At 53.6% G+C, this 140,201-nt stretch overlaps 5 protein-coding genes and 1 long non-coding RNA gene across 10 annotated transcripts; all 6 read left to right on the top strand.

The window, feature by feature from the left end:
- The first annotated feature begins 771 nt into the window (after nt 1-771).
- SUOX (sulfite oxidase) lies at nt 772-13,420 on the top strand. Of its 3 annotated transcripts, none has more exons than XM_082299218.1 (5): nt 772-918; nt 1,615-1,719; nt 1,798-1,945; nt 2,820-3,992; nt 13,075-13,420. In XM_082299218.1, exons 2-5 carry the CDS (start codon nt 1,688-1,690, stop codon nt 13,321-13,323), a joined length of 1,602 nt encoding a protein of 533 aa, XP_082155344.1. In that variant the 5' UTR covers nt 772-918; nt 1,615-1,687; the 3' UTR covers nt 13,324-13,420. The 3 variants fall into 3 exon arrangements, with proteins under 3 accessions (XP_082155344.1, XP_082155342.1, XP_082155343.1); XM_082299216.1 differs by having other exon boundaries at nt 2,820-3,998; XM_082299217.1 differs by lacking the exon at nt 772-918 and adding an exon at nt 987-1,009 and having other exon boundaries at nt 2,820-3,998.
- Nucleotides 13,421-13,475: 55 nt separating this feature from the next.
- On the top strand, nt 13,476-15,203 carry LOC309583451. Its single transcript, XR_014227160.1, has 2 exons — nt 13,476-13,999; nt 14,112-15,203. It is a non-coding gene; the product is annotated as an uncharacterized lncRNA (long non-coding RNA).
- Nucleotides 15,204-25,987: 10,784 nt separating this feature from the next.
- On the top strand, nt 25,988-76,636 carry IKZF4 (IKAROS family zinc finger 4). Of its 3 annotated transcripts, XM_082298939.1 has the most exons (9): nt 25,988-26,066; nt 34,808-34,861; nt 39,616-39,741; nt 47,018-47,116; nt 58,126-58,362; nt 60,041-60,208; nt 64,365-64,505; nt 71,078-71,203; nt 75,946-76,636. In XM_082298939.1, the coding sequence occupies exons 2-9, from the start codon at nt 34,822-34,824 to the stop codon at nt 76,626-76,628; spliced, it is 1,620 nt and encodes a 539-aa protein (XP_082155065.1). In that variant the 5' UTR covers nt 25,988-26,066; nt 34,808-34,821; the 3' UTR covers nt 76,629-76,636. The 3 variants fall into 3 exon arrangements, with proteins under 3 accessions (XP_082155065.1, XP_082155064.1, XP_082155066.1); XM_082298938.1 differs by lacking the exon at nt 25,988-26,066 and having other exon boundaries at nt 34,717-34,861; XM_082298940.1 differs by lacking the exons at nt 25,988-26,066; nt 47,018-47,116 and having other exon boundaries at nt 34,717-34,861.
- Nucleotides 76,637-82,182: 5,546 nt separating this feature from the next.
- RPS26 (ribosomal protein S26) lies at nt 82,183-87,872 on the top strand. The gene is made up of 4 exons (XM_082298945.1): nt 82,183-82,314; nt 83,021-83,198; nt 86,525-86,655; nt 87,778-87,872. Exons 1-4 carry the CDS (start codon nt 82,312-82,314, stop codon nt 87,811-87,813), a joined length of 348 nt encoding a protein of 115 aa, XP_082155071.1. The 5' UTR covers nt 82,183-82,311; the 3' UTR covers nt 87,814-87,872.
- Nucleotides 87,873-88,875: 1,003 nt separating this feature from the next.
- Nucleotides 88,876-108,973, top strand: ERBB3 (erb-b2 receptor tyrosine kinase 3; the record flags this gene model as incomplete). The annotated part of the gene is made up of 28 exons (XM_082299058.1): nt 88,876-88,978; nt 92,149-92,300; nt 93,357-93,543; nt 94,341-94,466; nt 94,582-94,647; nt 94,743-94,861; nt 96,094-96,235; nt 96,316-96,429; nt 96,503-96,623; nt 96,700-96,773; nt 96,862-96,952; nt 98,056-98,255; nt 98,734-98,866; nt 99,135-99,225; nt 99,562-99,716; nt 100,195-100,248; nt 100,618-100,759; nt 101,176-101,295; nt 101,937-102,035; nt 103,215-103,400; nt 103,480-103,635; nt 104,358-104,433; nt 104,508-104,654; nt 105,686-105,783; nt 106,236-106,394; nt 107,071-107,136; nt 107,536-107,803; nt 108,390-108,973. 28 exons carry the CDS (start codon nt 88,876-88,878, stop codon nt 108,971-108,973), a joined length of 4,029 nt encoding a protein of 1,342 aa, XP_082155184.1.
- A 1,370-nt stretch (nt 108,974-110,343) lies between these two features.
- PA2G4 (proliferation-associated 2G4) lies at nt 110,344-138,683 on the top strand. The gene is made up of 13 exons (XM_082298993.1): nt 110,344-110,454; nt 112,506-112,634; nt 114,033-114,138; nt 114,380-114,449; nt 117,501-117,593; nt 117,887-117,950; nt 122,682-122,760; nt 124,104-124,182; nt 124,278-124,411; nt 127,279-127,373; nt 128,645-128,772; nt 137,038-137,091; nt 137,193-138,683. The coding sequence occupies exons 1-13, from the start codon at nt 110,367-110,369 to the stop codon at nt 137,256-137,258; spliced, it is 1,185 nt and encodes a 394-aa protein (XP_082155119.1). The 5' UTR covers nt 110,344-110,366; the 3' UTR covers nt 137,259-138,683.
- The last annotated feature ends 1,518 nt before the right edge of the window (nt 138,684-140,201 follow it).

Genomic DNA, 140,201 nt, shown 5'->3' with positions numbered 1-140,201 from the left:
TTTTCCCCCCTCTTTTCCCCCCTCTTTTCCCCCCTCTTTTCCCCCCTCTTTTCCCCCCTCTTTTCCCCCCTCTTTTCCCCCCTCTTTTCCCCCCTCTTTTCCCCCCTCTTTTCCCCCCTCTTTTTTCCCTCTTTTTTCCCCCTCTTTTTTCCCTCTTTTTTCTCCTCTTTTTTCCCTCTTTTTTCTCCTCTTTATTCTCGTTTTTTTTTTTTCTTTTCGGGTCTTTTTTTTTGTTGTTTTTTTCCTTTTTTCTGTTCGTTCTTCTCTTGCTTTGGGAAGCTCCTCCCTCTCGGTGAAATAACAATCGTGGTAACCACACAACTCGGTCGCTGATTTACCGATGTATTTAATGTAAAGTAAAACGGAACAACGATAAAAAAAACCACCAAAAAAACACAAAAAAAAAAAAAAAAAGGGGGGAAAAAAAACCCCCCAAAACCAAAAAATTCCCAACTTTTTGTGTGCTCAGGGAGGGGACGCGGCGACAACGCGGCCACCGCTGCTGGCACCGGCGAGGAACCGCGGAGCCATCCGGTGCCAGCTGCCGGCCCTGCCCTGATAACGCTTATCAGAGTTCGCAGCTGCGTGGCGGCTCTTTTTCTTTTTTTTTTTTTTTTTTGCCGTTTTTTGCCGGTTTTTTACCCAAATTCCCACCGGGAAATTCGGGGGGCGGCGCTGCCCCTTTAAATCCGCGTGGCCGCTCTCTTAAAGACCCCCGCTGCCTCTGCTGGTGTTGCCCCTTTAAGGCGGTGCTGGTGGGGTCCACCCGGAGGGAGGCCACGCCCATGTGGGCCCCGCTAAAGTAAACAGAGGGGGCGTGGCCAGATGGGTCGCGCCCTCCGCGAGGCCACGCCCACCGCGCCCCTCTTAAAGCGGCCGTGCCCGCACGGACATCGCGGGACCGGAACCGTTACGCAGGTGCGCGGCGGGGCAAGCGGGACCGGGGTGGGACTGGGGACAAGCGGGACCGGGGTGGGACTGGGGCGGAAAAGCCTGAGCCGACACCGGGGTGAGGCTGAGGGGAGGGAGAACCGGGACCCTGCTGGGGCTGGCGGGAAAACAAGCGGGACCGGGGGGGTTTGGGGACAACCGGGAGCGGGCTGGGCCTACGGCGGGGACAGCCGGGACCGGGATGGCGCTGGGGACAACCGGGATCGGGCTGGGGGAAGGAAGAACCGGGACCGGGATGGCGCTGGGGACAACCGGGATCGGGCTGGGGGAAGGAAGAACCGGGACCGGGCTGGGGACAACAGGGACCGGGCTGGGGGAGGGAAGAACCGGGACCGGGAGCGGGCTGGGGACAGCCGGGATCGGGGTGGGGGAAGGAAGAACCGGGACCGGGCTGGGGGAAAAACAACCGGGAGCGGGCTGGAGCTGGCGGGGGACACAACTGGGACCGACCGGGCTGAGGAGGCGACAACCGGGACCGAACTGGGGGAGGGGACAACCGGAATCGGGCTGGGGCTGGGGGGAACAATTGGGACAGGGCTGGGGTAGCGGGGACAGAACCGGGACCGGGCTGGGGCAGCGGGGACAGAACCGGAGCGGGCGGGGAGGCGAACCGGGCGCGGTCGTATCGCAGCAGAGGTCCCTGATCGCCGCTTTCCCCGGCAGCGTCACCGGCGCCGTTTCCCGGTACCGGCGCCCAGTGCCCGCCGCAGCTCCGCTCTCCCGTTCCGCCGCCGCGATGCTGCTGCTCCGGGCCATGGCCGGGCGCAGGTAAGAGCGGCCCCCCCGGTGTCCCCCCGGTGTCCCCCCGGTGTCGCCGGCGCCGCCGTGACCCCGCTGTCCCCGCAGGCTCCCGCCGCTGACGCAGCTGCACCGCGGCTGCTCCCGCTTGGCCGCCGGTAGCGCGGCCCCGAGGGGACACCGGGGGGCGGCCCCGGTGCTGGCGGCGCTGCTGGGGCTCGGCGCCGTCCTGGCCTACGGAGAGCGGCGGCGGAGGGTGAGCGACAGCGCGGTGACAGCGGGGTGGTGGCGCCGGGATGGCACCGGGCGGGGTGGGGGGGGTGGGGGGGTGACACCTCCGGGGCCTTCCCCGGGTCGATGACACCGGGGGTGGGGTTGGATCCTGACGGGGCGGATCCCGGTGAGAGGTGACACCGGGACAGCGGGAACACAGGAGGGGGTGGCACCGGGGCGTGGATCCCGAGGGAAGAGGGTGGCACCGGGAGAGGGGGATCCGGGGAGGGGGACCCGGGGAGGGGGTGGCATAGGGATAAGGGGATCATGGGGACGGGGTGGCACCGGGACAGGGGAACCCGGAGCGGGGGTAGCACCGGGACAGGGGGACCCGGAGAGGGGGTGGCATCGGGATAAGGGGATCATGGGGACGGGGTGGCATCGGGATAAGGGCATCATGGGGAGGGGGTGGCACCGGGACAGGGGGACCTGGGAGAGGGGGTGGCATCGGGACAGAGGATCACGGAGCGGGGGTGGCACCGGGACGGGAGATCCCGGGGACGGGGTGGCACCGGGGGAGGGGGACCCGGAGAGGGGGTGGCATCGGGATAAGGGGATTACAGGGAGGACATAGCACCGGGACCGGAGATCCCGGGGACGGGGTGGCACCGGGACAGGGGGATCCCGGGGTGGGGGTGGCACCGGGACAGGGGGATCACGGGGATGGAGCACCGGGGGAGGAGGGGAGGCCGCACCCGGACCCTCCAGAACCCCCCAAACCCCGCTCCTTGCCCAGGACGGGGACAGCGGTGCCACCCCTGAGCCTGTGTCACGCCCCAGCCGCTTTCGGGGGGTCCTGCCGGACCCGGGGGGGGGGATCCCGGGCGGGTTCCCTCTGACCTGTCCGGTGTCCGCAGAGCGCCCAGGCCGCCCAGGCCACTCCAGCCCCGCAGTACCCCCGGTACACCCGGGCGGAGGTGGCCCGGCACCGCACCCCGGGGGACCGCGTGTGGGTCACGCACGGCACCGAGGTCTTCGATGTCACCGATTTCGTGGAGCTGCACCCGGGGGGACCGGACAAGCTGCTGCTGGCGGCCGGGGGACCCCTGGAGCCCTTCTGGGCTCTCTACGCCGTGCACAGCCAGCCGCACGTGCTGGAGCTGCTGCGCGACTACAAAGTGGGCGAGCTGAGCCCCGAGGACGCCGCGCCACCTCCGGGGGACACCCAGGACCCGTTCGCCGGTGACCCCCCTCGCCACCCGGCGCTGCGGGTGAACAGCCTGAAGCCTTTCAACGCCGAGCCGCCCCCGGAGCTGCTGACGCAGAGTTTCCTGACGCCCAACGAGCTCTTCTTCACCCGCAACCACCTCCCGGTGCCCGCCGTGGAGCCGGGCTCGTACCGGCTGCGCGTGGAGGGTCCCGGTGGCCGCTCGTTGTCGCTGTCGCTGGAGGAGCTGCGCGGCCGCTTCCCCAAGCACGAGGTGACGGCCACGCTGCAATGCGCCGGTAACCGGAGGTCCGAGATGAGCCGCGTCCGGCCGGTCAAGGGGCTGGCGTGGGACATCGGGGCCATCAGCACGGCGCACTGGGGCGGGGCGCGGCTCCGGGATGTGCTGCTGCACGCCGGTTTCGGCGACCATCCCCCCGTCGAGGGCGAGTGGCACGTGTGCTTCGAGGGGCTGGACGTGGACGCTTCGGGGACGCCTTACGGAGCGTCCATCCCGTTTCACCGAGCCATCAGCGCCGAGGCCGAGGTGCTGCTGGCCTACGAGATGAACGGGCAGGAGCTGCCGCGGGATCACGGCTTCCCGGTGCGCGTCGTGGTGCCCGGCGTGGTGGGAGCGCGGAGCGTGAAGTGGCTGCGGAGCGTGGCCGTGTCACCGGCCGAGAGCCCGAGCCACTGGCAGCAGAACGACTACAAAGGGTTCTGCCCGTCCGTGGACTGGGACACGGTGGATTTCCGAGCCGCCCCCGCCATCCAGGAGCTGCCGGTGCAGTCGGCGATCACCGAGCCGCGGCCCGGGGCGGCCGTGCCCGAGGGGGAGCTGACGGTGAAGGGCTACGCGTGGAGCGGCGGCGGCAGGGAGGTGGTGAGGGTGCGTGGGGGAAAGCGGGGGCGGAAAATGGGTGGGAAAAAGGGGGGAATGGGTGGGAAAAAGGGGGGAATGGGTGAGGAAAAGGGGGGAAAATGAGGGGGAAAAAGGGGGGGAATGGGCGGGGGAAAAGGGGGAATGGGTGGGGAAAGGGGGAGAATGGGTGGGGGAAAATGGGAGCGGCGGCGGCAGGGAGGTGGTGAGGGTGCGTGGGGGAAAGCGGGGGCGGAAAATGGGTGGGAAAAAGGGGGAATGGGTGAGAAAAAGGGGGGGAATGGGTGGGGAAAAGGGGGAAAATGGGTGGGAAAAAGGGGGGAAAATGGGTGGGAAAAAGGGGGGAAAATGGGTGGGAAAAAGGGGGGGAAAGGGGGGAATGGGTGGGGAAAAAGGGGATGGAATCAGCGGGAAAAAGGGATGGAATGGGCGGGAAAAAGGGGTGGAATGGGCGGGAAAAGGGGATGGAATGGGCAGGAAAAGGGGATGGAATGGGCGGGAAAAAGGGGGGAATCAGCGGGAGAAGGGGGGGAATCAGCGGGAAACGCGGGTGCGGAATTGGTGGGAAAAAGGGATGGAATGGGCAGGAAAAGGGGGTGGAATGGGCGGGAAAAAGGGATGGAATCAGCAGGAAAAGCGGGTGTGGAATCGGCGGGAGAAGGGGGTGGAATGGGCGGGAAAAAGGGGTGGAATCAGCGGGAAAAAGGGGATGGAATGGGTGGGAAAAAGGGGGTGGAATCAGCGGGAAAAATGTGAATGGATGTGCGGGGAAAGTGGCTGGAATTGGCGGGAAATTGGATGGAATTGGCGGGAAATTGGATGGAATTGGTGGGAAAAGCGAGTGGAATTGGTGGGAAAAGCGAGTGGAATTGGTGGGAAAAGCGAGTGGAATCACCGGGAAAAGGGGATGGAATCAGTGGGAAAAGTGCCTGGAATTGCCGGGATAAATGGGAGGAATTCTTGGGAAAAGGGGCTGGAATTGCCGGGAAAAGGGAATGGAATTGGCGGGAAAATGGGCTGGAATTCCTGGGAAAATGGGAATGGAATTGCCAGGGAAATGGGCTGGAATTGGCGGGAAAAGGGGCTGGAATTGGTGGGAAAAAGGGAATGGAATTGATGGGAAAAAGGGGCTGGAATTGGCGGGAAAATGGGCTGGAATTGGCGGGAAAAGGGGCTGGAATTCCTGGGAAAAAGGGGCTGGAATTGGTGGGGAAAAGGGGCTGGAATTGGCGGGAAAATGGGCTGGAATTGGCGGGAAAATGGGCTGGAATTCCTGGGAAAATGGGAATGGAATTGGTGGGAAAAAGGGGCTGGAATAGAACTCGCTCTAATAATGATCTAATAATGAATATTTGTATTAATTGTTACAATATTATCATACCAAGGACGGTGTAATCGATAACAATAGGATGATAATTAATATATTAATATAGAGGAGTAATAAATAACGGTGTAATAATTATTAGAGCGATAATAACATCTAATGATGCGATAATTAATGTGGCGCAAGAGATAATAATAATTAATAGAGTGGTATCATAGATAATAATAATGATGAATGTAATAATTAATACAGCCACGTAATACACGGCAATAGAATAATTAATAATTATTATAAAATAATAATCTAATAATGATTAATAGAGTCATATAATAGATCACAGTACAATGATTAACATGGTCATATAATCAATAATCTAATAATGATTAATAAAGCGATATAGCATAATATAATGATTAATATAGTTAAATAATCAATAATAATCTAATAGTGATTAATAAAGCGATATAATAAATAATAATTTAATAATTATTAATATGGCCATATAATAAATGATAATATGGCGATAAAATAAATAATAATTTAATAATAAAGAATGAAGTGATATAATAAATAATAATAAGGTGATGTACTATATAATAAATTAATGATTAATATAACTATATAATAGATAATATGGCGATATAACGCATAATTTAATAATGATTAATATATCCTTATATATAACCTAATAATGTGATAAATAGATATAATTAATAATTATTATAAATTAATAATACATAAAATAAGTTGCACTACAATAATCAATAGCGTGATGGCATTTAAGAATGCTCAATATAGGGAGATAACGTAATGATGCAATAATTAATGTAGCAAGATAATAATGCAGTAATTAATAGAGGGAGATAACGTAATGATCCGATAATTAATGTAGGGAGATAACACAATCATAAAATAATTAATGTAGGGAGATAACAATAATGATGCAATAATTAATGCAGGGAGATAACAATAATTAATATGGCGAGATAATAATAGTAATAAAGCGAGATAACAGAATAATAAAATAATTGATATCGCGAGATAACAGAATCATAAATTAATTAATAAAGCGAGATAACATGATACAGTAATTAATGTAGGGAGATAACATGATACAATAATTAATAAAGCGAGATAACGATCATTTCAGAGCGATCAATAAATGATCATTATTAAATGATAAATTAAAGCATACCCATGATAGTGTTTATATATCAGATATTTATCTATGATACAAAAATATATCATATAAAAATATATCGTATAAAAATCTATCACATATATTTGTATATCACATACCTTTATATATCATACATTTATCATATATAAATATATCATATATTTATCTATCATATATATTTATATATCATATAAAAATATATCATATAGAAATATATCATATATTTATATATCATATAAAAATATATCATATAGAAATATATCATATATTTATCTATCATACATTTATATATCAAATATTTATCTATTAAAGACAATTATTTATCATATAGAAATATATCATATATTTATGTATCATATATATTTATCTATCATACATTTATATATCATATAAAATATATATTTATCTATTATACACAATTATTTATCATATATAAAAATATATTATATTTATCTATCATATATTTATATATGATATATTTATATATGATATATTTATATATCATACATTTATATATATTCATATATGACATATTTATATATCATATATTTATATATTATACATTTATTTATCACACATTTATATATCATATCATACACATTTACCTATCATACATAAATATATCATATCTTTATATATTACATATATTTATATCACATTTATCTATATATGATATAAAATAGACAAAAATATATTTATCATACGTTTATCTATCAAATACATTTAGCTATCATATAGATCTTATATTTATATATCATATATTTATGTATCATACATTTATATATCATACATTTATCATATAAAAATATATGATATTTATCTATCACATTTATTTATATCACACATTTATCTATTATATATTTACATATCACATATATTTATATATCATATATATTTATCTGTCATGCATTTATCTATCATATATAATTATATCATATATTTATCTATCAGATGTATTTATATATCACATACATTTATCTATCATACATTTATCTATCATACATTTATCTATCATACATTTATCTTACATTTATCTATCATATATAAATATATCATATATTTATCTGTCACATACATTTATCTATCATGTATTATCTATCATATATTGATCATCTACATTTATATGTCATGTATTTATATATCATATATTTATCTATCCCATGTATTTATCTATCACATACATTCATATATCACATATATTTATCTATCGTATATTTATCTATAACATACTTATATATCATATATTTACCTAAAATACATTTATCTATCATATATATTTATATATCATCTTTTTATCTATCCCATGTATTTATATATCACATACATTTATCTATCATATATTTATCTATTGTACATTTATCTATCATATATAAATATATCATATATTTATCTATCACGTATTTATCACATATTTATCTATCACATATTGATCATCTACATTTATATGTCATGTATTTATGTATCATATATTTATCTATCCCATGTATTTATCTATCCCATGTATTTATATATCACATACATTCATATATCACATACATTTATCTATCGTATATTTATCTATAACATACTTAAATATCATATATTTACCTAAAATACATTTATTTATCATATATTTATCTATCATATATATTTATATATCATCTTTTTATCTATCCCACGTATTTATATATCACATACATTTATCTATCATATATTTATCTATCATACATTTATCTATCATATATAAATATATCATATATTTATCTATCCCATACATTTATCTATCACATGTATTTATCTATCACGTATTTATCACATATTGATCATCTACATTTATATGTCATGTATTTATATATCATATATTTATCTATCCCATGTATTTATATATCACATACATTTATATATCACATACATTTATCTATCACATACATTTATCTATCACATACATTTATCTATCATACATTTATCTATCATATAAAAATATATCATATATTTGTCACATGTATTTATATATCACATACATTTATATATCACATACATTTATATATCACATACATTTATCTATCGTATATTTATCTAGAACATACTTATATATCATATCTTTACCTAAAATACATTTATCTATCATATATTTATCTATCATATGTATTTATATATCATCTTTTTATCTATCCCATGTATTTATATATCACATACATTTATCTATCATGTATTTATCTGTCATACATTTATCTATCATATATAAATATATCATATATTTATCTATCACATACATTTATCTATCACATACATTTATCTATCACATACATTTATCTATCATATATTTATCTGTCATACATTTATCTATCATATATAAATATATCATATATTTATCTGTCACATACATTTATCTATCATGTATTATCTATCATATATTGATCATCTACATTTATATGTCATGTATTTATGTATCATATATTTATCTATCACATGTATTTATATATCACATACATTTATATATCACATACATTTATCTATCATATATTTATCTATAACATACTTATATATCATATATTTATCTAAAATACATTTATCTATCATATATATTTATATATCATCTTTTTATCTATCCCATGTATTTATATATCACATACATTTATCTATCATATATTTATCTATTGTACATTTATCTATCATATATAAATATATCATATATTTATCTATCACATACATTTATCTATCACGTATTTATCACATATTGATCATCTACATTTATATGTCATGTATTTATATATCATATATTTATCTATCACATGTATTTATATATCACATACATTTATATATCACATACATTTATCTATCATATATTTATCTGTCATACATTTATCTATCATATATAAATATATCATATATTTATCCATCACATACATTTATCTATCACATATTTATCTATCACATATTGATCATCTACATTTATATATCATGTATTTATATATCATATATTTATCTATCCCATGTATTTATATATCACATGTATTTATATATCACATACATTTATCACATACATTTATCTATCACATACATTTATCTATCACATACATTTATATATCGCATACATTTATATATCACATACATTTATCTATCATATATTTATCTATCGTATATTTACCTATAACATACTTATATATCATATATTTACCTAAAATACATTTATCTATCATATATTTATCTATCATATATATTTATATATAATATATTTATCTATCACATATATTTATATACCACATACATTTATATATTGCATATATTTATATATCATACATTTATCATATATAAATATATATCTATCACATACATTTATCTCACATATTTATCTATCACATATTTATCTATCACATATTTATCTATCATATATTTATATATCATATATTCATATATCATATATTAATCTATCACATATTTATCTATCACATATTTATCAATAACATACTTATATATCATATATTTGCCTATAACACATTTATCTATCATATAAAATATCATATATTTATCTATCCCACGTATTTATCTATCACATATTTATCTATCATATATTTATATATGATATATTCATATATCATATATTAATCTATCACATATTTATCTATCATATATTCATCTATCACATATTTATCTATCATATATTCATCTATCATATACATTTGTATATCATATATTTATGTATCGGGTATTTATATATGATATATTTATCTATCATATATTTATTTATCACATATTTATGTCATCCATTTATATAACATTTATATATCGTGTATTTATGTATCACATCCATTCATACATCACATACCTTTATCGATCATCTCCATTCATCCATCATTTATGTCTGATATATTTATAGATCATATATTTATACATCATTTATTTCTGTATCATATATTTATATATGACATATATTGATTTATCATATATTTATCTCTCCTATATATTTATCTATCACATACCTGTATCGATCATCTCCATCCATCCATCACCTCTTTATATATCATATATTTGTATTTATTTGTATATGATACATTTATATATGATACATTTATATGTGATATATTTATATGTGATGTATTTATACGTGATATGTTTATATATGATAAATTTATGTATCATGTATATTTATATATTACATATGTATTTATATATTATATATGTATCTATCCCATATGTTTATCTATCCCATACCTTTATCGATCATCTCCATTTACCATCACATATTTATATATATTTATATATCATATATTTATATATCATATATTTATATGTATTTATATACGATATATTTATATATCATATATTTATATATCATATATTTGTATATCATATATTTACATGTACTTATATACGATATATTTATATATCATATATTTATATAACATATATTTATATATCATATATTTATGTATCATATATATTTATTTATCATATATTTATCTCTTCTATATATTTATCTATCACATACCTTTATTGATTATCTCCATTCATCCATCACATATTTATATATCATATATTTGTATTTATTTGTATATGATATATTTATACGTGATATATTTATACGTGATATGTTTATATATGATATATTTATATATCATGTATATTTATATATTACATATGTATTTATATATTATATATGTATCTATCCCATATGTTTATCTATCACATACCTTTATCGATCATCTCCATTTACCCATCACATATTTATATATATTTATATATCATATATTTATATATGATGTATTTATATATGATGTATTTATATACGATGTATTTATATATATTTATATATCATATATATTTATTATATATTTATCTCTCCTATATATTTATCTATCACATACCTTTATCGATCATCTCCATTCATCCATCACATATTTATATATCATATATTTGTATTTATTTGTATATGATATATTTATACGTGATATATTTATACGTGATATGTTTATATATGATATATTTATATATCATGTATATTTTTATACTACATATATATTTATATGTTATATATGTATCTATCCCATATATGTATCTATCCCATATATTTATCTATCACATACCTTTATTGATCATCTCCATTTACCCATCACATATTTATATATATTTATATATCATATATTTGTATATCATATATGTATATATTATATATTTGTATATCATATATTTATATATGATGTATTTATATACGATGTATTTATATATCATATATTTATATATGATACATATTTATTTATCATATATTTATCTATCCCATATGTTTATCTATCACATACCTTTATCGATCATCTCCATTTACTCATCACATATTTATATATATTTATATATCATGTATTTATATATGATGTATTTATATATATTTATATATCATGTATTTATATATGGTGTATTTATATATGATATATTTATATATCACATATTTACATACAATGTATTTATATATGATGTATTTATATACGATATATTTATATAGCATATATTTATATACGATGCATTTATATACGGTGTATTTATATATGATGTATTTATATATCACGTACTTATATATCACGTATTTATATATCGTACATTTATATAGCATACACTTATATAGCGTATATTTATATATCATACATTTATATAGCATATATTTATCTACCCCATGCATTTATGTCCCACATTCATTTACTGATCACATTCATTCATCGATCACATTCATTTACCGATCACATTCATTCATTGATCACATTCATTTACCGATCACATTCATTCATCGATCACATTCATTCATTGATCACATTCATTCATCGATCACATTCATTTACTGATCACATTCATTTACCGCTCACATTCATTTATCAATCACATTCATTTACCGATCACATTCATTTATCAATCACATTCATTTACCAATCACATTCATTTATCGATCACATTCATTTATCGCTCACATTCATTCATCGCTCACATTCATTCATCGCTCACATTCATTTATCAATCACATTCATCGATCACATTCATTCATCGCTCACATTCATTTATCAATCACATTCATTTACCGATCGCATTCATCGATCCCATTCATTTACCGCTCACATTCATTTATCAATCACATTCATTTACCAATCACGTTCATCGATCACATTCATTTACCGATCACATTCATTTATCAATCACATTCATTTACCAATCACATTCATCGATCACATTCATTTACCGCTCACATTCATTTATCAATCACATTCATTTACCGATCACATTCATTTACCGATCACATTCATTTACCGATCACATTCATTTATCAATCACATTCATTTACCGATCGCATTCATCGATCCCATTCATTTACCGATCACATTCATTTATCAATCACATTCATTTACCAATCACATTCATCGATCACATTAATTTACCAATCACATTCATTTATCAATCACGTTCATTTACCGATCATCTCCACTTCTCCATCCCACATTCACAGAACCGATCTCACCCGCAATAACCCGATCACCAACGTGTTGCTATCATCTCCGCTCATTAACGCTAATTCATTAACGCTAATTCATTAACGCTAATTAACCCTGCATATGCCCTCCCCGCAGGTGGACGTGTCGCTGGACGGGGGCCGGACGTGGCGCGCGGCCGAGCTGCCCGGCCAGCGGGGCCGGGGCTGGGCGTGGGTGCTGTGGGAGCTGCGGGCACCGGTGGCCGCGGGCACGAGGCTGGACATCGTCTGCAAGGCCGTGGACCGCAGCTACAACGTGCAGCCGGACACCGTGGCACCCATCTGGAACCTGCGCGGGGTCCTGAGCAACGCCTGGCACCGCGTGCCCGTCACCGTCACCCGCTGAGTGCCACGGGACACCGGGGGCATTGGGGACATCGGGGGGCTGGCACTGTGTCACCGTCACCCGCTGAGTGCCAGGGGACACCGGGGACATTGGGGACATCGGGGGCATTGGGGACATCGGGGGCATTGGGGACATTGGGGACATTGGGGACATTGGGGGGCTGGCACTGTGTCACCGTCACCCGCTGAGTGCCAGGGGACACCGGGGGCACCAGGGAGCCCAAAGGGTTCCCCAGATCCCAGAGGGTTCTACGGATCCCGAAGGGTTCTGTGGACCCCAAAGGGATCCAGGGAGCTCAGTGGGATCTGTGGATCCCAAAGGTTCCGTGGATCCCAAAGGTTCCGTGGATCCCAGAGGGTTCTGGACATCCCAGAGGGTTTTAGATGACCCAGAGGGTTCTGGACACCCCGAAGGGATCCAGGGGGCTCAATGGGATCTGTGGATCCCAAAGGTTCCGTGGATCCCAGAGGGTTCTGGACACCCCAAAGGGATCCAGGGAGCTCAATGGGATCTATGGATCCCAAAGGTTCCGTGGATCCAAAGGGTTCTGGACACCCCAAAGGGTTCTGTGGACCCCAAAGGGATCCACAGAGCTCAATGGGATCTGTGGATCCCAAAGGGTTCTGGACACCCCGAAGGGATCCAGGGAGCTCAATGGGATCTGTGGATCCCAAAGGTTCCGTGGATCCAAAGGGTTCTGGACACCCCAAAGGGTTCTGGACACCCCAAAGGGTTCTGTGGACCCCAAAGGGATCCAGGGAGCTCAATGGGATCCGTGAATCCCAAAGGTTCCGTGGATCCCAGAGGGTTCTGGACATCCCAGAGGGTTCTAGATGACCCAGAGGGTTCTAGATGACCCAGAGGGTTCTGGACACCCCAAAGGGATCCACGGAGCTCAATGGGATCCATGGATCCCAAAGGGTTCTGTGGGATCTGGGTTCTGTTGAACCCCAAAAGGTTCCAGGGAGCTCAATGGGATCCGTGGTCCCCGATGGGTTCTGGGGACCCCAAAGGGTTTTAGGGCCCCTGAAGGGTTCCACGGACCCCCCGCGTCCTATGGACCCCAAAGGCTTCTCCAGAGCCCCAGGTTCTGCTCAGCCCCAAAGCGTTCCAGAGACCCCAAAAGGATTTTATGGACCCCAAAAGGATTTTATGGACCCCCCAAAAGGATTTTAAGGACCCCAAAGTGTTCTAGAGACCCCAAAAGGATTTTATGGGCCCCAAAGTGTTCCAGAGACCCCAAAAGAATTTTATGGATCCCCCAAAGTGTTCTAGAGACCCCAAAAAGATTTTGTGGACCCCAAAGTGTTCTAGAGACCCCAAAACGATTTTATGGATCCCCCAAAAGGATTTTAAGGACCCCAAAGTGTTCCAGAGACCCCAAAAGAATTTTATGGACCCCAAAAGGATTTTATGGACTCCAAAGTGTTCCAGAGACCCCAAAAGAATTTTATGGACCCCAAAAGGATTTTATGGACTCCAAAGTGTTCCAGAGACCCCAAAAGAATTTTATGGACTCCAAAAGGATTTTATGGACTCCAAAGGATTTTAAGGACCCCAGAAAGGATTTTAAGGACCCCAAAAAGTTCTCCGGCCCCGATGGATTCTACGGCCCCAAAGGGTTCGACAGCCCCACAGCTCGAAGGTCACCGGGGTTTTATGGCCCTGGGGTTTTATGGCCCCCAGGGTTTTATGGCCCCGAGTTTTTATGGCCCTGGGGTTTTATGGCCCCGAGTTTTTATGGCCCTGGGGTTTTATGGCCCCGAGTTTTTATGGCCCTGGGGTTTTATGGCCCCGGGATTTATGGCCCCCGAGGTTTTATGGCCCCGGGATTTACACCCCGATGCGTGAAAGTGCCTCCATAAAGATTTGGGAACTTTTATGGGCTCGGTGCCTTCCTGGGACAGCGAGGGCGGGGTGGGAGCGGGGCGGGGGGGAGAGAAATGGGGGCGGTTCTGGGACCCCCGGGGACCCCCTGATCCTATGGGACCCCCAGGGACCCCCAGGGACCCCCCTGATCCTATGGGAACCCCAGGGACCCCCCTGATCCTATGGGACCCCCAGGGACCCCCAGGGACCCCCTGATCCTATGGGAACCCCAAGAACCCCCAGATCCTATGGGACCCCCTGATCCTATGGGACCCTCTGATCCTATGGGACCTGATGACCCCTGGGACCCCTTGATCCTATAAGGATCCTGTGACCCCATGGGACCCCCTGACCTGGTGGGACCCCCTGACCCTACAGGACCTCGGGACCTTCTGGGCCCCTTTGATCCTATGGGACCCCCTGACCCTATAGGTCCCTGTGACCCTGTAAAAGCCCCTGACCCTAAATAACCCCCTGACCTAAAGAGACCCCCCAATCCTATAGGATCCTGTGACCCCATGGCACCCCCTGATCCTATAGGACCTCGTGACCTTCTGGGACCCCTCCATCCTATGGGACGCTGTGACCCTACAGGACCCCTGTGACCCTAAATAACTCCTGACCCTACAGACCCCTGTGACCCTACAGGACCCCCCAGACCCTAAAGAACCCCTGTGACCCTAAATAACCGCCTGACCCTTAATAACTCCTGACCCCAAATAACCCCTGACCCTACAGGACCCCTGTGACCCTAAATAACTCCTGACCCTACAGGACCCCTGACCCCAAATAACCCCTGACCCTACAGGATGCTGTGACCCTAAATAACCCCTGAACCTACAGGACCCCTGACCCCAAATAACCCCTGACCCTACAGGACCCCATGGGACCCTAAATAACCCCCGACCCTAAATAACCGCCTGACCATCAATAACTCCTGACCCCAAATAACCCCTGACCCTACAGGACCCCTGACCCTAAATAACCCCTGACCCTACAGGAACCCTGTGACCTTAAATAACCCCTGACCCTACAGGACCCCATGGGACCCTAGAGGACCCCCCTGACCCTAAATACCCCCTGACCCCAAATAACCCCCTGACCCCAAATAACTCCTGACCCTACAGGACCCCTGTGACCCTAAATAACTCCTGACCCTACAGACCCCTGTGACCCCAAATAACCCCTGACCCTACAGGACCCCTGACCCTACTGGACCCCTGACCCTAAATAACCCCTGACCCTACAGGAACCCTGTGACCCTAAATAATCGCCTGACCCTATAGGATGCTGTGACCCTAAGTAACCCCCTGACCCTACAGGACCCCCTGTGACCCCAAATAACCCCTGACCCTACAGGACCCCATGGGACCCTAGAGGACCCCCCTGACCCTAAATACCCCCTGACCCCAAATAACCCCCTGACCCCAAATAACTCCTGACCCTACAGGACCCCCTGACCCTACAGACTCCTATGACCCTAAATAACCCCTGACCCTAAATAACCTCCTGACCCTACAGGACCCCTGTGACCCCAAATAACCCCCGACCCTAAATAACCGCCTGACCATCAATAACTCCTGACCCCAAATAACCCCTGACCCTACAGGACCCCTGACCCTAAATAACTCCTGACCCTACAGACCCCTGTGACCCTAAATAACCCCTGACCCTAAAGAACCCCTGTGACCCTAAATAACCCCTGACCCTATAGGAACCCTGTGACCCTAAATAATCGCCTGACCCTATAGGATGCTGTGACCCTAAGTAACCCCCTGACCCTACAGGACCCCCTGTGACCCCAAATAACCCCTGACCCTACAGGACCCCATGGGACCCTAGAGGACCCCCCTGACCCTAAATACCCCCTGACCCCAAATAACCCCCTGACCCCAAATAACTCCTGACCCTACAGGAACCCTGTGACCCTAAATAACCCCCGACCCTAAATAACCGCCTGACCATCAATAACTCCTGACCCCAAATAACCCCTGACCCTACAGGACCCCTGTGACCCTAAATAATCACCTGATCCTATAGGACCCCGTCACCCTCAATAACCCCTGACCCTACAGGACCCCATGGGACCCTACAGGACCCCCTGTGACCCCAAATAACCCCCGACCCTACAGGACCCCCTGTGACCCCAAATAGCCCCGGCCCCAAAGGGGCCCTGCAGGACCCCCAAGGCCAAAGGGGCCCTGACCCCAAATGGCCCCAAACGACCCCAAACGGCCCCAAACGACCCCAAACGGCCCCAAATGGCCCCAAACGGCCCCAAACGACCCCAAACGGCCCCAAATGGCCCCAAACGGCCCCAAATGACCCCAAATGACCTCAAATGACCCCAAACGACCCCAAATGGCCCCAAATGACCCCAAATGACCCCAAACGGCCCCAAACGGCCCCAAATGACCCCAAATGACCCCAACCCCGCCCTATTGATCCCCACTGTCGATCAGCAGCGATCGATAACCGATCACAGGTGATTGATCCTCGCTTATCAATAGCAGCGATTGATGCTCGCTTATCAATCAGCAGTGATTGATCCTCGCTTATCAATAGCAGCGATTGATCCTCACTTATCGATAGCAGTGATTGATCCTCGCTTATCGATCAGCAGTGATTGATCCTCGCTTATCGATCAGCACTGATTGATGCTCGCTTATCGATCAGCAGTGATTGATCCTCGCTTATCGATCAGCAGCGATTGATCCTCGCTTATCAATAGCAGTGATTGATCCTCGCTTATCGATCAGCACTGATTGATCCTCGCTTATCGATAGCAGTGATTGATCCTCACTTACCGATCAGCACTGATTGATGCTCGTTTATCGATCAGCAGTGATTGATCCTCACTTACCGATCAGCATTGATTGCTCCTCGCTTATTGATCAGCACTGATTGATGCTCGCTTATCGATCAGCAGTGATTGATCCTCACTTATCGATAGCAGCGATTGATCCTCGCTTATCGATCAGCAGCGATTGATCCTCACTTATCAATAGCAGCGATTGATCCTCGCTTATCGATCAGCACTGATTGATGCTCGCTTATCGATCAGCAGCGTTTGATCCTCGCTTATCGATCAGCAGCGATTGATCCTCGCTTATCGATCAGCAGCGATTGATCCTCACTTACCGATCAGCAGCGATCGCTTTCCGATCACCGATACCCACCTCCGGTTATTGATCACTGGCTACAGATCCTCGCCGATCGATTCCTGGTTATCAATCCCCGTTATCAATCCCCGCCCCATCGATGCGCTCGCCGCTCCTCGCTCGATGCTCTCCGCTCTCAACTCCCCGCCCCCCATCGATCCTCTCGGCGCTCTCCCCCCTCCCCCGCTCCTCCCCCCTCCCCTCCCGCCCCGCTCGACGCTCTCGGCGCTCTCGGCGCGGCCTGGCGGGGCCGGAAGTGGCGCGGGGCGGGGGGGGGGCCCCGGGGCCTCCTCAGGAGCCGCCGCCGCCGCCGCCGCGCCCGGACCCCCCCGGACCCCCCCGCACCCCCGGGACCCCCGGGACCCCCGGGAGCCCCGCGCCCCCCCCCAGGCCCGGGGGGACCTCCCGAGCCCGCCCGCGGCCCCGCCGGTGAGAGCGCGGCGCGTGCGGGGGGAGCGGCAGCGGCCGGGGGGCGGCGGGGCCGGGGCTGAGGGGGGGGCGCGGGGCTGAGGGGGGGGCGGGGGGCGCGGGGACCCCTCAGGGCGGGGGGGGGGGGGGCGGGTTGGGGGTGTGGCCGGGACCCCCCGGGGCTCCCCTCAGGGCTCTGTTGGGGGGGGGGGGGGCTGGATTTTGGGGAGGGGTCTGGATGTTTTGGGGGGGTCTGGATTTTGGGGAGGGGTCGCGCGTTCCCCCGGCGCTGTCAGGGCTCTGTTGGGGGGGGTCTGCGTTTGGGGGGGGTCTGGATTTTGGGGGGGGTCCGGATTTTGGGGGGGGTCTGGATTTTGGGGGGGGTCGCGCGTTCCCCGCCGCTGTCAGGGCTATTTGGGGGGGGCTCTGGGTGTTTTTGGGGGGGCTCTGGGTGTTTTTGGGGGGGGTCGCGTCCCCCTGAGGGTCTCTGGGGGGGGGTCTGGGTGTTTTGGGGGGGGTCTGGATTTTGGGGGGGGGTCGCGCGTTCCCCGCCGCTGTCAGGGCTGTTTTTTGGGGGGCTCTGGCTGTTTTTGGGGGGGCTCTGGGTGTTTTTGGGGGGGGTCGTGTCCCCCTCGGGGGGGGCTGCTCTGGCCTGGGGGGGCCGTGTCCCCCTGGGACCCTCAGGGAGGTTTTGGCGGGCTCTGGATTTTGGGGGGGGCTCAAGGCTGGATTTGGGGGGGCTCTGATTTTGGGGGGGGGGGGGTTCCCATCACCTCCTGCCCCCTTTAGGGGGACTCTGATTTTTTTGGGGGGCGGGGCTTTGATTTTTGGGGGGGTCCCTGTCCCCTTTTGGGGAGGGGGGGCTCTTATTTTTGGGGGGGGGGGTGTCCCTGTCCCCTTTAAGGGGGGGCTCTGATTTTTGGGGGGGTCCCTGTCCTCTTTTTAGGGGAGCTCTGATTTTTCGGGGGGGGTCCCTGTCCTTTCTGGGGGGGTCCCTGTCCCCTTTTTAGGGGGTTCTGATTTTTGGGGGGGGGTCCTCATCACCTCCTGCCCCCTTTTTGGGGGGGGCTCGGATTTTTGGGGGGGTTCCTCTCCCATTTAGGGGCTGCTCTGATTTTTGGGGGGGGGTCCTCGTCACCTCCTGCCCCCTTTTTGGGGGGGGCTCGGATTTTTGGGGGGGTCCCTGTCCCCTTTTTGGGGGTTGCTCTGATTTTTGGGGGGGTCCCTGTCCCCTTTAGGGGGGCTCTGATTTTTGGGGGGGTCCCTGTCCCCTTTTTAGGGGAGCTCTGATTTTTGGGGGGGTCCCTGTCCCCTTTTTGGGGTTGCTCTGATTTTTGGGGGGGTCCCTGTCCCCTTTTTGGGGGAGCTCTGATTTTTGGGGGGGTCCCTGTCCCCTTTAGGGTTGCTCTGATTTTTTGGGGGTGCTCTGATTTTTTGGGGGGGGGCTTTGATTTTTGGGGTGGTCCCTGTCCCCTTTTGGGGGTGCTCGGATTTTTGGGGGGGTCCCGGTCCCATTTAGGGGTGCTCTGATTTTTGGGGGGGGGTCCTCGTCACCTCCTGTCCCCTTTAGGGGGGTGCTCTGATTTTTGGGGGGGTCCCTGTCCTTTTTGGGGGGTCCCTGTCCCCTTTTTGGGGGTGCTCTGATTTTTGGGGGGGTCCCTGTCCCCTTTTTGGGGGTGCTCTGATTTTTGGGGGGGTCCCTGTCCCCTTTTTGGGGTTGCTCTGATTTTTGGGGGGGTCCCTGTCCTTTTTGGGGGTGCTCTGATTTTTGGGGTGCTCCCTGTCCTTTTTGGGGGGGGGGTCCCTCTCCCCTTTTTCAGGAAGCTCGGATTTTTGGGGGGCTCCCTTTTTAGGATCAGGACCGATTTTTGGGGTGCTGCGGCTTGGGGAACGCTTGGACCCCTCCCCAAATCCCCCCCTCGGGCCCCCCCCGCGTGGATTCCTCGGAGCCCAGCGCTCCCTGGAATCCCTGGAATGACTTTTGTGGGAATGTCGCCTCCCCCCGCCCCCCCCGCCCCAATTCCTGGGGCTTTTCCTGGCTCCGGCCTCGCTTTGGGCTTGGGGTTTTTTTGGGAGATTGGAATTTTTGGGGGGAATTCTGGCGGTTTTGGGGGGGGGCGGGGGGAGGGGGTGTCCCTGCTTCCCCCCTGCCCTCCCCCCCCCCCTTTCCCGGGATTCTCCAGTGCTGCTTTTTCAGCTTTTCCCTCATTTTTCCAGCTTTTCCCTCGCTTTTCCCTCATTTTTCCAGCTTTTCCCTCATTTTTCCAGCCTTCCCCTTGCTTTTCCAGCTTTTCCCTCTCTTTTCCAGCTTTTCCCTCATTTTTCCAGCTTTTCCAGCTTTTCCTTCATTTTTCCAGCTTTTCCCTCTCTTTTCCACCTTTTCCTTCGCTTTTCCACCTTTTCCAGCTTTCCCCTCACTTTTCCCTCATTTTTCCAGCTTTTCCCTCATTTTCCCAGCTTTCCCCTCACTTTTCCAGCTTTTCCTTCATTTTTCCAGCTTTTCCCTCTCTTTTCCACCTTTTCCTTCGCTTTTCCACCTTTTCCAGCTTTCCCCTCACTTTTCCCTCATTTTTCCAGCTTTTCCCTCACTTTTCCAGCTTTTCCCTCACTTTTCCACCTTTTCCCTCGCTTTTCCAGTTTTTCCCTCTCTTTTCCAATTTTTCCCTCTCTTTTCCAGTTTTTCCCTCACTTTTCCACTTTTTCCCTCACTTTTCCAGCTTTTCCCTCACTTTTCCAGCTTTTCCCTCGCCTCCGAGCTGAGTTTCCCCCCCACCTCCGCTTTGGGAATGTTGGGATCTCCTCCCATTCCAGGAATTTGGGGAATTTCCCTCCTTTTTTTCCACTCCAAGCCCCCCCCCCCCCTCCCTTTTCCAAAATCCTGAAATTCCCAACCCCATTCCTCAGGAATCGCTGAATTATCCCGTGGGAATTCCCGGTGGGAAAAGGAAGGGGGGAAAAACCGGGATTTTCCCTTTGGATTTCTTTGGGATCCCGCGGCTCCTTTGGGATTTTTTTGGGGTTTTTTTTTTTCTCTTTCTTTGCCTTGGGATTGGCTCCCAAGGACGACTCCAGGAATGTGCCGGAGGCTCCCGATCCCGTGGGAATTTCGGGGTTATCCAAGGGCAGCCGGCAGCTCCAATTTTTTGGGATCTCTTCCCGAGGGAGCTGCTCCAGTTTTAAATTAAAATCCCAAAAAAAAAACCTCCCAACCCCCCCCTCCCCCCCCCCCATGGATGGAGCAGCCGCAGCTCCATCCCTGGAATTGTTTTTCCAGCTTTTTCCTGGGATTTATCCCGAGGTGAGAGGTTGGATCCGGGACAAAAGAGAGAGGAATGAATAAATAAATGAATAAATAAATTCATAAATTAATTAATAAATAAATTAATGAAGGAAAATTCCCAACGATTGGGGTCGGGGTTTCCCCGGAGTCACCGCATTCCCGAGGGTTGAAATGCAGGAATTTGCGCCGTTTTTCCCAGGATTTTTTTTTTGGGATGAGGGTGCGTTTTTGGGTTTGTTTTCCGGCCAGGGAGGAGCTTCTCCCAGCAGGGATTATTAGGGAAAAATAACATCCCGATTTCCATGGGAGACGGAGGCCGGAATCGCGGGCCGGGCTTTAGGCGGGGATTTAGGCGGGGATTTAGGCGGGATTGCATTCCCGGGGTTTCAGCCGTGCCAGGGCTGGGAATGGGGATTTATCCGGGATTTATCCAGGATTTATCCGGGATTTATCTGGGATTCCATTCCCTGTTTTTCCCAGTTGTGCAAAGAGTGGGAATTGGGGTTTTTCTGGGATTTCATTCCCTGGTTTTTGCAGTTGTGCCGGGGCTGGGAATTGGGATTTCTCCAGGATTCCATTCCCTGGTTTTTCCAGTTGTTCCAAGGGCAGGAATGGGGATTTATCTGGGATTTATCTGAGATTTATCCGGGATTTATCCAGGATTCCATTCCCTGTTTTTCCAGTTGTTCCAAGGGCAGGAATGGGGATTTATCCGGGATTTATCCGGGATTCCATTCCCTGTTTTTCCCAGTTATGCAAAAGCTGGGAATTGGGATTTATCCGGGATTCCATTCCCTGGTTTTTCCAGTTGTTCCAAGGGCAGGAATGGGGATTTATCCGGGATTTATCTGAGATTTCTCCAGGATTTATCTGGGATTCCATTTCCTGTTTTTCCAGTAGTTCTAAGGCTGGGAATGGGGATTTCTCCAGGATTTATCCCAGATTCCATTCCCTGTTTTCCCAGCTGTTCCAAGGCTGGGAATTGGAGATTTATCCCAGATTCCATTCCCTGTTTTCCCAGTTGTTCCAAGGCTGGGAATTGGGGATTTATCCCAGATTCCATTCCCTGGTTTTTCCCAGTTATGCAGAGAGTGGGAATTGGGATTCATCCAGGATTCCATTCCCTGTTTTTCCAGTTGTTCCAAGGGCAGGAATGGGGATTTATCCAGGATTTATCCGGGATTTATCTGGGATTCCATTCCCTGCTTTTCCCAGTTGTGCAAAGAGTGGGAATTGGGGTTTTTCTGGGATTCCATTCCCTGGTTTTTGCAGTTATGCCAAGGGCAGGAATGGGGATTTATCTGGGATTTATCTGAGATTTATCCGGGATTTATCCAGGATTCCATTCCCTGTTTTTCCAGTTGTTCCAAGGGCAGGAATGGGGCTTTATCCAGGATTTATCTGAGATTTCTCCAGGATTTATCCGGGATTCCATTCCCTGTTTTCCCCAGTTATGCCAAGGCTGGGAATTGGGGTTTTTCTGGGATTCCATTCCCTGTTTTTCCCAGTTGTGCAAAGAGTGGGAATTGGGGTTTTTCTGGGATTTCATTTCCTGGTTTTTCCAGTTGTCCCAAGGGCAGGAATGGGGATTTATCTGGGATTTATCTGAGATTTATCCGGGATTTATCCAGGATTCCATTCCCTGTTTTTCCAGTTGTTCCAAGGGCAGGAATGGGGATTTATCCGGGATTTATCCGGGATTCCATTCCCTGTTTTTCCAGTTACGCAGAGAGTGGGAATTGGGGTTTTTCTGGGATGTTATTCCCTGGTTTTTTCCAGTTATGCAAAGAGTGGGAATTGGGATTTCTCCAGGATTCCATTCCCTGTTTTTCCAGTTGTTCCAAGGGCAGGAATGGGGATTTATCCAGGATTTATCTGAGATTTCTCCGGGATTTATCCGGGATTCCATTCCCTGTTTTTCCCAGTTATGCAAAAGCTGGGAATTGGGATTTATCCGGGATTCCATTCCCTGTTTTTCCAGTTGTTCCAAGGGCAGGAATGGGGCTTTATCCGGGATTTATCTGAGATTTCTCCAGGATTTATCTGGGATTCCATTCCCTGCTTTTCCAGTAGTTCTAAGGCTGGGAATGGGGATTTCTCCAGGATTTATCCCAGATTCCATTCCCTGGTTTCCCAGTTATGCAGAGAGTGGGAATTGGGGCTTTCTCCAGGATTCCATTCCCTGTTTTCCCAGCTGTTCCAAGGCTGGGAATTGGGATTTATCCCAGATTCCATTCCCTGTTTTTCCAGTTGTTCCAAGGCTGGGAATTGGGGTTTTTCTGGGATTCCATTCCCTGTTTTCCCAGTTATACAAAGAGTGGGAATTGGGGCTTTCTCCAGGATTCCATTCCCTGTTTTCCCAGTTGTTCCAAGGCTGGGAATTGGGGATTTATCCCAGATTTCATTCCCTGTTTTTCCAGTTATGCAGAGAGTGGGAATTGGGGTTTTTCTGGGATTCCATTCCCTGTTTTCCCAGTTGTTCCAAGGCTGGGAATTGGGGATTTATCCCAGATTTCATTCCCTGGTTTTCCAGTTATACAAAGAGTGGGAATTGGGGCTTTATCCGGGATTCCATTCCCTGTTTTCCCAGTTGTTCCAAGGCTGGGAATTGGGATTTATCCCAGATTTCATTCCCTGTTTTCCCAGTTGTGCAAAGAGTGGGAATTGGGGTTTTTCTGGGATTCCATTCCCTGTTTTCCCAGCTGTTCCAACGCTGGGAATTGGGGTTTTTCTGGGATTCCATTCCCTGCTTTCCCAGCTGTTCCAACGCTGGGAATTGGGGTTTTTTCTGGGATTCCATTCCCTGTTTTCCCAGCTGTTCCAACGCTGGGAATTGGGGATTTTTTCTGGGATTCCATTCCCTGCTTTCCCAGCTGTTCCCAGCGCAGGCAGTCAGGATCCATCCAGCATTTCTCCGCGATTTCACCAGGATTCCATCCCCTGCTTTTTTCCAACCCTGCAAAGGGTGGGAATCGCAGCCGCCTGGGCTTCAATTCCTGGAAAAACGCCCTGGGAATGTGGGGGAAAAATCTGGGAGACGATCCCAACCCGTCAGCAGGGACGGCAACGGGGGGGTGCCGAGGGGGGGATGGACTTGGATTGGCCGAGCCTCGAGGTCTTTCCCAACGGAAAGAATTCCGGGATTCCAGATGGGGCCGGCTCGGGGATTATTGGGGCTGGGCTGGGGCTCGGAATTCCCAGCTGGAATTCTTTTCCCAGGAATTTCGGCCGCAGGTGAGGACGGAGCTGTTGGGGAGGGTGGGGGGGTTGAGGGGGTGTTTGGATGGATTCCCAACATTCCCGGAGTGGGTTTTTGGTTTTTTTTTTTTCCTGGATCCAGCACATTCCAGTAGTTTTTCATTCTTTCCCTTGATTTTTCCAAAGGGGGGGGGGAGAAGGAGGAGGGAATTTTTCTGGTTTTTTTTTTTTTTTTTCCCTTTCTTTTCCCGCCCACTCCCGGCTCTTCCCAGAGCCACTTCCTCTGCTTTGCTCTGGGAATGCTCGTGGGATGGGGCTTTCCATGAGCTCCGGAACTTTTCCACTGACAAAAACCTTCTGGGAATTTTTGATCCAGCGGCAAAAGGTTGGGGGAAAAAAAAAAAAAAAAAAAACCAACAAAACCAACCCAAAAAAAAAAAAAACCAACAAAAACCCAACAACACCAAAAAAAATCCATCGGAAACGGAGCTTGGAAAGGAAACCGGGATTGGAAAAGGGAAGCTCAGGGAATTTTGGGTGGTTATCCGGAGGTGTTTATCCCAAAAAACTCTTTCCTGCTCCTTCCAGAGCTGAGAGGAGCTCGGAGAGGGACGGATCCCAGCTGGGATATCCCGGGAATTGGGGCTTTTTCTGGGATTTCATTCCCTGTTTTCCCAGGGAAAAGCGGGATTTGCCTTCCCGCCTCCGGGATCTGTCGGATTTCCCGGTGGGTGTTTGGAAGAGGGGGGGGGGGTGAAGCTTTTCCTGCATCCAGAGGTGGCCAAAAATTCCAGAGGGGGAGCATTGGGAATCTTGCCGCGCTTCAGGTACAACAAAACCGGGGAGAAAAGTGTGGAAATCCCTGGATTTTCCAGCGTGGGGTGGGATCCTTGAGGATTTTCCTGCTTTTTTTTGGGGGGGAGGGGGGATCCAGCTGCTTTCCCGGAATTCCTCGGGATTGGGATGTGGGATGGGGATGGGGGGGGGAGGGGTTCAACCGAGCTGTTCCCGCAGGATTTGGGGTTGGATTGGATTCCTCTCTTTCTGTGTCTCTCTCCCGGAGTTTTTCCCACGTGGGGAAAAGTCCTGGATTCTGGGAAGGAGGAGAGCGCTGCCCTCATTCCGGCTCCCATTCCCGAGGGATCGCCTCCCTCTGGAATCAGCCCCGGCTCCGTGTCCTGCTTATCCCAGGGATGTGGCCTGGGAATTTTCTCCCTCTGCCCCTCGCGTTGCTTTTTTTGGGAATTTCCCTTGAATCCAGAGGGGGGGGAAAAAAAAAAAAAAACCTGGCAACGAGCTCGGGTGTTGCCTTTGGGAATTTTGGGAATTGGATTCCAAGCCTGGCTTTGGACGGGGTAAGAAATGAAGGAAAATAATCGGGGATGTGGTTCCCGGAGAGATCCTGGGGGGGTTTTTTATTCCAGGGGTTTTTTTTTTAAATCCAGGGATGAAGGATCCGCCTCTCCCTGTTCCTTATCCCGCTGGGATTGAGAATTCCAGGTTTTCCCTGTCCTTTATCCCACTGGGATTGAGAATTCCAGGTTTTCCCTGTCCTTTATCCCACTGGGATTGAGAATTCCAGGTTTCCCTGCTCCTTTATCCCACTGGGATTGAGAATTCCAGGTTTCCCTGCTCCTTTATCCCGCTGGGATTGAGAATTCCAGGTTTTCCCTGCTCCTTTATCCCACTGGGATTGAGAATTCCAGGTTTCCCTGCTCCTTTATCCCACTGGGATTGAGAATTCCAATTTTTCCCTGCTCCTTTATCCCACTGGGATTGAGAATTCCAATTTTTCCCTGTCCTTTATCCCACTGGGGTTGAGAATTCCGGGTTTCCCTGCTCCTTTATCCCGCTGGGATTGAGAATTCCAGGTTTTCCCTGCTCCTTTATCCTGCTGGGATTGAGAATTCCAGGTTTTTTCTGTCCTTTATCCCACTGGGATTGAGAATTCCAGGTTTCCCTGCTCCTTTATCCCGCTGGGATTGAGAATTCCAGGTTTCCCTGCTCCTTTATCCCACTGGGATTGAGAATTCCAGGTTTTCCCTGTCCTTTATCCTGCTGGGATTGAGAATTCCAGGTTTCCCTGCTCCTTTATCCCACTGGGATTGAGAATTCCAATTTTTCCCTGCTCCTTTATCCCACTGGGATTGAGAATTCCAATTTTTCCCTGTCCTTTATCCCACTGGGGTTGAGAATTCCAGGTTTCCCTGCTCCTTTATCCTGCTGGGATTGAGAATTCCAGGTTTTCCTGCCCACTGGGATCAAGGAATTCCAGCTTTTCCCTGTCCTTTATCCCACTGGGATTGAGAATTCCAGGTTTCCCTGCTCCTTTATCCCACTGGGATTGAGAATTCCAGGTTTCCCTGCTCCTTTATCCCACTGGGATTGAGAATTCCAGTTTTCCCTGTCCTTTATCCCACTGGGATTGAGAATTCCAGGTTTTCCCTGTCCTTTATCCCACTGGGATTGAGAATTCCAGGTTTCCCTGCTCCTTTATCCCACTGGGATTGAGAATTCCAGGTTTCCCTGCTCCTTTATCCCGCTGGGATTGAGAATTCCAGGTTTTCCCTGTCCTTTATCCCACTGGGATTGAGAATTCCAGCTTTTTTCTGTCCTTTATCCCACTGGGATTGAGAATTCCAGGTTTTCCCTGTCCTTTATCCCGCTGGGATTGAGAATTCCAGCTTTTTTTGTCCTTTATCCCACTGGGATTGAGAATTCCAGCTTTTCCTGCCAACTGGGATTGAGAATTCCAGATTTCCCTGCTCCTTTATCCCACTGGGATTGAGAATTCCAGCTTTTCCCTGTCCTTTATCCTGCTGGGATTGAGAATTCCAGCTTTTCCTGCCCACTGGGATCAAGGAATTCCACCTTTTCCTGCCCATTTTCCCACTGGCATTCAGCAATTCCAGCTTTTCATGCCCTCTGGGATTGAGAATTCCAGCTTTTTCTGCTCCATTTTCCCACTGGAATTGAGAATTCCAATTTTCCCTGCCCATTATCCTGCTGGAATTCAGCAATTCCAGCTTTTCCTGCCCATTTTCCCACTGGAATTCAGCAATTCCAGCTCTCCCCGTGAATCCCAGAACTTCCCAAGTAAAATTCCCCCCTTTTTTTTTTATCCCGTGCTGGATTTTTCCAACCTCAATTCCCACAAAATCCCTGCGGGGGGAGGAGGAGGAGGAGGAGGAGGGAGGGTGGGGGTGGAAATTCCAACCGAAATCGGGAAGGAAGGAATGGATGGGGCGGGGTGGGGAATTCCGGAGCACCGGGAATGGCCCCGGGACCGGGATTGGCCTGAATTCCAGGATTGTTCCCAGCACATCCCAGATCCCGGGATTCTCAATCCCAGTGGGAAAATGGGCAGGGAAAGCTGGAATTCCTTGATCCCAGAGGGCAGGAAAAGCTGGAATTGCTGAATTCCGGAGGGAAAATGGGGCAGGAAAAGCTGGAATTGCTGAATTCCAGTGGCCAGGAAAAGCTGGAATTGCTGAATTCCAGAGGGCAGAAAAAACTGGAATTCCTTGATCCCAGTGGGCAGGAAAAGCTGGAATTGCTGAATTCCAGTGGGAAAATGGGCAGGAAAAGCTGGAATTGCTGAATTCCAGTGGCCAGGAAAAGCTGGAATTGCTGAATTCCAGAGGGCAGAAAAAACTGGAATTCCTTGATCCCAGTGGGCAGGAAAAGCTGGAATTGCTGAATTCCAGAGGGAAAATGGGCAGGAAAAGCTGGAATTGCTGAATTCCAGTGGCCAGGAAAAGCTGGAATTGCTGAATTCCGGAGGGAAAATGGGCAGGAAAAGCTGGAATTGCTGAATTCCGGAGGGAAAATGGGCAGGAAAAGCTGGAATTGCTGAATTCCAGAGGGCAGAAAAAACTGGAATTCCTTGATCCCAGTGGGCAGAAAAAACTGGAATTGCTGAATTCCAGAGGGAAAATGGGCAGGAAAAGCTGGAATTGCTGAATTCCAGTGGCCAGGAAAAGCTGGAATTGCTGAATTCCAGAGGGCAGAAAAAACTGGAATTCCTTGATCCCAGTAGGCAGGAAAAGCTGGAATTGCTGAATTCCAGAGGGAAAATGGGCAGGAAAAGCTGAAATTCCTCAGTTCCAGCAGGATAACGGGGAGGGAAAATTGGAATTCTCGATCTCAGTAGGAAAATGGGCAGGGAAAATTGGAATTCCTTGATCCCAGTGGGCAGGAAAAGGTGGAATTGTCAATCCCTGGATTGTCCCTGATCCGGGATCGTCCCGAATTCCGGGATTGTCCCCAGCTCTGGAATGTCCTCGGTCCTGGGATTCTCAATCCCAGTGGGAAAATGGGCAGGAAAAACTGGAATTCCTTGATCCCAGAGGGCAGGAAAAGCTGGAATTGCTGAATTCCAGTAGGAAAATGGGCAGGAAAAGGTGGAATTCCTCAGGTCAGGTGGGAAAATGGGCATGAAAAAGGTGGAATTGTCAATCCCTGGATTGTCCCTGATCCGGGATTGTCCCGAATTCCGGGATTGTCCCCAGCTCTGGAATGTCCTCGATCCTGGGATTGTCCCTGATCCTGGATTGTTCCCGATCCCAGGATTGGCCCTGGAATTGCAGGGCTGGGATTGTTCCTGGTTCCTGGACTGTTCCTGATCCCGAGATTATCTCGGATCCCGGATTGTTCCCGATCCTGGGATTGTTCCCTGTCCCGGGACTGTCCCTGATCCCACTTTGTCCCTGATCCCGGACTGGTCCCAATCCCTGGATTGTTCCTGATCCCAGACTCTTCCCTATCCCGGATTATCCCAATCCCAGACTGTTCCCGATTCCGGATTATCCTGATCCCGGATTATCCCAATCCCAGATTGTTCCCGATTCCGGATTATCCCCGATCCCGGATTTTCCCAATCCCGGGTTGTTCCCGATCCCGGATTGTTCCCAATCCCGGATTAGCGCAAATCCCAGACTGTTCCCAATCCCAGATTTTCCCAATCCCAGATTGTTCCCGATCCCAGATTGTTCCCGATCCCGGATTTTCCCGATCCCGGATTGTCCCGATCCCGGATTGTTCCCGATCCCGGATTAGCCCAAATCCCAGACTGTTCCCGATCCCAGACTGTTCCCAATCGCGGATTTTCCCAATCCCGGATTATCCCGATCCCGGATTGTTCCCGATCCCAGATTGTTCCCGATCCCGGATCATCCCGATCCCGGATTGTTCCCAATCCCGTATTTTCCCGATCCCGGATTTTCCCAATCCCGGATTGTTCCCGATCCCGGATTATCCCAATCCCGGATTTTCCCAATCCCGGATTTTCCCGATCCCAGATTTTCCCGATCCTGGGTTGTTCCCGATCCCGGATTATCCCAATCCCGGTCTGTTCCCAATCCCGGATTAGCCCAAATCCCAGACTGTTCCCAATCCCAGATTTTCCCAATCCCAGATTGTTCCCAATCCCAGATTTTCCCAATCCCAGATTTTCCCGATCCCGGGTTGTTACCGATCCTGGATTGTTCCCGATCCTGGATTGTTCCCAATCCCAGATTTTCCCGATCCCAGATTTTCCCAATCCCAGATTTTCCCGATCCCGGATTGTTCCCGATCCCAGATTGTTCCCGATCCCGGATTATCCCAATCCCGGATTTTCCCAATCCCGGATTGTTCCCAATCCCAGATTATCCCAATCCCAGATTTTCCCAATCCCGGATTTTCCCCATCCCGGATTGTTCCCAATCCCAGATTATCCCAATCCCAGATTATCCCAATCCCGGATTTTCCCGATCCCAGATTGTTCCCAATCCCAGATTTTCCCAATCCCGCATTATCCCAATCCCGGATTTTCCCAATCCCAGATTGTTCCCAATCCCAGATTGTTCCCAATCCCAGATTTTCCCAATCCCATATTTTCTCAATCCCAGATTTTCCCAATCCCGGATTGTTCCCAATTCTGGATTATCCCGATCCCGGATTTTCCCATTTCCGGATTTTCCCAATCCCAGACTGTTCCCAATCCCGGATTGTTCCCAATCCCGGATTTTCCCGATCCCGGATTGTTCCGGGCCCTGGGATCTCCCGGGAGGTGCCCGGGGTGGGAGCGGCTCCGTGTCCTTGTTCAGTGCTAATGAACAGCTCATTAATGGCTAATTAATAACCCATAACAACCGAGTAAGAGCTCATTAATAGCCACTCAAGAAGTAATAGCAATTAATAATGACATCATAGCCGATTAATAACGGGTTAATATCTGATTAATAAATAATTAAGAGCTCATTAATAACTGTTTCATATCCGGATAATAACTAATTAATATCCAATTAATAACTCGGTAATGATTTATTAATGCTTATTTGCTCTCCAGTTAATAACTAGTTAATAACCAATTAACATCCAAGTGTTAACAAATTGATAACTAATTAATAACCAATCAATAGCTAATAATCACTCAATAACTAATTAATAACTAATTAATGTCCAATTAATAACGAAATCATAACCAATTAATAGCAAATGAATAGCGCATTAGTAGCTAATTAATAGCGAATAATTACTAATTGGTATCCAATTACTAACTAATTGATGACTAATTAGCATCCAATTACAAATTGATAATGAGTTAAGAACCGATTAAGAGCAAAATAACTAATTAATAACAATCAATAACAAAAAGATAACTAATTAATAACAATAACAAAAAGATGACTAATTAATAACCAACAAATAACTAATTAACAGCCAATTAATAACTAATAACCAGCAAATACCCAATTAACAACTAATTAATTAATTAATTAATAACTAATTAAGAGCCAATTCATATCAAATGAATAACCAATTAACAGCCAATCAATAACGAATCAATCTCCATTTAAGAGCCGCTTCATAACGAATTCATATCCAATTAATAACTAATTGTCAGCCAATTAATGAGTAATTAATGCCCATTTAACGGCCAATTCCGGCTCCCTTTGGATCCCACCTTTGGAATTCCCGGAATTCCGGCTCCCTTTGGATCCCACCTTTGGAATTCCGGGAATTCCGGCTCCCTTCGGATCCCACCTTTGGAATTCCGGGAATTCCGGCTCCCTTTGGATCCCACCTTTGGAATTCCGGCTCCCTTTGGATCCCACCTTTGGAATTCCTGGAATTCCGGCTCCCTTTGGATCCCACCTTTGGAATTCCCGGAATTCCGGCTCCCTTTGGATCCCACCTTTGGAATTCCCGGAATTCCGGCTCCCTTTGGATCCCACCTTTGGAATTCCCGGAATTCCGGCTCCCTTTGGATCCCACCTTTGGAATTCCTGGAATTCCGGCTCCCTTTGGATCCCACCTTTGGAATTCCCGGAATTCCGGCTCCCTTTGGATCCCACCTTTGGAATTCCTGGAATTCCGGCTCCCTTTGGGTCCCACCTTTGGAATTCCCGGAATTCCGGCTCCCTTTGGATCCCACCTTTGGAATTCCCGGAATTCCGGCTCCCTTTGGATCCCACCTTTGGAATTCCGGCTCCCTTTGGGTCCCACCTTTGGAATTCCCGGAATTCCGGCTCCCTTTGGATCCCACCTTTGGAATTCCCGGAATTCCGGCTCCCTTTGGGTCCCACCTTTGGAATTCCCGGAATTCCGGCTCCCTTTGGGTCCCACCTTTGGAATTCCCGGAATTCCGGCTCCCTTTGGATCCCACCTTTGGAATTCCCGGAATTCCGGCTCCCTTTGGGTCCCACCTTTGGAATTCTGGGAATTTCGGGCTCCCTTTGGATCCCACCTTTGGAATTCCGGCTCCCTTTGGGTCCCGCCTTTGGAATTCTGGGAATTCCGGCTCCCTTTGGGTCCCACCTTTGGAATTCCCGGAATTCCGGCTCCCTTTGGGTCCCACCTTTGGAATTCCGGCTCCCTTTGGATCCCGCCTTTGGAATTCCGGGAATTCTGGCTCCCTTTGGGTCCCGCCTTTGGAATTCTGGGAATTCCGGCTCCCTTTGGATCCCACCTTTGGAATTCCCGGAATTCCGGCTCCCTTTGGATCCCACCTTTGGAATTCCGGCTCCCTTTGGGTCCCACCTTTGGAATTCCCGGAATTCCGGCTCCCTTTGGATCCCACCTTTGGAATTCCGGGAATTCCGGCTCCCTTTGGGTCCCACCTTTGGAATTCCGGGAATTCCGGCTCCCTTTGGATCCCACCTTTGGAATTCCCGGAATTCCGGCTCCCTTTGGATTCAACCTTTGGAATTCCGGGAATTCCGGCTCCCTTTGGATCCCACCTTTGGAATTCCGGGAATTCCGGCTCCCTTTGGATCCCACCTTTGGAATTCCCGGAATTCCGGCTCCCTTTGGATCCCACCTTTGGAATTCCCGGAATTCCGGCTCCCTTTGGATCCCGCCTTTGGAATTCCCGGAATTCCGGCTCCCTTTGGATCCCACCTTTGGAATTCCCGGAATTCCGGCTCCCTTTGGGTCCCACCTTTGGAATTCCCGGAATTCCGGCTCCCTTTGGATCCCGCCTTTGGAATTCCGGGAATTCCGGCTCCCTTTGGATCCCACCTTTGGAATTCCGGCTCCCTTTGGGTCCCACCTTTGGAATTCCCGGAATTCCGGCTCCCTTTGGATCCCACCTTTGGAATTCCCGGAATTCCGGCTCCCTTTGGATCCCACCTTTGGAATTCCGGGAATTCCGGCTCCCTTTGGATCCCACCTTTGGAATTCCCGGAATTCCGGCTCCCTTTGGATCCCACCTTTGGAATTCCCGGAATTCCGGCTCCCTTTGGATCCCACCTTTGGAATTCCGGCTCCCTTTGGATCCCACCTTTGGAATTCCCGGAATTCCGGCTCCCTTTGGATCCCACCTTTGGAATTCCGGGAATTCCGGCTCCCTTTGGATCCCACCTTTGGATCCCACCTTTGGAATTCCCGGAATTCCGGCTCCCTTTGGATCCCGCCTTTGGAATTCCGGGAATTCCGGCTCCCTTTGGATCCCACCTTTGGATCCCACCTTTGGAATTCCCGGAATTCCGGCTCCCTTTGGATCCCACCTTTGGAATTCCCGGAATTCCGGCTCCCTTTGGGTCCCACCTTTGGAATTCCGGAAATTCCGGCTCCCTTTGGATCCCACCTTTGGAATTCCCGGAATTCCGGCTCCCTTTGGATCCCACCTTTGGAATTCCCGGAATTCCGGCTCCCTTTGGATCCCACCTTTGGAATTCCGGGAATTCCGGCTCCCTTTGGATCCCACCTTTGGAATTCCGGGAATTCCGGCTCCCTTTGGATCCCACCTTTGGAATTTCCGGAATTCCGGCTTCCTTTGGATCCCACCTTTGGAATTCCCGGAATTCAGGCTCCCTTTGGATCCCACCTTTGGAATTCCCGGAATTCCGGCTTCCTTTCGATCCCACCTTTGGAATTCCCGGAATTCCGGCTCCCTTTGGATCCCACCTTTGGAATTCCGGGAATTCCGGCTCCCTTTGGATCCCACCTTTGGAATTCCCGGAATTCCGGCTCCCTTTGGATCCGGCCTTTCCCCGCCGTCGGCGGCTCCCGAGATCCCGCAGTTTTCCGGGCCTGGAGGCTCCGCAGGCGGCTCCTGACGGAGTTTTCCTCCCTTTTCCAGGGAATTGCGGCACCATGGACATCGAGGATTGCAACGCCCGCTCCTACATCACCGGTAAGGGCCGCCCGCGCCGCTCCCGCTTTTTGCCCACATTTCGGCCCAATTTTTCCCACATTTTCCCCAGATCTTGCCCAGATTTTCCCCCAGTTTTCCCGGATTTTTCCCGATTTTTCCCAGATTTTTCCCAGATTTTCCCCTGATTTTTCCCTGATTTTTCCCTGATTTTTCCCTGTTTTTCCCAGATTTTTCCCTGTTTTTTCCCAGATTTTTCCCTGATTTTTCCCTGATTTTTCCCAGATTTTCCCGGATTTTTCCCGGATTTTTCCTGGATTTTTCCCTGATTTTTCTCAGATTTTTCCCTGATTTTTCCCCTAATTTTCCCCCAATTTTCCCAGATTTTTCCCAGATTTTTCCCTGATTTTTCCCTGATTTTCCCAGATTTTTCCCGGATTTTTTCCAGATTTTTCCCTGATTTTCCCTGTTTTTCCCAGATTTTTCTCAGTTCTTTCCCAGATTTTCCCTGTTTTTTCCCGAATTTTTCCCGGATTTTTCCCAGATTTTTCCCAGATTTTTCCCTGATTTTCCCCCAATTTTCCCGGATTTTCCCCAGATTTTTCCCGGATTTTTCCTGATTTTCTCAGATTTTTCCCAGATTTTCCCCTGATTTTCCCCTGATTTTTCCCAGATTTTTCCCAGATTTTTCCCTGATTTTCCCAGATTTTTCCCGGATTTTTCCCAGATTTTTCCTGGATTTTTCCCAGATTTTTCCCGAATTTTTCCCGGATTTTTCCCTGATTTTTCCCCAATTTTCCCAGATTTTTCCCGGATTTTTCCCTGATTTTTCCCTGATTTTTCCCTGATTTTCCCAGATTTTTCCCGGATTTTTCCAGATTTTTCCCTGATTTTTCCCTGATTTTTCCCTGATTTTCCCTGTTTTTCCCAGATTTTTCCTGGATTTTTCCCTGATTTTTCTCAGATTTTTCCCTGATTTTTCCCCTAATTTTCCCCCAATTTTCCCAGATTTTTCCCAGATTTTTCCCTGATTTTTCCCTGATTTTCCCCTGATTTTTCTCAGATTTTTCCCTGATTTTTCCCTGATTTTTCTCAGTTTTTTCCCAGATTTTCCCTGATTTTCCCAGATTTTTCCCAGATTTTTCCCTGATGTTTCCCTGATTTTCCCCCAATTTTCCCAGATTTTTCCCCGATTTTTCCCCCAATTTTCCCAGATTTTTCCCAGATTTTTCCCTGATTTTCCCCCAATTTTCCCGGATTTTTCCCGGATTTTTCCCAGATTTTTCCCGGATTTTTCCCCCATTTTTCCCAGATTTTTCCCAGATTTTCCTGGATTTTCCCGGATTTTTCCCGATTTTTCCCAGATTTTCCCAGCTTTTCCGCAGATTTTTCCCAGATTTTCCCCAAATTTTTCCCAGATTTTTCCTGGACTTTTCCCCGATTTATTTCCAGATTTTTCCCATATTTTCCCCTGATTTTCCCCAATCTTTCCCGGATTTTCCCCAGATTTTTCCCTGATTTTTCTCAGATTTTCCCCAATTTTTCCGAGGTTTTTTTCAGATTTTTCCCATCTTTTCCCCAAATTTTCCCCAAATTTTTCCCAGCTTTTCTGCAGATTTTTCTCAGTTTTTTCCCAGATTTTTCCCCAGATTTTCCCCGATTTTTCCCAGACTTTTCCCAGTTTTTTTTCCCGATTTTTCCCAGATTTTCCCTGGACTTTTCCCAGACTTTCCCAGCTTTTTTTTCCCAGCTTTTCCGCAGATTTTTCCCAGATTTTCCCCTGATTTTCCCCTGATTTTTCCTGGACTTTTCCCTGATTTTCCCCTGATTTATTTCTGGATTCTTCCCAGATTTTCCCAGACTTTTCCCGGATTTGTCCCAGACTTCTGCTCAATTTTTCCCCGATTTTCCCCAGATTTTTTCCCACATTTTCCTCAGATTTTTCCCAGACTTTTGCCCAATTTTTCCCGGATTTTTCCTAGATTTTCCCCAAATTTTTCCCAGATTTTCCCAGATTTTTCCACAGATTTTTCCCAGATTTTCCCGGATTGTTCCTGGATTTTTCCCAGATTTATTTCTGGATTTTCCCCAGATTTTCCCCAGATTTTCCCCAAATTTTTCCCAGATTTTCCCAGACTTTTCCCAGCTTTTTCCCAAATTTTCTGCAGATTTTTCCAGATTTTTCCCCGATATTTCCCCAATTTTTCCCCAATTTTCCCCGGATTTCTCCCTGATTTTTCCCCAATTTTCCCGGATTTTTCCCACATTTTTCCCAGCTTTTCCCCCGATTTTCCCCCGATTTTCCCGGATTTTTGGGGCTGGATTTGGGATCTCAGCCCCTTCCGAGGCCTCTCCGTGTCCGATTGAGGAGGAATGTTGGGAATGTCGCTGTTTAAGCACCGGGGGAGGGAGAATTCCATGAAATTCCCAATCAAATCCCCGGCTCCTGGGTGCAGCTGTTGTTCCCAGCTGATATTCCCAAGGTTTTTTTTGGGAATCTGGAAGGAAACCCCATTCCCGGTGGGGGTTTGGATCCATCCCGATCTCCGCCATCCCTGCCTGAATCCAGGTGGAATTCCAGGGATTTTTCCATGGAATATCCACCAGGATCCATCACCGCGCCCCCAACCCGGCTCCAGAGCGAATTCCAGGTGGGATTTGGAGCATCCAACCACAAAATCCCGGGATAGCATCGATTTTCCTGCCATTTCCCCCGATTTCCAGCAAATCCGAGTGGCAATTCCGGACTTTTCCCGGCTTTTCCCACAGATTCAAAGCTGGAAAATCCCACGGGAATTTTGCCAGGGGCGGGGAATTCACGTGGGAGCCGGGAATGGGAATTAGAGGGGGGCGGGGCCGGGACATTCCCGCTTGGATTGGGGCTGGAATTTCCAGGAGCTCGAGGCTGGAGCCGCTCCTGGAGGGGAGGGAATGGTTCCAATTCCAGCTTGGCAGCGGCCAGGGAATGAGCTCCAGGAAAATTCCAGGAGGGAGAAGCTGTTCCAGGGGGCTTGGAATGTTCCCAGGAAAGCCGAGCAGGTCCGGAGCTGCTCCGGCGGGGCTGGAATTGCCCCGCAGGGATCGGGAAGGGGGAGGGGAGGGAGCTGGGAAGGGAATTTTCCAGCCTTGGAATCCTGCCGTGGATGCTCATCCCAAAAAAAAGAGGGGTTGGATTCACGCTGCCGGCGTTGCTGCTGGGAAGGCGAGCCTCGGGATCCATCCCGGATCCACCCCGGATCCACCCCGGATCCATCCCGAGCCTCGGGATCCATCCCGGATCCATCCCGGATCCACCCCGGATCCATCCTGGATCCATCCCGAGCCTCGGGAGCCATCCCGGATCCATCCCGGATCCATCCCGAGCCTCGGGATCCACCCCGGATCCACCCCGGATCCATCCCGGATCCATCCCGAGCCTCGGGATCCACCCCGGATCCACCCCGGATCCATCCCGGATCCATCCCGAGCCTCGGGAGCCATCCCGGATCCACCCCAGATCCACCCCGGATCCATCCCGAGCCTCGGGAGCCATCCCGGATCCATCCCGGATCCATCCCGGATCCATCCCGAGCCTCTGGATCCATCCCGGATCCATCCCGGGTCCATCCCGAGCCTCTGGATCCATCCCCGATCCATCCCGAGCCTCGGGAGCCATCCCGGATCCATCCCGGATCCATCCCGGATCCATCCCGGATCCATCCCGAGCCTCTGGATCCATCCCGGATCCATCCCGGATCCATCCCGAGCCTCGGGAGCCATCCCGGATCCATCCCGGATCCATCCCGGGTCCATCCCGAGTCTCTGGATCCATCCCGGATCTATCCCGGATCTATCCCGGATCCATCCCGGATCCCTCCCGGCTCCCTCCTGTCCCATCCTATTCCATGGCCACCCCCAGCTCCATCCCCTGGATCTCTCCCTCCCCCGGTTCCCATTCCCGGCCCCATTCCCGACTTTCGGGAATGCTCCATTCCTCAGCCCCATCCCGCTAAAATCTGGGATCCCACCAAATTCTGGGATCCCACCAAATTCTGGGATCCCACCAAATTCTGGGATCCCGCTCTCCCTCCCTCCTCCTTTCCCACATTCCTATTCCCGCCCCTCTCCCGCCTCATTCCCGGTGCAATTCCCAGTTCCTGCTTTTGCTCATCCCCATCCCACAAAAATCTGGGATCCCGCTCTCCCTCCCTCTTCCCTTCCCACATTTCTCATCCCTTTTCCCTCCTCCCCTTTCCCATTCCCGGCCCCATTCCCGCTGCAATTCCCACTCCCTGACTCTCGGGAATGCTCCACTCCTCAGCCCCATCCCACGAAATTCTGGGATCCCGCTCTCCCTCCCTCTTCCCACATTCCCATCCCTTTTCCCTCCTCCCCTTTCCCATTCCCGCTGCAATTCCCACTCCCCGACTTTCGGGAATGCTCCATTCCTCAGCCCCATCCCGCTAAAATCTGGGATCCCACCAAATTCTGGGATCCCTCTCTCCCTCCTCCTTTCCCACATTCCCATCCCTTTTCCCTTTTCCCTCCTCCTCCTCCTCCCCTTTCCCATTCCCGCTGCAATTCCCACTCCCCGACTTTCGGGAATGCTCCATTCCTTATCCCCATCCCACGAAATTCTGGGATCCCTCTCTCCCTCCCTCTTCCTTTCCCACATTCCCATCCCTTTTCCCTCCCTCCCTCCCTCCCTCCCTCCCTCCTCCTCCTCCTCCTCCTCCTCCTCCTCCTCCTCCCCTCTCTCCCCCATTCCCGGCGCTCTTCCCGCTGCCTCCTGAGCGCGGCTTTTCCCTGGATTCCAGGAATCTGCTCTTCCTGGAAGGTGAGCGGCTGCGTGCGCCCCGCCAGCACCGCCCTGCGCCCTCCCGGGATCCCGCGCTGCTTCCCGGGAATCGGCATCCAGGGAACTCCGGGATACCTCCAGCAAGGTTGGAATTCCGGGATAATCCCGGCACAACTCAGCGCTGGGGGAAAAGCGGCCGCCAGGGGATTGAAGGAAGGGAGGGATGGAATTCCCGGGGCTGGAAGGAGGGAGGAGGGAAAGCGGGAATGCTCTGGCCACTCCCCGAGGTGGGATCAGAGGGATTTAGGGATTTGGGAGGAGCCGGAGATTCCCGGAGTGGCTCCAGGAGGGATTTGGGGTTTGTTGGAATTGCCGGGTTTGGGAAAGATCGGAGCGAGCTGGGATCGGGATGAAGCTTCGGGATATTCCTGAAGGTCGGTGCTGATCCAGTCCGGGGGATTTGGGATTTCGGGATTCTGGAATTCCGTGTGCCGGGAGGGAAGGGTCCGTGGAGTGCGGTTGGAGCCGGGTGGGCTCGGGACGCGGCTCCGGGATCATCCCAGTTTGATCCAGTTTGAGGGATTTGGGATTCGGGATGGGATTTCGGGATCCTGGAATTCCGTGTGCCGGGAGGGAAGGGTCCGTGGAGTGGGATCGGAGCCGGCTGGGATCGGGACGCGGCTCCGGGATCATTCCAGGGGTCGGTGCTGATCCAGTTTGGGGGATTTGGGATTCGGGATGTGCCCCTGGATCAGCTCCAGAGGGGGATTTCGGGATCCTGGAATTCCGTGTGCCGGGAGGGAGGGGTCCGTGGAGTGGGATCGGAGCTGGGTGGGATCGGGACGCGGCTCCGGGATCATTCCAGGGGTCGGTGCTGATCCAATTTGGGGGATTTGGGATTCGGGATGGGATTTCGGGATCCTGGAATTCCGTGTGCCGGGAGGGAGGGGTCCGTGGAGTGGGATCGGGGTCGGGTGGGCTCGGGACGCGGCTCTGGGATCATCCCAGTTTGATCCAGTCCGGGGGATTTGGGATTCGGGATTTAGGGATTTCAGGATTCTGGAATTCCGTGTGCCGGGAGGGAAGGGTCCGTGGAGTGGGGTCGGAGCTGGCTGGGATCGGGATGTGGCTCTGGGATCATCCCAGTTTGATCCAGTTTGAGGGATTTGGGATTCGGGATGTGCCCCTGGAGTAGCCAGAGATGCTCTGGAATGAGATTTAGGGATTCTGGAATTCCTCGTGCTGGGAAAAAGCCCTTGGGAATGGGATCGGAGCCGGGTGGGATCGGGGTGCGGCTCCAGGATCTTCCCAAGGGTCGGTGTTGTCCCACTCGGAGGGATTTGGGATTCGGGATTTGCCCCTGGATCAGCTCCAGAGGGGGAATTTAGGGATCCTGGAATTGCCTGTGCTGGGAGAGAGGTGCCCATGGAGACAGATCCGGCTCCTGAGGGGGATTTAGGAATTCTGGAGGGGGATTTAGAGATCCTGGAAAGGGAATTTCGGGACCCTGGAATTCCCTGTGCTCCAGGGAAACTCCTGGCCCCCCTGAAATTCTCTTGGATCGGGATTTTCCCCTCTGGATTTGCTGTGGGATCAGCTCCAGAGGGGGAATTTAGGGTTTTTTGAAGGGGAATTTTGGGATATTTAGAGGGAATTTCGGGATCCTGGAATTCCCTGTGCTCCAGGGAAGAGCTGGGAAACTCCTGCCCCCCCCCCGAACTTCCCTTGGATCGGGATTTTCCCCTCTGGATTTGCTGAGGGGAGGGGGAATTTAAGGATTTTTGAAGGGGAATTTTGGGATTTTTCGAGCAAATTTAGGAATCCTGGAAAGGGAATTTCGGGATCCTGGAATTCCCTGTGCTCCAGGGAAGAGCTGGGAAACTCCTGCCCCCCCTGACCTTCCCTTGGATCGGCATTTTCCCCTCTGGATTTGCCGTGGGATCAGCTCCGAATGGAAAATTTCGGGACCTTGGAAAGGGAATTTCAGGATCCTGGAATTCCCTGTGCTCCTGGAATTTCCCTGGGAAACTCCTGACCCCCCCTGACCTTCCCTTGGCTCGGGATTTTCCCCTCTGGAATTACCCTTGGAATAGCCAGGCAGGGCCTGAGCCACCCCCCAGCCTTTTCCCCCCCCGGCTCCCTCGGGATCAGCATTCCAGGCGGGAGCCGGCCGGGAACGGCTCCTCCCGGCCTTTCCCAGGCTTTTCCCACCCCTTTCTTGGGAAGGAAGGAATTTTTCACCCCCCCCTCGGGAGCCTTTGGGATGTTTGGGAAACGCGGAGCCGCTCCCAGGGCGCTTCCCGGGAATTCTTCCCGCTCCAATCCCAGCCCGGGGGAATTTTTGTTTCCCGAGGCTTTTGCAGCTGCCGGAGTTTGGGAATCGCGTTCCCAGCTGCTGCTCCAGGGGGAATTCGGCCATCCCCGAAATTCCGCCGTTCCCATGGAAGCGCGGCCGGGGGGGGGAGGTTGGGGTCGGGGAGGGGGGATTTGGGATCGGGGATTTGGGATCGGGGAGGGGGATTTGGGATCGGGGAGGGGGAGTTTGGGATTGGGGAGGGGAGTTTGGGATTGGGGAGGGGAGTTTGGGATCGGGGAGGGGAATTTGGGATCGGGGAGGGGAGTTTGGGATCGGGGATTTGGGATCGGGGAGGGGATTTGGGATCGGGGAGGGGGAGTTTGGGATCGGGGAGGGGAATTTGGGATTGGGGAGGGGATTTGGGATCGGGGAGGGGGAGTTTGGGATCGGGGAGGGGAATTTGGGATCGGGGAGGGGAATTTGGGATCGGGGAGGGGAGTTTGGGATCGGGGAGGGGATTTGGGATTGGGGATTTGGGATCGGGGAGGGGAATTTGGGGTCGGGGGGGGAATTTGGGATTTGGGATCGGGGAGGGGGGAAATTGGGATTTGGGATCGGGGAGGGGAGTTTGGGGTCAAGGAGGGGGGATTTGGGTTCGGGGGGGATTTGGGATTCGGGATGGGGAGTTTGGGGTCGGGGGGGGGGAATTTGGGATCGGGGCAGGAATTTGGGATTTGGGATCGGGGGGGGAATTTGGGATCGGGGGGGGGATTTGGGATTTGGGATTGGGGCAGGGATTTGGGATCGAGGAGGGAGGATTTGGGATCAGGGAGGGGATTTGGGATTGGGGGGGGAAATTGGGATTGGGGAGGGGATTTGGGATTTGGGATCGGGGGGAGTTTAGGATCGGGGAGGGGGGAGGAGGAATTTGGGATTGGGGGGGAATTTGGGATCAGGGGGGAATTTGGGATCGGGAGGGCAATTTGGGATTTGGGATCGGGGAGGGGAGGTTGGGGTCGGGGAGGGCGGATTTGGGGTCGGGGAGGGGATTTGGGATTTGGGAGGGGGGATTTGGGATTGGGATCGGGGGGGATTTGGGATCGGGGAGGGGAGTTTGGGGTTTGGGAGGGCGGATTTGGGTTCGGGGGGGGATTTGGGATTTGGGAGGGGGGATTTGGGATTGGGGGGGAATTTGGGATTTGGAGGGGGGAATTTGGGATCAGGACAATTTGGGATGGGAGGAGAAATTCGGGATCGAGGGGGGGAATTTGAGATTTGGGATTGAGGGGGAATTTGGGGTCGGGGGGGGCAATTTGGGACTGGGGGGGGCGGAATTTGGGATGGGGGGATTTGGGATCGGGGCGGGGGGAGGAATTTGGGATCGGGACAATTTGGGATGGGAGGAGAAATTTGGGATTGGGACAGGAATTTGGGATGGGGGGAGGGATTTGGGATCGGGGGGGGGAATTTGGGATCGGGGGGGGGAATTTGGGATGAGCCGGGAGCTGTTCCAGGGAATTGGGGGAGGGGGAGGGGCCGGGCCGGGCCCGGGTTCAGGGCTGGGATTGGGGCCCCGGGAATTGCCAGGGAAAGGAATTGCGGCTCCTGGGAAAGGGCTGGGGGATCCTGGGGGATCCTGGGGGATCCTGGGGGATCCTGGGGAGATCCAGGGAGATTCCAGGAGGGATCCAGGGAGATTCCAGGGGGGTTTAAGGGGATCCAGGGGGGATCCGGGGGAGATCCGGGGGAATTCCAGGGGGGTTTAGGGGGATCCTGGGGAGATCCAAGGGGATCCGGGGGGGCCCAGGGGGGATCCAGGGGAGTTTAAGGGGATCCAGGGGGGATCCAGGGGGGATCCAGGGGGGATTCCAGGGGGACCCAGGGGGATTCCAGGGGGGATCCAGGGGGGTTTAAGGGGATCCAGGGGGATTCAAGGGGGATCCAGGGGGGATCGAGGAGGACCCAGGGGAATCCAGGGGGACCCAGGGGGGTTTAGGGGGATCCAGGGGGGATCCTGGGGAGATCCAGGGGGATTCCAGGAGAGTTTAGGGGGATCCAGGGGGATTCCAGGGGAATCCAGGGGGGGCCCAGGGGGATCCGGGGGAGATCCAGGGGGATTCAAGGGGGATCCAGGGGGGATCCAGGGGAATCCAGGGGAATCAAGGGGGATCCAGGGGGGATCCGGAGGAGATCCTGGGGAATTCCAGGGGGACCCAGGGGAATCCAGGGGGGATCCAGGGGGATGCAGGAAGATCCAGGGGGGTTTAGGGGGATCCAGGGGAGATCTGGGGGAGATCCGGGGGAATTCCAGGGGGATTCCAGGGGGGTTTAAGGGGATCCAGGAGGATTCCAGGGGAATTCCAGGGGGAATCTGGGGGAGATCCAGGGGAATTCCAGGGGGATTCCAGAGGGGTTTAGGGGGATCCAGGGGGGGTCCAGGAGGACCCAGGGGGGATCCAGGGGGGATCCAGGGGGTTTCAAGGGGGACCCAGGGGGGATCGAGGAGGACCCAGGGGGATCCAGGGGGGTTTAGGGGGATCCAGGGGGATTCGAGGGGTTTGGATCCCTTGGGATCGCTGGGATGGGGTTTGGGATCGGGAATGGGGTCAGGAATGGGGTCGGGAATGGGGTCGGGAATGGGAGCGAATCCCGGCCCCTTCCCAAATCCGAGGGGGGCTCAGGATCCGGAATCCCCCCGGGATCGAATCCCGGCCGTTCCCAAATCCAGGGAGGGGATTGGGATCGGGAGTGGGAGGGAATCCAGTTCCCAGTTTGGGCATTCCCTGTCCCAGTCTGACCCTTCCCATTCCCAGTCTGACCCTTCCCATTCCCAGTCTGACCAGTCCCATTCCCAGTCTGACCAGTCCCATTCCCAGTCTGACCCTTCCCATTCCCAGTCTGACCCTTCCCATTCCCAGTCTGACCAGTCCCGTTCCCAGTCTGACCCTTCCCATTCCCAGTCTGACCCTTCCCATTCCCAGTCTGACCCTTCCCATTCCCAGTCTGACCAGTCCCATTCCCAGTCTGACCAGTCCCATTCCCAGTCTGACCAGTCCCGTTCCCAGTCTGACCCTTCCCGTTCCCAGTCTGACCAGTCCCGTTCCCAGTCTGACCAGTCCCATTCCCAGTCTGACCCTTCCCATTCCCAGTCTGACCCTTCCCATTCCCAGTCTGACCCTTCCCATTCCCAGTCTGACCAGTCCCATTCCCAGTCTGACCCTTCCCATTCCCAGTCTGACCCTTCCCATTCCCAGTCTGACCAGTCCCATTCCCAGTCTGACCCTTCCCATTCCCAGTCTGACCAGTCCCGTTCCCAGTCTGACCCTTCCCATTCCCAGTCTGACCAGTCCCATTCCCAGTCTGACCCTTCCCATTCCCAGTCTGACCCTTCCCATTCCCAGTCTGACCAGTCCCATTCCCAGTCTGACCCTTCCCATTCCCAGTCTGACCCTTCCCATTCCCAGTCTGACCAGTCCCATTCCCAGTCTGACCAGTCCCGTTCCCAGTCTGACCCTTCCCGTTCCCAGTCTGACCAGTCCCGTTCCCAGTCTGACCAGTCCCGTTCCCAGTCTGACCCTTCCCATTCCCAGTCTGACCCTTCCCATTCCCAGTCTGACCAGTCCCATTCCCAGTCTGACCCTTCCCGTTCCCAGTCTGACCAGTCCCGTTCCCAGTCTGACCAGTCCCGTTCCCAGTCTGACCCTTCCCATTCCCAGTCTGACCCTTCCCATTCCCAGTCTGACCAGTCCCATTCCCAGTCTGACCCTTCCCAATTCCAGTCTGACCAGTCCCATTCCCAGTCTGACCCTTCCCATTCCCAGTCTGACCAGTCCCATTCCCAGTCTGACCCTTCCCATTCCCAGTCTGACCAGTCCCGTTCCCAGTCTGACCCTTCCCGTTCCCAGTCTGACCCTTCCCGTTCCCAGTCTGACCCTTCCCATTCCCAGTCTGACCCTTCCCATTCCCAGTCTGACCAGTCCCATTCCCAGTCTGACCCTTCCCATTCCCAGTCTGACCAGTCCCATTCCCAGTCTGACCAGTCCCATTCCCAGTCTGACCCTTCCCATTCCCAGTCTGACCAGTCCCATTCCCAGTCTGACCCTTCCCATTCCCAGTCTGACCAGTCCCATTCCCAGTCTGACCCTTCCCGTTCCCAGTCTGACCCTTCCCATTCCCAGTCTGACCAGTCCCGTTCCCAGTCTGACCAGTCCCGTTCCCAGTCTGACCAGTCCCATTCCCAGTCTGACCCTTCCCATTCCCAGTCTGACCAGTCCCATTCCCAGTCTGACCCTTCCCATTCCCAGTCTGACCAGTCCCATTCCCAGTCTGACCCTTCCCATTCCCAGTCTGACCAGTCCCATTCCCAGTCTGACCCTTCCCGTTCCCAGTCTGACCCTTCCCATTCCCAGTCTGACCAGTCCCGTTCCCAGTCTGACCAGTCCCGTTCCCAGTCTGACCAGTCCCATTCCCAGTCTGACCCTTCCCGTTCCCAGTCTGACCAGTCCCATTCCCAGTCTGACCCTTCCCATTCCCAGTCTGACCAGTCCCATTCCCAGTCTGACCCTTCCCATTCCCAGTCTGACCCTTCCCATTCCCAGTCTGACCAGTCCCATTCCCAGTCTGACCCTTCCCATTCCCAGTCTGACCAGTCCCATTCCCAGTCTGACCCTTCCCGTTCCCAGTCTGACCCTTCCCATTCCCAGTCTGACCAGTCCCGTTCCCAGTCTGACCAGTCCCGTTCCCAGTCTGACCAGTCCCATTCCCAGTCTGACCCTTCCCGTTCCCAGTCTGACCCTTCCCATTCCCAGTCTGACCAGTCCCATTCCCAGTCTGACCCTTCCCGTTCCCAGTCTGACCAGTCCCATTCCCAGTCTGACCCTTCCCGTTCCCAGTCTGACCCTTCCCATTCCCAGTCTGACCAGTCCCGTTCCCAGTCTGACCAGTCCCATTCCCAGTCTGACCCTTCCCATTCCCAGTCTGACCAGTCCCATTCCCAGTCTGACCCTTCCCATTCCCAGTCTGACCCTTCCCATTCCCAGTCTGACCAGTCCCATTCCCAGTCTGACCCTTCCCATTCCCAGTCTGACCAGTCCCATTCCCAGTCTGACCAGTCCCATTCCCGCAGGCCGCGGGGATTCCCCCCTGGAGCCGGAATTCCGCTCGGCCGTGGTGGGAGCGGCCGCCCGGAGCCCCCCCAGCCCCCGCTCGTCCCCTCGGTCACCCGGTGAGTATTCCCAGAATTCCCAGAATTCCCAGAAAATTCCCAAAATTCACAGAGTATTCCCAAAATTCCCAGAATTCCCAGAATTCCCGAATTCCCAGAATTCCCAGAATATTCCCAAAATTCCCCGAATCCCCAGAAAACTCCCAAAATTCCCAGAATATTCCCAGAAAATTCCCCAAATTCCCAGAATTCACAGAATATTCCCAGAATTCACAGAATGCACAGAATATTCCCAGAAATCTCCAAAATTCCCAGAATATTCCCAAAATTCCCAGAAAATTCCCAGAATATTCCCAGAATTCATAGAATTCACTGAGCAATCCCAGAATTCACAGAATATTCCCAAATTTCCCAGAAAATTCCCCAAATTCCCGAAATTCTCAGAATATTCCCGAAATTCCCAGAATATTCCCAGAAAATTCCCAGAATTCCCAGAATATTCCCAGAATTCCCAGAATTCCCAAAATTTCCAGAATATTCCCAAAATTCCCAGAAAATTGCCAAAATTCCCAGAATATTCCCAGAATTCCCAGAATATTCCCAGAAGATTCTCAGAATTCCCAGAAAATTCCCAAAATTCCCAGAATATTCCCAGAATTCACAGAATTCGAGTAATCCCAGAATTCCCAGAAAATTCCCAGAATTCACAGAATATTCCCAGAATATTCTCAGAATTCCCAGAAAATTCCCAGAATATTCCCAGAATTCCCAGAATGCCCAAAATTCCCCGAATATTCCCAAAATCCCCAGAAAATTCCCAAAATTCCCAGAATATTCCCAAAATTCCCAGAAAATTCCCAGAATTCCCAAAATTTCCAGAATTCCCAGAATATTCCCAGAATTCTAAGAAATCCCAGAATTCGCAGAATTTTCCCGAAATTCCCAGAAAATTCCCAAATTCCCAGAGTATTCCCAGAATTCCCAGAATATTCCCAGAAGATTCTCAGAATTCCCAGAAAATTCCCAGAATTCACAGAATATTCCCAGAAGATTCTCAGAACTCCCAGAAAATTCCCAGAATATTCCCAGAATTCCCAGAATGCCCAAAATTCCCCAAATATTCCCAAAATCCCCAGAAAATTCCCAGAATATTCCCAGAAAATTCCCAAAATTCCCAGAAAATTCCCAGAATTCCCAAAATTCCCAGAATTCCCAGAATATTCCCAGAATTCTAAGAAATCCCAGAATTCACAGAATTTTTCCGAAATTCCCAGAAAATTCCCAAATTCCCAGAGTATTCCCAGAATTCCCAGAATATTCCCAGAAGATTCTCAGAATTCCCAGAAAATTCCCAGAATTCACAGAATATTCCCAGAAGATTCTCAGAACTCCCAGAAAATTCCCAGAATATTCCCAGAATTCCCAGAATGCCCAAAATTCCCCAAATATTCCCAAAATCCCCAGAAAATTCCCAGAATATTCCCAGAAAATTCCCAAAATTCCCAGAAAATTCCCAGAATTCCCAAAAATCCCAGAATTCCCAGAATATTCCCAGAATTCCAAGAAATCCCAGAATTCACAGAATTTTCCCGAAATTCCCAGAAAATTCCCAAATTCCCAGAGTATTCCCAGAATTCCCAGAAAATTCCCAAAATCCCCAGAAAATTCCCCAAATTCCCAGAATATTCCCAGAATTCCCAGAAAATTCCCAAAATTCCCAGCATATTCCCGGCATATTCCCGGCATATTCCCAGAATATTCCCAGAATATTCCCAGCCCATTCCCGCCGTTCCCCTGCCTCCCCCCACTCCTCTCCTTGCTCTCCCTGTGAATATTCCCGGAATTCCCGGAATTCCCGGGCTTTCCCCCCACCCCCGCTCATCCCCGCACTCCCCCAGTGACTGTTCCCAATTCCCACAATATTCCCACAATATTCCCACAATATTCCCGCAATATTCCCGCAATTCCCGGCGCTCCAGGGCAGCAATTCCGGCTTCCCCCGGCGCTGCCTCTGCCCCGGCAAAGGGGGGAGGGAGAAAACCGGGATTGGGATCGGCCGGAGCGGCTGCCGGGCTCTGATCCCGATCCCTGATCCCGATCCCTGATCCCGATCCCTGATCCCGATCCCTGATCCCGGCTCTGATCCCAGAAGCGATCCCAGTCCCTGATCCTGATCCCTCATCCCGGTTTCTGATCCAGGCTCTGATCCCGAGGACAGATCCCAGTCTTTGATCCCATTCCCTGCTCCCATCCCCATTCCCCCATCTCCGATCCCATTCCCATTCCCACTCCCATTCCCGATCCCATTCCCATCCCCATTCCCTGCTCCCATTCCCATTCCCATCCCCAATCCTGATCCCATCCCCGATCCCATTCCCTGATCCCAATCCCATTCCCATCCCCATTCCCTGCTCCCATCCCCGATCCCATCCCCGATCCCGTTCCCGATCCCATTCCCGATCCCATTCCCATCCCCATTCCCTGCTCCCATTCCCCTTCCCATTCCCGATCCCATTTCCTGCTCCCATCCCCAATCCCGATCCCATTCCCATCTCCAATCCCATTCCCATCCCCATTCCCTGCTCCCATTCCCAATCCTGATCCCATCCCCGATCCCATTCCCTGCTCCCATCCCCCTTCCCATTCCCATCCCATTCCCATCCCATCCCATCCCATCAATCCCATCAATCCCATCCCATTCCATAAATCCCATCAATCCCATCCCAATCCATCCCATAAATCCCATAAATCGATCCCATCCCATCCCACCAATCCTATAAATCCCATAAATCTATCCCATAAATCCCATCCCATCCCATCCCATCCCATCAATCCCATCCCATCCCATCCCATTCCCGCTCCCGAGCCGGGAATTTCCCCCTTTACTTTCGGAAAACCCGAAAACCCTGAGAGCTCCAAAATCCCATCGGGGGCCGGAGCATTCCGGGAATTTCCCGGCTCCTTGGAATTCCATCTCCGCCTGTTCCGGGCCCGCCGGGATCCCCGCTCCTGGAATTCCTTTGGAATTCTTGCTTTGGGATGAGTTTTCCTGGGAAAACCCTGCTGGGAATTTCCCTCTCTCCCTCTTCCAGCTCCTCCCTTTTTCCTGGGAAAAAGAATTCCCGGACATTTGAGGGTTTGGGGATCCAACATCCCCCAGACCCCGCGGCTTTGGGAGCGGAAATCCTTGGAATTTGCTGGGAATTCCCTGGGAATTCGCTGGGAATTCTCTCTGCTCCCTCATTCTTGATCTCATTTTTGTCCTGGAAAACACCTGGCAGCTCCGGAATCTCGGCATTCCAGAGGGTGACACTGCCGGGAATCCGATGGAATGTGGGAAAATCCGTGGGAATGTGGGAAAACACCGGGAATTCGCTGGGAATTCGCTCCGAATCCCCTCTGCTCCCTCATTCCTGACCCCACATTCCCGCCGGGAATCACCTGGCAGCTCCGGAATCTCGCCATTCCAGAGGGTGAGGCGGCCTTTCCCCCTCCTGGAATCCGCTGGAATGCGGGAGAAGCCGCTGGAATGCGGGATAATCCCTCTGGAATGCGGCACGATCCCGCCTTTCCCCCCCGCCTTTCCCAGCGTTCTGATCCCTCCCGAATTCCCGGGAATTACGGAACCGGCTCCGGCCGAGATTCCAGAGGGAGGAAAAACTGCGGGAAAAGCCCCCAAACCGTTCCGTGCGGGAATGAGGGAGAGAGAGGGGGGGAAACGCCGATAAAAGGAGGAGCCGCTCCCGCCGGGAATTCCGCTGGAATTGCCCGGGAGCGCTCGGGGACGGGGGAGGAGCCCGGAGCGGAATTCCAGGGATTTGCGGGAGGTGGGAAAAGGCGCGGGAGGAGGAATCGATTCCCTGAATCCCGGCCCTGATTCCCGAATCCTGAATCCTGAATCCGTGAATCCCTGAATCCTTCCCTGAATTCCCTGAATCCCAAATCCCTGAATCCCGAATCCCTGATTCCCAATTTCCCTTCCCTGATTCCCTTTCCCAAATCCCTGAATCCTTCCCAGTTTCCCTTCCCCCATTCCCCAATTCCTCATTCCCTTCCCTCTTTCCCCAATCCCTGATTCCCAAATCCCTTCCCTGATTCCCTTTCCCAAATCCCTGAATCCTTCCCCAATTCCCAATTTCCCTTCCCCCATTCCCAAATTCCCGAATCCCTGATTCCCAAATTCCCAATTCCAGGATCCCTGGATCCCCCATTCCCTTCCCCCATTCCCGAATTCCTGAATTCCCAGATCCCCATTCCCGAATTCCCAGATCCCCATTCCCGAATTCCCGGACCCCCATTCCCAAATTCCCAGATCCCCCATTCCCAGTTTCCCATTCCCTCCCCCCATTCCCAAATTCCTGGATCCCGAATTCCTGGATCCTGAATTCCCAGACCCCCATTCCCGAATTCCCAGCTCCCCCATTCCCAGTTTCTCTCCCCTCATTCCCGAATTCCCGGATCCCAAATTCCCGGATCCCGAATTCCCGGACCCCCATTCCCGAATTCCCAGTTCTCCCATTCCCACTTTCCCCCATTCCCAGTTTCCCTCCCGTCGCCGCCGCCCCCCCCTCGATCCCCGCTCGCTCCAGGCCCCCCCTGGGCCACATTCCCGACATTCCCGACCCTCTCTGGGACCTCCTCCCGACATTCCCAAAATTCCCAGAATATTCCCAAAATTCCCAGAATATTCCCAGAATTCCCAGAAAATTCCCAAAATTCCCATAAATTTCCCAGAATTCCCAGAAAATTCCCAGAATATTCCCCAAATTCCCAGAATATTCCCCAAAGTCCCTCTCTGGGACCTCCTCCCGCCATTCCTGAGCCTCTCCGGGACCTCCTCCTCCCAACATTCCCAAAATTCCCAGAATATTCCCCAAACTCCCAGAATATTCCCAGAATTCCCAGATTATTCCCAGAAAATTCCCAGAATTCCCAGAATATTCCCAGAAAATTCCCTCTCTGGGACCTCCTCCTGCCATTCCCAAAATCCCCAGAAAACTCCCCAAATTCCCAGAATATTCCCGAAAATTCCCAGAATATTCGCAGAATATTCCCAAAATTCTCAAAATTCCCTCTCTGGGACCTCCTCCCGACATTCCCAGAATTCCCAGAAAATTCCCACAATATTCCCAGAATATTCCCAGAATTCCCAGGATATTCCCAGAATATTCCCAAAATTCCCTCTCCGGGACCTCTCCCAACATTCCCAAAATTCCCAGAATATTCCCCAAACTCCCAGAATATTCCCAGAATTCCCAGAATATTCCCAGAAAATTCCCTCTCCGGGACCTCCTCCTGCCATTCCCAAAATCCCCAGAAAACTCCCCAAATTCCCAGAATATTCCCGAAAATTCCCAGAATATTCGCAGAATATTCCCAAAATTCTCAAAATTCCCTCTCTGGGAGACCTCCTCCCGACATTCCCAGAATTCCCAGAAAATTCCCACAATATTCCCAGAATATTCCCAGAATTCCCAGAATATTCCCAGAATATTCCCAAAATTCCCTCTCCGGGACCTCTCCCAACATTCCCAAAATTCCCAGAATATTCCCAGAATATTCCCAAAATTCCCTTTCTGGGACCTCCTCCCAACATTCCCAAAATTCCCGGAATATTCCCCAAACTCCCAGAATATTCCCAGATTATTCCCAGAATATTCCCAGAAAATTCCCAGAATTCCCAGAAAATTCCCAGAATATTCCCAGAAAATTCCCTCTCCGGGACCTCCTCCCGCCATTCCCAAAAACACCAGAAAATTCCCAAAATTCTCAGAAAATTCCCAGAATTCCCAGAAAATCCCCAGAAAACTCCCCAAATTCCCAGAATATTCCCGAAAATTCCCAGAATATTCGCAGAATATTCCCAAAATTCTCAAAATTCCCTCTCTGGGACCTCCTCCCGCCATTCCCAAAATTCCCAGAATATTCCCAAAATCCCCAGAAAATTCCCAAAATTCCCAGAAATTTCCCAGAATTCCCAGAAAATTCCCAGAATATTCCCAAAATTCCCCAAATTCCCTCTCTGGGACCTCCTCCCGCCATTCCTGAGCCTCTCCGGGACCTCCTCCTCCCAACATTCCCAAAATTCCCAGAAAATTCCCAGAATTCCCAGAATATTCCCAGAAAATTCCCTCTCCGGGACCTCCTCCTGCCATTCCCAAAATCCCCAGAAAACTCCCCAAATTCCCAGAATATTCCTGAAAATTCCCAGAATATTCGCAGAATATTCCCAAAATTCTCAAAATTCCCTCTCTGGGAGACCTCCTCCCGACATTCCCAGAATTCCCAGAAAATTCCCACAATATTCCCAGAATATTCCCAGAATTCCCAGAATATTCCCAGAATATTCCCAAAATTCCCTCTCCGGGACCTCTCCCAACATTCCCAAAATTCCCAGAATATTCCTGAAATTCCCAGAATATTCCCAAAATTCCCTCTCTGGGACCTCCTCCTGACATTCCCAAAATTCCCGGAATATTCCCAGATTATTCCCAGAATATTCCCAGAAAATTCCCAGAATTCCCAGAAAATTCCCAGAATATTCCCAGAAAATTCCCTCTCCGGGACCTCCTCCCGCCATTCCCAAAAACACCAGAAAATTCCCAGAATTCTCAGAAAATTCCCAGAATTCCCAGAAAATCCCCAGAAAACTCCCCAAATTCCCAGAATATTCCCAAAAATTCCCAGAATATTCGCAGAATATTCCCAAAATTCTCAAAATTCCCTCTCTGGGACCTCCTCCCGCCATTCCCAAAATTCCCAGAATTCCCAAAAATCCCAGAAAATTCCCAGAATTCCCAGAAAATTCCCAGAATATTCCCCAAATTCCCTCTCCGGGACCTCCTCCCGCCATTCCCAGGGAGCGGCCGCTTCCCTTCCCCCGGAGCTTTCCCAGCCCTTCCCGAGTTTTTCCAAGGAATTCTCCGCCGTGTTCCCGCCTTTCCCTGGGATCCTCGGGGCTGGAAAATCGGGAAGCGTCGGGAATTGGCCGCTGGCTCCTTCCCGAGGGATTGGGAAGAGCTTCGGACTGGGCAGAAATCCGGGAATTCCCCCCCCGGATCCCGCCGGGATCGGCGCTGCCGGAGCCGCCCCGGGAGATCCCCGAGGGAATTTTCTCTTGGCTGAAGCGGGAAAAAGTTCCCGCTGGGATCTGGGGATCCCGGAGTGATCCCGGTGGGATCCCGGAGTTATCCCGGAGTGATCCCGGTGTTATCCCGGTGTTATCCCGGAGTGATCCCGGTGCTATCCCGGCGTTTTCCTGGAGTTATCCCGGTGTTATCTTGGTGCTTTTCCCGGAGTTATCCCAGAGTGATCCCGGTGCTATCCCAGTGCTATCCCGGTGTTATCCCGGTGTTATCCCGGTGTTATCCCAGCATTTTCCTGGAGTTATCCCGGTGTTATCCCGGAGTGATCCCGGTGTTATCCTGGTGCTTTTCCCGGCCTTATCCTGGTGCTTTTCCCAGAGTTATCCTGGTGTTATCCCGGAGTTATCCCAGCGTTTTTCTGGCGTTATCCCAGTGTTATCCTGGTGCTTTTCCCGGTGTTATCCCGGAGTTATCCCGGATTTATCCCGGTGTTATCCCGGTGCTTTTCCCAGAGTTATCCTGGCGTTATCCCAGAGTGATCCCGGAGTTATCCCAGAGTTATCCCAGAGTGATCCCGGTGTTATCCCGGAGTTATCCCGGCGTTTTCCTGGCGTTATCCCGGATTTATCCCGGTGTTATCCCGGTGTTATCCTGGTGCTTTTCCCAGAGTGATCCCGGTGCTATCCCAGCCTTATCCTGGCGTTTTCCTGGCCTTATCCCAGAGTTATCCCGGTGTTATCCCGGAGTTATCCCGGTGTTATCCCGGTGCTTTTCCCGGCCTTATCCTGGTGCTTTTCCCAGAGTTATCCCAGAGTTATCCCGGAGTTATCCCAGCGTTTTTCTGGCGTTATCCCGGTGTTATCCCAGTGTTATCCTGGTGCTTTTCCCGGAGTTATCCCGGTGTTATCCCAGAGTGATCCCGGCGTTTTTCTGGCGTTATCCCGGTGTTATCCCGGTGTTATCCCGGCCTTATCCTGGTGCTTTTCCCGGTGTTACCCCGGTGTTATCCCGGCCTTATCCCGGTGTTTTCCCGGCGTTATCCCAGTGCTTTTCCCGGTGCTATCCCGGCGTTTTCCCGGCGTTTTCCCGGCCTTATCCCGCTGTTATCCCGGTGTTATCCCGGTGTTATCCCGGCGTTATCCCGGTGTTATCCCGGAGTGATCCCGGTGTTATCCTGGTGCTTTTCCCGGAGTTATCCCAGAGTGATCCCGGAGTTATCCCGGCCTTATCCTGGTGCTTTTCCCAGAGTTATCCCGGCCTTTTCCCGGCCTTTTCCTGGCGTTTTCCCGGCGTTTTCCCGGCGTTATCCCGGAGTTATCCCGCTGTTATCCCAGCCTTATCCCAGCCTTATCCCGGCACTTTTCCCGGCGTTATCCTGGTATTTTCCCGGCCTTATCCCGGCGCTATCCCGGTGTTATCCCAGAGCGATCCCGGAGTTATCCCGGTGTTACCCCGGAGTTATCCCAGCCTTATCCCGGTGTTTTCCTGGCGTTATCCCGGTGTTATCCTGGTGCTTTTCCCAGAGCTATCCCGGCGTTATCCCGGCGTTATCCCGGCGCTTTTCCCGGCGTTATCCTGGTATTTTCCCGTCGTTTTCCCGGCCTTATCCCGGCGTTTTCCCGGCGTTATCCCAGAGTGATCCCGGTGTTATCCCAGAGTTATCCCGGCGTTTTCCTGGCGTTATCCCGGTGTTATCCCGGAGTGATCCCGGTGTTATCCTGGTGCTTTTCCCAGAGTTATCCCAGAGTTATCCCGGTGTTATCCCGGTGTTATCCCGGAGTTATCCCGGCGTTTTTCTGGCGTTTTCCCGGCGTTATCCCGGAGTTATCCCGGCACTTTTCCCGGCGTTATCCTGGTATTTTCCCGGCCTTATCCCGGCGCTATCCCGGTGTTATCCCAGAGCGATCCCGGAGTTATCCCGGCATTACCCCGGTGTTATCCCAGCATTATCCCGGCGTTATCCCGGTGCTTTTCCCGGTGTTACCCCAGAGTTATCCCAGCATTATCCCGGTGTTTTCCTGGCGTTATCCCGGTGTTATCCTGGTGCTTTTCCCAGAGTTATCCCGGTGTTATCCCGGCGTTATCCCGGCGCTTTTCCCAGCATTATCCTGGTATTTTCCCGGCGTTTTCCCGGCCTTATCCCGGCGTTTTCCCGGCGCTTTTCCCTCGGGATCAGGGAGGGGACGAGCCCGGGAATGCCGGGAGGGGGCAGAGGAGCGGGATCGGGAGCAGGAATTCCTTGGGAACGGCAGAGGGAGGCTTTTCCCGGGGTTTTTTCCCAGGGTTTTTTATCCCGGAGTTTTTTTTCCCGGAGATTTTTTTCCCGTTTTTTTTCCTGGAGGTTTTTTTTTTCCCGTTTTTTTTTTCCCCAGACTTTTTTTCCCCGGGTTTTTTTTCCCCAGGGAATTTTTTCTCCCCGGAGTTTTTTTTCCCGAGTTTTTTTTTTTCCAGAGTTTTTTCCCATTTTTTTTCCCGGAGTTTTTTTTCCCAGGGATTTTTTTCCCCAGGGAATTTTATTTTCCCAGAGAGTTTCCCTGAAGTTTTTTTCCCGGGAGTTTTATCCCCGAAAGTTTTCCTGGAGTTTTTTCCCGGGGGATTTTCTTGGAGTTTTTTCCCGGGAATTTTTTTCCCGGAGTTTTGTTTTCCCTGAATTTTTTTTTCCCCTTTTTTTTTTTTTTTTTCCCTGGGAATTTTTTTCCCAGGGAACTTTTCCCCCGTGATTTTTTTTTTTTTCCCCGCAGTTTTTCTTTCCTGGGAATTTTTTTCCCGGAGTTTTTTTTTTCCTGAATTTTTTTTCCCATTTTTTTTTTTTTTTCCTTGGGAATTTTTTTCCAGGGAACTTTTCCTCCGTGGTTTTTTTTTTTTTTTTCCCCACTTTTTTTTTTTCCTGGGAATTTTTTCCCGCAGGTTTTTTTTGGTTTTTTTTCCCCCTGGGGAATTTCCCCCTCCTCCCTTTCCCGCGGGCAGCGCTGGATTTGTGGCATTCCAGAGCTCCTGGGAACGGCCGGGAAAGGTCGGGAATGGTCGGGAAAGGTCGGGAAAGGTCGGGAATGGTTGGGAAAGGTCGGGAATGGTTGGGAAAAGTCGGGAATGGTCGGGAAAGGTCGGGAATGGTTGGGAAAAGTCGGGAGCGGCGCTCAGGGATTGGCACATCCCATTCCCAGCCGGCAGCCGGGAAAGGGAGGGAATTCCCGGGCTCATCCCGCTCCTCCCCGCGCTCCCTCATCCCATTTTCCCCCCTCTCATCCCATTTTTCTCCCCTCTCATCCCATTTTTCCACACTTTCATTCCATTTTCCCCCCTCTCCTCCTCCCATTTTCCCACTCTCTCATCCCATTTTTCCACTCTCATCCCATTTTTCCCCCCTCTCATCCCATTTTTCCCCCCTCTCATCCCGTTTTTCCCCCCTCTCCTCCTCCCATTTTCCCCTCTCCTCCCATTTTTCCCCTCTCCTCCCCTTTTCCCCCCTCTCATCCCATTTTTCCACCCTCTCATCCCGTTTTTCCTTTCTCATCTTGTTTTTCCACCCTCTCCTCCTCCCATTTTCCCCTTTCCTCCCATTTTTCCACCCTTTCCTCCCATTTTTCCCCCCTCTCCTCCCATTTTTCCACCCTTTCCTCCCATTTTTCCCCCCTTTCCTCCCATTTTTCCACCCTTTCCTCCCATTTTCCCCCCTCTCCTCCTCCCATTTTCCCACTCTCTCATCCCATTTTTCCACTCTCATTTCATTTTTCCCCCCTCTCCTCCCATTTTCCCCCCTCTCCTCCCATTTTTCCCCCCTCTCCTCCCATTTTTCCACCCTCTCCTCCCATTTTTCCACCCTTTCCTCCCATTTTTCCCCCCTCTCCTCCCATTTTCCCACTCTCTCATCCCATTTCCCCCCTCTCCTCCCATTTTCCCCCCTCTCCTCCCATTTTTCCCCCCTCCCCTCCCATTTCCCCCCCTCTCATCCCGGTTTTTCCCCCCGGTTTTTCCCCCCCGCAGCCAATTCCATCAAGGTGGAGATGTCCTCGGACGAGGAGTCCTCGGGCCGCCTGCTGGCCCAGGAGGACAAGGAGGGGCTGGGCGAGGATTCTCTGCCCGAGCCCTTCCCGGAGCCCTTCCCGGAGCCGCATTCCCCGGGCGGGATCCGCCTTCCCAACGGGAAGCTCAAGTGCGACGTGTGCGGGATGGTTTGCATCGGCCCCAACGTGCTCATGGTGCACAAGCGCAGCCACACCGGTGAGATTCCAAGGAAAACGTGGGAATTCCGGAGCCCTGGGAATTTGGGAGAGGGGGGGATTCGGGAGTTTTGGGGGGTGGGATGGGCGGGTCCAGCCGGGGCTCGAGGGCGGCTGCGGTGGTGGGGGGAGATTCCGGGTGGAACTGGGAGTTGTGGGATTCCATCCCATGGATCCCATCCCATGGATCCCATCCGTGTTCCTGTTCCCATGGATCCCATCCCATGGATCCCATCCCATCCCATGGATCCCCATCCGTGTTCCTGTTCCCATGGATCCCATCCCATGGATCCCATCCCATCCCATGGATCCCATCCCTGTCCCTGTTCCCATGGATCCCATCCCATCCCATGGATCCCATCCCATCCCATCCCATGGATCCCATCCCTGTCCCTGTTCCCATCGATCCCATCCCTGTTCCTGTTCCCATGGATCCCATCCCATCCCATCCAATCCCGTCCCGTCCCTGTTCCTGTTCCCATTGATCCCATCCCCATCCCATCCCATGGATCCCATCCCTGTTCCTGTTCCCATGGATCCCATCCCATCCCATGGATCCCATCCCATCCCATCCCATGGATCCCATCCCGTCCCATCGATCCCATCCCTGTCCCTGTTCCCATCGATCCCATCCCTGTCCCTGTTCCCATGGATCCCATCCCATCGTTCCCATCCCATCAGTCCCACCCCATCCCATCCCATCAATCCCATCCCTGTTCCTGTTCCCATTGATCCCATCCCATCCCATCCCATCCCATCCCATCCAATCCCGTCCCATCCCTGTTCCTGTTCCCATTGATCCCATCATTCCCATCCCTGTCCCTGTTCCCATCATTCCCATCATTCCCGTCATTTCCGTCATTCCCGTCATTCCCATCATTCCCATCCCATCATTCCCATTAGGGTCAGGATTAGGGTTAGGGTTGGGTTTAGGGTTGCAGTTGGGGTTTGGTTTCAGGTTGGGATCAGTGTCAGCCTTTGGTTTGGCTCAGGGTCAGGGTCCGGTTTAGTGTCAGGGTCAGGTTCAGGTTCAGGTTCAGGGTTATGTTCAGGGTTAGGCTCAGGTTTAGGCTCAGGTTTAGGCTCAGCTTTCCCCATTCCAGGCGAGTGGCCGTTCCAGTGCCAGCAGCGCGGGGTCAGGGTCAGGTTCAGGGTTAGGTTCAGGTTCAGGTTCAGTTTCAGGTTCAGGCTCAGGTTTAGGCTGAGGTTTAGGCTCAGCTTTCCCGTTGCAGGCGAGCGGCCGTTCCAGTGCCAGCAGCGCGGGGTCAGGGTCAGGTTCAGGGTTAGGTTCAGGTTCAGGTTCAGTTTCAGGTTCAGGCTCAGGTTTAGGCTGAGGTTTAGGCTCAGCTTTCCCGTTGCAGGCGAGCGGCCGTTCCAGTGCCAGCAGTGCGGGGTTAGGGTCAGGTTCAGGTTCAGTTTCAGGTTCAGGGTTAGGTTCAGGTTCAGGTTCAGGTTCAGGTTCAGGGTTATGTTCAGGGTTAGTCTCAGGGTTAGGCTCAGCTTTAGGCTCAGCTTTCCCGTTGCAGGCGAGCGGCCGTTCCAGTGCCAGCAGTGCGGGGTTAGGGTCAGGGTCAGGGTTAGGTTCAGTTTCAGGGTTAGGTTCAGGTTCAGTTTCAGGTTCAGGCTCAGGGTTAGTCTCAGGTTTAGGCTGAGGTTTAGGCTCAGCTTTCCCGTTGCAGGCGAGCGGCCGTTCCAGTGCCAGCAGTGCGGCGCGTCCTTCACGCAGAAGGGGAACCTGCTGCGCCACATCAAGCTGCACTCGGGGGAGAAGCCCTTCAAGTGCCCCTTCTGCTCCTACGCCTGCCGGCGCCGCGACGCCCTCAGCGGGCACCTGCGCACCCACTCCGGTGGGTCCGGGCTCGGGAATGCCGCCCTTGGCATGGGAATGGGCTGGGAAAAGGGGGAGAAGGGGGAAAAGGGCCGGGTGTGGGGTGGGAATGGGGTGGGAAAAGGGGGAAAAGGGGAAAAAGGGGGATAACAGCCGGGTTTGGGGGGGGAAAAAGGGGGAAAAGGGGATAACGGCCAGGTTTGGGGTGGGAATGGGGTGGGAAAAGGGGGAAAAGGGGAAAACGGCCAGATTTGGGGTGGGAAAAGGGGGAAAAGGGGGAAAACGGCCAGATTTGGGGGGGGGAAAAGGGGGAAAAGGGGGATAACAGCCGGGTTTGGGGTGGGAAAAGGGGAAAAAGGGGATAACGGCCAGGTTTGGGGTGGGAATGGGGTGGGAGAAGGGGGAAAACAGCCGGGTTTGGGGTGGGAAAAGGGGGATAACAGCTGGGTTTGGGGTGGGAAAAGGGGGAAAAAGGGGAAAAAGGGGGAAAACGGCCAGATTTGGGGTGGGAAAGGGGGAAAACAGCTGGGTTTGGGGTGGGAAAAGGGGAAAAAGGGGGAAAACGGCCAGATTTGGGGGGGGAAAGGGGGAAAACAGCTGGGTTTGGGGTGGGAAAAGGGGAAAAAGGGGAAAAAGGGGATAATGGCCAGGTTTGGGGTGGGAAAAGGGGGAAAACAGCCGGGTTTGGGGTGGGAAAAGGGGAAAAAGGGGAAAAAGGGGGAAAACGGCCAGATTTGGGGGGGGAAAAGGGGGAAAACAGCTGGGTTTGGGGTGGGAAAAGGGGAAAAAGGGGAAAAAGGGGATAACAGCCGGGTTTGGGGTGGGAAAAGGGGGAAAACAGCCGGGTTTGGGGTGGGAAAAGGGGGTAAAGGGGGAAAAGGGGGATAACAGCCGGGTTTGGGGTGGGAATGAGGTGGGAAAAGGGGGAAAACGGCCGGGTGTGGGGTGGGAATGGGGTGGGAAAAGGGGAAAAAGGGGAAAAAGGGGAAAACGGCCGGGTTTGGGGTTTGGGGTTTGGGGAAGCGGCTCCGAGGTCGGGGAATGGTTCAGGACGAGCTCTGGGAGAATTCCCAGTTTTTCCAAAGGGTGGAGCTCTGTGGGAAATGGGGGAGAGATAAAAACTGGGGAGAAATCCAGGCTGGACCCCATGGAAAAATCCCATCCCATCCCATGGATCCCGTCCCTGTTCCAATCCCATCGATGCCGTCCCACCCCGCAGTCCCTGTTCCTTTTCCCAGCCCATCCCCAAATTCCTTCCGCTTTTTCTTCCTCTATTCCCCAATTTTTCCTCCATTCCCCAATTCCTTCCATTTTTTCCTCCTCCATTCCCCAATTTCTCCTCCATTTTCCCAACCCCTTCCATTTTTCCTCTCGCCCCCATCCCTTCCCCGTGCCCCCATTCCCAGTTCATTCCCAGTTCATTCCCAGTTCATTCCCAGTTCATTCCCAGCCCATTCCCAGCCCATTCCCAGCCCATTCCCAGTTCATTCCCAGTTCATTCCCAGCCCATTCCCAGCTCACTTTTCCCTCTTTCCCAGCCCATTCCCAGTTCATTCCCAGTTCATTCCCAGCCCATTCCCAGCCCATTCCCAGCCTATTCCCAGTTCATTCCCAGTTCATTCCCAGCCCATTCCCAGCTCACTTTTCCCTCCTTCCCAGTTCATTCCCAGCCCATTCCCAGCCCATTCCCAGTTCATTCCCAGCCCCCATTCCCAGCCCATTCCCAGTTCATTCCCAGTTCATTCCCAGTTCATTCCCAGCCCATTCCCAGCCCACTTTTCCCTCTTTCCCAGTTCATTCCCAGTTCATTCCCAGCCCATTCCCAGTTCACTTTTCCCTCTTTCTCAGTTCATTCCCAGTTCATTCCCAGCCCATTCCCAGCCCATTCCCAGTTCATTCCCAGTTCATTCCCAGTTCATTCCCAGCCCATTCCCAGCTCATTCCCAGTTCATTCCCAGCCCATTCCCAGCCCATTCCCAGCTCACTTTTCCCTCTTTCCCAGTTCATTCCCAGCCCATTCCCAGCCCATTCCCAGCCCATTCCCAGTTCATTCCCAGCCCATTCCCAGCCCATTCCCAGTTCATTCCCAGCCCATTCCCAGCCCATTCCCAGCCTATTCCCAGTTCATTCCCAGCCCATTCCCAGTTCACTTTTCCCTCTTTCTCAGTTCATTCCCAGTTCATTCCCAGTTCATTCCCAGCCCATTCCCAGCTCATTCCCAGTTCATTCCCAGCCCATTCCCAGCCCATTCCCAGCTCACTTTTCCCTCTTTCCCAGTTCATTCCCAGCTCATTCCCAGCTCATTCCCAGCCCATTCCCAGCCCATTCCCAGCCTATTCCCAGTTCATTCCCAGTTCATTCCCAGTTCATTCCCAGCCCATTCCCAGCTCACTTTTCCCTCTTTCCCAGCTCATTCCCAGTTCATTCCCAGCCCATTCCCAGCCCATTCCCAGTTCATTCCCAGTTCATTCCCAGTTCATTCCCAGCCCATTCCCAGCTCATTCCCAGTTCATTCCCAGCCCATTCCCAGCCCATTCCCAGCTCACTTTTCCCTCTTTCCCAGTTCATTCCCAGCCCATTCCCAGCCCATTCCCAGCCCATTCCCAGTTCATTCCCAGCCCATTCCCAGCCCATTCCCAGTTCATTCCCAGCCCATTCCCAGCCCATTCCCAGCCTATTCCCAGTTCATTCCCAGCCCATTCCCAGTTCACTTTTCCCTCTTTCTCAGTTCATTCCCAGTTCATTCCCAGTTCATTCCCAGCCCATTCCCAGCTCATTCCCAGTTCATTCCCAGCCCATTCCCAGCCCATTCCCAGCTCACTTTTCCCTCTTTCCCAGTTCATTCCCAGCTCATTCCCAGCCCATTCCCAGTTCATTCCCAGCTCATTCCCAGCCCATTCCCAGCCCATTCCCAGCCTATTCCCAGTTCATTCCCAGTTCATTCCCAGCCCATTCCCAGCCCATTCCCAGTTCATTCCCAGTTCATTCCCAGTTCATTCCCAGCCCATTCCCAGCTCACTTTTCCCTCTTTCCCAGCTCATTCCCAGTTCATTCCCAGCCCCCATTCCCAGCCCATTCCCAGTTCATTCCCAGTTCATTCCCAGCTCATTCCCAGCCCATTCCCAGCTCACTTTTCCCTCTTTCCCAGTTCATTCCCAGCCCATTCCCAGTTCATTCCCAGCCCATTCCCAGTTCATTCCCAGTTCATTCCCAGCCCATTCCCAGTTCATTCCCAGCCCATTCCCAGTTCACTTTTCCCTCTTTCTCAGTTCATTCCCAGTTCATTCCCAGCCCATTCCCAGCCCATTCCCAGCCTATTCCCAGTTCATTCCCAGTTCATTCCCAGCCCATTCCCAGTTCATTCCCAGTTCATTCCCAGCCCATTCCCAGCTCACTTTTCCCTCTTTCCCAGTTCATTCCCAGCCCATTCCCAGCCCATTCCCAGCCCATTCCCAGCCCATTCCCAGTTCATTCCCAGCCCATTCCCAGTTCATTCCCAGCTCATTCCCAGCCCATTCCCAGTTCATTCCCAGCCCATTCCCAGCCCATTCCCAGCTCATTCCCAGCCCATTCCCAGTTCATTCCCAGCCCATTCCCAGCCCATTCCCAGTTCATTCCCAGCTCATTCCCAGTTCATTCCCAGCTCATTCCCAGTTCATTCCCAGTTCATTCCCAGCCCATTCCCAGTTCATTCCCAGTTCATTCCCAGTTCATTCCCAGCCCATTCCCAGCCCATTCCCAGCCCATTCCCAGCCCATTCCCAGCTCACTTTTCCCTCTTTCCCAGCTCATTCCCAGTTCATTCCCAGCCCCCATTCCCAGCTCATTCCCAGTTCATTCCCAGCCCCCATTCCCAGCCCATTCCCAGCCCATTCCCAGTTCATTCCCAGTTCATTCCCAGCCCATTCCCAGCTCACTTTTCCCTCTTTCCCAGCCCATTCCCAGCTCACTTTTCCCTCATTCCCAGTTCATTCCCAGTTCATTCCCAGCTCACTTTTCCCCCATTCCCAGTTCATTCCCAGCCCATTCCCAGTTCATTCCCAGCCCATTCCCAGCTCACTTTTCCCTCATTCCCAGTTCATTCCCAGCCCATTCCCAGCCCATTCCCAGCTCACTTTTCCCTCATTCCCAGCTCATTCCCAGCCCATTCCCAGCTCACTTTTCCCTCTTTCCCAGTCTCCTCTCCCACCGTGGGGAAGCCCTACAAGTGCAGCTCGTGCGGCCGCAGCTACAAACAGCAGAGCAGCCTGGAGGAGCACCGGGAGCGCTGCCACAGCTTCCTGCGGAGCCTCCCTGCGGAAAACCCCGCTCAGCCAGGTCTGATCCCGGGAAATCGAGGGCAGGAAGGGGCTGGGAGTTGGGAAAAGGGGCTGGGAGTTGGGAAAAGGGGCTGGGAGCTGTGGGATCAGGATGCTTTTCCATGGAAAAGGGTTGGGAGTGAAGGGATTGTGATCCCAAATCCGTGGAAAAGGGGCTGGAAGGTGAGGGGAGTGTGATCCATTTCCATGGAAAAAGGGTGGGGAGTGAGGGGAGTGTGATCCCAAATCCATGGAAAAGGGCTGGGAGCTGTGGGATCAGGATGCTTTTCCATGGAAAAGTGTTGGGAGTGAAGGGATTGTGATCCCAAATCCATGGAAAAGGGGCTGGAAAGTGAGGGGAGTGTGATCCTTTTCCATAGGGGATTGTGATCCCAAATCCATGGAAAAAGGGCTGGGAGCTGTGGGATCAGGATGCTTTTCCATGGAAAAGGGTTGGGAGTGAAGGGATTGTGATCCCAAATCCATGGAAAAAGGGTGGGGAGTGAGGGGATTGTGATCCCAAATCCATGGAAAAGGGGCTGGAAAGTGAGGGGAGTGTGATCCTTTTCCATAGGGGGATTGTGATGCTTTTCCATGGAAAAAGGGCTGGGAGCTGTGGGATCGGGATCATTTTCCATGGGAAAAGGATGGGGAGTGACAGATTGTGATCATTTTCCATGAAAAAAGGGTGGGAGTGAAGGGATTGTGATCCCAAATCCATGGAAAAAGGGGCTGGAAAGTGAGGGGAGTGTGATCCTTTTCCATAGGGGGATTGTGATGCTTTTCCATGGAAAAAGGGTGGGAAAAAAGCGGATTGTGATCCCAAATCCATGGGAAAAGGGGCTGGGAGCTGTGGGATCAGGATGCTTTTCCATGGAAAATGGTGGGGAGTGACAGATTGGGATTGTTTTCCGTGAAAAAAAGGTTGGGAGCGAAGGGATTGTGATCCCAAATCCATGGAGAAAGGGTGGGGAAAGAGGGGAGTGTGATCCCAAATCCGTGGAAAAAGGGGCTGGAAAGTGAGGGGAGTGTGATCCTTTTCCATAGGGGATTGTGATCCCAAATCCGTGGGAAAAGGGCTGGGAGTTGTGGGATCAGGAGGCTTTTCCATGGAAAAGGGTTGGGAATGACAGGATCGGGATCGTTTTCCATGGAAAAAGGGTGGGGAAATAAGAGGACTGTGATCCCAAATCCATGGCAGAGGAGCTGGGAGCTGTGGGATCGTGATTGTTTTCCATGGAAAAGGGTTGGGAGTGAAGGGATTGTGATCCCAAATCCATGGAAAAGGGTGGGAAAACAGGGGACTGTGATCCCAAATCCATGGAAAAGGGGCTGGAAAGTGAGGGGAGTGTGATCCTTTTCCATAGGGGATTGTGATCCCAAATCCATGGGAAAAGGGCTGGGAGCTGTGGGATCAGGATCGTTTTCCATGGAAAAGGGTTGGGAGTGAAGGGATTGTGATCCCAAATTCATGGAAAAAGGGGCTGGAAGGTGAGGGGAGTGTGATCCTTTTCCATAGGGGATTGTGATCCCAAATCCATGGGAAAAGGGCTGGGAGCTGTGGGATCAGGAGGCTTTTCCATGGAAAATGGTGGGGAGTGACAGATTGGGATTGTTTTCCGTGAAAAAAAGGTTGGGAGCAAAGGGATTGTGATCCCAAATCCATGGAGAAAGGGTGGGAAAAGAGGGGAGTGTGATCCCAAATCCATGGAAAAGGGGCTGGGAGCTGTGGGATCAGGATGCTTTTCCATGGAAAAGGATGGGGAGTGACAGATTGGGATTGTTTTCCATGAAAAAAAGGTTGGGAGTGAAGGGATTGTGATCCCAAATCCGTGGAAAAGGGGCTGGAAGGTGAGGGGAGTGTGATCCTTTTCCATAGGGGATTGTGATCCCAAATCCATGGGAAAAGGGCTGGGAGCTGTGGGATCAGGATCGTTTTCCATGGGAAAAGGGTTGGGAAATAAGAGGACTGTGATCCCAAATCCATGGCAGAGGAGCTGGGAGCTGTGGAATCGTGATTGTTTTCCATGGAAAAGGGTTGGGAGTGAAGGGATTGTGATCCCAAATCCATGGAAAAGGGGCTGGGAGCTGTGGGATCAGGATGCTTTTCCATGGAAAAGTGTTGGGAGTGAAGGGATTGTGATCCCAAATCCATGGAGAAAGTGGTTGGAAAGTGAGGGGAGTGTGATCCTTGTCCATAGGGGGATTGTGATCCCAAATCCATGGGAAAAGGGTGGGAAAAAAGGGGATTGTGATCCCAAATCCATGGAGAAAGGGGGCTGGAAAGTGAGGGGATTGTGATCCATTTCCATGGAAAAAGGGTGGGGAGTGAGGGGATTGTGATCCCAAATCCATGGAAAAGGGCTGGGAGCTGTGGGATTGGGATCGTTTTCCATGGGAAAAGGGTGGGGAAATAAGAGGACTGTGATCCCAAATCCATGGCAGAGGAGCTGGGAGCTGTGGGATCGTGATTGTTTTCCATGGAAAAGGGTTGGGAGTGAAGGGATTGTGATCCCAAATCCATGGAAAAGGGCTGGGAGCTGTGGGATCAGGATGCTTTTCCATGGAAAAGTGTTGGGAGTGAAGGGATTGTGATCCCAAATCCATGGAAAAGGGGCTGGAAAGTGAGGGGAGTGTGATCCTTGTCCATAGGGGGATTGTGATCCCAAATCCATGGAAAAAGGGTGGGAAAAAAGGGGATTGTGATCCCAAATCCATGGGAAAATGATGGGAAAAGAGGGGACTGTGATCCCAAATCCATGGAGAAAGGGGGCTGGAAAGTGAGGGGAGTGTGATCCATTTCCATGGAAAAAGGGTTGGGAGTGAAGGGATTGTGATCCCAAATCCATGGAAAAAGGGGCTGGAAGGTGAGGGGAGTGTGATCCTTTTCCATAGGGGATTGTGATCCCAAATCCATGGAAAAAAGGTGGGAAAACAGGGGATTGTGATCCCAAATCCGTGGAGAAAGGGCTGGGAGCTGTGGGATCAGGATGCTTTTCCATGGAAAATGGTGGGGAGTGACAGATTGGGATTGTTTTCCGTGAAAAAAAGGTTGGGAGTGAAGGGATTGTGATCCCAAATCCATGGAGAAAGGGGCTGGAAAGTGAGGGGAGTGTGATCCTTTTCCATAGGGGATTGTGATCCCAAATCCATGGGAAAAGGGCTGGCAGCTGTGGGATCGGGATGCTTTTCCATGGGAAAATTGTTGGGAGTGACAGGATCGGGATCGTTTTCCATGGAAAAAGGGTGGGGAAATAAGAGGACTGTGATCCCAAATCCATGGCAGAGGAGCTGGGAGCTGTGGGATCGTGATTGTTTTCCATGGAAAAGGGTTGGGAGTGAAGGGATTGTGATCCCAAATCCATGGAAAAGGGCTGGGAGCTGTGGGATTGGGATCGTTTTCCATGGGAAAAGGATGGGGAGTGACAGATTGTGATCATTTTCCATGAAAAAAGGGTGGGAGTGAAGGGATTGTGATCCCAAATCCATGGAAAAAGGGGCTGGAAAGTGAGGGGAGTGTGACCCTTTTCCGTAGGGGGATTGTGAACCCAAATCCATGGAAAAAGGGCTGGGAGCTGTGGGATCAGGATGCTTTTCCATGGAAAATGGTGTGGAGTGACAGATTGGGATTGTTTTCCGTGAAAAAAAGGTTGGGAGTGAAGGGATTGTGATCCCAAATCCATGGAAAAGGGGCTGGCAGCTGTGGGATCAGGATGCTTTTCCATGCAGAAAGAGTGGGAAGCGAGGGGATTGTGATCCCAAATCTGTGGGAAAGGGTGGGGAAAGAGGGGATTGTGATCCCAAATCCATGGAAAAATGGTTGGGAGTGAAGGGATTGGGATCATTTTCCGTGAAAAAAAGGTTGGGAGTGAAGGGATTGTGATCCCAAATCCATGGTAGAGGAGCTGGGAGCTGTGGGATCAGGATGCTTTTCCATGGAAAAGGGTTGGGAGTGAAGGGATTGTGATCCCAAATCCATGGAAAAAGGGGCTGGAAAGTGAGGGGAGTGTGATCCATTTCCATAGGGGGATTGTGATCCCAAATCCATGGGAAAAGGGTGGGAAAAAAGGGGATTGTGATCCCAAATCCATGGAAAAAGGGCTGGGAGCTGTGGGATCAGGATCGTTTTCCATGGGAAAAGGATGGGGAGTGACAGATTGTGATCATTTTCCATGAAAAAAGGGTGGGAGTGAAGGGATTGTGATCCCAAATCCATGGAAAAAGGGTGGGAAAACAGGGGATTGTGATCCCAAATCCATGGGAAAAGGGCTGGCAGCTGTGGGATCAGGATGCTTTTCCATGGGAAAATTGTTGGGAGTGACAGGATCAGGATCGTTTTCCATGGAAAAAGGGCAGGAAAAGAGGGAATTGTGATCCCAAATCCATGGAGAAAGGGGCTGGAAGGTGAGGGGAGTGTGATCCCAAATCCATGGGAAAAGGAGGGGAAAGAGGGGATCCTGATCCTTTTCCATGGATAAAGAGTGGAGAGTGAGGGAATCGTGACCCTTTTCCATGGAAAAGGGGCTGGGAGCTGTGGGATTGTGATCCCAAATCCATGGGAAAGGGTGGTGGAGTGAGGGATTGTGAGGTTTTTCCATGGAAAAAGGGCTGGGAGTTGTGGGATCGTGATGCTTTTCCATGGAAAAAGGTTGGGAAGTGAGGAGATTGTGACCCATTTTCATGGAAAAAGGGTGGGGAATGAGGGAATTGTGATCCCAAATCCATAGGAAATGGGCTGGGAGCTGTGGGATTGTGATCCCAAATCCATGGGAAAGGGTGGGGAGTGAGGAATTGTGATCCCAAATCCATGGAAAAAGGGCTGGGAAGTGTTGGGAACGTGCTCCCGGTGCCGTGAGTCGATGCCACCACCCAGATCCCAAATCCCTGACTCCAAACGCCCATTCCCAGAATTTCCAGGAGCCTTTTCCATGAGCTGCCATTCCCTGGTGTCGGAATGGGGGCTCGGGAGCTGCAGGGAGGCAGAATTTTCCCGGGAAAAAGCCAAAATCGGCGCATTCCCATCTCCTTAGCGCGGTCCCCCCGGAAGCACCGGGATTTTCGGGAGCAGGGACATTGCAGAGCGGGATTCCCAGGAACAGGGAACGTGCCAGAGGGGGAATTTTAGGATCAGGGCCATTCCTGATTTGGATTCCCAGGATCAGGGGACATTCCCGGCTGGGATGCTGGGATGCAGGGGCCATTCCAGAGCGGGATTTTCGGGAGCAGGGAACATTCCTGACTGGTGTTCCCGGGCTCGGGGCCATTCCCAATTGGGATTTTCAGCATCAGGGGCCATTCCCAGTCAGAATTCCCGGGCTCAGGGGCCATTCCCAATTGGAATTTTCAGCATCAGGGGCCATTCCTGGGCTCAGGGGCCATTCCCAATTGGGATTTTCAGGCTCAGGGGCCATTCCTGCTTGGAATTCCCGGGCTCAGGGCCATTCCTGATCAAGGGCCATTCCCAGGAGCGGGGGCCATTCCAGAGCGGGATTTTCGGGAGCAGGGAACATTCCTGACTGGTGTTCCCAGGCTCAGGGGCCATTCCCGATTGGGATTTTCAGCATCAGGGGCCATTCCCAGGCTCAGGGGCCATTCCCAATTGGGATTTTCAGGCTCAGGGGCCATTCCCAGTCAGAATTCCCGGGCTCAGGGGCCATTCCCAATTGGAATTTTCAGCATCAGGGGCCATTCCTGGGCTCAGGGGCCATTCCCGATTGGGATTTTCCAGATCAGGGGCCATTCCCAATTGGGATTTTCAGGCTCAGGGGCCATTCCCAGGCTCAGGGGCCATTCCCGATTGGGATTTTCCAGATCAGGGGCCATTCCTGCTCAGTATTCCTGCGCTCTGGGCCATTCCCAGGAGTGGGGGACATTTCAGAGCAGGATTTTCAGGCTCAGGGGCCATTCCCAGGCTCAGGGGCCATTCCCAATTGGGATTTTCAGCATCAGGGGCCATTCCCAGGCTCAGGGGCCACTCCCGACTGGGATTTTCAGGCTCAGGGGCCATTCCTGGGCTCAGGGGCCATTCCCGATTGGGATTTTCCAGATCAGGGGCCATTCCCACTCAGTATTTTCAGCATCAGGGGCCATTCCCAGGCTCAGGGGCCATTCCCACTCGGTATTTTCAGCATCAGGGGCCATTCCCAGGCTCAGGGGCCACTCCCGACTGGGATTTTCAGGCTCAGGGGCCATTCCCACTCGGTATTTTCAGCTCAGGGGCCATTCCCGCTCGGTATTCCCGGGCTCAGGGGCCATTCCCGCTCGGTATTCCCGGCTCGCGGCCATTCCCAGCCGCTTTTCCCGCGGCCGTGGCGGGGCTACCGGGCACACCCGCGGGGCTACCGGGCACACCCGCGGGGCTACCGGGCACACCCGCGGGCCGATCCCAGCGCTGAAGCCGCCTCCTCTCCCTCCCCCCCAGCGGCAGGAGCGGGCCCCGCTGGAAGCAGGAGGGATCCGGGAGCGGCTGCCGGCACCGAGGGGACACGCACGGGGTAAGCTCGGGGGCCCGGCAGCCGCTCCCAGGGGCCCTCCCATCCCGGAGCTCCCGTCCCGCCCGCTCATCCCGGGATTTCTTTGTTTGTATTCCAGGAGAGGAAATCCGGGAGCTGGACATGGTGCCTGAGGCGCTGCTGCACCCCGAGCGCCCCACCTTCATCGAGCGCCTGGCCGGCAGCTTCACCAAGAGGAAACGCTCCACGCCGCAGAAATTCGTGGGTAAGGGGATGGGGTTTTCCAGGGAAAAGATGGGAAAATCCGCTCGGGAGATGAATCAGGAATGGTTTGGCGAGGGAGGGTGGGGGGGAGGGGGAGCGGGGCTGGGAGCGGCGTCGGAAGGGGAATCCCCACACAAAGGCCTCGAGATGAGGCTCAAATGAACAGAAAAGCTCCTCAAATTAATAAAAAACCGGCTCAAAAAATAAAAAAGCAATAAATTGAAATTAAAAGAAAAGCAGCTCTTTTTTTTTAAAAAAAAGGCTTTAATTTAAAAAACTCGCATTTAAAAAAACCCCACATTAAATAAAAAAACCCCTCAAATTACCCCCCCCCCTACACCCCCACGCCTCAAATTAACAAAAATCCAAGAGGAAACGCTCCACGCCACAGAAATTCGTGCGTGAGGGGGTGGGGTTTTCCAGGGAAAAGATGGAAAAATCCTCAGGGAGATGAGGAGCGGCCTCAGGGATTTGTGGGGTTTGGGGAGGGCCGGGAGGGGAATCCCCACACAAAGGCCTCAAAGTGGCCTCAAATGAACTAAAACCCCCTCAAATTAACAAAAAACCTGTTCAAAATTAATAAAAAACAAACCTGAAATTAAAAGAAAAGGAACTCATTTTAAAAAACCCTTAAATTTAAAAAATCTCCCCTCACATTGAAAAAACCCCACATTAAATCAAAAAAGCCCCAAATTAACAAAAAAACTGGTCAAAATTAATTTAAAAAACCCCCCTGATATTAAAAGAAAAGGAACTCATTAAAAAAACCCTTAAATTAAAAAATCTCCCCTCAGATTGAACAATCCCTCAAATTAACCCCACAAATCAGCAAAAAAACCCTCAAATAACAAAAAGCCTGCTCAAAATTAATGAAAACCAAACCTGAAATTAAAAGAAAAGGAACTCATTTAAAAAAACCTTTAAATTCAAAAAATCTCCCCTCACGCTGAAATACCCCACATTAAATTTTAAAAACCCCACAAATTAACAAAAACCCCCTCAAATGAAACCCCTCCAATCAAATTAACAAAAACCCAAGAGGAAATGCTCCACGCCCCAGAAATTCGTGCGTGAGGGGCTGGGATTTTCCAGGGAAAAGATGGAAAAATCCTCAGGGAGATGAGGAGCGGCCTCAGGGATTTGTGGGGTTTGGGGAGGGCCGGGAGGGGAATCCCCACACAAAGGCCTCAAAGTGGCCTCAAATGAACTAAAACCCCCTCAAATTAACAAAAAACCTGTTCAAAATTAATAAAAAACAAACCTGGAATTAACAGAAAAGGAGCTCATTTTAAAAAACCTTTAAATTTAAAAAATCTCCCCTCAGATTGAACAATCCCTCAAATTAACCCCACAAATCAGCAAAAATCCCCTCAAATTAACTAAAAACCTGCTCAAAATTAATGAAAACCAAACCTGAAATTAAAAGAAAAGGAACTCATTTAAAAAAACCTTTAAATTCAAAAAATCTCCCCTCACGCTGAAATACCCCACATTAAATCAAAAAAGCCCCAAATTAACAAAAAAACTGGTCAAAATTAATTTAAAAAACCCCCCTGATATTAAAAGAAAAGGAACTCATTAAAAAACCTTTAAATTAAAAAGTCTCCCCTCAGATTGAACAATCCCTCAAATTAACCCCACAAATCAGCAAAAAAACCCTCAAATAACAAAAAGCCTGCTCAAAATTAATGAAAACCAAACCTGGAATTAAAAGAAAAGGAATTCATTTTTAAAAACGCTTAAATTTTAAAAAATCTCTCCTCAACTTGAAAAAACCCCACATTAAATAAAAAAAACCCCAAATTAACAAAAAACCTGCTCAAAATTAATTTAAAAAACCCTGATAGTAAAAGGAAAGCAACTCATTTTAAAAAACCTTGAATTTAAAAAGTCTCCTCTCACATTAAACAATCCCTCAAATTAACCCCCACAAATTAACAAAAAACCCCTCAAATTAACAAAAAACCTGTTCAAAATTAATGAAAACCAAACCTGAAATTAAAAGAAAAGGAACTCATTTTAAAAAAACTCTTAAATTTAAAAAATCTCCCCTCACATTGAAAAAAACCCACATTAAATCAAAAAAACCCCACAAATTAACAAAAAAACCTGCTCAAAATTAATTTTAAAAACCCTGATATTAAAAGAAAAGCAACTCACTTTAAAAAACCTTTAAATTTAAAAAATCTCCCCTCACATTAAACAATCCCTCAAATTAACCCCACAAATCAGAAAAAAACCCCTCAAATTAACTAAAAACGTGCTCAAAATTAATGAAAACCAAACCTGAAATTGAAAGAAAAGGAACTCATTTTAAAAAACCTTTAAATTAAAAAAATCTCCACATTGAAAAACCCTCAAATTAACTCCACAAATTAACAAAAAACCCCTCAAATTAACATAAAACCTGCTCAAAATTAATGAAAAACAAACCTGGAATTAAAAGAAAAGGAACTCATTTTAAAAAACATTTAAATTTTAAAAATCTCCCCTCACATTGAAAAAAACCCACATTAAATCAAAAAAACCCCACAAATTAACAAAAAAACACTCAAACCCCACATCAAGGCCTCAGAGTGGGCCTCAAATTAAGAAAAAACCTTAAATAATTTTTTAAAACCCCCTTAAATGAAAAAGATCCCCCTCAAATTAAAAAATTCTCTCCCTGAATTAGAGGAAAACCACCTTAAATTAAAAAAAACGCTCAAATTTTTTAAAACCCTCTCGAATTTAAAAAAACGCTCCTCAAATGAACAAAAAACTCCTCAAATGAACAAAAAACCCCTCGCATTTAGAAGGTCCCCCTCAAATTAAAAACTTCTCCCCTCAAAATGAAAAATAACCCCTCAAATTTAAAAGAAACCTCCTTAAATTAAAACAATCCCCCCTCAAATGAACAAAAACCCGCTCAAATTAACAAAACGCCCTCCTATTAAAAAAATCTCCCCTCATAGAAAGAAGAAACTCTCAAAGTAAAAAAAAAAACCTTAAAATAAAAAGAAAAACACCCTCAAATGAAAAAAACCTCAAAAAATTCTCCCCTCGAATTAAAAAAAAACCACCCTTAAATTACAAAAAACAAGTTCAACTTTTTAAAAGTCCTGAAACTTAAAAAATCCTCATCAGATTTTAAAAAAATCTCCTCAAAGTAAAAAAAAATCCCTCAAATTAAAAAAAAAACCTTCAAATTAAAAAAAAACAAACCTCAAATTAAAAAAAAACCCACAACCCTATCAATAAAAAATTCCCCCCTCAAATATTGGATATTCCTGGAATTTTTGGGCCATTCCCCCCACTTCTCTCCCCTCCCCCTGTTATTTATGAACCTTTTGGGTTGCATTTTGATAATTTTGGGGTTTTTACCTCCCCCCACCCCCCCAAAAAAAAAAAATCCCACTGGAATTTTGGAGACTTTTCCCCAGCTCCCAGCCCCATTCCCAGGAAAAATGAACCCAAAATTTGGGGCTGAACCCCCTTAGGACCCCCCCAGCCTGGGGGGAGCTGCTAAATCCCAAACTTAATCCAAGGAATTCCTGGAATGGGACACGGGGACCCCCCCTCAGGATCATTTCCAAATCCCAAACCTGCCCCATCCCAACCCCTCTTTTGCCATTTTTCTCCCCCTTTGCCCAATTCCTGCTGCTTTTCTCCCTCATTATTTCCAATATTGGGGGTCTGGGGGCCCACCCCAACCCCTGTCTCTGATTTTGGGGTGCTCTAAGGGATTGTGGAACCCCAAACCTGCCCACCCCAACCCCTGTCTCTGATTTTGGGGTGCTCTAAGGGATTGTGGAACCCCAAACCTGCCCACCCCAACCCCTGTCTCTGATTTTGGGGTGCTCTAAGGGATTGTGGAACCCCAAACCTGCCCACCCCAACCCCTGTCTCTGATTTTGGGGTGCTCTAAGGGATCGTGGAACCCCAAACCTGCCCACCCCAACCCCTGTCTCTGATTTTGGGGTGCTCTGGGGGATCCCAAAACCCCAAACCTGCCCACCCCAACCCCTCTCTCTGATTTTGGGGTGCTCTGGGGGTTTCCCCATCCCACCCCAACCCCTCTCTCCCATCTGGGGGTCTCCCAACCCCACCCCAACCCCTCTCTCTGATATTGGGATGCTCTGGGGGATCCCAAAACCCCAAACCTGCCCACCCCATCCCCTCTCTCTGATATTGGGGTGCCCTGGAGGTGTCTCAACCCCTCTCTCCGATCTGGGGATGCTCTGGGGGCTCCCAAAACCCCAAACTCCTCTCTCTGACTTTGGGGTGCCCTGGGGGTGCCCCCATCCCATCCCACCCCCACCCCTCTCTCTGACTTTGGGGTGTCCTAGGGGTGCCCCCATCCCACCCCAACCCCTCTCTCTGACTTTGGGGTGCCCCCATCCCATCCCCAACCCCTCTCTCTGACTTTGGGGTGCCCCCATCCCATCCCATCCCCTCTCTCTGACTTTGGGGTGCCCCCATCCCATCCCATCCCCTCTCTCTGACTTTGGGGTGCCCCCATCCCATCCCATCCCCTCTCTCTGACTTTGGGGTGCCCCCATCCCATCCCCACCCCTGTCTCTGACTTTGGGGTGCCCCCATCCCATCCCCAACCCCTCTCTCTGACTTTGGGGTGCCCCCATCCCATCCCAACCCCTCTCTCTGACTTTGGGGTGCCCCCATCCCATCCCCACCCCTGTCTCTGACCTTGGGCTGCCCTGGGGGTGTCCCCGCCCCACCCCAACCCCTGTCTCCGCCCCACAGGCGAGAAGCAGATGCGCTTCGCCCTCTCGGAGCTGCCCTTCGATGTCAGCCCGGGCTTCGAGAAGGACGTGGACGTGGTCCCTGCCCGCGGCCACCCCCTGGACCCGCCCTACGCCGGGCCCCTGTCCCTGCTGGGCGCCGGGGACCCTCTGCGGCCGCTCCGCCTGGCCACGAACTGCATCACCGAGGTGACCCCGGTCATCAGCTCCGTCTACACCCAGATCCAAGCGCTCCCCGCCCGCCTGGAGCTGCCGCGGGGCCGCGAAGCTTCCGAGGACGGCCCGGAAGGGATCCCGGTGATCTTCCGCAGCCGCGATCCCGGAGGCTCCCCTTCCAACGGCTGCCAGGACTCCACGGACACCGAGAGCATCCAGGAGGAGCGGCCGGGCGGCAGCAGCCGGCACAGCCCCGCGTACGCCAAAGAGGAGCCCAAGGAGGGGCCCGAGGGGGCGGCGCGGTGCTTCCCGAAGGATTCGCTGCGGGTGCTCAACGAGGACGGCGAGCAGCTGCGGGCGTTCTGCTGCGAGCACTGCCGGGTGCTGTTCCTGGACCACGTCATGTTCACCATCCACATGGGCTGCCACGGCTTCAGGGACCCTTTCGAGTGCAACATCTGCGGCTACCGCAGCCAGGACCGGTACGAGTTCTCCTCCCACATCGTGCGCGGCGAGCACAAAATCTGAGGTTGGAAAATCCCCTCCGCAAATTCCCCGGTTTTCCCCTCCCGTATCGCGCGCGGCGAGCTCGAAATGTGAGGTTGGGAAAATCGCCCCGCCTCCAATTTCCTGGTTTTTCCCCATTTTCCCCTCCCACATCGCGCGCGGCGAGCTCGAAATGTGAGGTTGGGAAAATCGCCCCGCCTCCAATTTCCTGGTTTTTCCCCATTTTCCCCTCCCACATCGCGCGCGGCGAGCTCGAAATGTGAGGTTGGGAAAATCGCCCCGCCTCCAAGTGCCCGATTTTTCCCGGTTTTCACCCATTTTTCCCCGGTTTTCCTCCATTTTTCCCGGTTTTCCCCGGTTTTCCCCTCCCATATCGTGCGCGGCGAGCTCAAAATGTAAGGTTGGAAAAATCGCCCCGCCTCCAATTGCCGGATTTTCCCCGGTTTTCCCCGATTTTCCCCTCCCACATCGCGCGCGGCGAGCTCGAAATGTGAGGTTGGGAAAATCGCCCCGCCTCCAAGTGCCCGATTTTTCCCGGTTTTCACCCATTTTTCCCCGGTTTTCCTCCATTTTTCCCGGTTTTCCCCGGTTTTCCCCTCCCATATCGTGCGCGGCGAGCTCAAAATGTAAGGTTGGAAAAATCGCCCCGCCTCCAATTGCCGGATTTTCCCCGGTTTTCCCCGATTTTCCCCTCCCACATCGCGCGCGGCGAGCTCGAAATGTGAGGTTGGGAAAATCGCCCCGCCTCCAAGTGCCCGATTTTTCCCGGTTTTCACCCATTTTTCCCCGGTTTTCCTCCATTTTTCCCGGTTTTCCCCGGTTTTCCCCTCCCATATCGTGCGCGGCGAGCTCAAAATGTAAGGTTGGAAAAATCGCCCCGCCTCCAATTGCCGGATTTTCCCCGGTTTTCCCCGATTTTCCCCGGTTTTCCCCGATTTTCCCCTCCCACATCGTTCACGGCGAGCTCGAAATGGGAGGTTGGAAAAATCGCCCCGCCTCCAATTGCCCGATTTTCCCCGGTTCCCTCCCATTTTCCCCTCCCCGTCTTTAGCGCGGCCCCTCCCATCCTTAGGGCGTGGAACTGTTGGGTTGTGTTGTTTTTATTTTTTTCTTTTATACTCCTTTGCACTGACTTTGGCTATAAAACAACAACAACAACAAAAAAAGTATTTAAAAACAACAAAAAAACACCCCAAACCAGGACCCCACCCCAAAAAAACGACCGGCCCCGCTCAGGGGGAGACCTTAATCTGCTTTTTTTATTGACGGAATTATTTAAATATTGAATAGGAACAGACTTTTTTTTTTTGTGCTTTTTTTTCCCCCTTTGCCCCCATTATTTATTAAGCTTTTCGGTTGCTCTTTTGATAATTCTTGGGGGTTTTTTCACCCCAAAAAAAAAAAAAAAAAGAAAAAAAAAAAAAAAGAAAGAGAAAGAAAAAAGATGAAGAAGACAAAAAAAAAAAGGTCTCACTTGAATTTTGGAGACTGTTCCCCCCCTGCCCCGCTCCCGCCGGCTCCGAGTCCGGCACTGCCCGGCCCCATTCCCGGGCTAAAGGAACCTCAAAATTCGGTGCTAAACCCCTCACCCCCCAATCCGGGACCCCCCAAACCCCGGCCCGACCCCCCCAGCCCGGGGGGAGCTGCCCCGTCCCGAGCTTTAACCGGGAAACCCCAAAATGGGACGTGGGGACCCCCTGGCATCCCCCAGGATCCTTCCCGGAGCCCCCCCCGAACCCCTAAAATGAAGGATGAGGGTCCCGGCTTGGATCCTGGGCTCTCCTCCTCTTCCTCCTCCTCCTCGGCACATGCAGGGTGGGACCCCCAGATCTGGGACCCCCAGGACCCCCCCCGAGGTTGGGGTCTGACAAAGGGGGGGAGCTCAGAGGACCCCAATCCCAGCCCCATGGGGACCCCACCCCTCAGTGCTGGGGGACCCCTTGCTGCAGCCCCCCCCACCCATACGGGGTCCCCCCAGCCCCCAACCCTTCAGATCTGGGGGACCCCCGGCCATGGGGACCCCCAGTCACAGCCCCCCACCCATGGGGTCACCCCAGCCCCCAGAACTGGGGGATCCCCCCCCAGTGGAGACCCCCGGCCCCACCCCTCAATGCTGGGGGGACCTCTCGCTGCAGCCCCCCCACCCATGGGGTCCCCCCAGCCCCCACCCCTTGGAATTGGGGACCCCCACCCTAAACCTTCAGTGCTGGGGACCCCCAATTGCAGCCCCTCACCCCTGAGGACCCCCCCTTGGGACTGGGGCACCCCTCACTGCAGCCCCCCCACCCATGGGGACCCTCACCCACAGTGACCCCCAGAACCCCCCCCCCCTCAGTACTGGGGACCCCCCAGAACTGCAGACCCCCAACCTCAGCCCCTCACCTATACAAGACCCCAACCCCAGAACTGCAGGACCCCTCGCTGCATCCCCCCACCCATGGAGACCCCACCCCTCAATTCTGGGGTCCCCCCACCCCATTTTCCCCCCGGCGGGGGTCCCGCATCCCCCGGCCCAGGATGCATAAAACGCCCCCGCGGTGGCTGCGGGGGCCAAACCAAAGCTGTCCCCGGCGAGGGGACACCACGAGCACCTCAGCAGCGCCCGCTGCCCCCCCTGCGCCCCCCCTTCCCTGCTTTTTTGGGGATTTTGGGGCATTTTCCCCCTTTTTTCCCCACCTCTTCTCCCCCTCCTCCCCAGCGCCTGGCAGCTCGGGGGGGAGGGGGGCTCGGGGCAGGGGGGGTCCCCCCGTTCCCAGTTGCCCTTTTGGGGGTGCCCACGGCCCCCACCCCTCCCCCAGCGCCCAGACCAACCCAAAAACAGGGGGCTTTTAACCCAAAACAGGGTTTCTAACCCCAAAGTGGGGGTTTTTTAACCCAAAAAATGGGGGGTTTGAACCCCACAAAGGGTTTTTTTAACCCAAATCAAAGCTCTGCCGTTTCCAGCCCTTCTTGGGTTGGTTGGGTTGGGGTTTTTTTCCCCCTTTTCCATTTCTTTTTTCCTTTTTTTCCCCCACTTTTCCATTTTCTTTTCTCCCTTTTTCCATTTTCTTTCTCTCCTTTTCCTTTTTTCCTCCCACTTTTCCATTTTTCCCCTTTTTCCACTTCTTTTTTCCTTTTTTTTCCCCACTTTTCCATTTTCTTTTCTCCCTTTTTCCATTTTCTTTCTCTCCTTTTCCTTTTTTGCTCCCACTTTCCCATTTTTTCCGCTTTTCCATTTCTTTTTTCCATTTTTTCCCCACTTTTCCATTTTCTTTCTCCCTTTTTCCATTTTCTTTCTCTCCTTTTCCTTTTTTCCTCACACTTTTCCATTTTTTCCCCTTTTTCCATTTCTTTTTTCCATTTTTTCCCCACTTTTCCTTTTTTCCCCCCCCTTCCATTTCTATTCCTTTTTTTTCCATTTCTTTTCCCCATTTCTTTTTCCCATTTTCTTTTCCCCCTTTTCCATTTCTTTTCCCCTTTTTCCCCTTTTCTTTTTTCCATTTCTTTTTCCCATTTTCTTTTTCCCCTTTTCCATTTCTTTCCCCCCTTTTCTCCATTTCTTTTTTTCCTTTTTCCCTTTTTCTTTTTCCCCTTTACCATTTCCCCCCCTTTCCCATTTTCTTTTTCCCCTTTTTCCCCATTTCTTTTTCCCATTTCTTTTTTCCATTTCTTTTTCCCCTTTTCCATTTTCCCCTTTTTTTCCCCCCCCCTTTCCCCTTTTTTCCCCCCTTTTCCATTTTTCCCCCCTTTTCCATCCTCCCCCCCCATTTTTTTTCCCCCTTTTTTCGGTGTCTGACCCGAAACTGTAGGAATTTTGTAAGACCTCCAGGTGGCTTTATCCCTGTAAATATCTATTTTTTAAATCCGATGGATGAAGAACAAACGAGGATGTGCAATACCCCCCCTCCCACCCCCATTTTTCCCCAAAATCCCGAGGAATTCATGGATTCGCTGTCGTCTCTTTTTGGTTGGTTTGGTTTTTTCGTTTGGTTTTTTTTTTTTCGTTTGTTTGATTTGGTTTTTTTTTTTTGGCTTTGCCCTTTTTTTGTGAGGTTTTGGACTCGCTTTTGGACCCCTTTTCCCCAATTTTCCCTTTTCCCGGGAGCTTTTGTATCTGTAAAATATTGTAATTAATGATTTGTGTAACGAGATCTACTGTAAGTTTTGTACTGTACTGGCTGAGGGTCTGTTATAAATAAACAGGAATAATTTAATGTGCCCCCCCCCTCACCCCAAAAAATCCCTTTGCTCAGCTGGGGGCTGGTTCTGGGGTGGGCTTTGAGGGGAAGGGACCCCCAGGAATGGGGGGAAAGGACATTGGGGTCTCGTTTTGGGGACACAAATGGCATTGGGGACCCCCAGGAATGGGGGGAAAAGGACATTGGGGTCTCGTTTTGGGGTTTGGGGGGACACAGGACACTGGGAAGGGACCCCAGGAAGGGACATGGGACATTGGGGACCCCCAGGGATGGGGGGAAAAGGACATTGGGGTCTCATTTAGGGGTTTGGGGGACACAGGACACTGGGGGGGACACAAATGGCACTGGGGACCCCCAGAAATTGAGGGGAAAAGGACATTGGGGTCTCGTTTTGGGGACCCAGGACATTGGGGACAGGGATGGATGGGGAGAAAAGGACACTGGGGTCTTTTTTAGGGGTTTGGGGGGACACAGGACACTGGGAAGGGACCCCAGGAAGGGGCGTGGGACACTGGGGACCCCCAGGGAGTGGGGAAAAGGACATTGGGGTCTCATTTAGGGGTTTTGGGGACACAGGAGACCGGGGGGGACACAAATGGCACTGGGGACCCCCAGGAATGGGGGAAAAGGACATTGGGGTCTCATTTAGGGGTTTGGGGGGACACAGGACACGGGGGGGGACCCCAGGAAGGGACAAGGGACGTTGGGGACCCCCAGGGATGGGGGGAAAAGGACATTGGGGACCCCCAGAAATTGGGGGGAAAGGACATTGGGGTCTCATTTAGGGGTTTGGGGGACACAGGACATTGGGAAGGGACACGGGACGTTGGGGACACAACAGGGATGGGGGTGGGGGGACACTGGGGACCCCCAGGAAGGGACACAGGACATTGGGGACCCCCAGGGATGGGGGGGAAAGGACATTGGGGTCTCATTTAGGGGTTTGGGGGGACACAGGACACTGGGGGGGACACAAATGACATTGGGGACACACAGGGAGTGGGGGAAAGGACATTGGGGTCCCGTTTAGGGGTTTGGGGGATTCACAGGACACCGGGGGGGACACAAATGGCACTGGGGACCCCCGGAGCTGGGGGACCCCCCCACGTCACTGGGGACCCCCATAGACAGGAGGGGATTCCCCCACACCCGTCCGGACTCCATTTCCCAACAGCCCCCGCGGCGCGCGCTCTGCGGGTGACGTCACACGCACTGCGCGGTAAACCTCACGCCTTGCGCGCGGCACGAATCCCTCCGCCCCGAATCCCTCCGCCCCTCGCAGGAAAAATAGTCCCTATCACACCCCCGCTCCCGTTAATTCCCCCCCCCCCCCCCCCAATTCCCGCCGCCCGCCGCCGCTCCCACCCTCCCCGGTGCCTCGGGCCGAGCTTCTGCGAGGCCGCTTCGGGGGTCCCCGCAGGGGCCGGAGCGGCGGTGGCGGCGGCGCTTCCGGGCGGAGGGAGCGGACGGATATAACGACAGCGGTGCTGCGGTCGCGCCTCTTCCGCCGCTCCCTCAGAGCCGCCATGGTGAGCGCGGCGTGGCCGGGGCGGCCCGGGGGGCTCCGGGGGGCGCGGATGGGGCTCGGAGGGGACCGAGAGGGCTCGGAAAGGGATGTGGGGCCCTTATGGGGCAGGGGGTGTCGAGAAGGACCCCTGGGGGGGCTTTGGGAGGTGTGCGAGAGTGGCGGGGGGGGGCGTGGGAGGGGTCGTGACGGCCTCAGGAGGGGTTTGGGGAGGGCTCTGTGAGGATTCTGAGGCCCCGGAGAGGGACGTGGGGTCCGTGTGGGGTATGGGATGCTGAGGGGGGCCCTTGGGGTGCTTCTCGGGGTACCGGGAGGGGCTTTGGGGTCTCCAGGGGGGTTTGGGGCGGGCTCGGAGAGGGATGTGGGGCCCATATGGGGCAGGGGGTGTTGAGGAGAGGGGTCCGGGGGTTTCGGGGAGGGGGCATTAGGGGGGTTTCTAAGGGGGCGGGCCACGTGTGGGGCAGGAGATGCTTTTGGGGCATCTGAGGGTGATATTTGGGGTGACTGAGGGGGGGTGGATGGGGTCCCTATAGGGGCGGAAGGTACAGGGGACACCCCACGGCCCGTGTGGGACTGGGGGGGCGCGGATGGGACTTTTTGGGGGTCGTTTTGGGGCTGGGGGTGGCTTTGAGGTGGGAATTCCTTTTGGGGGGTGGGGGGAGGGAGGTTCTCCGGGATGCTGGGATTGATCCCGGCCTTTCCCGGCGCAGACGAAGAAGAGGAGGAACAACGGGAGGGCCAAGAAGGGCCGCGGGCACGTGCAGCCCATCCGCTGCACCAACTGCGCCCGCTGCGTGCCCAAGGACAAGGCCATCAAGAAATTCGTCATCAGGAACATCGTGGAGGCCGCGGCCGTCAGGGACATCTCCGAGGCCAGCGTGTTCGACTGTGAGCTGCTGGGGGGGCCCCTCAAAAATAACGCCCTGTTCACCCCTGAAATAGCTCATCCTGCTCACCGTGTCACCCCCAAAATAGTCCTTTTGTCACCCCCAAAATAGTCCTTTTGTCACCCCCAAAATAGTCCTTTTGTCACCCCAAAATAGTCCTTTTGTCACCCCCAAAATAGTCCTTTTGTCACCCCAAAAAGTCCTTTTGTCACCCCCAAAATAGTCCTTTTGTCACCCTCAAAAGTAGTCCTTTTGTCACCCCAAAAAGTCCTTTTGTCACCCCCAAAATAGTCCTTTTGTCACCCCCAAAATAGTCCTTTTGTCACCCCAAAACCAGTCCTTTTGTCACCCCCAAAATAGTCCTTTTGTCACCCCCAAAATAGTCCTTTTGTCACCCCCAAAAAGTCCTTTTGTCACCCCAAAAACAGCCTGCCCTGATTCCCCCAAATAACCCATCCTGGCACCCCCAAAAACAGCCTTTGTGTCACCCCAAAATAGCCCCCCTAAATAGCCCCCCCTGCTCACCCTGTCACCCCCACAAACAGTCCTTTTGTCACCCCCAAAACAGTCCTTTTGTCACCCCCAAAATAGTCCTTTTGTCACCCCCAAAAAGTCCTTTTGTCACCCCAAAAACAGTCCTTTTGTCACCCCAAAAAGTCCTTTTGTCACCCCAAAATAGCTTGCCCTGATTCCCCCCAAATAACCCATCCTGGCACCCCCAAAAACAGCCTTTGTGTCACCCCTAAATAGCCCCCCTAAATAGCCCCCCCTGCTCACCCTGTCACCCCCAAAAACAGTCCTTTTGTCACCCCCAAAAAGTCCTTTTGTCACCCCAAAAACAGTCCTTTTGTCACCCCCAAAGTAGTCCTTTTGTCACCCCAAAATAGTCCTTTTGTCACCCCAAAAAGTCCTTTTGTCACCCCAAAATAGCTTGCCCTGATTCCCCCCAAATAACCCATCCTGGCACCCCCAAAAACAGCCTTTGTGTCACCCCAAAATAGCTCCCCTTGCCCCAAAATAGCCCCCCCCCGCTCATCCTGTCACCCCAAAATAGTCCTTTTGTCACCCCCAAATAGTCCTTTTGTCACCCCAAAATAGCTCCCCTTGCCCCCCTAAATAGCCCCCCCTGCTCACCGTGTCACCCCAAAAACAGTCCTTTTGTCACCCCAAAAAGTCCTTTTGTCACCCCAAAAACAGCCTGCCCTGATTCCCCCAAATAACCCATCCTGGCACCCCAAAGATACCCCCCAAAATCAGCCCACCCTGCTGCCTCTGCCCCCCAAAACCAGCCCCTTGCTCCCCCAAAATACCCCACCCTGTCCCCCCCAAATATCCCACCCTCCTCCATCTGCCACCCCCAAATCAGACCCTGCTCCCCATCACCCCCCCAAAAATAACCCCCCCCTTCTCCTGTCCCCCCAAAACAGCCCCCCCTGCCCCCATCAGAGCCCACCCCAAACACCCAAACCCTGCTTGCATCAGGGGCAGTTTGGGGGTCTCTGCTCTGTCCCGGGGGTGTTTTTTGGGGTCTTTGACCCCCCTCCCCCCCCCGTGCCCCCTCCCCAAAAGATCCCTGGGTGAAGACAGGGCCGTGCTGGGATGGGTTTGGGGTCACCCTGCCTGGGTGGGGTCAGGTCTGTCCCAGGGGTGTTTTGGGGTCCCTGTTCCACCCCATAACAGCTCCCGCCCTGCCTGGGTGGGGTCAGGTCTGTCCCAGGGGGGTTTTGGGGTATCCTGCTCTGTCCCAGGGGTGTTTTTGGGGTCCCTGTTCCACCCCATAACAGCTCCCACCGTGCCTGGGTGGGGTCAGGTCTGTCCCAGGGGGTGTTTTGGGGTATCCTGCTCTGTCCCAGGGCTGTTTTTGGGGTATCTGCTCTGTCCCAGGGGTGTTTTGGGGTATCCTGCTCTGTCCCAGGGCTGTTTTTGGGGTATCCTGCTCTGTCCCAGGGCTGGTTTTGGGGTATCTGCTCTGTCCCAGGGGTGTTTTTGGGGTCCCTGTTCCACCCCATAACAGCTCCCACCCTGCCTGGGTGGGGTCAGGTCTGTCCCAGGGGTGTTTTGGGGTATCCTGCTCTGTCCCAGGGGTGTTTTGGGGTATCCTGCTCTGTCCCAGGGGTGTTTTTGGGGTCCCTGTTCCACCCCATAACAGCTCCCACCCTGCCTGGGTGGGGTCAGGTCTGTCCCAGGGGGTGTTTTGGGGTATCCTGCTCTGTCCCAGGGGTGTTTTTGGGGTCCCTGTTCCACCCCATAACAGCTCCCACCCTGCCTGGGTGGGGTCAGGTCTGTCCCAGGGGGGTTTTGGGGTATCCTGCTCTGTCCCAGGGGTGTTTTTGGGGTCTCTGAGCCCCCTCCCCAGCAGATCCACCCTCCTCGAGACAGAACCGGGGGGATTGGGGTCCCTGTTCCACCCCATAACAGCTCCCACCCTGCCTGGGTGGGGTCAGGTCTGTCCCAGGGGTGTTTTGGGGTATCCTGCTCTGTCCCAGGGGGGTTTTGGGGTATCCTGCTCTGTCCCAGGGGTGTTTTTGGGGTATCCTGCTCTGTCCCAGGGGTGTTTTTGGGGTCCTTGTTCCACCCCATAACAGCTCCCACCCTGCCTGGGTGGGGTCAGGTCTGTCCCAGGGGGGTTTTGGGGTATCCTGCTCTGTCCCAGGGGTGTTTTTGGGGTCTCTGAGCCCCCTCCCCAGCAGATCCACCCTCCTCGAGACAGAACCGGGGGGATTGGGGTCCCTGTTCGATCCCATAACAGCTCCCACCGTGCCTGGGTGGGGTCAGGTCTGTCCCAGGGGTGTTTTTGGGGTATCCTGCTCTGTCCCAGGGGTGGTTTTGGGGTCCCTGTTCCACCCCATAACAGCTCCCACCGTGCCTGGGTGGGGTCAGGTCTGTCCCAGGGGGTGTTTTGGGGTATCCTGCTCTGTCCCAGGGGTGTTTTTGGGGTCTCTGAGCCCCCTCCCCAGCAGATCCACCCTCCTCGAGACAGAACCGGGGGGATTGGGGTCCCTGTTCCACCCCATAACAGCTCCCACCCTGCCTGGGTGGGGTCAGGTCTGTCCCAGGGGGGTTTTGGGGTATCCTGCTCTGTCCCAGGGGTGTTTTTGGGGTCCCTGTTCCACCCCATAACAGCTCCCACCCTGCCTGGGTGGGGTCAGGTCTGTCCCAGGGGGGTTTTGGGGTATCCTGCTCTGTCCCAGGGGTGTTTTTGGGGTATCCTGCTCTGTCCCAGGGGTGTTTTGGGGTATCCTGCTCTGTCCCAGGGGTGTTTTGGGGTATCCTGCTCTGTCGCAGGGCTGGTTTTGGGGTCCCTGACCCCCCGTGCCCCCTCCCCAGCCTACGTGCTGCCCAAGCTGTACGTGAAGCTGCACTACTGCGTCAGCTGCGCCATCCACAGCAAGGTGGTGCGGAACCGCTCCCGCGAGGCCCGCAAGGACCGCACCCCCCCGCCCCGCTTCCGCCCCGCCGTGAGTCCCGGGGGTCCCCAGGGGGTCCTGGAGGGGTCTGGGGGGGGGTCCTGGAGGGGTCCCAGGGGGTTTGGGGAGAGTTCCAGGGGGTCCTGGAGGGGTCTGGGAGGGTTTGGGAGAGTCCCAGGGGGTCCTGGAGGGGTCTCAGGGGGTCCTGGAGGGTTCCAGGGGGTCCTGGAGGGGTCTGGGAGGGTCCCAGGGAGTCCTGGGAGGGGTCTCAGGAGGTTTGGGAGAGTCCCAGGGGGTCCTGGAGGGGTCTCAGGGGGTCTGGGAGGGTTCCAGGGGATCCTGGAGGGGTCCCAGGCGGTCCTGGAGGGGTCTGGGAGGGTCTCAGGGGGTCCTGGAGGGGTCCCAGGAGGTTTGGGAGAGTTCCAGGGGGTCCTGGCGGGGTCTCAGGGGGTCTGGGAGGGTTCCAGGGGATCCTGGAGGGGTCTGGGAGAGTTCCAGGGGGTCCTGGCGGGGTCTCAGGGGATCCTGGAGGGGTCCTAGGGGGTCCTGGAGGGGTCTGGGAGAGTCTCGGGGGGTCCTGGGGGGGTCCCAAGGGGTCTGGGAGGGTCCCAGGGGATCCTGGAGGGGTCCCAGGGGGTCCTGGGAGGGTTCCAGGGGGTCCTGGAGGGGTCTGGGAGGGTCCCAGGGGATCCTGGAGGGGTCCCAGGGGGTCCTGGGAGGGTTCCAGGGGATCCTGGAGGGGTCTGGGAGGGTCCCAGGGGGTCCTGGAGGGGTCTGGGAGGGTCTCAGGGGGGGGTCCCAAGGGGTCCTGGGAGGGTTCCAGGGGGTCCTGGAGGGGTCTGGGAGGGTCCCAGGGGATCCTGGAAGGGGTCCCAGGGGGTCCTGGAGAGGTCTGGGAGAATCCCAGGGGGTCCCAGGGGGTCCTGGAGGGATCCACAGGGCTTCTGAGGGGGTCCTGGAGAGTCCCAGGGGGTCTTGGGGGGCCTGGGAGAGCCCTGGAGGGGTCCCGGGGGTCCCTTGGGGCATCCCAAGGGGGTTTGGGGGGTTCTGGATGGGTCCCCAGGGGGTTTTGGGGAGTCCCAAGGGGTCTGGGGGGCACCTGGAGGGGTCTTGGGAGGGTCCGGGGGGGTCTCTGGGGGTCGGTGCCCCCCTAACCGTGGGTTCTCTCTGCAGGGAGCAGCCCCCCGGCCCCCCCCCAAGCCCATGTGAGGAGCCCCCGGCCCAGTGCGGGACCCCCGAGCGCGGAGTCAATAAAGGATCTGCTCCGAGCCGGCTCCGTGTTCCTGGGGGGATTCGGGAATTGGGGGGGGGGGGGTCCTGAGGGGTTCTCAGCCCCCTCCTTATGGGGGGGCTCTGGGGTCACCCCATATCTTGAGGGGGGGGCTGTTCCAAGCCTGGCTCCTGTGGTTTTGGGGGGGATTTGGAAATCTGGGGAGGGGGAGTTTCCTGATGGGTTCTCAGCCCCCTCGTTATGGGGGGAACTGGGGTCCCCCAGTGTGGGGCTGGGGGCTGCTGCCCACCCTAGAGGGGGGAAATGGGGGGGGCTCTGCCCCCTGGTGCTGTCCGGGTGTGTTTGGGGGGGGCTCAGGGGGCACCCCCTGCCTGCAGAGGGTGGGGGGGCTGCCCCCAAACCCCTCCCCTGACCCCAAACCTTCCCCCAGGAGGGGCTCTGGGTCCCCAAATCCTCCCCAGGGCCGGGACCTGCCCCGAGCTGGGGGGGCCGGAATGGGGCTCAGACCCCCCCCGTTTTGGGGGAGCGGGGCGGGGGGGGGGGGGCGTCAATCTGGGAGCGGATTTGGGGGGGCTGCAGTGGGGCCCGACCCCTCTCCCCTGTTTTGGGGGGGCCGCAGTGGGGCCAGGCCGTGAACGGGGCTGGGGGTGGGGGGCACCGAGGGACGAATTTTGTCCCGGGACCGGCGCCGGGGGGCGGCAGGACCGGGCTGGGGGCGGGGGGGGCACCGGGGCTTCACCCGAACGAGCCGGGAGGGGCCGGACCGGGCTGGGGGCGTCGCGCTGGGGCCGGTCCCGGCCGTGCCCGGCCCGGCGGGGGCGGAGGGTCCCGGTGCCACCGCCCCGGGCGCGGCGGGCGGGTCCCGGGGAGGGGCGGGGAGGGAAGCGGGGTGTCCCCCTCCCTCCTCCTTCTCCTCACCTCCTTCCCGGCGCTGCCCCGCCCGGCCCGGCCCGGCCCGGCCCCGCCCGCCCCGCGGCCCCGCGCCAGGTGCATTCCCGGGCACGCTCCGCCGCTACCGGGGCCCCGCGCACGGAGCCGCGATGGAGCCGCACCGGCACCGGGAGCGGCCCCGGGCGGTGCTGCTGCTGCTGCTGCTGCTGCTGCTGCTGCTCCGCGCCCCCGCGCCCGGCGCCGCGCAGGCAGGTGAGCACCGGCACCGGCACCGCCGGGGGCACGGGGGAACCGGGGCTGCGCGGCCGGAGCGGGCAAGGAGGAAACGGGGAAACACCGGAGCGCTCGGGGCTCCCGGGATGGGCGGCGGGAGTGGGAGCGCTCGGGGGTCCCGGCGCCCCCGGTGTCCCGATTCGGCCGGTACCGGACCCCGACCCAATCCCGGCAATTCCCGCGGCCGCTTCCCCCGCGGGAGCGTCTCGGGATCCCCCGGCGCTGTCCCGGCGGGGACCCCACGGCCCCGGGGGCACCGGGACTGGCAAAGCCCCCCCGGGATCGTGGCTCCGGCGGGACCGGGGCTCGCTGCCCCCTCCCGGGGGTCTGTCCCGGGGCTCGCTGCCCCCTCCCGGGAGTCGATCCCGCTCTCGGTGCCCCTTCTCGGGGGTCGGTCCCGCTCTCGGTGCCTCCTCCCGGGGGTCCCACCCGGGGTTCGGTGCCCCCTCCCGGGCTCGGTCCCGCTCTCGGTGCCCCCTCCCGCGCTCGGCACCTGCGGCCCCGCAGCTGCCCAGGCTAATTTTAGGCTGCGGGGCCGGGACCCGCCGATGCCTTTGGGATCCGGGTGGGACCCCCGAGGGCTTTGGGGGGGGATCCTTCAGACGGGACCCTCGGAAGGGCCCCGGCCCTGCCCGCGCGGCCCCCCCCGGCACCCCGGAAGGGCCGCGGCCGCCCGGGAGTTGTTTTTCAGTCCCCAAAGGAAAAACACCGAGGGCTGGACGCGCAGGTGGGGCCGGCGCCACCCCGAAATGCCGGCGGTGCCCGGGGGTGCCCGGGGCTTGGGGGGGGACACACGGGGGACCCCTCGGGGTGTCCCCTGCTCCATGTGCCACCGGCGACGCCTCGGCTGCCACCCACGGGGTCCGGATCGCACGGACGGGAGAGAGGCAACAGCGGGGGGCTCGGGGACACCTCGAGGGGCTCAGGGACACCTCGGGGGGCTCGGGGACACCACGGAGACACCGAGGGGACACCGAGGGGAGCGGCCGCAGCTCTGCACCCCCCAAAGCCGGGTCCCCGTCCCCTCTGAGAGCCCCCTTTGTTCGCCCGGGGCCCGGCGCACACAGCCCCCTTTGTGCCGCCGCCGGGGCCGAGGGCAGGAGGTCGCGCCTGGCCCCCCCCACCCCCCCGTCCCCCCGTCCCCGGTGTCCCCCCCGGTGCCCCCCCGGGTCCCCCGGTGCTATTCCTGGCGGCGGGGGCCGGGGGCCGCGGTGGCACGCGGCTGATAGCGGGGACGTGCCGGAGCTGCCAGCGGGGCCCCGCGCTGATAACGCCCGGTCCCGCCGCCGCCGCGGCGCCCGGGGGGGCCCCGGCATCGCCCCCCACCCCCCCCCCCCCGCGGGCAGGTGCACCCGGGGGTCGCGCCCCCGCAGCCCCCCGTGCCGGCGGGGTCCCGGTGGGACCCTCGGAGCCGCCGTTCATGATTCACCGGCGCTGCCCCAGCGCGCTCAAGGCTACGAGGATTGGGGGGGTGCTGGATGCTTCGCTCCCCCCCCCCCCCAACACCCTGGGGACCCCCCCCGGTGCTTCACGGGGGTCGCAGCACCCCCTTTTCCGGGCCCCCCGTGCCCATCCCCGGGGCGTCGGGGCTGGGGGCCGCTGCCATCGCAGCTGGGACCTTTTTATAGCCCCTTCCCTGCTAAAATAGCTCGGCCCGGGGCGGGGGGGCCCTTCCCGTGCGGGCACCGAGCTGCGTCCGCCCCCGGAGGGGTCCCGGGCCGGACAAAGCCGCCTTTGACCGCGGCCCCCCCGCGCCGGGGCCTGAGTCACGTCTGCCGGGTCCCGGGGGGGGGGGCCCGCACCCCTCCGTGCCCCCGGGGGTCCCGGTTTCGGGGGGCTCAGCCCCCCCCTCCCGTCCCGCCCGCCACAATCGCGGCTTTGTGCGGTGCCAGGGGAGGGGGCCCCGCGCACAAAGGGGGCCCTGTGCGCCCACGCGGGGTGGGGGGGACACCGAGCCCGTCACCCCCGGGGGGACCCCGCGCCCCCGAGCCCGGGGGTGTCCGCGGGGCTCGGCCCGGCCCTGTGGGGCGGTGGCGGCGGGGCCGAAGTCCGGGCGGGCGTGGCGGGGCGGGGGGGCCGTGCCCGCGGCACCCGCCTTGCGCAAGGCTCGCCCGGCCGGTTCGGGCACCGCGCTCCGGAGGGAGGGACGGGAGAGGAGGGGGAGGACCCGGCGCTCCCCGCCCCGGGCACCGCCACCCCCGCGGAGGAGTGGGGGGGATGTGGGGATGTGGGGGGGGGGGGACAAAAGGGAGGGGCAAGGACACCATGGAAGGGACAGGGACACCATGGAGGGGACAAGGACACCATGAGGGGGACAAGGACACCATGGAGGGGACAGGGACACCATAGAAAGGGGACAAGGACACCATGGAAGGGACAGGGACAGCACGGAGGGGACAAGGACACTGTGAGGGGGACACCAGAGAGGGGACAAGGACACCGTGGAGGGGACAGGGACACCATGGGGGGGGACAAGGACACCATGAGGGGACAGGGACACCATGTGTGGGATACCAGGGAGGGGACAGGGACAGAGCGGAGGGGACGAGGACACCATGGGGGGGACAGGGACACCATGGGGGGGGACAGGGACACCATGGAGGGAACACCATGGAGGGGACAGGGACACCATGAGGGGGACAAGGACACTGTGGGGGCGCACCATGGACAGGTCACTATGGGCACTGTGGGGGGCACAGGGCCAGCACAGGAGGGACAGAGACCAGCACAGGAGTGTCCAGGAGGAGTCGGAGCCACCAAGGAGGGGACATGGCCATTGAGGGGGGACATGGCCAGCTTGGAGTGGACAGCGAGCCCATACAGGACATTGGTGTGGCCATCAAGGGGAGGACGTGACCCTCGAAGGGGTGACACGGCCACCATGGGGACCATCAAGGGCAGGACATGACCAGCTCAGAGGGGACAGGGACCACACAGGGGATGTGGCCAGTGTGGAGGTGACACGGTGGCCACCGTGGGGAACCACCGTGGCCACCAAGGGGAGGACGTGACCATTCAAGGGGTGACACAAGCCCCCGTGGGAGTGCCGTGACCACGGCCACGACGCGTGGGACACGTCCAGCTCGGGGGGTGCTGTGGCCACGCGGGGGTGGCCGCGGTGGCCCCAGTGACCCCGTCGGTGGCCGCAGTGTGCGCGGGGACGCTGAACGGGCTGAGCGTGACGGGGGACGCGCAGCACCAGTACCAGACCCTGCACAAGATGTACAACAACTGCGAGATCGTCATGGGCAACCTGGAGATCGTCCTCATCGACCACACCCAGGACCTGTCCTTCCTCCAGGTGACCAAGGGTGTCCCCAGCCCCCCGCAGTGTCCCCAGCCCCACCTGTGGAGGGTGGCCGGGTGGCACCTGGCGGTCAGTGTGGGTGGTGGGGTGGCCGTGCTGACCGCATGGTGGCCACAGACCATCCAGGAGGTGACCGGGGGGAGGTTGGGTGACCATGCTGACCACATGGTGGCCACAGACCATCCAGGAGGTGACCGGGGGGAGGTTGGGTGACCATGCTGACCACATGGTGGCCACAGACCATCCGGGAGGTGACCAGGGGGAGGTTGGGTGGCCGTGCTGACCACATGGTGGCCACAGACCATCCGGGAGGTGACCGGGGGGAGGTTGGGTGGCCGTGCTGACCACACAGTGGCCACAGACCATCTGGGGAGGTTGGGTGGCCACGCTGACCACATGGTGGCCGCAGACCATCCGGGAGGTGACCGGGGGGAGGTTGGGTGGCCGTGCTGACCGCACAGTGGCCACAGACCATCTGGGGAGGTTGGGTGGCCACGCTGACCACATGGTGGCTGCAGACCATCCGGGAGGTGACCAGGGGGAGGTTGGGTGGCCATGCTGACCACACAGTGGCCACAGACCATCTGGGGGGGTGAGGTGGCCATGCTGACCGCATGGTGGCCGCAGACCATCCGGGAGGTGACCGGGGGGAGGTTAGGTGGCCATGCTGACCACATGGTGGCCACAGACCATCCAGGAGGTGACCGGGGGGAGGTTGGGTGGCCGTGCTGACCACATGGTGGCCACAGACCATCTGGGGGGGTGAGGTGGCCATGCTGACCGCATGGTGGCCGCAGACCATCCGGGAGGTGACCGGGGGGAGGTTGGGTGGCCATGCTGACCTCACAGTGGCCACAGACCATCTGGGGGGGTGAGGTGGCCATGCTGACCGCATGGTGGCCGCAGACCATCTGGGGGGGTGAGGTGGCCGTGCTGACCGCATGGTGGCCGCAGACCATCTGGGGGGGTGAGGTGGCCATGCTGACCGCATGGTGGCCGCAGACCATCTGGGGGGGTGAGGTGGCCGTGCTGACCGCATGGTGGCCGCAGACCATCCGGGAGGTGACCGGCTACATCCTGATCGCCATGAACGTGTTCGCGGCGCTGCCGCTGCGCAGCCTGCGCGTGATCCGCGGGACGCAGTTCTACGAGGAGCGCTTCGCCCTCTTCGTGCTGCTCAACTACAACCCCAACGCCACCCACGCCCTGCGCCAGCTCGGCCTCAGCCAGCTCACGGGTGGGGACATCGCCGGGGGCACGGGGACGGCGCGGGGTGGGGGCAACGCGGGGTTGGGGACGTCGCGAGGGGTTGGGGACGCTCAGGGTGGGTTGGGGGGTTGGGGATGTCGTGGGGTTGGGGACATCATGGGGTTGGGGACACCACAGGGAGCTGGAGACACCCATGGGAGCAGCACAGCGAGGGGACACCACAGGGTTGGGGACACTGTGGGGTTGGGGACATCGTGGGGTTGGGGACACTGTGGGGCTGGGGACACCACAGGGTTGGGGACACCATGGAGGGTTGGGGACACCCATGGAGTGTTGGGGACATCGTGGGGGGCTGAGGACACCACAGGGAGCTGGAGACACCCATGGGAGCAGCACAGAGAGGGGACATCATGGGGTTGGGGACACCAAGGGGGCTGGGGACACTGTGGGGTTGGGGACACCCAGGGGGGGTTGGGGATACCATGGAGGGTTGGGGACATCGTGGGGTTGGGGACGTCGCGAGGGGTTGGGGACACTCAGGGTGGGTTGGGGACATCGTGGGGGTGGGGACACCACAGGGAGCTGGAGACACCCATGGGAGCAGCACAGAGAGGGGACACCACGGGGTTGGGGACACCAAGGGGACTGGGGACACTGTGGGGTTGGGGACATTGTGGGGCTGGGGACACCACAGGATTGGGAACCCCAAGGGGGCTGGGGACACCCTGTGCCCCCTGTCCCCCCCGTCCCCCTCGTCCCCCCTGTCACCCCCATCACCCCTGTCCCCCCCGTCTCCCCCGTCACCCCTGTGCCCCCTGTCCCCAGAGATCCTGGCGGGGGGGGTGTACATCGAGAAGAACGCGCAGCTGTGCCACGTGGACACGGTGGAGTGGAGGGACATCATGAGGGACACGCGCCTGGAGCCCATCGTGAGGGACAACGGCAAGGGCTGTGCGTGCCAGGGCACACCGGGGCGCCTTTGGGGCCACCCCTGCGCTTGGGGTCCATCTGGGGGTCACCCCTGGGTTTGGGTCACTTTGGGGTGACCCCTCTGTGGCACCCGCAGGTCCCCCATGCCACGAGAGCTGCGGCGGCCACTGCTGGGGGCCCGGCCCCGAGGACTGCCAGAAACGTGGGTACCGCGGGAGGGGGCTCGGGGCGGGGGGGGCATCGGGGTGGTCAGGACCCGCCCGGCCCCCGCGGTGACCCCACGATGTCGCCCCGCAGTGACCAAGACCATCTGTGCCCCGCAGTGCAACGGGCGCTGCTTCGGGCGGGCGCCCAACGAGTGCTGCCACGAGGAGTGCGCGGGGGGCTGCACCGGCCCCCTCCGCACCCACTGCTTCGTACGTCACCGGGGCCGGCGGCCTCGTGTCCGTCTGTCCGTCCTTGTGTCCGTCTGTCCGTCCCTGTGTCTGTCTGTCTGTCCGTCCCCTGTGTCCGTCTGTCCGTCCTTGTGTCCGTCTGTCCGTCCCTGTGTCCATCTGTCTGTCCTTGTGTCCGTCTGTCCGTCCCTGCGTCCGCCTGTCCGTCCTTGTGTCCGTCTGTCTGTCCGTCCCCTGTGTCTGTCTGTCTGTCCATCCCCTGTGTCCATCTGTCCGTCCCTGTGTCCGTCTGTCCGTCCCTGTGTCTGTCTGTCTGTCCGTCCCCTGTGTCTGTCTGTCTGTCCCTGCGTCCGTCTGTCCATCCCCTGTGTCCGTCTGTTCGTCCCTGCGTCCGTCTGTCCATCCCTGTGTCCGTCTGTCCGTCCCCCGTGTCTGTCTGTCCATCCCCTGTGTCCGTCTGTCCGTCCCTGCGTCCGTCTGTCCGTCCTTGTGTCCGTCTGTCCGTCCCTGCGTCCGTCTGTCCGTCCTTGTGTCCGTCTGTCCGTCCCTGTGTCTGTCTGTCTGTCCTTGTGTCCGTCTGTCCGTCCCTGCGTCCGCCTGTCTGTCCTTGTGTCCGTCTGTCCGTCCCTGCATCCGTCTATCCGTCCTTGTGTCCGTCTGTCTGTCCCCTGTGTCCGTCTGTCCGTCCCTGCGTCCGTCCGTCTGTCCGTCCTTGTGTCCGTCTGTCCGTCCCTGTGTCTGTCTGTCCATCCCCTGTGTCCGTCTGATCGTCCCTGCGTCCGTCTGTCCATCCCTGTGTCCGTCTGTCCGTCCCCCGTGTCTGTCTGTCCATCCCCTGTGTCTGTCTATCCATCCCGTGTCCGTCTGTCCGTCCCTGTGTCCGTCTGCCCGTCCCTGCATCCATCTGTCCATCCCCTGCGTCTGTCTGTCCTTGTGTCTGTCTGTCCGTCCTTTGTGTCCGCCTGTCCATCCCCTGTGTCTGTCTGTCCACCCCTGTGTCCGTCGGTCCATCCCCTGTGTCCGTCTGTCCGTCCCTGCGTCCGTCTGTCCACCCCCGCGTCCGTCTGTCCACCCCTGTGTCCCTCTGTCCATCCCCTGTGTCCCTCTGTCCACCCCTGTGTCCATCTGTCCATCCCCTGTGTCCGTCTGTCCACCCCTGTGTCCAGCTGGCTGTCCCTGTGTCCCCGCTAACCATCCCCATGTCCACCCCATGTCCACCCCATGTCCACCCCATGTCCATCTGTCCCTCCCAGGCCTGCCGGCACTTCAACGACAGCGGCGCCTGTGTCCCGCTGTGTCCGCAGCCCCTCATCTACAACAAGCTCACGTTCCAGCTGGAGCCCAACCCCGACACCAAGTACCAGTACGGGGGGGTCTGCGTGCGGGAATGCCCCCGTGAGTCGGCGTTTGGGATGTGGGGGGCTCCGGGGGGCTCTGGGGACGGGCGCTCGGTGACCCCGAGCCTCTCCCCCCAGACAACTTCGTGGTGGACCAGAGCTCGTGCGTGCGCGCCTGCCCCAACGACAAGATGGAAGTGGAGAAGAACGGGCTGAAGATCTGCGAGCCCTGCGCGGGGCTGTGCCCCAAGGGTACGGGGCTGGGGGTCCCCGAGGGGGCCGGGGGTCGCGGGACCCCCCCTGACCCCTGTCCCGCACCCCACAGCCTGCGAGGGCACCGGCGCCGGCAGCAAATACCAGACCGTGGACTCGAGCAACATCGACACCTTCATCAACTGCACCAAGATCCTGGGCAACCTCGACTTCCTCATCACGGGCCTGGAGGGGTGAGGGGCGGGATTTGGGGGGCTCGGGGGTTGGGGGTGCAGCCCCCCGGCCCTACTGATGGCTGCGGCCCCGCAGGGATCCCTGGCGCAACATCTCGGCGCTGGACCCGGAGAAGCTGAACGTGTTCCGGACGGTGCGGGAGATCACGGGTGAGGAGCGGGGCTGGGGGTGCTGGGACCCCCCTGGAACCCCCCCCGGGACCCCCGGAGCCGCCCTGAGCCCACCGTGTCCCCGCAGGGTACCTGAACATCCAGTCCTGGCCCAAGCACATGCACAACTTCAGCGTCTTCTCCAACCTCGAGACCATCGGGGGCAGGAGCCTGTACAAGTGAGGAGCCTCTGCCGCGTGTCCCGCTCCGCCGATCCTCGAATTCCCTGTTTTCTCCGATCCCCGAATCCCCCGTCCTCCCCAATCCCTGAATTCCCCGTTTTCCCTAATCCCCGCATCCCCTCGTCCCTGCATCCCCGGCACCCCCCATCCCCATGTCCTTGTCCCTGTGTTCCCTCGGGACCTTCCCTCCCTCCCTCCGTCCCTCCCTCCCTCCCTCCCGCTCCCGGAGCCTCCGTCTCTCCCGGAGCATTCCCCGGGTCCCAGAACATCCCCTCACTCCCGGAGCATTCCCCGGCTCCCGGAATATTCTCCTGTTACCGGAGCTTCCCTTCCGCCGCTCCCGGGGCATCCCCTCATGCCCGGAGCATTCCCCGGATCCCAGAGCCGCTCCTGGAGCATTCCCTCACTCCCAGAACATTCCCTCACTCCCGGAGCATCCCCTCACTCCCGGAGCCTCCGTCTCTCCCGGAGCATTCCCCGGGTCCCGGAACATTCTCCTGTTACCGGAGCTTCCCTTCCGCCGCTCCCGGGGCATCCCCTCATGCCCGGAGCATTCCCCGGCTCCCGGAGCCGCTCCCGGAGCATTCCCCGGCTCCCGGAGCATTCCCCGGCTCCCGGAGCATTCCCCGGCTCCCGGAGCATTCCCCGGCTCCCGGAGCATTCCCTCACCCCCTGAGTATCCCCTCATGCCCGGAGCCGCTCCCGGAGCATTCCCTGGCTCCAGGAGCGGCTCCCGACTCCCGGTGCATCTCCTCACTCCCGGAGGATTTCCCGGCTCCCAGAGCATCTCCCGGTGCATCCCCTCACTCCCGAAGCATTCCCCGGATCCCAGGAGCATCCCTTCACTCCCGGAGCATCCCTTCACTCCCGGAGCAGCTCCTGGAGCATCCTCTCACTCCCGGAGCACCCCCAGCTCCCCGAGCACCCCCTCACTCCCGGAGCACCCTCTCACTCCTGGAGCATTCCCCTCACTCCCGGAGCATCCCCTCACTCCCGCAGCACCCCCAGCTCCCGGACCATCCCCTCACTCCCGGAGCACCCCCAGCTCCCCTCACTCCCTCCTGCCGCCCCCCCCCCGCGCTGACCGCCGCTCCCCGCAGCCGCGGCTTCTCCCTGCTGATCATGAAGAACGAGAACGTGACGTCGCTGGGGCTGCGCTCGCTGCGGGAGGTGAGCGCGGGCCGCGTGTACATCACGGAGAACCGGCGGCTCTGCTTCCTGCACACCGTGCACTGGGCCGCGCTCAGCCGCAGCCGCGCCGACCTCGACATCCGCAACAACCGACCCCGCAGCAAGTGCCGTGCGTGGGCCGGGCTGGGGAGGGGGCGTGGGACTCCCCCGTTCCCCCCCAGGGATCTCCTGGGCACCCCCAGAAGCCCTGAGAGCTCCCCGGTCCATCCCATAGGGAAGGGGACTCGGGGGACCCCCGGACCCCGCACTGAGACCCCCCCAATCTGTCCCACCAAGGAGGGGGTGGGGGACCCCCCCCGGCACCTCTTGGGCACCCCCAGACCCCGTCCTGAGACCCTCCCCCCGTCCTTCTCACAGGGGAGGGGGCGTGGGGACCCCTGGACCTCGTACTGAGGCACCCCCCCCCATCCCTCCAACACCCGGGAACCCCCAGCCCCGCTCTGAGCCCCCCGATGTCCCCCCGGGGACCCCCAACCCCGCTCTGAGCCCCCCGATGTCCCACCAGGGACCCCCAGCCCCTCTCTGAGCCCCTCTCTGTCCCCCCGGGGACCCCCAGCCCCTCTCTGAGCCCCCCGATGTCCCTGCAGAGCAAGAGGGGAAGGTGTGTGACCCGCTGTGCTCGGCCGAGGGCTGCTGGGGGCCCGGGCCCGGGCAGTGCCTGTCCTGCCGCTACTACAGCCGGAGGGGGGTCTGCGTGTCCACCTGCCGCTTCACCGAGGGGTCAGCGGGGCACGGGGGGCACGGGGGGCACGGGGGGTCAAGGGGGGCACGGGGGGCACGGGGACGTGGAGATGGACACTGCTGATGACCCCAGGGTGGGATGGACGCTGCAGGAGGGGACCCCAGGGTGGGACGGACACTGCTGATGACCCCAGGGTGGGATGGACACTGCAGGAGGGGACCCCAGGGTGGGATGGACATTGCTGATGACCCCAGGGTGGCACAGTCGCCGCCGGGCGGGCGCGGTGACGCTGCCCGGTGTCCCCAGGGACACGCGGGAGTTCTCGCAGGATGGCGAATGCTCCGAGTGCCACCCCGAGTGCGAGCGCATCGAGGGCGGGCCCACCTGCAACGGCTCGGTACGGGGACCCCAGACCCTGCCCTGAGCCCCCCTTTGTCCCTCCGAGCCTCGGGGACCCCCAGACCCCGCCCTGAGCCCCCCCTTTGTCCCTCCGAGCCTCGGGGACCCCCAGACCCTGCCCTGAGCCCCCCTTTGTCCCTCCGAGCCTCGGGGACCCCCAGACCCTGCCCTGAGCCCCCCTTTGTCCCTCCGAGCCTCGGGGATCCCCAGACCCCGCTCCGAGCCCCCCCTTTGTCCCTCCGAGCCTCGGGGACCCCCAGCCCCGCTCCGAGCCCCCCCTTTGTCGCCGCTGTCCCCTCCGCGGGTCCCCACACGTGTCCCCACCCCCCCGCAGGGCGCCGACACCTGCACGCGCTGTGCCCACTATCGCGACGGGCCCCACTGCGTGGAGCGATGTCCCGACGGAGTCCTGGGCGAGCGCGGCCCCATCTACAAATTCCCCGACGGCGGCCGCGAGTGCCGGCCCTGCCACGAGAACTGCACCCGGGGGTGGGCCCGGGGGGGCACCGGGGGGCCCAGGACGTCACTGGGGGGCAGGGTGGGGGTCCTGAGACCTCACTGGGCGACCCAGGACATCATTTGGGGGTCCTGAGACCTCACTGGGGGACCCAGGACATCACTGGGAGCAGGGTGGGGGTCCCAGGGCTGGTTGGGGGGCAGGGTGGGGGTCCTGAGACCTCATTGGGGGAAGGATGGGGGGGCCCGGGGCTGGCTGGGGGGCTCGGGACCCTGATGGGGGTAGGTTGGGGGGTCTGGGGACCTCATTGGGGGCAGGTTGGGGATCTGGGGATCCCGTGGGGGGCAGTTGGGGGTCTCTAGACCTTGTTGGGAGCAGGATGGGGGCCCTGAGACCTCATTTGGGGCAGGGTTGGGGGACCCAGGACCCCATGGGGGGCAGGTTGGGGGTCCCAGGTGCCCGCTGTGGGGGGGGGTCCCACACCGGCTGACCCCCGGCTCCGTCTCTCAGGTGCGTGGGGCCGCTGCTGCGGGACTGCCTGGGGGACACCCTGCCCGTGTCCAGGTACGGGGGGTGCGGGGACATCCCGGGGGGGGCTGGGGGGACCCCAAAAGGCTGCGAGGACATCCCGGGGGGGGCTGGGGGGACCCCAAAAAGCTGCGGGGACATCCCGGGTGGGGCTGGGGGGACCCCAAAAGGCTGCGGGGACATCCTGGAGGGGGCTGTGGGGCCATCCCGTGCCATCCCGTGCCATCCCGTGCCATCCCGTGCCCTGTCGTGCCCGCCAGCCCGGGCTTGGGGCGCATCCCCGGGGCCGGGATGGGGGCGGGGAGGGTGTGGGATCCTGCCAGGACCTGGCGGGTCCTGCCAGGCACTGAGCCGAGCCCCGTCCCCTGTCCCTGTCCCTGTCCCGGTCCCGCCCCGGTCCCGCAGGCGGACCCCGACGCTGGTGGCGGTCATGGTGGTCGGCGGGGGCTTCCTCTCCTGCTCGCTCGTGCTGCTGGCGCTGCTCTACTGGCGGGGGAAGAAGATCCAGAAGAAGCGGGCGATGCGGCGCTACCTGGAGAGGGGCGAGGTCAGCGCCGGCAGCACCGGGAGAGCCCCCGGGAACGGCCCCGGGAACGGCCCCGGGATGGCGGGGAGGGGGTGGGGCCCGTCCCGTTGCCGTGTCCATCTCTGCGGCCGGCCCGGTCTCGCTCTGCATCCTCACCCTGCTCTGCTCCTGTCCCCGTCCTTGTCCCCATCCCATCCCACCCCATCCCATCCCATCCCATCAATCCCATCCCATCCCATCAATCCCATCCCACCCCATCCCATCCCATCCCATCAATCCCATCCCATCCCATCAATCCCATCCCATCCCATCCCATCCCATCCCATCCCATCCCCATCCCATCCCCATCCCATCCCATCCCCATCCCATCCCCATCCCATCCCATCCCATCCCATCCCATCCCCGTTCCCGTTCCCACTCCGTGTCCCGCCCGGCAGAGCCTGGAGCCGCTGGATCCCAGTGAAAAAGCCAACAAGGTCCTGGCCCGGATCTTCAAGGAGACGGAGCTGAAGCGCCTCAAGGTCCTGGGCTCCGGCGTCTTCGGCACCGTGCACAAGGTGGGGGCGATTTGGGGAGGGGGTCGGGGGGCTGAGGTGCCATCCCATCAATCCCATCAATCCCATCCCAATCCCATCCCAATCCCATCTCAATCCATCCCATCCCATAAATCCCATCCCATCGCAAACCATCCCATCCCATCCCATCCATCCTATAAATCCCATGAATCCATCCCATCCCAATCCATCCCATCCCAATCCTGTCCTATAAATCCCATAAATCCCATCCATCCCATCCCATCCCATCCTATAAATCCCATAAATCCCATCCCATCCCATCCCAATCCCATCTCAATCCATGCCATCCCATAAATCCCATAAATCCCATCCCAATCCATCCCATCCCATCCCATCCCATCAATCCCATAAATCCCATAAATCCCATCCCAATCCATCCCATCCCAATCCATCCCATAAATCGATCCCATCCCATCCCATAAATCCCATAAATCCCATCCCAATCCATCCCATAAATCCCATAAATGCCATCCCAATCCATCCCATCCCACCAATCCTATAAATCCCATAAATCTATCCCATAAATGCCATCCCGTCCCATCAATCCCATCCCATCCCATCAATCCCATCAATCCCATCCCATCCCAATCCATCCCATCCCAATCCCAATCCCGCCCCCTCAGGGTATCTGGATCCCGGACGGGGATTCCATCAAGATCCCGGTGAGCATCAAGGTGATCCAGGACTGGAGCGGGCAGCAATCCTTCCACGCCGTCACCGACGTGAGTGCCCCGGGGGAGGGGAGGGCTCTGGGGGGGCCCTGGGGGGGCTCCGGGGGTCCCCCTCGGTTCGGGGGGGGGGGCTGAGGGTGCTCCAGGGCTGCTTCGGGGGGGGCTCTGAGGTGGCTCCGGGGTCCCCCTGGGGCTGGGGGCTGCGTTCTGGGGGGGTTCTGGGGGTGCTCCGGGGGTGCTCCAGGTATCCCCCCTTGGAACCGGGGATGCTCCGGGGGTGCTCCGGGGGTGCTCCGGGGGTGCTCCAGGTATCCCCCCTTGGAACCGGGGCTGCTCCGGGGGTGCTCCGGGGGTGCTCCGGGGGTGCTCCAGGTGTCCCCCCTTGGAACCGGGGGTGCTCCGGGGGTGCTCCGGGGGTGCTCCAGGGGTGCTCCGGGGGTGCTGCCCGTGTCCCTCTGGGGTCGGGGCTGCTCCAGGGGTGCTCCGGGTATCCCCCTGGAACTGGGAGTGGTCCGGGGGTGCTCTGGGGGTGCTCCAGGGGTGCTCCGGGGGTGCTCTAGGTGTCCTCCTGGAACCGGGGGTGCTCTGGGGGTGCTCTGGGGGAGCTCTGGGGGTGCTCCAGGGGTGCTCCGGGGGTGCTCTAGGTGTCCTCCTGGAACTGGGGGTGCTCCAGGGGTGCTCCAGCGGTGCTGCCCGTGTCCCTCTGGGGTTGGGGATGCTCCGGGGGTGCTCTGGGTATCCCCCTGGAACTGAGGGTGCTCCGGGGGTGCTCCGGGGATGCTGCCCGTGTCCCCCTGGGGTCAGGGGTGCTCCAGGGGTGCTCCAGGGGTGCTCCAGGTATCCCCCTGGAACTGGGAGTGGTCCGGGGGAGCTCTGGGTGTCCCCCCTTGGAACCGGGGGTGCGCTGGGGGTGCTCCGGGGGTGCTCCAGGTGTCCCCCTGGAACCAGAGGTGCTCTGGACGTGCTCCGGGGGTGCTCCGGGGGTGCTCCGGGGGTGCTCCGGGGGTGCTGCCCGTGTCCCCCTGGGGTCGGGGCTGCTCCGGGGGTGCTCTGGGTATCCCCCTGGAACTGGGAGTGGTCCGGGGGTGCTCCGGGGGTGCTCCGGGGGTGCTCTGGGGGTGCTGCCCATGTCCTCCTGGAACCGGGGGTGCTCCGGGGGTGCTCTGGGGGTGCTGCCCGTGTCCTCCTGGAACCGGGGGTGCTCCGCGGATGCTGACCGTGTCCCCCCAGCACATGCTGGCCATCGGCAGCCTGGACCACTCGTACATCGTGCGCCTGCTGGGCATCTGCCCGGGCCCGCAGCTGCAGCTGGTGACGCAGCTGCTGCCGCTGGGCTCCCTGCTCGAGTACGTGCGCAAGAACCGCGACTCCATCAGCCCCCAGCTGCTGCTCAACTGGTGCGTCCAGGTGGCCAAGGTCAGTCCCCCGCAGCGGTTTTGGGGTTTTTCCTGCCCTCCCCGCTGCCGCTGAGCCGAATGCCCCCCCCTTTTTGCAGGGGATGTACTACCTGGAGGAGCACCGCATGGTGCACCGCAACCTGGCCGCTCGCAACGTGCTGCTCAAGTCGCCCAGCCAGGTGCAGGTGGCTGATTTTGGGATCGCCGACCTGCTCTACCCCGATGACAAAAAATACTTCTACAACGAGGTCAAGGTGGGGCTTGCTGGGGATGCCCTGAGCTGTGGGATCCCCCCCAGTCCCATCCCCTTTGTGTTCCCAGTGCGCAAGGATGTCCCATCCCCTCCGTGCCACCCACCCCGACCCCCTGAGACCCCCAATATCCCATTCCCTGTGTCCCCAGCACCCAGGGATGTCCCACCCCCTCTGTGCCACCCCTCCTGCACCCCTGGGACCCCCAAAATCCCATCCCCTGTGTCCCCAGCACCCAGGGATGTCCCATCCCCTCTGTGCCACCCCTCCTGCACCCCTGGGACCCCCAAAATTCCATCCCCTCCTCATCCCCAGCTCCCAGAGATGCCCCACCCCGCACCCCTGGGACCCCCAAAATCCCATCCCCTCCTTGTCCCCAGCACCCAGGGATGCCCCACCCCTCACCCCTGGGACCCCCAAAATCCCATCCCCTGTGTCCCCAGCACTCAGGGATGTCCCATCCCCTCTGTGCCACCCCTCCTGCACCCCCGGGACCCCCAAAATCCCATTCCCTGTGTCCCCAGCACCCAGGGATGCCCCACCCCCTCCATGTCACCCACCCCGCACCCCTGGGACCCCCAAAATCCCACCCCCTCCATATCCCATCCCCTCTCTTCTGCCCATCCCGCACCTCCAGGACCCCCTGCGTGCCACCCCCTCCGTGTCCCCTGCCCCGTGGGGTGTCCCCTCCTTGTCCCCGTGTCCCACTCCCCCTTTTCCCGCAGACTCCCATCAAGTGGATGGCGCTGGAGAGCATCCACTTCGGGAAGTACACGCACCAGAGCGACGTCTGGAGCTACGGTGAGCGGTCCCCCCGTGTCCCCCCGTGTCCCCCCGTGTCCCCGCGGGGCTCACGGGGCCTGTCCCCGCCCCAGGGGTGACACTGTGGGAGATGATGACGTTCGGGGCCGAGCCCTACGCCGGCATCCGCCTGGCAGAGGTGCCCGACCTGCTGGAGAAGGGGGAGCGGCTCTCGCAGCCCCAGATCTGCACCATCGACGTCTACATGGTGATGGTGAAATGTGAGTGTCCCCAGAGCTGTCCCCAGAGCTGTCCCCAACCCTGGGCAGGCTCCTGCTGCTGTCCCCTGAGCTGTCCCTGTTCCCTGGAGGGTCCTGCTCCAGTTCCCATCCCCATCCTGCTGCTGTCCCCAGCCCTAAGCAGGGTCCTGCTGCTGTCCCCAGAGCTGTCCCCGTTCCCAGGAGGATCCTGTCCCTGTCCCTATCCCCATCCCCGGCTCCTGCTGCTGTCCCCAGAGCTGTCCCCAACCCTGGACAGGTCCTGCCGCTGTCCCCGTCCCTGTCCCCGTTCCCAGGAGGGTCCCGTCCCCATCCCCGGCTCCTGCTGCTGTCCCCAAAGCTGTGCCCAGCCCTGGACAGGTCCTGCTGCTGTCTCCGGAGCTGTCCCCGTTCCCAGGAGGGTCCTGTCCCCATCCCCATCCCCGGCTCGTGCCGCTGTCCCCAACCCTGGGCAGGCTCCTGCCGCTGTCCCCTGAGCTGTCCCTGTCCCCATCCCTGGCTCCTGCTGCTGTCCCCAACCCTGGGCAGGCTCCTGCTGCTGTCCCCATCCCCATCCCCGGTTCCTGCTGCTGTCCCCAAAGCTGTGCCCAGCCCTGGACAGGTCCTGCTGCTGTCCCCAGAGCTGTCCCCGTTCCCAGGAGGATCCTGTCCCTGTCCCTGTCCCTGTCCCTATTCCCAGGAGGATCCTGTCCCTGTCCCTGTCCCCGTCCCTGTCCCTGTCCCTGTCCCCGTCCCTGTCCCTGTCCCCATTCCCAGGAGGATCCTGTCCCCGTCCCCGTCCCTGTCCCGGTCCCTGTCCCTGTCCCTGTCCCCGTCCCTGTCCCCGTCCCCGTCCCTGTCCCCGTCCCCGGCTCCTGCCGCTGTCCCCAACCCCGGACAGATTCCTGCTCCTGTCCTCACCTCTGTCCCCACCCCCAGGGCCAGATCCCGGTCCTGTCCCGATCCCAGCCGTGTCCCCACCCCCAGGGTGGCTCCTGCCCGTGTCCCCACCCCCCCCCCGTGACCGTGTCCCCGCTGTGCCCCCCGCCCCCCAGGCTGGATGATCGATGAGAACATCCGCCCCACCTTCAAGGAGCTGGCCAACGAGTTCACGCGCATGGCCCGGGACCCGCCGCGCTACCTGGTCATCAAGGTGAGCCCCCAGACCCCCCAGAGCCCCCCCAGAGCCCCCCAGAGCTACCTGGTCATCAAGGTGAGCCCCCAGACCCCCCCAGAGACCCCCAGAGCTACCTGGTCATCAAGGTGAGCCCCCCCAGACCCCCCAGAGCCCCCCAGAGCCCCCCAAACTACCTGGTCATCAAGGTGAGCCCCCCCAGACCCCCCAGAGCCTCCCAGAGCTACCTGGTCATCAAGGTGAGCCCCCAGACCCCCCAGAGCCCCCCAAACTACCTGGTCATCAAGGTGAGCCCCCCCAGACCCCCCAGAGCCTCCCAGAGCTACCTGGTCATCAAGGTGAGCCCCCAGACCCCCCCAGAGCCCCCCAAACTACCTGGTCATCAAGGTGAGCCCCCCCAGACCCCCCCAGACCCGAACTGGGACCCCCCCCGTGTTAGCCGGTGGTCAAGGTGAGCCCCCCCCCCGCAGCAGGAGAACGGGGCCGCGCCCCCCGCCGAGCCCCCCACCCTCAGTGACAAGGAGCTGGACGAGGTGGAGACGCTGGAGCTGGAGGAGGAGGAGGAGCTGGAGCCCTTCGGCCTCGGGCCCGGGCTGTGCCCGCAGCGCCCGCGGGGCAGCTGCGCCCGGGTGAGGCCCGAGTGGGGCTGGGGGCGCCGGGGGGCTCGGGGGGCTCTGGGGATGCGGCTTGGGGTGTGGCACGGGGTCCTGGAATGTGGCACGGGGTCCTGGGGTGTCACAGGGGGTCCTGGGGTGTCACAGGGGTCCTGGGGTGTCACACGGGGTCCTGGGATGTGGCACGGGGTCCTGGGGTGTCACACGGGGTCCTGGGGTGTGACGTGGGGTCCTGGAAGATGACAAGGTCCTGGAAGATGGCACGGGGTCCTGGGGTGTCACACGGGGTCCTGGGGTGTCACACGGGGTCCCAGAATGTGCCACAAGGGACATTCAAAGTCCCCCACGGGGGTGGGATCTGGAGCCAACCCCTGCTCTGCCCCCCCCCCCCAGTCGCCCCCTCCCCGCCCTGCCAGGACCCCCCGCCCCATTCCCGCAGCAGAGAGGGGGTCCCTGTCCCCGTGTCCCCCGCTCTGTCCCCGTGCCCCCTGTCCCCCGTCCCCTGCCCCCCTATCCCCCTGTTCCTCTGTCCCCGTGTCCCCGTGCCCCCTGTCCCCGTGTCCCCCTGTCCCTCTGTCCCCCTGTCCCTCTGTCCCCGTGTCCCCTGTCCCCGTGTCCCCCTGTCCCTCTGTCCCCCTGTCCCTCTGTCCCCGTGTCCCTGGCCGGTGCCAGCCCCGCCGTGTCCCCGCAGAGCCCCAGCCTGCTGAGCCCCCCCGCCGGGTACATCCCCATGAACCAGCCCGGCTTCACCCGAACGGTACCGGGGGCGCTTCGGGGGGGGCTCGGGGAAGGGGCTGGGGGGGCGACCGTGGGGTGCCAGGGTGGGGGCACAAAGGGGTGACATGGGGAGGGAGGCGGTGGAAGAGAGGTTGGGGTCTGCAGGGGTCCCCCCGTGACCCCCGATGTCCCCAAGGGCGGGGGGTTGGGGTCCTGTTGGGGTCCCCCCCTGACCCCCGCTGTCCCCAAGGGTGGGGGAAGGCGGACCAGAGGCAGGATTGGGGTCCTCAGGGGTCCCCCCCTGTCCCCCGCTGTCCCCAAGGGTGGGGGGTCCCAGGGCGGGGTTGGGGTCCTTTTGGGGTCCCCCCCTGACCCTCGATGTCCCCAGGCCGGGGTTGGGGTCCTGTTGGGGTCCCCCCCTGACCCCCGCTGTCCCCAGGCCGGGGGGTCGCGGCCGCTGCGGCGGAGCCGTCAGGAGTCGCTGGGCCGGACGGTGTCCGAGTCGTCCGAGGGTCGCGGCACCGCCTCGGAGCTGGAGCTGGGCGAGGGGGGGTCCCTGGCCGGGAGCCTCTGCCGCAGCCTCCGCTCGCGGGGGGGGGACAGCGCGTACCTGTCCCAGCGCGAGAGCTTCCCCCCCCCGCCCCCCAGCTCCGAGGGCAGCGAGGAGGACCCCAATGGCTACGTCACCCCCAACTGCGCCCACCGTGGTGAGGAGGGGGCTTTAGGGGGTCCTGTCCCGTTGGATTGGGGTCTGGGGTCTCCCCCAGTCCGTGGGGGTTTTGGGGAGGGGGTTTCTGTCCCGTTGGGTTGGGGTCTGGGGGCTCCCCCAGTCCGTGGGGGTCCTTATGGGCTGGGGGGGTCCCATTCCCGCAGGGTTTGGGGTTGGGGGGCTCCTGTGGCTGGAGGGGGAATCCATCCCCTGGTTTTGGGGGTGGGGGGTCCCATCCGTGCAGGGTGTGGGGTCTGGGCTGGGGGGGATCATTTAGGGGATGCTCTTTTAGGGTCTGGGGTCCAAGGGGGGGGGCACCATTTAGGGGATGCTCTTTTAGGGTCTGGGGTCCAAGAGGGGCGGATCATTTAGGGGATGCTCTTTTAGGGTCTGGGGTCCAAGAGGGGCACATCATTTAGGGGATGCTCTTTTAGGGTTTTGACCTGGGATGAACCCAGGTGAGACCCCCCCCTTCCCCCCCAAACCGAGGGTCCTGCGGGCAGCCAGGGGGACCCCAGGAGGGCTCGGGGGCGGGGGGGGGGGGAAGCCCTGGCCGGTGTCTGACCCCCCCCTCCACCCCCCAGATTCAGACCCCGCGGGGGTCTCGCTGCCGGAGCCGCAGGAGGAGGAGGAGGAGGAGTACGAGTACATGAACCGGCGGCCGGGGGGGGCCCCGGGAGCCCCCCAGCCCCGGCCGGCCTCGCTGGAAGAGTTGGGCTACGAATACATGGAGGTGGGCTCAGACCCGGGGGGACCCCCGGGAGCCCCCTTAGGCCGGGGGGCACCGCAGCACGACGAGGATGAGGAGGACGAAGAAGAGGACTACGAGTACATGAACAAACAGCCGCGGCTCAGCCGCTCGCTGGGCAGCGACCCCGGCGGGGGCGTTCCGGGACCCCCCCTCCCCCGGCACGACGGCTACACCGATATGAGACCGGGGGACACCTCCGGCACCTCCCCGGAGGAGGAAGAGGAGGAGGAGGACGATGAAGAGCAAGGCTACGAGGAGATGGACGCCGTGGTGACCCCGCGCTGCCCCGGCTGCCGCGGCCCCCCCGGGACCCCCATGAAGCCCCTGCGGAGTTTGGAAGCCTCGGACTGCGCCTTCGACAACCCCGATTATTGGCACAGCCGCCTCTTCGCCAAGGCCGATGCCCAGCGGACGTAGGGGACCCCCCCCCCACCCCACCCCGGGACCCCTCCCCCCCTCCCAGGGGGGGCTCACGTTGGATATGAAGGATCCCCCCTCCCATCGGGCGGAGGGTCGGGGGTCTCAGCCCCTCCGGGGGCGGCTGTGGCCTCTCCCCTCCCTTCCCCTCACCCCTTTTTTTTGTTTTGGGTAGGGGGGTGGGGGGGCTGAGAGCACGCCGAGGTGGGGAGGGGGCAGCGGAGACCCCCTGCATCCCCCTCCCATCGTTTCTTTCCTCCCTGTCCCCCCACCCTCACTGAAGGCGCTCCCCCCAATCCCTCGGGGAGGGTCCCTGGGGGGGGGGCGGGGGTCACCGGATGAGGTCAGACGGGATTTCTGAAGGACCCCAGACTCATTTTCAGGTTTCCCCATTCCCCGCTGCCACCGGAGTGAAGATTTGGGGGTGGTCCCCCTCTCCCCCGGGGGAGGGGAGGAGGCGGTTCGCCCCCCGGGATCCCTTTTTGGGGTGTTTTCCCCGGTTTTTTGGGGGCTGCCCGGGTTGGGGGGGGGGGGGACACCCCCCACTCAGGGATCGCCCTCGGCCCCGGGGGTCGCGCGGGATGAGTGAAAATAAAGGAAGTTGAGTAAAAGCGTCGGTGCTGCGGCTTTGGGGGCTCAGAGAGGGGCTGGACCGGGGGGGGCGCGGGGGGGACACCGGACCGGGGACCGGGACCATGGCCTGGGGACAGCGACAGCCCCGGGGCAGTGACCGGCCCCGGTGTGGTCGCGGTGCCGGGGGTCGAGGGGAGCACCGGGGGGGTGCGGCGGGGCTGGGACCATGGGACTGAGGCCGCTGAGTGGGTCCGGTGCCGCGGTCCAGCAGTGACCGGTGCCGGTGTGGCCGCGGTGCCGGTGCTGGCGGAGGTGAGGTGGGGCGGACCGGAGGGTCGGGGGGTGCTGCGTGGGACCGGTGCTGCAGGGTTGGATCCAGGACCATGCGGCGGGGACCCCGAGAGACGAAGGAGGGAGAGAATGACCGCTCCCGGTGCCGTCCCGGTGCCGAAACGCCGCACCCGCCCCTTCCTCTCCCGTTCCCTCCTTCCGCCTACATCCCCCATCACCCTCCGCGGCCACGTCCGTTCTCGTACCTTACCTCCTCTCGCGAGAGCCGCGCTGCGCACTGGCAGTTGTAGTCCACGGGGTACACCAAGGGGGGCGGCACACACCCGTCCGGGGCACTGCGCGCGGGGACCGCCGGGAGTTGTAGTCCAGGGGGGCGGGGAGGACTCGTGTTCCCAGCGTGCCCCGCGCGGAGCCCGCGCTCTGCCCTGCTCGCGCCTCCGGCTCGCGGTCCCGGGGGCTCCTCAGCGCCGGGCGGGGGGGGCTCGACCAGGCCCGGGGGGGCTCCGGGGGGCTCGGCGGGGCTCCCACCATGTCGGGCGAGGAGGAGGCGGCCGAGCTCACCATCGCCGAGGACCTGGTGGTGACCAAGTACAAGATGGGGGGGGACATCGCCAACCGTGAGTACGGGCCGCGGGCGGGGGGGGGGCGGCGGGGAGGGCGCGGGGGGAGCGCTGAGGCGGGGGGCGGCCAGGCCTGAGCTTCCCCCCCCCCCCCCACCTCCACCGGCTTGAGACCCCCGGCTTGGGCCCCCACGGGCTCGCCGGTTGGGGCTGGGGGCGGGGTGGGGGTCGCGGGCTGAGGGTCCCGGTGTGACCCCCCCCTCCCCTCGGTGTGCGGGACCCACCCGGTCCCGGCGGGCCCCGGCCCCGCGCGGCCGCCGCCGCCGCTGCCGGCACGTGGTACCGCGCCCCACGTGCACCGGCGGCGCGGGGGGAGCGGGGCCGGGCCTGCCGCCCCCCGCCCCAAACCCCGCCGGGACCCCTTTGTTCGGGGTCTGACCCCCGCCCCAACCGGTCCCGGTGAGGGGGGGGCCGAGCCCCGGGGGGAGCCCCGGGAGCGGGGGGTGGGGGCCCGGCCGAGTTGGAGGGCGGGGGATGCCCCGGGAACGGGGCTCTGTGCTGGGAATGGGGTCCCGGAGCGGGCTGGGGGATCCTGTACCGGGAACGGGATCGTGTCCCGGGAATGGGGGGGATTCGGTTCTAGGAATGAGGGGGCTTTGCCCGGGAATCGGGGTCCTGTCCCGGTCAGGAGGTGGATCCAGCCCCAGTTGGGGGGGTTCTGTCCCGGGAATGGGGTCCTGAGCCGGTGCAGGGATTGAGTCCTGTCCCGGGAATGGGGGTTCTGTCCCGGGAATGGGGGTTCTGTCCCGGGAATGGGGGTTCTGTCCCGGGAATGGGGGTGCATTCCCGGTCAGGATGCAGATCCTCTCCCGGGAATGAGGCTCCAGCTGCCGCCCCCTCCCCCTTTCCCGGTTATTTTTTAACCCCCCCCTCTCGCCGCCGTTCCCGGTGTCCCGGCTCCTGTCCCTGCTCCGGGAGCTGCCCCGACCGGTTCCGCGGGGCTCCCCGCTGTCCCACCCCGCTTCCTGCTGACTCCAGAGCTTCTCTTCGGCTCCTGCCGGTGTCCCGGGAGGCGTTTTGGGAGCCGGCATTCCCTTCGGGAAGGGAGGGAAGTCTCCTGGGCAGACTGGAAGTTTGGCCGCCTCCCTTCCCGGGGGTGAAAAGCAGCTCCAGGCAGGTTCTTCTCCCTTGGGAAGCGCAAACAGCAACAAAAGCTCCGGCAAAATAAATAAAAAACCTTCCAGCTGTCGGTTTTTAGGGATCAAAAGTGCCACAACTCCCTAAAAAAAACCACCGGGAAGGAGTCAGGCCTTTGAGGAGCGTTGCTATCAGCTGTGCCCGCTCCTCGGATCCCTTGGAATGCTCCGAGGGTTTTCCCTTTTATCCGGGGTTATTTTTTTTTCCCACCCCCCTCTGTTTGTTTTATTCCCGCTCCGCGTCCCGCCGGCTTTTATCGGGAATGTTATCGGGAATGTTGGGAATATTCCCAACTTTCTCATGGAAAAGGCGGCGGAGTTTCGAGCCGTAGCACAGGTGACGGCTGCCAAGGATTCCTTGGAATTCCAAGGAGGGGCGGTCCCCCCACCCCTTTGTGGGATGAAGGAGGGAATGTGAGGGCGCATTCCAGGATCCTGAAATATTTTGGGATCGGGGCTGTGGAGCATCACAGCTGGGGGGGGCAGGCTGGTATTCCTGGTGGATCTGGCATTCCTGGTGGATCTGGCATTCCTGGTGGATTTGTTGGGGTGGGAACATTCCCAAAACTTCCCGGAGTCAGGCGTGGGGCGTTTTCCGGGGAGCAGGATCGGGTGGATTCCCTGGAAAACGGGGACTCATGGAATGGGCTCCGCTCCTTTGATGTCTCCCAGTCATTCCCAAACCTGTTCCCGGAGCTCTGACTTCTCCCAGAGGAATGTGGGAGCAGCACACGGAGGCTCCTTCTTCCCGCAAACATTCCCAAATCAAGGAATTCAATCGGGATTCGCTCCTTTCCCAGGGGTGTTTCCATCAAGATCCGGGTGTGGAATCTCGGGAAGCCGACGAGGTTTGGGATTTGGGAGCTGCTGATCCATGAAATGGAGGTTTTGTGGCTTTTTTGGGAATTCCAGGGGTCCTGCGTGCCGTGGTGGAGGCGGCGAATCCCGGCGCGTCCGTGCTGTGCCTGTGCGAGAAGGGCGATTCCATGATCATGGAAGAGACCGGGAAGATTTTCAAGAAGGAAAAGGAAATGAAGAAAGGTGAGGCTGCTCCGGGCTGGATGGGAATGCTGGGATCCCTGGCTGTTCCCAGAACAGGCGGATTCCAAGCCAAATCCTCCTCCTTTTCCCTGGAATCTTTGATTATCCCTCAAATCCCTGATTCTTTTCCTTCCTTTTCCCTCAAATCCCTGATTCTTTTCCTTCCTTTTCCTGGGAATCCCTGATTCTTTTCCTTCCCTTTCCCTGGAATCTTTGATTATTCCCCGAATCCCTGATTCTTTTCCTTCCTTTTCCTGGGAATCCCTGATTCTTTTCCTTCCCTTTCCCTGGAATCTTTGATTATTCCCCGAATCCCTGATTCTTTTCCTTCCTTTTCTCTCAAATCCCTGATTCTTTTCCTTCCTTTTCCCCAAATCCCTGATTCCCTGAATCCCTGATTTTTTTCCTTCCCTTTCCCAGGAATCCTTGATTATTCCCTCAAATCCCTGATTCTTTTCCTTTCCTTTCCCTCAAATCCCTGATTCTTTTCCTTCCTTTTCCCTCCAATCCCTGATTTCTTTCCTTCCCCTTCCCAGGAATCCCTTATTATCCTTCAAATCCCTGATTCTTTTCCTTCCCTTTCCAAGGAATCCTTGATTATTCCCTCAAATCCCTGATTTTTTTCCTTCCCTTTCCTTCAAATCCCTGATTGTTTTCCTTCCTTTCCCAGGAATCCTCGATTATCCCTCAAATCCCTGATTCTTTTCCTTCCTTTTCTTGGGAATCTTTGATTTTTTTCCTTCCTTTTCCCTCAAATCCCTGATTCTTTTCCTTCCCTTTCCAAGGAATCCTTGATTTTTTCCCCAAATCCCTGATTTTTTTCCTTCCTTTTCCCTCAAATCCCTGATTGTTTTCCTTCCTTTTCCCAGGAATCTTTGATTATCCTTCAAATCCCTGATTTTTTTCCTTCCTTTTCCTGGGAATCCTTGATTATTCCCTCAAATCCCTGATTCTTTTCCTTCCCTTTCCCTCAAATCCCTGATTCGTTTCCTTCCCTTTCCCAGGAATCCTCGATTATCCCTCAAATCTGTGATTCTTTTCCTTCCTTTTCTTGGGAATCTTTGATTTTTTTCCTTCCCTTTCCCTCAAATCCCTGATTCTTTTCCTTCCCTTTCCCAGGAATTTTTGATTATCCCTCAAATCCCTGATTCTTTTCCTTCCTTTTCTTGGGAATCTTTGATTTTTTTCCTTCCTTTTCCCTCAAATCCCTGATTTCTTTCCTTCCCCTTCCCAGGAATCTTTGATTATCCTTCAAATCCCTGATTCTTTTCCTTCCCTTTCCCTTGAATCCTTGCTTATTCCCCAAATCCCTGATTCTTTTCCTTCCTTTTCCCTCAAATCCCTGATTCTTTTCCTTCCCTTTCCCTCAAATCCCTGATTTTTTCCTCCCTTTCCCAGGAATCGCCTTCCCGACGAGTATATCCGTAAATAACTGTGTGTGTCACTTCTCCCCGCTCAAGAGTGACCAGGATTACATCCTCAAGGACGGCGATTTGGTCAAAATGTAAGTGCTTGGATGGAATTCCATGGCAATTCCCTCTCCCCCCCCCACCAAATCCTTCCCAAAATCCCCAAATTACATTGGAAAAACCCATTCCCACCTCCTCTGTGGGCTCTGGTGGTAATTGTTGCTAATTAAAACCTAATAACGAGCTCGGAGCGGCTCTTGGGGCAGCATTCTGGGTGCTGGTGCCTCTGGATCCGTGGGATCCAGCCGGAATTCCCCTTTTCCCTGTGTGTTGCAGCGACCTGGGCGTGCACGTGGACGGCTTCATCGCCAACGTGGCACACACCTTCGTGCTCGGCGCCTCCAAGGTGGGTTTGGCATCGGGGGGTGTCTCCTCGGGAACGGGGCGGCCTCGGGATGCCAGCTGGCACCAGCCTGGAACCTTGGGATCCGAGGTGGCAGCGCCCTGGAACCTCGGGATGCCAGGTGGCAGTGCCCTGGAACCTCGGGATGCCAGCTGGCACCATCCTGGAACCTCGGGATCCGAGGTGGCAGTGCCCTGGAACCTTGGGATCTGAGGTGGCAGCACCCTGGAACCTTGGGATCCAAGGTGGCAACACCCTGGAACCTTGGGATGCCAGGTGGCAGCACCCTGGAACCTCGGGATGCCAGGTGGCAGCACCCTGGAACCTTGGGATCTGAGGTGGCAACACCCTGGAACCTCGGGATGCCGGGTGGCAGTGCCCTGGAACCTTGGGATCTGAGGTGGCACCAGCCTGGAACCTCGGGATGCCAGGTGGCAGTGCCCTGGAACCTTGGGATGCCAGGTGGCAACACCCTGGAACCTTGGGATCCAAGGTGGCAACACCCTGGAACCTTGGGATGCCAGGTGGCACCATCCTGGAACCTCGGGATCCAAGGTGGCAGCACCCTTGAACCTCGGGATCCAAGGTGGCAACACCCTGGAACCTTGGGATCCGAGGTGGCAGTGCCCTGGAATCTTGGGATCCGAGGTGGCAGTGCCCTGGAATCTTGGGATGCCGGGTGGCAGCACCTTGGAACCTCGGGATCTGAGGTGGCACCACCCTGGAACCTTGGGATCCGAGGTGGCAGTGCCCTGGAATCTTGGGATGCCGGGTGGCAGCACCTTGGAACCTCGGGATCTGAGGTGGCACCACCCTGGAACCTTGGGATCCGAGGTGCCACCATCCCAGCATCTCTGGATCCAAGGTGCCACCATCCTGGAGTGGCAGGATCTGGGGTGGCACCACCCTGGAACCTCTGGATCCGAGGTGGCAACACCCCCGGGCCTCTGGATCCAAGGTGGCATCACTCTGGAGCCTCTGGATCCAAGGTGCCACCATCCCAGAGTGTCAGGATCTGAGGTGGCAGCACCCTGGAATTGCTGGCTCTGAGGTGGCACCATCCCAAAATCTCTGGATCCAAGGTGGCACCACCCTGGAACCTCAGGATCCAAGGTGGCAATGCCCTGGAGGTTCAGGATCCAAAGTGGCACCACCCTGGATCTTCTGGATCCAAGGTGGCAACACCCCAGAATCTCTGGATCCGAGGTGCCACCATCCCAGAGTGTCAGGATCTGGGGTGGCACCACCCTGGAGCCTCTGGATCCCAGGTGGCAGCGCCCTGGAGTGTCTGGATTCAGGGTGGTACCAGTCTGGAATCTCAGGATCCAAGGTCACACCACTCCAGAGCCTCTGGGTCCGAGGTGGCACCATCCCAGAATCTCAGGATCCGAGGTGGCACCATCCCAAAATCTCTGGATCCGAGGTGGCACCATCCCAAAATCTCTGGATCCGAGGTGGCACCATCCCAAAATCTCAGGATCCGAGGTGGCACCATCCCAAAATCTCAGGATCCGTGGTGGCACCATCCCAGAATCTCTGGATCCGAGGTGGCACCATCCCAAAATCTCTGGATCCGAGGTGGCACCATCCCAAAATCTCTGGATCGGGGGTGGCCCCATCCCAAAATCTCTGGATTTGAGGTGGCACCATCCCAAAATCTCTGGATCCGAGGTGGCACCATCCCAAAATCTCAGGATCCGAGGTGGCACCATCCCAAAATCTCTGGATTTGAGGTGGCACCACCCCAAAATCTCAGGATCCGAGGTGGCACCATCCCAAAATCTCTGGATCCAAGGTGGCACCATCCCAAAATCTCAGGATCCGAGGTGGCACCATCCCAAAATCTCAGGATCCGAGGTGGCACCATCCCAAAATCTCAGGATCCGAGGTGGCACCATCCCAAAATCTCTGGATTTGAGGTGGCACCATCCCAAAATCTCTGGATCCGAGGTGGCACCATCCCAAAATCTCTGGATCCAAGGTGGCACCATCCTGGAATCTCTTGATCCGAGGTGGCACCATCCCAAAATCTCAGGATCCGAGGTGGCACCATCCCAAAATCTCTGGAATTGAGGTGGCACCATCCCAAAATCTCTGGATCCAAGATGGCACCATCCCAGAATCTCTGGATTTGAGGTGGCACCATCCCAAAATCTCTGGATCCAAGATGGCACCATCCCAAAATCTCTGGATCTGAGGTGGCCCCATCCCAAAATCTCAGGATCCGAGGTGGCACCATCCCAAAATCTCAGGATCCGAGGTGGCACCATCCCAAAATCTCTGGATCCGAGGTGGCACCATCCCAAAATCTCAGGATCGGGGGTGGCACCATCCCAGAATCTCAGGATCCGAGGTGGCATCATCCCAAAATCTCAGGATCGGGGGTGGCACCATCCCAAAATCTCTGGATCCGAGGTGGCACCATCCCAAAATCTCAGGATCGGGGGTGGCACCATCCCAAAATCTCTGGATCCGAGGTGGCACCATCCCAAAATCTCTGGATCCGAGGTGGCCCCATCCCAGAGCCTTGGAGGAGCAGTTCCCCCTTCCCACTTTTCCTGCTGCAATGACCCAGGATGGACATTCCCATTCCCATTCCCCAAAACCAGTCCCTGCTTCCCACTTTTCCGCTGGAATTTTGCCTTGGGAATTCCGGTTCTCCCGTCCATCCTCCGGGAATCAATCCCGCGGCGCGCCCTTGGCAAAGGCACGGAGCTGCCTCGGGAATGGCTTTGAGGACCCCTCGATGAGGAGAAACCCCAAATTCCCCACTGGAATTCTGTTGGAATCTTCCCAATCCGTGGTTTTGACTTTCTGGGAATCCTGATCCATCCCGATTGGGGGATGCCAGGATTGGGAATCTGCTGGAATTCCGTTTGGGAGCGGATTTGGGGCTGGTGAAGGAGGGAAGAACGAAGGAGCTGCGCCGTTTTTCCGCCTCCCCGCCGGATTCCCGCCTCTCCCAAGGAACGGAACGAATTCCAACCTTGGAATTTCCACTTCCAGCCAAATCCCAGCCCTGAAAAATCCCCATTTTTTACCTTTTTTGCCCAGGAAAAGCCCGTGTCGGGCCGCAAAGCCGACGTCATCAAGGCAGCTCACCTGTGTGCCGAGGCTGCCCTGCGCCTGGTGAAACCCGGGAATCAGGTGGGCACCGGGATTTTGGGAATCACCGCAGAGATTTGGGGAATTTGGGGGGGCAGAATTCCCAACCTGGGGAATTCCCTGCGGGATCTTGGGAGCGGCTTTGTGGGAAAATGGGATCCTGGCCCTGGTTTTGCTGGGTTTTTTTTTTAGGTGTGGAAGCAGCTGGTGGTTGGGAAAGTTGTGGGATTGATGCCGGAATAGAGAATTAAAGGAAAATTCCTGCTTGGGGTGGGAATTTTTTCCTCCTTCAAAGTGGGTTTTTTTCCATGTTTTTGTTGGTTTTGTTTTCCCAGAACACACAAGTGACGGAGGCCTGGAATAAAATCGCGCACTCGTTCCACTGCACACCCATTGAAGGTGAGGGATTCCAGGGAAAAAGGGGATTCCAGGGAAAAAGGGGATTCCAGGGAAAAAGGGGATTCCAGGGAAAAAAGGGGATTCCAGGGATAAAGGGATTCCAGGGAAAAAAGGGATTCCAGGGAAAAAGGGATCAGAGGGAAAAGGGATTTTAGGAAAAAGGGGATCCGAGGGAAAAAGGGAATTCCAGGGAAAAAGGAATTCCAGAGAAAAAAGGATAATGGGGAAAAAGGGATTCCAGGGAAAAAAGGGATCCTGGGAAAAAAGGGGATTCCAGGGATAAAGGGATTCCAGAGAAAAGGGATTCCAGGGAAAAAAGGGGATTCCAGGGATAAAAGGGATCAGAGGGAAAAGGGATTTTAGGAAAAAGGGGATCCTGGGAAAAAAGGGATTCCAGGGATAAAAGGGATTTCCAGGGAAAAAGGGATTCCAGAGAAAAAAGGATAATGGGGAAAAAGAGATTCCAGGGAAAAAGGGGATTCCAGGGAAAAAAGGGATCAGAGGAAAAAGGGGATCCAAGGGAAAAAGGGATTCCAGGGAAAAAAGGGATCCTGGAAAAAAAGGGGATTCCAGGGATAAAAGGGATCAGAGGGAAAAGGGATTTTAGGAAAAAGGGGATTCCAGGGAAAAAAGGGGATTCCAGGGAAAAAAGGGGATTCCAGGGAAAAAAGGGATTCCAGGGAAAAGGGATTCCAGAGAAAAGGAATTCCAGGGAAAAAAGGGATCCCAGAGAAAAAAAGGGATCCCAGGGAAAAAAAGGATCTTGGGAAAAAGGGGATTCCAGGGGAAAAAGGATTTCAGGAAAAATGGGATAACACGGAAAGAGGGAAAAGGGGAACAAAGGGGAAAAGGGATCCCAGGAAAAAAGGATCCCAGGGAAAAAGGGATTGGGGGAAAAGGAATAACATGGAAAGAGGGATTCCAAGGAAAAAGGTGATTCCAGGAAAAAGGGGATTCCAGGAAATAGGGGATTCCAGGGAAAAAGGGATAACACGGAAAGAGGGATTCCAGGAAAAAGGGGATAAAATGGAAAAATGGATGCCAGGGAAAAGAGATCCCAGGGAAAAGGGATCCCAGGGAAAAAAGGGTCCCAGGGAAAAAAGGGTCCCAGGGAATAAGGGGATCCCAAAGAAAAGGGGATCCCAGGGGAAGAGAGATCCCAGGAAAAATAGGATAACATGGAAAATGGATAATAGGGAAAAGGGGATCCCAGGGAAAAAGGGGATCACAAGGAAAAGGGGATCCCAGGGGAAAAGGGATAACATGGAAAAGGGATAATAGGGAAAAGAGATCCCAGGGAAAAGGGATCCCAGGGACAAAGAGATCCCAGGGAATGGGGATTCCAGGGAAAATGGGATAACAGGGAATAGGGGATCCCAGGGATAAGAGATCACAGGGAAGAGGGGATTCCGGGGAAAGGGGATAACAGGGAAAATAGGATCCCAGGGAATAGGGGATCCCAGGGAAAAGGGATCCCAGGGAAAAGGGATCCCAGGGCAGAAGCCGGGAGCGCACCCCGAGCCCGGAGCTGCAGCGGCTGCACCGGGGCCGATCCCGCCCGGAGCCGCCTCGGCCCCAAATTCCCGCCCGGAGCCGCCTCGGCCCCGAATTCCCACCCGGAGCCGCCTCAGCCCCGAATTCCCACCCGGAGCCGCCTCGGCCCCGAATTCCCGCCCGGAGCCGCCTCGGCCCCAAATTCCCACCCGGAGCCGCCGCCTTTGGCCTCTTCCCCTCGGTTTTGGGATTTAGGGATTCGCTAATCCGGGAATGAGATGCGGGATCCCTTTGGCCATTCCAGAACCATCCCAAGGGCTCCTTCCCAGCCTGCTCCGAGCCCCTGGAGTGCTCTGGGATCGCCGGATCCGGGGGCTCATCCCGATCCTTTTTCCCACGGGATTGCTCCCTCTCAGGCAGCCGCCCTTCAATCCGGCCCTTCTTGGTTCGATCCCCTGGAATTCCGGGAATTCTGCTCCCGCAGGCTCGGGAGTGTGTTGGGAATTCCGGGGCTTCTTCCCAGGATTGGGCTCGGAGCGAAGTGTGGGAAAAGGGGAGGAATTGGCCCAAAATGGCCTCGGGATCCTGCGGAGCCCAGCGTGGGAATTGGGCCTGGCTTGGACACCGGTGGGGAATGGCACTGGGGCTCCCAGTACAGACCAGTACAGCCCAGTACAGCCCACTGGTGTGCAGTGCCTGAGGCTCCCAGTACAACCCAGTACAGCCCACTGGTGTGCAGTGCCTGAGGCTCCCAGTACAACCCAGTACAGCCCACTGGTGTGCAGTGCCTGAGGCTCCCAGTACAACCCAGTACAGCCCACTGGTGTGCAGTGCCTGAGGCTCCCAGTACAACCCAGTACAACCCAGTACAGCCCACTGGTGTGCAGTGCCTGGGGCTCCCAGTACAGCCCAGTACAGCCCAGTACAGCCCACTGGTGTGCAGTGCCTGGGGCTGCCAGTACAGCCCAGTACAGCCCAGTACAGCCCAGTACAGCCCACTGGTGTGCAGTGCCTGGGGCTCCCAGTACAGCCCAGTACAGCCCAGTACAGCCCACTGGTGTGCAGTGCCTGGGGCTGCCAGTACAGCCCAGTACAGCCCAGTACAGCCCACTGGTGTGCAGTGCCTGGGGCTCCCAGTACAGCCCAGTACAGCCCAGTACAGCCCACTGGTGTGCAGTGCCTGGGGCTCCCAGTACAGACCAGTACAGCCCAGTACAGCCCACTGGTGTGCAGTGCCTGGGGCTCCCAGTACAGCCCAGTACAGCCCAGTACAGCCCACTGGTGTGCAGTGCCTGAGGCTCCCAGTACAGCCCAGTACAGCCCACTGGTGTGCAGTGCCTGGGGCTCCCAGTACAGACCAGTACAGCCCAGTACAACCCAGTACAGCCCACTGGTGTGCAGTGCCTGAGGCTCCCAGTACAGCCCAGTACAACCCAGTACAGCCCACTGGTGTGCAGTGCCTGGGGCTCCCAGTACAACCCAGTACAGCCCACTGGTGTGCAGTGCCTGAGGCTCCCAGTACAGCCCAGTACAACCCAGTACAGCCCACTGGTGTGCAGTGCCTGGGGCTCCCAGTACAGCCCAGTACAGCCCACTGGTGTGCAGTGCCTGGGGCTCCCAGTACAGACCAGTACAGCCCAGTACAACCCAGTACAGCCCACTGGTGTGCAGTGCCTGAGGCTCCCAGTACAGCCCAGTACAACCCAGTACAGCCCACTGGTGTGCAGTGCCTGGGGCTCCCAGTACAGCCCAGTACAGCCCAGTACAACCCAGTACAGCCCACTGGTGTGCAGTGCCTGGGGCTCCCAGTACAGCCCAGTACAGCCCAGTACAGCCCACTGGTGTGCAGTGCCTGAGGCTCCCAGTACAGCCCAGCCCATCCCAGTAACCCCAGTCCATCCCAAGTAATTCCAGCCCGTCCCAGTAATCGCAGCCTATCCCCATAACCCCAGTCCATCCCAGTAAGCAGAGTCCCTCCCAGTTCATCCCAGTCCCTCCCAGTTCATCCCAGTCCATCCCAGTAACCCCAGTCCATCCCCATAAGCCCAGCCCATCCCCGTAAACTGATGCCATCCCATTAAACCGAGTCCATCCCAGTAAGCCCAGCCCATCCCATCCCAGTTCATCCCAACCCACCCCAGTCCGTCCCAGTAAGCCCAGCCCATCCCTGTAACCCCAGCCCGTCCCAGTCCATCCCAGTCTGTCCCAGTAAGCCCAGCCCATCCCTGTAACCCCAGTCTGTCCCAGTCCGTCCCAGTAAGCCCAGCCCATCCCTGTAACCCCAGCCCGTCCCAGTAAGCCCAGCCCATCCCAGTCCATCCCAGTCCGTCCCAGTAAGCCCAGCCCATCCCTGTAACCCCAGCCCGTCCCAGTCTGTCCCAGTAAGCCCAGCCCATCCCTGTAACCCCAGCCCGTCCCAGTCCGTCCCAGTAAGCCCAGCCCATCCCTGTAACCCCAGTCCATCCCAGTCCGTCCCAGTAAGCCCAGCCCATCCCTGTAACCCCAGCCCGTCCCAGTCTGTCCCAGTAAGCCCAGCCCATCCCTGTAACCCCAGTCTGTCCCAGTCCGTCCCAGTAAGCCCAGCCCATCCCTGTAACCCCAGCCCGTCCCAGTCCGTCCCAGTAAGCCCAGCCCATCCCTGTAACCCCAGCCCGTCCCAGTCCGTCCCAGTAAGCCCAGCCCATCCCTGTAACCCCAGCCCGTCCCAGTCCGTCCCAGTAAGCCCAGCCCATCCCTGTAACCCCAGCCCGTCCCAGTCCGTCCCAGTAAGCCCAGCCCATCCCTGTAACCCCAGTCCGTCCCAGTAAGCCCAGCCCATCCCTGTAACCCCAGTCCGTCCCAGTCCGTCCCAGTAAGCCCAGCCCATCCCTGTAACCCCAGCCCGTCCCAGTCCGTCCCAGTAAGCCCAGCCCATCCCTGTAACCCCAGCCCGTCCCAGTCCGTCCCAGTAAGCCCAGCCCATCCCTGTAACCCCAGTCTGTCCCAGTCCGTCCCAGTCCGTCCCAGTAAGCCCAGCCCATCCCTGTAACCCCAGCCCACCCCAGTCTGTCCCAGTCTGTCCCAGTAAGCCCAGCCCATCCCTGTAACCCCAGTCCGTCCCAGTCCGTCCCAGTAAGCCCAGCCCATCCCTGTAACCCCAGCCCACCCCAGTCTGTCCCAGTCCGTCCCAGTAAGCCCAGCCCATCCCTGTAACCCCAGCCCGTCCCAGTCCGTCCCAGTAAGCCCAGTTTGCCGCAGGGATGTTGTCGCACCAGCTGAAGCAGCACGTGATCGATGGTGAGAAAACGATCATCCAGAACCCCTCGGACCAGCAGAAGTGAGCGGGGCGGGGATGGGCAATGGGGCAACAGTGGGGTCAGGGGGGCAATGGGGCAACAGTGGGGTCAGGGGCAATGGGGCAACAGTGGGGTCAGGGGGGCAATGGGGCAACAGTAGGGTCAGGGGGCAGTGGGGGCAACAGTGGGGTCAGGGGCAATGGGGCAACAGTGGGGTCAGGGGGGCAATGGGGCAACAGTGGGGTCAGGGGCAATGGGGCAACAGTGGGGTCAGGGGGCAATGGGGCAACAGTGGGGTCAGGGGGCAATGGGGCAACAGTGGGGTCAGGGGGCAATGGGGCAACAGTGGGGTCAGGGGGGTAATGGGGCAACAGTGGGGTCAGGGGGGCAATGGGGCAACAGTGGGGTCAGGGGGGCAATGGGGGCAACAGTGGGGTCAGGGGGCAATGGGGTCAGGGGGGCAATGGGGCAACAGTGGGGTCAGGGGCAATGGGGTCAGGGGGCAGTGGGGGCAACAGTGGGGTCAGGGGGGCAATGGGGCAACAGTGGGGTCAGGGGGCAATGGGGTCAGGGGGGCAAGAGTGGGGTCAGGGGGAGAAATGGGGTTGGGGGAAATGGGGTCCAGGGGCAAGAGTGGGGTCGGGGGGGGAATGGGGTCAGGGGGAAATGGGGGAGTTTGGGTGGGAATTGGGGGAGTTTGGGGTGGGAATTGGGATCAGGGTGAGAATTGGGATGGGAATTGGGGGAGTTCGGGGTGGGAATTGGGATCAGGGGGAAATGGGATCGGGGTGAGAAATGGGATCGGGGAAATGGGATCAGGGTGAGAATTGGGGGAGTTTGGGGTGGGAATTGGGATCAGGGTGGGAATTGGGATTGGGGGGAAATGGGATCAGGGGGAAGTGGGATCAAGGTGAGAAATGGGATGGGAATTGGGGGAGTTTGAGGTGGGAATTGGGGGAGTTTGGGGTGGGAATTGGGGGAGTTTGGGGTGGGAATTGGGATCAGGGTGAGAATTGGGATCGGGGTGAGAAATGGGATCGGGGAAATGGGATCAGGGTGAGAATTGCGGGAGTTTGGGGTGGGAATTGGGATCAGGGTGGGAATTGGGATTGGGGGGAAATGGGATCAGGGGGAAGTGGGATCAAGGTGAGAAATGGGATGGGAATTGGGGGAGTTTGGGGTGGGAATTGGGATCGGGATGAGAAACAGGGGCTCCAGGGAGTTCGGGATTTCCTGGCCCATTTTGGATTTCCAGGAACGTTTTCGCATCCCTGGCCCGTTTTGGGTTTCCGGGAACATTCCAGGTTTCCCGGAAGGTTCTGCCTTCCCCATTCCCAGCTTTTTTTCCCCCTTCCCACCCTCACCAAGCCCCATTTTCCCGCAGGAAGGACCACGAAAAAGCGGAATTCGAGGTGCACGAAGTCTACGCCGTCGACGTCCTCGTCAGCAGCGGCGAGGGCAAGGTGAGTCCAAACCCCAAAAAATCCCGGGAATTCCCGGCCTGGAAGGCTCCGGAGCTTTTCCAGGTGCCGGGAATTGCCGTGGGAATGTTTTCCAGGCGAAGGACGCGGGGCAGAGAACCACGATTTACAAGAGGGACCCCTCCAAGCAGTACGGGCTGAAGATGAAAACCTCCCGTGCCTTCTTCAGCGAGGTGGAGCGGCGCTTCGACACCATGCCCTTCACCCTCAGGTGTGCGGCCCGGAATCCCGCCTGGATGGGGCTGGGATTCCGCCTGGATGGGGCTGGGATTCCGCCTGGATGGGGCTGGGATTCCGCCTGGGTGGGGCTGGGATTCCGCCTGGGTGGGGCTGGGATTCCGCCTGGGTGGGGCTGGAATTCCGCCTGGGTGGGGCTGGGATTCCGCCTGGATGGGGCTGGGATTCCGCCTGGGTGGGGCTGGGATTCCACCTGGATGGGGCTGGAATTCCGCCTGGGTGGGGCTGGGATTCCGCCTGGATGGGGCTGGGATTCCACCTGGGTGGGGCTGGGATTCTGCCTGGATGGGGATGGGATTCCGCCTGGATGGGGCTGGAATTCCGCCTGGGTGGGGCTGGGATTCCGCCTGGATGGGGATGGGATTCCGCCTGGATGGGGCTGGAATTCCGCCTGGATGGGGATGGGATTCCGCCTGGATGGGGCTGGGATTCCGCCTGGGTGGGGATGGGATTCCGCCTGGGATACCTGGGTGGGGCTGGGATTCCTGGATGGGACTGGAATTCTGCCTGGGATAGCTGGATGAGGCTGGGATTCCACTTGGGATAGCTGGATGGGGCTGGGATACCTGGATGGAGCTGGAATTCTGCCTGGGATAGCTGGATGGGGCTGGAATTCTGCCTGGGATACCTGGATGGGGCTGGGATTCCTGGATGGAGCTGGAATTCTGCCTGGGATAGCTGGGTGGGACTGGGATTCCACCTGGATGGGGCTGGAATTCCACCTGGGATACCTGGATGGGGCTGGGATACCAGAATGGGGCTGGAATTCTGCCTGGGATAGCTGGATGGGGCTGGAATTCCACCTGGATGGAGCTGGAATTCCACCTGGGATACCTGGATGGGGCTGGAATTCCACCTGGGATACCTGGATGGGGCTGGAATTCTGCCTGGGATAGTTGGATAGGGCTGGAATTCCACTTGGAATACCTGGCCAGGCCAGGATGGAGCTGGAATTCCACCTGGATGGGGCTGGAATTCCACCTGGGATACCTGGATGGGGCTGGGATACCTGCATGAACTGGGAATTCTGCCTGGGATACCTGGATGGGGCTGGAATTCCACCTGGGATACCTGGGTGGGGCTGGGATACCAGGATGGGGCTGGAATTCTGCCTGGGATAGCTGGATGGGGCTGGAATTCCACCTGGATGGAGCTGGAATTCCTCTTGGAATACCTAGATAGGGCTGGAATTCCACCTGGGATACCTGGATGGGGCTGGAATTCCATCTGGATGGGGCTGGAATTCCGCCTGGGATACCGGGATGGGGCTGGAATTCCACCTGGGATATTGGATCGGGCTGCAATTCTGCTTGGAATACCTGGATGGGGCTGGGATTCCTGGATGGGGACTGGGATAGCTGGATGGGGCTGGAATTCCGCTTGGAATACCGGGATGGGGCTGGGATTCTACCTGGGGTACCTGGATGGGGCTGGAATTCCACCTGGATGGGGCTGGAATTCCACCTGGATGGGGCTGGAATTCCGCCTGGGCTCTGAGCAGGACCCCCGGGATTGGGGCCGTTCCCGGAGCGCTGCTCGGGCCAGGTGGGTGCCGTGGGAAATGATGGAATTGGGGCCCTTCCCATCCCAAAATCCGCGGGCTCCGCTCTCCGGAGGGGCCGGCTCACCTGGGCTCACCTGTCCCGGGAGCAGGGGGCAGCTCCAGCCTGGCCCTGCCTGGGCTCGGCTCAGGGGTGACCTCGGGGGGGCTCAGGGGGGGCTCAGGTGGGTGCTCAGGTGGGCGCTCAGGGGGGGCACAGGTGGGCTCAGGTGGGCGCTCAGGTGATCACAGGTGGGCTCAGGTGGGTGCTCAGGTGATCACAGGTGGGCTTAGGTGGGTGCTCAGGTGGGCACTCGGGTGCTCAGGTGGGTGCTCAGGTGGGCGCTCAGGTGGGCACTCGGGTGCTCAGGTGTGCACTCAGGTGATCACAGGTGGGCTCAGGTGGGTGCTCAGGTGGGCACTCAGGTGGGTGCTCAGGTGTGCACTCAGGTGATCACAGGTGGGCTCAGGTGGGTGCTCAGGTGGGCACTCAGGTGGGTGCTCAGGTGTGCACTCAGGTGATCACAGGTGGGCTCAGGTGGGTGCTCAGGTGGGCACTCGGGTGCTCGGGGGGGTCACAGGTGGGTGCTCAGGTGTGCACTCAGGTGATCACAGGTGGGCTCAGGTGAGTTCAGGTGGGCACTCAGGTTTGAGATCAGGTTTGAGCTCAGGTGTGAGCTCAGGTGATCACAGGTGAGCTCAGGTGTGCGCTCAGATGTGCACTGAGGTGAGTTCAGGTGTGAGCTTAGGAGAACTCAGGTGTGATCACAGGTGAGCTCCTGGGCAATCACAGGTGTGCACTCAGGTGAGTTCAGGTGGGCACTCAGGTGTGCACTCAGGTGATCACAGGTGTGAGCTCAGGTGTGAGCTCAGGTTCTCCCAGATGCACTCAGGTGTGCCCAGGTGTGCCAGCAGCTGAGCTCAGGTGTGCTCAGATGTGAGCTCAGGTGTGCTCCCAGGTTGTTCAGGTGTGCTCAGGTGTGATCCCAGGTGCTCTCAGGTGTGGCCTCAGGTGTGCTCAGGTGTGCTCTCAGGAGCTCCCAGGTTGTTCAGGTGTGCTCTCAGGAGCTCCCAGGAGCTCTCAGGTTGTTCAGGTGTGCTCCCAGGTGTGCTCTCAGGAGCTCCCAGGAGCTCTCAGGTTGCTCAGGTGTGCTCTCAGGAGCTCCCAGGTTGCTCAGGTGTGCTCTCAGGAGCTCCCAGGTTGTTCAGGTGTGATCTCAGGAGCTCTCAGGAGCTCTCAGGAGCTCCCAGGTGCGCTCAGGTGTGTGCTCAGGAGCGCTGAGGTTCAGGTGTCCCCGCAGGGCGTTCGAGGACGAGAAGAAGGCGCGCATGGGGGTGGTGGAGTGCGCCAAGCACGAGCTGCTGCAGCCCTTCAACGTCCTGTACGAGAAGGAAGGTGAGCCTGGGGCACACCTGGGGGGACAGGGGAGGCACAGGTGGGGACAGGGGAGACCTGAGGGGACAGGGGAGGCACGGGGGAGGGACAGAGAGACCTGAGGGACGGGGGGAATAGGAGAGGGGACAGGTGAGGACAGGTGAGACCTGGGGGGACATGGGGGTAACAGGTGAGGACAGGGGAGGGACAGGTGAGACCTGGGGGACAGGGGAGGGGCAGGGGAGACTTGAGGGGACACGGGGGTGACAAGGGAGGGACTGGTGGGGACAGGTGGGGACAGGTGAGACCTGAGGGGACACAGGGGTGACAGGGGAGACTCGAGGGGACACGGGGACAGGTGAGGACAGGTGAGGGGACAGGTGAGGGACAGGGAAGGGACAGGTGGGGACAGGCGAGGGACAGGTGAGGACAGGTGAGGGACAGGTGAGGACAGGTGAGGGACAGGGAAGGGACAGGTGAGGGACAGGGAAGGGACAGGTGGGGACAGGTGAGGGGACAGGTGAGCACAGGTGAGGGACAGGGAAGGGACAGGTGAGGGACAGGTGGGGACAGGTGAGACCGGAGGGGACAGGGAAGGGACACGGGAGGGATTGGTGGGGACAGGTGAGACCTGGGGGGACACAGGGGGACAGGTGAGGACAGGTGAGACCTGGGGGACAGGGGAGGAGAGGTGGGGACAGGTGAGACCTGGGGGGACAGGGGGAGGACACGGGGACAGGGGAGGGACAGGTGAGGACAGGTGGGGACAGGGAAGGGGACAGGTGAGGGACAGGTGGGGACAGGTGAGGGACAGGTGGGGACAGGTGGGGATGGCTCCAGGTGAGTTTGGAGCCGCTCCCAGAGCAGGGATGCTGGGTCCTGGCAGGTGTGTAAGGAGCAGGACTTGCAGGTCCTGGCAGGTTTGTTGTTGGATTAGCGATCAGTACCTGCCTGGAGCGCTGCAGGGGAGTGGGACCCACAGGTCCTGGCAGGGTTAAGGATGGCTGAGGGATCAGTGCCTGCTCCAAACACTCCGTGGGGGAGTCAGACCCACAGGTCCTGGCAGGGTTAACGCAGTGTCCCCACAGGTCCTGGCAGGGGGATCAGCCCCGCAGGTCCTGGCAGGGGGATCAGCCCCGCAGGTCCTGGCAGGGTTAATGCAGTGTCCCCACAGGTCCTGGCAGGGGGATCAACCCCGCAGGTCCTGGCAGGGCTAACGCAGTGTCCCCACAGGTCCTGGCAGGGGGATCAACCCCGCAGGTCCTGGCAGGGCTAACGCAGTGTCCCCGCAGGGGAGTTCGTGGCACAGTTCAAGTTCACGGTGCTGCTGATGCCCAACGGCCCCATGAGGATCACGAGCGGCCCCTTCGAGGCCGAGCTCTACAAATCCGACCTCGAGGTGCAGGACGGGGAGCTGAAGGTTGGTTCATCAGTGATCACCTTAATTATTAATAATTTAATGCACAAATTACATATCAACATAAACGTGGCGGTAATTTGTTTATATTTGCATACGGAATGTTTGGAGGGGAAGTTATTGATTAGTTATTTTATTTCTTAGTGTTTGTGTTTATTTGTAAAATAAGGGAGGAAGTCGGTTTATAATAGTTATTAGTGTTAATAGATTAATTACTAATTAATAAGGAAGAAATTTGTGTCTCTAAATGAAATAAATTTGCCTATTAAGCTGAATATAAAAATACCGTGAAATAGATGTGAAATAAAATGTATTATAAATATAATGTGAATAATGTAAATATTAGAAATAGAATGTAATATAAATGTTATAAATGTAGATAGAATGTAAAGAATAGAAATAAAATAAATATAAACTTTATGTAAACAATGTAGATATATCAATATAAATAGAATGTAAATAATAGAAATAAAATAAGTATAAACTTAATGTAGGCAATCTAGATATATAAATATAAATAGAATGTAAATAATAGAAATGAAATAAATATAAACTTAATGTAAACAATATAGATCTATAAATATAAATAGAATGTAAATAATAGAAATAAAATAAATATAAACTTAATGTGGACAATATAGATCTAAAAGTATAACTATAATGCAAATAATAGAAATAAAATAAATATAAACTTAATATAAACAATATAGATCTATAAATATAATGCAAATAATCGAAATATATTAAATAGAAACTTAATGTAAACAATATAAATCTATAAATATAATGCAAATAATAGAAATATATTAAATATAAACTTAATGTAAACAATATAAATCTATAAATATAAATATAATGTAAATAATAGAAATAAAATAACTATAAACTTAATGTAAACAATCTAGATCTATAAATATAACTATAATGCAAATAATAGAAATAAAATATAAATATAATGTAAATAATAGAAATAGTATAAATACAAATATAATTCAAAACAGAACTATTATAAATATAAATAGAATGTAAATAGAAATAAAATAAACTTAATGTAAGTAATAGAAATATTATAAATGTAAATATAAATGTAATATAAATAATATAAGTGAAATAAATATAAGTTTAATGTAAATAATAGAAATATTATAGATATAATGTAAATAATAGAAATCTTTATAAATAAAATGTAATGTAAATATTATAGATATAATGTAAATAGTATAAGTAAAATACATAAAAACTTAATAGAAATAATAGAAATATTATATAAATATAATGTAAATAATATAAATAAAATAAATAGAAACAATGTAAATAATAAATATTTATAAAGGTATAATGTAATGTAAATAAACTAAATATAAACTTCATGTAAGTAATAGAAATATTATAAATGTAAATGTAAATATAATGTAAATAATAGAAATATTATAAATGTAAATATAAATATAATGTAAGTAATAGAAATATTATAGATGTAAATGTAAACATAATGTAAGTAATATAAGTACTATAAATGGAAATATGAATATAATGGAAATAATAGAAATATTATAAATGTAAATATAAATATAATGTAAACAATAGAAATATTATAAATATGAATATAATGTAATATCATTGTTATACGTATAGATATAATGGAAATATAAATGTTATAAATATAAATACAATGTAAATAAGATAAATACTCTCAATATTTATCATTTAAATAATATTATATACATCAAAATACTGTAGCTATGATATATAAATATTCACATATGAAATAAAACTGATGAGAAATAGAAAAAACACGATAAATACAAAAATCAATTTATAAAGATAAATGTATCATTGAATTAAAATATAAGAATAGAATCAATATAATAATCAATATAATATTAAAATACAATATATATAATCAATATAATATTAAAAGATAAGACTAGAATCAATATAATAATCAATATAATATTAAAATGTAATATATATAATCAATATAATAAAATATAAGAATATAATCAATACAATAATCAATATAATATTAAAATATATATAATCAATATAATATTAAAAGATAAAACTAGAATCAATATAATAATCAATATACTATTAAAATACAATATATATAATTAATATAATATTAAAAGATAAGACTAGAATCAATACAATAATCAATATAATATTAAAATATATATAATCAATACAATATTAAAAGATAAGACTAGAATCAATATAATAATCAATATAATATTAAAATATATATAATCAATATAATATTAAAAGATAAGAATAGAATCAATATAGTAATCATTATAATATTAAAATGCAATATATATAATCAATATAATATTAAAAGATAAGAATAGAATCAATATAATAATCAATATAATATTAAAATATATATAATCAATATAATATTAAAAGATAAGAATAGAATCAATATAATAATCAATACAATATTAAAAGATAAGAATAGGATCAATATAATAATCAATATAGTATTAAAGTGTAATATATATAATTAATACAATATTAAAAGATAAGACTAGATTCAATATAATAATCAATATATTAAAATATATATAATCAATATAATATTAAAAGATAAGACTAGAATCAGTATAATAATCAATATAATATTAAAATGTATATAATCAATATAATATTAAAATATAAGAATAGGATCAATATAATAATCAATATAATATTAAAAGATAAGAATAGGATCAATATAATAATCAATATAATATTAAAATGCAATATATATAATCAATATAATATTAAAAGATAAGAATAGGATCAATATAATAATCAATATAATATTAAAATGCAATATATATAATCAATATAATATTAAAAGATAAGAATAGGATCAATATAATAATCAATATAGTATTAAAATGTAATATATATAATTAATACAATATTAAAAGATAAGACTAGAATCAATATAATAATCAATATAATATTAAAATATATATAATCAATATAATATTAAAATATAAGAATAGAATCAATATAATAATGAATACAATATTAAAAGATAAGAATAGGATCAATATAATAATCAATATAGTATTAAAATGTAATATATATAATCAATACAATATTAAAAGATAAGACTAGAATCAATATAATAATCAATATAATATTAAAATGTATATAATCAATATAATATTAAAAGATAAGAATAGAATCAATATAATAATCAATATAATATTAAAATATAATATATATAATCAATATAATATTAAAAGATAAGACTAGAATCAATATAATAATCAATATAATATTAAAAGATAAGAATAGAATCAATATAATAATCAATATAATATTAAAATATAATATATATAATCAATATAATATTAAAAGATAAGACTAGAATCAATATAATAATCAATATAATATTAAAAGATAAGAATAGAATCAATATAATAATCAATATAATATTAAAATGTAATATATATAATCAATATAATATTAAAAGATAAGACTAGAATCAGTATAATAATCAATATAATATTAAAATGTATATAATCAATATAATATTAAAAGATAAGAATAGGATCAATATAATAATCAATATAATATTAAAATGCAATATATATAATCAATATAATATTAAAAGATAAGAATAGAATCAATATAATAATCAATATAATATTAAAATATATATAATCAATATAATATTAAAAGATAAGAATAGAATCAATATAATAATCATTATAATATTAAAATGTAATATATAATCAATATAATATTAAAAGATAAGAATAGAATCAATATAATAATCAATATAATATTAAAAGATAAGAATAGCATCAATATAATAATCAATATAGTATTAAAATGTAATATATATAATTAATACAATATTAAAAGATAAGACTAGAATCAATATAATAATCAATATAATATTAAAATATAAGAATAGAATCAATATAATAATATAATATTAAAATGCAATATATATAATTAATATCATATTAAAAGATAAAAATAGGATCAATATAATAATCCATATAATATTAAAATATAATCTATATAATCAATATAATATTAAAAGAATAGAATCAATATAATAATCCATATAATATTAAAATATAATCTATACAATCAATATAATATTAAAATATAGGAATAAAATCAATATATTTGATATAGAAAATCAATGTATAACATTGATGGGCACCTGTCAAACATTTCTATTGACCCAGCGAACGTTCCTGTTATTAATATTCAGTTCTGTTAATGAACTCTGAATATTAATTAGGAAATGCAGACTAACGAGAGGAATTTCGGTGGCGCTGATACAATGATGAGTTCCAAGTTAAAATACAGAAATGGAATCTTTTATTTGCCGTGAGCTTCTCTGTGAAATGGATCCAAAATATTTCTATTCATATAAAACCCGGAATTGTTTATGTGCATTAATTTGGGCAGAATAGGGGCTGTAGCATAATGATCTCTAATTATTTTATTATCTGGGTTTAAGTGTTGATATCAAATAGCTGTCTTTATAAATATATATATTTTTTAATATTTTTAATTTTATTATTATTTATTATTTTAATATTTTTACTATTTCTAATTTTTATGTGTTTCTATCAACTAGCTATCTTTATAAATATATCTAATATTTCTAATTTTATGTGTTGATATAAAATAGTTATCTTTATAAATATATATTTCTAATATTTCTAAATTTTATGTGTTTCTATCAACTAGCTATCTTTATAAATATATCTAATATTTCTAATTTTATGTGTTGATATTAAATAGTTATCTTTATAAATATATATTTCTAATATTTCTAAATTTTATGTGTTTCTATCAAATAGCTGTCTTTATAAATATATAGTTCTAATATTTCTATCTTTATAAATATCTATTTCTAATATTTCTAATTTTTATGTTTTAATATAAAATATCTATCTTTACAAATATCTATTTCTAATATTTCTAATTTTATGTGTTTATATCAAATAGCTATTTTTATAAATACCTATTTCTAATATTTCTAATTTTTATGTGTTTCTATAAAATATCTATGTTTATAAATATATAGTTCTAATATTTCTATCTTTATAAATATATATTTCTAATACTTATAATTTTTATGTGTTTCTATAAAATATCTACCTTTACAAATAGCTATTTTTATAAATATCTATTTCTAATATTTCTAATTTTTATGTGTTTCTATAAAATATCTACCTTTATAAATATATATTTCTAATATTTCTAATTTTTATGTGTTTATATCGAATAGCTATTTTTATAAATACCTATTTCTAATATTTCTAATTTTTATGTGTTTCTATAAAATATTTATCTTTATAAATATATATTTCTAATATTTCTACCTTTATAAATATATATTTCTAATACTTATAATTTTTATGTGTTTCTATAAAATATCTATTTTTATAAATATATATTTCTAATATTTCTAATTTTTATATGTTTATATCAAATATCTGTCTTTATAAATATATATTTCTAATATTTCTATTTTTATGCGTGTATATAAAATAGCTCTTTATAAATACATATTTCTAATATTTCTAATTTTTATGTGTTTATATAAAATAGCTACCCTAATATTTCTATTTCTAATATTTCTATTTCTAATATTTCTATTTTTCATGTTTCTATGTATTTAAATATGTATAAATACGTGTATATTTAAATGCACATCAAATAGCTGGGTTAAGATATTTTACATAGATTTTAATGTGAATTTCCATTTATTATTGATGATGAGTTAATAGAAATAAATATCATTTATAATTATCGTTTACAATAAAATTATACATATGGATGTAAACATAACGTGAATATGGAAATATTAACAGCATGAATAATAACTGGAATGTTAATAATAGAAGTATTAATAATTTCAAAAATTAATTTAAAATTAATAATTTAAAAATTAATAATTTAAAAATTGGTAATTTGAATAGTAATCATTGAAATATTAACAATTAATACGTTAATCATTGAAATGTTAACAATTGAAATATGAATAATTAGAATAGTAGTTGAAATATTAACAATTGGAATGTTAATAATTAAAATAATAATTAGACTAGTAATAATTGAAATAGTAACAATTGGATTATTAGTAATTAAAATAGTAGTTAGGATAGAAATAATTGAAATAGTAACAATTGGAATAGTAATAATTAAAATAGTAATTAGGATAGTAACAATTGAAATATTAACAATTAAAATAATAATTAGGATAGTAATTGAAATAATAACAATTGGACTATTAACAATTGAAATAGTAACAATTGAAATATTAATAATTAATATATTGAAATATTAACAATTTAAATAATTAAAACAATAATTAGAATAATATCAATTCAATATTAACAATGAAATATATTAACAATTGAGATAGTAATGATTGAAATAATAATTGAAAAACTAATAATGAAAATAATAATTAGAATAGTAACAATTCAATATTAACAATAGAAATATATTAATAATTGAGATAGTAATGATTGAAATATTAGCAATTGAGCTATTAACAATTGAAATATTAGTAATTAATATAATGAATAGAATAGTAGCCATTCCATATTAACAATTGAAGTATATTAATAATTGAGCTAGTAACAACTGAACTATTAACAATTGAACTATTAATAATTAAAATAATGAATAGAGTAGTAACAATTCAGTAGTAACAATTGGAATACATTAATAATTGAGCTATTAACAACTGAACTATTAACAATAGAGCTATTAATAATTGAAATATTAATAAAATAATAATTAGAATAGTAACAATTCAGTAGTAACAATTGAAATACATTAATAATTGAGCAATTAACAATTGATCTATTAATAATTGAACTCTTAGCAATTGAAATATTAATAAAATAATTAGAATAGTAACAATTCAATATTAACAGTTGAAATATATTAATAATTGAGCTATTAGCAACTGAACTACTAATAATTGAACTATTAATAACTGAAATATTAACAATTGAACTATTAATAATTGGACTATTAATTGAACTATTAATAATTAAAATAATGAATAGAGTAGTAACAATTCAATATTAACAATTTAAATACATTAATAATTGAGCTATTAACAACTGAACTATTAACAATTGAACTATTAGTAATTGAACTATTAGCAATAGAGCTATTAATAACTGAACTATTAACAATTGAGCTATTAATAATCGAACTACTAATAATTGAAATATTCATAAAATAATAATTAGAATAGTAACAATTCAATAGTAACAATTGAAATACATTAATAATTGAGCTATTGACAACTGAACTATTAACAACAGAGCTATTAATAACTGAACTATTAACAATAGAGCTATTAATAACTGAACTATTAACAATTGAGCTATTAATAATTGAGCTACGAACAGTTTCCCGAGCAGCCCCTCCCCAGGGCTGCCTGAGGGAGCCGGGGGAGCCCCATTCCCGCTGCTCCCGGGAGAGCCGGGATCGTTCCCCTCCCACCCTTCCCTCCCTCCCATTCCCGCTGCTCCCAGGAGAGCCGGGATCGTTCCCCTCCCACCCTTCCCTCCCTCCCATTCCCGCTGTTCCCGGGAGAGCCGGGATCGTTCCCCTCCCACCCTTCCCTCCCTTCCATTCCCGCTGCTCCAGGGAAAGCCGGGATCGTTCCCCTCTCACCCTTCCCTCCCTCCCATTCCCGCTGCTCCCGGGAGAGCCGGGATCGTTCCCCTCCCACCCTTCCCTCCCTCCCATTCCTGCTGCTCCAGGGAAAGCCGGGATCGTTCCCCTCTCACCCTTCCCTCCCTTCCATTCCCGCTGCTCCCGGGAGAGCCGGGATCGTTCCCCTCCCACCCTTCCCTCCCTCCCATTCCCGCTGCTCCCGGGAGAGCCGGGATCGTTCCCCTCCCACCCTTCCCTCCCTCCCATTCCCGCTGCTCCCGGGAGAGCCGGGATCGTTCCCCTCTCACCCTTCCCTCCCTCCCATTCCCGCTGCTCCCGGGAGAGCCGGGATCGTTCCCCTCCCACCCTTCCCTCCCTCCCATTCCCGCTGCTCCCGGGAGAGCCGGGATCGTTCCCCTCCCACCCTTCCCTCCCTCCCATTCCCTCTGCTCCCAGGAGAGCCGGGATCGTTCCCCTCCCACCCTTCCCTCCCTCCCATTCCCTCTGCTCCCGGGAGAGCCGGGATCGTTCCCCTCCCACCCTTCCCTCCCTCCCATTCCCGCTGCTCCCGGGAAAGCCGGGATCGTTCCCCTCTCACCCTTCCCTCCCTTCCAGGCCCTCCTCCAAAGCTCCGCCAGCCGCAAGACCCAGAAGAAGAAGAAGAAGAAGGTAAATTTGGGCCCTTTGTGCGCTGGGAATTCCCAGATGGGGAATTTCGGGGTCTTCTCCGTGGGAAGGGCCCTGACACATCCCTGGATTTGTCCCCACAGGCTTCCAAAAACGCCGAAAACGCCACCACGGGGGAGACGGCGGAGGAGAACGAGGCCGGCGACTGAGAGCCCTTAAAGCTCTCAAATCGCTCCTTTTTTCCCTTCCTCCCCCAAAAAAACACAAAAAAAAAAACAACCCTCCCAAAACCAAACAAAATTCCATCCAGAAGCGAAATAATCTGGCACCGTTGTTGGTCCAGGCAGTCTGGAATTCCCACGGAATCCGAGCAGCTCCCGTTGACTCTGCCAAGGAGGGAGGAGGAATCTCTCGGCCGCTTCGGACGACTTCGAAACAACAAAGAATTAACGAAACTCCCCGAAAGAGCAGCAAAAACCACAAAACAAACCCCCAAACTAATAAAAATTAGGAGTGAAAGTCGATATTAAATCCTTAACTTTTTCTATTTCCTACCTTTGGAGAAGCTAATCCAGCCCAATCCAGGGAGAGGGAGAGGAGGGAGCCGCTGATTCCTTCCTCCTCCTCCTCCTCTTCCCTCTCCCTTTTTTATTTTTGAATTTTTCCCTTTGGAAATTTACACAAAAACCACAAAAAAACCACCCCAAAAAACCAGGTGATTCCACCCAAAAAAGTGCCCTGTGCGAGCGATCCGGGACACGGCGCCGGAATTCTTTTTGTCTTTTCCCTCTGGGATTGTGCTTTTAGAACTGGAGGGGTGGGGGAAATAAAAAAAAACCCCCAAACCATCAAATTTTAGGTTCCCCCTCTCTCCCCCCCCACCCCCACTCTCGGGAGCCTTTTCTGCCTCGATTTAAGGGATTTAACAAAAAAACAACAAACAAACAACAAAAAAAAAATCGCTCTTTTTTAACACAGACTTCGTTTTTAAAATGATCCAAACCCTCGGGAAGCCGCCGACATTCCGGCCTTGCGGAGCTGAATTCCCTAAATCCCGGCGTGGCGGGGGGAGGGAGGAGGGGGCTGGGTGCTTTTTATCCTTCCCAAAATCCCCGGGAGCACATTCCACCTTTCCCTCCAGCCAGAGGAGATTCGTTTGTTTGTTTCTTTGCTTGTTTTTCCACTTTTTCCCCTCTGGATTCTTTGGATAATTTGAGGGAAACCCCAGCAGAATTCCTCAGGGGGGAGGGGAGAGGTGAGGGAAGCGCTGCCGGAGCCCCGGGATCCGGGATAAAGGCCCAAACCCAGGGGGATCGCTCTTTTCTAGTCGCTTTTTTACAAAAAAACCACACAAAACCAACAAAAAAAAAGCCGGGAGTTGAATGTTGAGGTTTGGTTTTTTTTTCCTTTGCTGATACCCCTGGGGTTTTTTTTTCCCCCCACCACCCTCTCCCCAATTTTTGGGAATTCCCCATTCCCGCCTTACCCAACGTTCCCGGCCGTTCTCCGCAGGCCACGGTGCTTCCTCGTCGAGATCCGAGTTTTCCACCCCAAAAAATCCAACAAAAACCGACTCCACGCGTGCAAATGTTACCAAAGTCAATAAAAAGAGAATAAACAATGACGATATTGGATTTTATTCCGGGCTTGGTTTTTTCCTGGTCTTTCTCTGGTCTCTGCTTCTTCTCCAATTTGGGATTGGTGGGTGAATCCGGGCAGCTTTGGTGTTGGAAATGGGATGTTTTTGAGGGGAAAATGTTCGTTTTTGAGGGGAAAAACGGTGGTTTGAAGGGAAAAATAAATGGTTTTGAGAGGAAAACCCTGATTTGGAAGGGAAAACCCCTCATTTTAGGGAAAACCCCTCGTTTTAATGGAAAAAAAACCCTCATTTTGAGGGGAAACACCCTCATTTTGAGAGGAAAAGCCTCGCTCTGAGGGGGAAAAAGTAATTTGAGGGGGAAAAGTAATTTTGATGGAAAAAGCTCATGTTGAAGGGAAAATTCCCTCATTTTGAGGGGAAAAATGTGTAATTTGAGGGGGAAACATGCCTCATTTTGAAGGGAAAAGCCTCACTTTGAGGGGAAAAAAGTAATTTTGATGGAAAAAGCTCATTTTGAAGGGAAAATTCCCTTATTTTGAGGGGAAAAGTCTTCATTTTGAGGGGAAACACCCTCATTTTGAGAGGAAAAGCCTCACTTGGAGGGGAAAAAGTAATTTTGATGGAAAAAGCTCATTTTGAAGGGAAAATTCCCTGATTTTGGGGGGAAAAGTCTTCATTTTGAGGGGAAACACCCTCATTTTGAGAGGAAAAGCCTCACTTGGAGGGGAAAACTCCCTCACTTTGAGGGGAAAAAAGTAATTTTGAGGGGGGAAAGTAATTTTGATGGAAAAAGCTCATTTTGAAGGGAAAATTCCCTTATTTTGAGGAGAAAAATCTGTGTTTTGAGGGGGAAACATCCCTCATTTTGAGAGGAAAAGCCTCACTTTGAGGGGGAAAAAAGTAATTTTGATGGAAAAAGCTCATTTTGAAGGGAAAATTCCCTTATTTTGAGGGGGAAAGTCTTCATTTTGAGGGGAAAACCCCTCATTTTGAGAGGAAAAGCCTCACTTGGAGGGGAAAACTCCCTCACTTGGAGGGGAAAACTCCCTCACTTTGAGGGGAAAAAAGTAATTTTGAGGGGAAAAAGTAATTTTGAAGGGAAAAGCTCATTTTGAAGGGAAAATTCCCTTATTTGAAGGGAAAGATCTTCATTTTGAGGGGAAAACACCCCTCATTTTAAGGGAAAATTCCCTCATTTTGAGGGGAAACGTCTTCATTTGGAGGGAAACCCCAGCAGAATTCCTCAGGGGGGAGGGGAGAGGTGAGGGAAGCGCTGCCGGAGCCCCGGGATCCGGGATAAAGGCCCAAACCCAGGGGGATCGCTCTTTTCTAGTCGCTTTTTTACAAAAAAACCACACAAAACCAACAAAAAAAAGAGCCGGGAGTTGAATGTTGAGGTTTGGGTTTTTTTTTTCCTTTGCTGATACCCCTGGGGTTTTTTTCCCCCCACCACCCTCTCCCCAATTTTTGGGAATTCCCCATTCCCGCCTTACCCAACGTTCCCGGCCGTTCTCCGCAGGCCACGGTGCTTCCTCGTCGAGATCCGAGTTTT

Source organism: Coloeus monedula (genome assembly GCF_965178545.1).
Source record: "Coloeus monedula genome assembly, chromosome: 30".
In the NCBI taxonomy this organism is placed as follows: Eukaryota; Metazoa; Chordata; class Aves; order Passeriformes; family Corvidae; genus Coloeus; species Coloeus monedula.
Note: the sequence above shows the minus strand (reverse complement) of the source record. Positions and strands in the feature narration are given on the sequence as shown.

Bases quoted from the DNA above. Each gene is read 5' to 3' on its own strand.
- PA2G4 (XM_082298993.1), top strand. From the start codon at position 110,367: ATGTCGGGCGAGGAGGAGGCGGCCGAGCTCACCATCGCCGAGGACCTG. The intron at 112,635-114,032 runs GTGAGGCTGCTC...TCCCTTTCCCAG, and splicing joins GGAAAAGGAAATGAAGAAAG to GAATCGCCTTCCCGACGAGT. The intron at 127,374-128,644 runs GTGAGCCTGGGG...GTGTCCCCGCAG, and splicing joins CGTCCTGTACGAGAAGGAAG to GGGAGTTCGTGGCACAGTTC.
- IKZF4 (XM_082298939.1), top strand. From the start codon at position 34,822: ATGGACATCGAGGATTGCAACGCCCGCTCCTACATCACCG. The intron at 64,506-71,077 runs GTCTGATCCCGG...TTTGTATTCCAG, and splicing joins GGAAAACCCCGCTCAGCCAG to GAGAGGAAATCCGGGAGCTG. The intron at 71,204-75,945 runs GTAAGGGGATGG...TCCGCCCCACAG, and splicing joins CACGCCGCAGAAATTCGTGG to GCGAGAAGCAGATGCGCTTC.
- SUOX (XM_082299216.1), top strand. From the start codon at position 1,688: ATGCTGCTGCTCCGGGCCATGGCCGGGCGCAG. The intron at 1,720-1,797 runs GTAAGAGCGGCC...CTGTCCCCGCAG, and splicing joins CGGGCCATGGCCGGGCGCAG to GCTCCCGCCGCTGACGCAGC. The intron at 1,946-2,819 runs GTGAGCGACAGC...CGGTGTCCGCAG, and splicing joins ACGGAGAGCGGCGGCGGAGG to AGCGCCCAGGCCGCCCAGGC.
- RPS26 (XM_082298945.1), top strand. The intron at 83,199-86,524 runs GTGAGCTGCTGG...CCCCCTCCCCAG, and splicing joins CGAGGCCAGCGTGTTCGACT to CCTACGTGCTGCCCAAGCTG. The intron at 86,656-87,777 runs GTGAGTCCCGGG...TTCTCTCTGCAG, and splicing joins CGCCCCGCTTCCGCCCCGCC to GGAGCAGCCCCCCGGCCCCC.